At 41.4% G+C, this 144,179-nt stretch overlaps 2 protein-coding genes across 5 annotated transcripts; one reads left to right on the top strand and one right to left on the bottom strand.

Moving 5' to 3' along the window:
- Nucleotides 1-42,972: 42,972 nt before the first annotated feature.
- On the bottom strand, nucleotides 42,973-81,142 carry LOC138808674 (protein FAM114A2-like). 3 transcript variants are annotated; one of them, XM_069994914.1, is made up of 14 exons: nucleotides 81,070-81,142; nucleotides 76,257-76,498; nucleotides 75,591-75,690; nucleotides 75,039-75,131; nucleotides 70,149-70,240; nucleotides 67,335-67,469; nucleotides 66,669-66,827; nucleotides 65,533-65,656; nucleotides 57,786-57,865; nucleotides 52,705-52,827; nucleotides 51,434-51,573; nucleotides 49,655-49,727; nucleotides 45,954-46,007; nucleotides 42,973-43,563 (listed from the first exon to the last, which is right to left on the bottom strand). In XM_069994914.1, the coding sequence occupies exons 2-14, from the start codon at nucleotides 76,482-76,484 to the stop codon at nucleotides 43,429-43,431; spliced, it is 1,536 nt and encodes a 511-aa protein (XP_069851015.1). In that variant the 5' UTR covers nucleotides 76,485-76,498; nucleotides 81,070-81,142; the 3' UTR covers nucleotides 42,973-43,428. The 3 variants fall into 3 exon arrangements, with proteins under 3 accessions (XP_069851015.1, XP_069851016.1, XP_069851017.1); XM_069994915.1 differs by having other exon boundaries at nucleotides 81,055-81,078; XM_069994916.1 differs by lacking the exon at nucleotides 81,070-81,142 and adding an exon at nucleotides 80,940-81,006.
- Nucleotides 80,808-116,003, top strand: LOC138808675 (microfibril-associated glycoprotein 3). Of its 2 annotated transcripts, none has more exons than XM_069994918.1 (4): nucleotides 80,808-80,890; nucleotides 91,314-91,816; nucleotides 97,032-104,014; nucleotides 115,408-116,003. In XM_069994918.1, the coding sequence occupies exons 2-3, from the start codon at nucleotides 91,528-91,530 to the stop codon at nucleotides 97,823-97,825; spliced, it is 1,083 nt and encodes a 360-aa protein (XP_069851019.1). In that variant the 5' UTR covers nucleotides 80,808-80,890; nucleotides 91,314-91,527; the 3' UTR covers nucleotides 97,826-104,014; nucleotides 115,408-116,003. The 2 variants fall into 2 exon arrangements, with proteins under 2 accessions (XP_069851019.1, XP_069851020.1); XM_069994919.1 differs by having other exon boundaries at nucleotides 97,080-104,014.
- The last annotated feature ends 28,176 nt before the right edge of the window (nucleotides 116,004-144,179 follow it).

Genomic DNA, 144,179 nt, shown 5'->3' on the forward strand with positions numbered 1-144,179 from the left:
GTGTCCATTACTATTCCAGGCTCCACATTAGAAATGCAGTGTTCAGTAAGACTGATTATGTCTCTGATCTCTAGGTGGCTGTTTTTCCAGAAAAATCTGTTAGTGTTTTGGTGTGTATAACAGTCCTGGGGCTTGAACTAAAAGGTCTAAGCACTGTCCTTGAGCTTTTTTGCTCAAGGCTAGCTCTCTAGCTCTTGAACCACCACTCCACTTCTGATTTTTTCTTTTTGGTGCTTGATTGAAAATAACAGTCTTGCAGATTCTCCTGCCCAGACTGGCTATGCACCATGATCCTCAGATCTCAGCTACCTGAGTAGCTAGAATTCCAGGCATGCGCCACCGAGTCCGGTTTGAGTGTCTGCTCTTTTAGAACTTACATTTTGGTTATGGGCAAAGATATTAAATATAAAAAGAGACTATATGCATATAACATATAATATACAACATACAATGTATGTTATGTAGCACATTTAGCATATAATATGTTGTCTCATATGTAATGTATATTATGTAATGCTATATAATATATAACATATAATATATTTTGTATCTAGTATATCAGCCCAAGGAGTGAAAGAAACAAGGATGAGGGGAAAGTGGAGACTGATATTAGGTTGGGCATTGGACATCAGTGCAGGGAATTTCAATGATTTCCAAGTGGGATGAGATCATATCAATAACAAGGATGTGCAAGTCAGGACCTACACAGACAAATGGTGATGAACTTGAACCCTTAAATCCAGCCAGCTTTCTGATTTCTCTGGCCCCACCCTCAACCCCCAAGACCAGATGAACTAAAGTTGAAACATGGGGTTTATCAAGAAGGCTAGAGAGAGGCTGAAGTAAGAAGTACACAAAGGTGAGAGAGTATATAATTCTAATTCTCTCAGAACAAACATCAAATCAATAGAATCCTTTGAAAAGGTAAAAATCAGAACCCTGTTCATGTTATTTATTTCTATCTATTTAGTGCTCAGAAGAGTGGCAGACACGAAGTAATTGTTCAGTATATACCTAGTGACTAAATGAGCAAAGTATGAATAAAAGAGGAGATGTAGTGGGCTAGGAATGTGGCTTAGTGGTAGAGTGCTTGCCTAGCATTCATGAAGTCCTGGGTTCTATTCCTCAGTGCCACATAAACAAAAAAAAAGCTGGAAGTAGTACTGTGGCTCAAGTGATAGAGTGCTAGCCTTGAGTAAAAGACCCTCAAGGACAGTACTCAGACACTGAGTTTAAGCCCCAGGACTGGCAAAAATTAAAAAAGAATAGATGTAGTAGCATACAAATGTACCCAGTACATCCTAACCATTGTTCAGCCAAAGCCACTGGTAAGTCCTGCATGTCCCCTAGGAGATGCTTCCAGCCAGTGCCTAGACTTGGCAGGGATTCTTCAGTAAGCTTATTCCTGAGCACAATGACTCCCTGACAGCTCTGCTGAACTTTGCTGGGATTGTACAATAGTCCCTGATGCACCTAAGCCTTCCCACCTCTCCTTTGCTGGGAGCCTAATCTTCACTGTAGTCTAATATTCTCCTAGACACTCTTCCTACCATTCTCATATTTCCTCCCATTTACTCCCTCTAATATAAATACCAGACACTGGTGGCTCATATCTGTAATAGCTAGCTAGCTATTCAAGAGGCTGAGAACTGAAAATAGAGGTTCAAAGCCAGCCAGAGAAGGAAATTCCACAATACTCTTTTATCTCCAATGAACCACTGAAGAATGCTAGATGTAGAGATATGGCTCAAGTGGTAGAATGTTACCCTTGAGTGAAAAAAGCTCAGGGACAGCACCAGACCCTGAATTCAAGCTTGGGGAGTAAACTGAAGAGACTCTTGCTTGCAATTAACCAGTGAAAAGCTGAAAGTGGAGGTATGGCTCAAGTAGAAGAGTACCAGCTGGGAGCAATAAATCTGACCACAAATGCACAGAGAACTTGACTTGCTAGTACTAGTGAAAGAGAGGAAAATGAGGGATAAAGGGAGAGGGAGAGAAGCAGTGCACTGGTGGCTCACACCTGGCATCCTAGCTACTCAGGAGGCTGAGATCTGAGAATCATAGCTCAGAGCCAGCCCAAGCAGGAAAGCCTGTGAGACTCTTATCTCCAATTAACGACCAGAAAACTGGAAGTGGTGCTGTGGCTCCAAGTGGCAGAGCACTAGTCTTGAGCAAGAGAGCTCAGGGACAGCACCCAGGCCTAGTTCAAGCCACATGAACAACAAAAAAAAGAGAGAAAGAGGGAGGGAGGGAAGAAGGGAGGAGGTTGAGAGAAGGAGGGATGGAATGATGGAAGGAAGGAAGGCTGGAGGTAGGAAGGAAGGAAGGAAGGAAGGAAGGAAGGAAGGAAGGAAGGAAGGAAGGAAAGAAGGAAGGAAGAAAGGAAGGAAAGAGAAGGATGGAATAAAGAAAGAGAGAAAAGAAAAAAAGAACAAAATATAAAAAGTATTTTTCCTAAAGTCATTGAGTAATTCTTTCTGGGCATGTTAATATCTATACTGGAAAGAATTTTTAAAACTCCATAAAAATTAACTCCATCAGTTTTAGATTGGGAAGGGCAGTTAAGGGGGCCAGGAGGTGGGAAAGTTAATCATTGAAGCCCAAAGATTTGTTTTTTAAGTATCTCAGATGAAAGACTTTAGGATAACACTGGAAACATGAGAAGGCAACTCTCCCTTGATCCTCTGATCACCTCTGATCAGAGGATCACCTTCCTTTATTCTCCACATCACTTAAGGGCTGATGCACAGTATATTGCTTGATATACTTCTTCTCTCCTTTACCACCATGGTGGGTTACATATGGGCAGTACTTATGTCTATTTATTGCTCTATCTACAGCTCCAGAAAGGTGCAGTCACACAATCAGTACTAATAAATAAGAGACAAATACCATTGAAAAGGTACTTGGGCTTCTTGCTCAAATATATAAGAACATTTGAATATTATAGCAATCCCAACTTCTGGTTCTTCAAATGGAGTTATTTACTCATACAAAAAGCAGAACTACATAGCCAGGTATCAGTAGATCATGGCTGTAATCTTAGCTACTCAAAATGCTGCCTTGGACAGACTGGTCTGAAAGAGACCATCTCTCATAAACCAGCAAAAAGTTGGGCTGGAGGCATGGCTCAAGTTATAGAGCCCCAGCTGTGAGCAAGCCAAGTAAATGAAAGCTCAAAACCTGAATTTAAGCCCTAGTGCCATCAAATAAAAATAAAAAGCAGAGCCAGGCATGTAATCCTAGTTGTAATCCTAGCTACTTAGGAAGCTGAGATCTGAGGATCACAGTTCAAAGCCAGCCTGGGCAGGAAAGTCTCTGAGACTCTTATATCCATTATACTACCAAAACAGCCAGAAGTGGCTCTGTGGCTCAAGTGGCAGAGGGCTAGCCTTGAGTAAAAAGAAGGCCAGGACCAGAGCCCATGTCCTGAGTTCAAGCCCCTGGACTGGCACAGAAAACCTAAAACTTAAAAGCAGAAATGTGCTGTAAGTCACCTCTTTATTTACCATGCACACTAGGACCTTGGCGACTGAATGAATGAGTGCTGCAAGCAGCATCCTGTAGGGAAAGAACCTTCATAGAAGAAAATGGCCACAGTAACACAGATCTATGGCAATTAGTCACTGAAATGTGTTGCATTAAGAAAACACATAGCACCAGGCACTGGTGGCTCATGCCTGTAATTCTAGCTACTCAGGAGGCTGAGATCGGAGGACCTAAGTTCGAAGCCAGCCTGGGCAATAAAATCCATGAGATTCTTATCTCCAAGGAACCACCAAAAAGCTGTAGGTGGAGCTGTGGCTCAAATGGTAGAGTGCTAGCCTTGAGCACAAAAGCTTAGGAACAGAACCCAGACCCTGAGTTCAAGCATCAGGACCAGCACAAACATGCACACACCCACACATCAAAAAACAACACCACCAACAAAACCTCAATGGTTTTTACATTGATTCCATATGAAAATCATAACTTGCTATATATTAGGTTCAATAAAATATATCCTCATTAATTTCACTTGGTTAATTTACTTTCTTTAATACAACAACCAGGAAATGGAACATCAATGGCTCATCTTTTAGTGTTGATGGGAAGATAATTGGAGAGCTCTAACTATACAAACCCAAGCCTGGAAAAGTGAATGATAGATTCAAGGTTCCTTTTCTGGCCTCTGGCTTGCTCTTTCCAGGAGCAATATTGGAAGTCAATGTTATAATCAAGACTTTCTTTTCTGGCTGCATCATTTGGAGTCTACATGAGGTGATTTTTTTTAATGGCAAGGATATCTAGTAGTGGAATTCCTGATAAAGGCCACAGATGGCAGTCATAAAGTACCCTGGATATGTGCACCTTCTACTTTTTTTGTTCTGATGCCAGAGACAGTTGAATATCTTTTTGTTTCAAAAACTTCCATATCAACATACAAACTCTGAAAAATAAAAATAGAAATAAATGTTATCCCTCACCACCTTGCTACATAGTTCATAATGTTCTCTCTGGCTGATATTTTTATTTCATTTTTCATCCATTTCAAATGTCTTCTCATCTGATCATATGAACAGAGATCCTTGAACTGTTGCTTAACTAGTTTTATATCCATCTATTTCTCTCTTTAAAAAAATAAGCTCTGGGGCTCGAACTCAGGGCCTTGGGAGCTGTCCCTGAGCTCTTCTGCTCAATGTTAGCATTCTACTACTTTGAGCCACAGCTCTACTTCCAGTATTCAGGGAGATAAAAGTCTCACAGACTTTCCTGCAAGGGCTGGCTTTGAACCATGATCCTCAGATCTTAGCCTCCTGAGTAGCTAGGATTACAGGTGTGAGCCACCAGTGCCCAGCTCATCTATTTTCTTTTTTATCACCCATAATGAGATAAAATTAGGGCTCACATTACCCTTTTCTCTAACCTAGCAACAGTCATAGAAGCAGGACTTGTAATTCCCTTCGTCCTCAGGAAATGAGACAAGCCAGGAAGAATGAATGAATCTACCTAAGCTCTTAGGAATACAACCAACGTTGTCCAGCCAGTTTCTCAAAATGTAAGGAAACCTAGAGATCTACTCTGCTTTCCCACATTCCGAGGTTTAGCTGCCACCCTTGACCACTTTCATATTTGGCCATGCCAAGTCCACCATGTAGACTTGTTTGTAAAAGACCAGGAGGCAATGCCATGAGATACTGTGGTCCTCAAAGCTAGCACTTCAGAATCACCTAGGATCCATAGAAAATGCAAACAGCTAAGCCCCATCTCATAACCACTGAATCAGAATTAGTTTGAATAGGCCAGGAAACCCACCTTTGAGTTTCTCATTTATCTGTGACCCAGAGTTTGAGAACCAGAGAAAATGTATAGAAAGTAATATCAAAGGAAAAGTTCAAGAAGTCAACAGAAAGACAGGCAGAGGATGTATCATTGCAATATAGGAGCTGGACCCTCATCTCTTTTACTCCTGTGTAAATGTTCCCACCTTAAATGTTTTTCTTGAGGACGCACTGAACAACACTCGGGAGACTCAGTGAGCCAATGTGACTTCACTAAAGACAGCCAAAGCATTGTGCCAAGGTTTATGGAAGATAAATAAGGATAGGTCATGTCCACAATGAAAGAATTATGTGTTCCTGTTAAAAGCAAAGGAACAAAATAATAAGGTGAAAAGAGTAAGGACCAAGAATCATGACCTTGAGAATAAAGATACAGTTAGCAGTCAAGCTTAAAAATCTGTGGGTGTGCGCACATGTGTGTGCACATGTGTGTTTGTACCCAAAGAGAAGGAAAGAAATGAAAGAAAAACCCAAAAGAAACAAAAAATATTGTTCATCTTCATTGGAAGAAACTGATCTACACAGTGAAACCTAGAAAGAGAATCGCTGTGGCCAAGAGTCTGGGCTCATCAGCAAATTGATTTCTAGAGGCACTGATTGGACTTTGGGTGGACAGATTACTCCTAACACTACAAAGAGATACCAACTAGGCCTCCTGAAAGGTTATTTCTCTCTGGATGTAACTCATGTGATAAAGGAGACTGGCAAACCCTAATGTATGCAAGCCACAGATGTGATGATAGAAGAGCTGATGGTGATATTCTAGCTCAGATCAATGGCCTGGGAAGCAGTAGAGACAATGATTTCATTCTAGTCCAAGGACCAGAATCAGTCCACTGATTCAAATGTTTATATCCTCCAGAAACACCCTCACAAACTAACCCAGAATAATGTTTGACAAACATCTGGGCATCCCCTAGCCTAGTCAAGTTGATATATGAAACAAGCCATCACAGGAACTCTCTTCCAACTTGTTGCAAATAGACCTTGGAGATCTTTGAGACATTTCTGTCTGGAAACCTCAGAACCTTTGGCACAACCGCTCCATCAACATCTAGCTAACAGAAGTTGTTTTTTGTAGAGATACAACATATAAGTAAATGAAATCTGAATGTCTCATCGAGGAAAAGTCACATCTCCACAACTCTTTAAGTAAAAGGAGAGCAATGCAGTGAGACCTTGCATTTCTTTAACCATTTTGCACCTGCAATCCATGGGTTCGGGCATAGCTAGAGAATCTACTCTCTTCCAAGCTGAGAAAACAGCATGGCTAGGGTGATGTGGATATATTCCCAACACCCCAGGTTGGATCACAAGACTCATCACACAGTTGTGCCCACAGTGAAATTTACCCATCAATGAGAGGCTCTACTCCTAAATCAACAGAGGAAAAGAACAACACAGGGCAAAGTGCAGAGAAGAGCTCCCCAGCATTCTCTTCTCATGGAGTCATGTGGGATGTTCTGGGATGTCCTCCAGGGTCCCATGGCAATAACAGATGTGAAGCTGAAACCCCATGGAGATTAAGCACCCAACCTCTTATGTGGAGCTTCTTGTGTAGATGCCTTACTTGGTCCAAAATCACAATTTTAGGCTCCCAGAGGGAAAGCAAGTGTGAAGCCTACCAGATCAATTATACCAAATATAGTTTACCATTATGCAATTATAGATTCAGGAATGTCAGGAAAGCAATTTGGAAATTAAAATCCAGATTCCTAGATACCAGTCAAAAGTCAACCTGGCAAGAAAGCCTTTCCAAGTATGGCATTTTCTACCAGATGCTGGTAACTCACACCTATAATCCTAGCTATTCAGGAGGCTGAGATCTGAGGATGACAGTGCAGAGTCCTGCATGGGCAGGCAAACTGATGCAATTCTTAGCTCTAATTAACCAGTGGAAGAAATCCAGAAGTGGAGGTGTGGCTCAAAGGGTAGAGCACCAGTTATGGAAGTGTGAGGTCCTGAGTTCAAGCTCCAGTATCAACACACACATATACATATACAAATGGTAGAGTCAAGATTACTATACTAATACTTTTTTGCACAATCAGAAGATATTTCCTTCCTTCACACAGCTACTTGTTTGGGGATGAGAACAAGAGTGGAGGAGTGGCATTCACTCTTCAGAAATGGAGGTGGAAAGAATGAACACCATCACAAAAGGCTGCCTGTACTATAAGGAACTTAAAAATGTGCTGTCTAGCCAGGCGCCTGTAACTCACACCTGTAACTGTAGCTACTCAGGAGGCTGTGATCTTGAAGTAAGAATGATGAATCTAACTGGCACCATCTTGGTCACATGGTTGCTGATAGGGTATTGGGTTTAACTGGCACCATCTTGTCTTCATGGTGGGGCAGGGAAGTCCCGCTTTCCAGGAGATGGACATGCCTGAATTCCTAGAGGCCGGACTGTAGGTCTTTACAAGAGTCTGGCTGCAGTCACTGTCCTTCTAATAAACACTTCCAATTCGACCACTCAAAATGTGGCTTTCCTATTTCCCTGCTGTATAACCCTCTGCAGACAGTGATTCGAAGCTAGCCTGGATAAGAAAGTCTGTGTGACTCATCTCTGATAAACTACTAAAAAGCCCAAAGTAGAGTTGTGATTCAAGTAGGAGAATGCTAGCCTAGAACAAAAAGAAATTCAAGAGACAGTGCCCAGGTTGAGTTCAAGCCCCAGGATGTCATAAATAAATAAATAAATAAATAAATAAATAAATAAATAAATAAATAAATAAATAAATAAATAAGGTGTTCTGCACAGTGCAGCAGTGAGTGTGAGCAGGGTCAGAGTATGAGATTCTACTTCAATAACCACACTGTAGAAATGATAAAAATTAACAACTTTCAAGGAATATGGACACTCAGAAGAACATGTAAAAAGAGCTCACATGGTCAACACCCAGTGCCTCAATCCATCCAAGGCCATACTCACCCACCCCTGTGACCCACAGAAGTGAGCATTAAGAATGTCGGCTGTCAGGGATTAATGGTACTGAGCTGGGCAGAGCCAAGCCTCAATGCCAGGGGCATAAGGAAAAGATTTGCAAGGTCTTAGCCTGGAGAAGGAACACCACTACGAACACTTGGAGCTGAATTGAACTGAGCAGGATGCTTCTCTTTCCTTTCTTTCTTTTTTTCATTTTACCCCAGATCAGGATTCAAACTCAGTACCCGACACTAACACTCATTGGCTAGTGTGCTACCAAATGAGCTACACCTTCAACCCAGCTGTTGTTTAATTACGCATTGCTCACAAGTTTTAAGGAAGCTAAATACAGTAAAAAAAAAAAAATTGCTAATAGGAGAGGTTCTTTTTTTGCAATAAAAGATTCATTTTTATCATTGTGGAAAACAAATGTATCTGGACATCAGTGGCTCATACCTATCATCTAGATACTCTGAAGGCTAAGATTGTGGTTCAAATCTAGCCCAGATAGGAAAGCCCTTGAGAATCTTGTATCTCCAATTAACCACTAAAAAGCTGGAAGTGGAGCTTTGGCTCAAGAGGTAGAGTACCAGCCTCAAGCAAAAAAGCTAAATGACAATACCTAAGCCTTCAGTTTAAGTACCAATAACAACACACACACACACACATACACACACACACACACACACACACACACACACACACACACACACACACACACACACACACAGAGTTACAAGGACCTTAGTGGGGTTAGGAGGTGAATAGTGGTAGAAAAATTGCTCTTGCTTTAGGATTGTCCTTGTGTATAATTGAAAGTTGAGTGTTTTTATTTTAAATGAGATTTCCTAAAAATCCCTAGCATTGTTTGAGAATAAGCTTAAGGACTAAGAGGGAAAAAAATCGATATGCAAAATGCTTTGGATGGGTTTGAAGCGTTCCAGCAGACTGACAAGCTTGGTTCTGTGTATGCCCCTGTGGTCTTTCCATTTTAGCTAGAGGGACATTCCCTTTAAACATGTAAATAGCTTTCACAATCCTAAAAAGTTCTTCAGATAGCAACCCTAGGGGAAGACGGAAAATAAAGATGAGCCCATCTGTTAGCCTGATAGGAAATACTCAGGAGCCCAGAGAGGGCATCCACTGTGTCTTCTAAAGAATATATTGTTCTTTTTCTGATTCGATTATACTGATATCTACTAGCAATTTACTTTTTAAGAGACTAAAATGTTGAGTAGCAGGAGTCAAAAAGAATTACCATCTTTGTTTCAGTTAGACAGGAGCTAGGAAACAGTAGGGAGAAAAAGATGAACTTTCTGCCTCATCTCTTTATTATTCCACTGAATAATAAAACAGGGTGAGCCAGGCAGGTGCCAGTGGCTCACACCTGTAATCCTACCTACTCAGGAGGCTGAGATCTGCAGATCCTAGTTCAAAGCCAGCCAGGACAGAAAAGTACATGAGACCCTTATCTCCAATTAACCATCCAAAAAAGCAAGAAATGGAGCTGTGGCTCAAGTGGTAGAAAGCTAACCTTGAGAAAGAAAAAAAAACCAGCAACAACAACAACAACTCAGGGACAGTGCCCAAGCCCTGAGTTCAAGGATAAGCACACAAAAACATAATTAATTATTAATTAATTAATTAATTAATTTAAAAAAGATTGCCCAGAAATGCAATCATCCTATAAATAGTACTATGACCACATTTGTGGGAAAGGTGCTCAGAAGTCTTTGCCATTGTCTTCTCCATCTTACTTTTTACTAACCAGTGAGGGGAAAATCATTATTTGGAGTATTTACCTTTGAAGTGGATCTTTTCTTTTGTGTATGCCAGTCCTGGGGCCTAAACTCTGGGCCTGGGCACTGTCCCTGAGCTTTTATGCTCAAGTCTAGTGCTCTACCACTTGAGCCACAGCTCCACTTCCAGCTTTCTGGTGGTCCATTGGAGCTAAGAGTCTCACAGACTTTGCTGCCCAGGCTGACTCTGAGCCCCAATCCTCAGATCTCAGCCTCCTGAATAGGTAGGATTACAGGTGTGAGCCATTGGTGTCCACCTACTGGGTTGGAGGAGATCTTCCAATGTAAGAATTCAGTGTGAAAATATAAACTATGTAGGTAGAAAACCAGTCTAAGTGTTCCTTTGGAAAGTGTTGGATGGGTGCAAAGATACTGATCATGTTATAGTCATTCTTCAATTGGGATAAGAAATGATGATCTTTCCCATCACCCTCTTGGCTTCCAACCTGTATTCTACATCATTCCAACTGTCATTTCTTGTTCACATCAGATTTCTGACCTGCATTAGAGGGGGAAAAAATGGAACAGGCCTAATATACCCTTTCAATGAGTCTAAGTCAGAAAAAGACATTTAATCCCTAACTTCCCAGCCAAATCACCAAATATGTTACCAAAATTTTACTGTAGCTAAACTACCTCTAAATAACCTTGGGCCTGGCAAGAGAAGAATCTAGGCATGAAACAAACTCAAGAAAAGAAAAGTGATAGGAACATTTATTAGAAAAGAAATAGGAACTGAGCACCAGTGGCTCACACCTATAATCCTTAGCTACTCTGGAGGCTGAGATTGAGAATGGTGGTTTGAAGCCAGCCAGGGTTAGAAAGTCTGTGAAACTCTTATCTCCATTAAACTACAAAAAAAAGCCAGGAATGGAGCTCTGGCTCAAGTGGTAGAGTGTTAACCTTTAAGCACAAAAACTCGGGAACAGAGCCTAGGCCCAGAGTTCAAGTCCCAGGACTAGTGAAGAAGGAGGAGAAGGAAGAGAGGAGGAGGAAGAGGAGGAGGAGGAGGAGGAGGAGAGGAAAAGGAGGGGGGAGGAGGAGGAGGGGGAGGGAAGGGGGAGAGGGGGAGGGGGAGGACATGAAAAAGAGAAATGTGGCAGAGAAAGAGAGCATGACATAAAAAAGACAGCCCTTCATCCCAGCCATTTTGTGCCAACTTCCTCATTATAGATCTTCACCTTGGCTTAAATAGACAGAATTGGAGTCCTTGAAGCTGGCATTCTGATTAATGTGTCTCCTTTTTGTTTCCTGTAAGGTACCTAAGACAGCCCTGTCCTTATTTCCTCATTCTTTTGTCCTCTTTTCTTTTGTAGTCCTCTGCCCCCATTTCACTGTCAGGCAGGTTTTGGTTTCTCAACCTATTCTGCCATCTGCAAGCTGTAGAGGCCACAGTGCCCTAATTGGCTGCCTTTGTACTAATTTGTATTACTAGCACACTCTCACATTTTGGAAGAATGATGGCTAGAAATGTATTTGATTTCTTGTGAAAAACTTTTCAGGATCAGAATTAGAATACTATTTGGGATAGTGTACTGGAGGTTCTGATAGGTGACCCCATGGCCCTCTGTGTCTGTGAAACTCTCAAAAGAGGGGTAAAAGGAGCTGGGAATGTGACTTCGTGGCAGAGTGCTCGCTTAGCACGCATGAAGCCTTGGGTAGAGTGCTTGCTTAGCATTCATGAAGCCTTGGGTTTGATTCCTCAGTACCACATAAACAGAAAAAGCCAGAAGTGGTGGCTCACGTGATAGAATGCTAGCCTTCAGCAAAAGAAGCTCAGGGACAGCACCCAGGACCTCAGTTCAAGCACCAGGACTGGCAAAAAATAAATAAATAAATAAATGGAGAGAGAGAGGTAAAAGAAAAAGCAAAAGGGCAGAGCTAGATACTACCTTACTTAGATCCAAGTCATTCTTTCATCTGTATATGTATGTAGGTACACACACATGCATACATCTGAGGAAAACTGTTTTTTATGTTACTGATTTCAGTTTAAAAAAAAAAGTTACTGGATGCTGACAGCTCATGCCTGTAATCCTAGCTACTCAGGAGGCTGAGATCTGAGGACTGTGATTCTAAGCCAATCCCAGCAGAAAAGTCCTTTAAACTCTCATCAACAATTAACCACCGAAAAGCCAAAGAAGAACTGTGGTTCAAGTGGTAGAGTATTATCCTTGAGCAAAAAAGATCAGAGACAGTGCTCAGGCCCTAAGTTCAAGCCCTAGGACCAGCACCAAAGTATTATTAATTAATTAATTATGTGTGTATTCTATTGAAAAAAAAAAGGTTAAAGTATAGAAACCACTGCTAGAAATAATAAAAACCATAGGCCTAGCTGGGTGATGGTAGCTCACACCTGTAATCCTAGTTACTCAGGAGGCTGAGATCTGAGGATCATGGTTTGAAGCCAGCCCAGACAGGAAAGTCCATGAGACTTTTATCTCTAATTAATCAGAAAAAAATAAAGCCAGAAATGGAAGTGTGACTCACATGGTAGAGTGACAGCGTTGAACAAAAAAAGAAAAACCCAAATAGAGGGCAAGGCCCTGTGTTAAAGACCCACTAATATCTCTCCCTCCCCCCCCCCCACACACACACATATAGTGGACCAAGAATTCAGATTAACTATCTATGTGGCTTCAGACAAGTAACTTTACCTTCTCTAAACCCTTTCACTTCGCTAAATATAAAAGGTAACCTTTTGATATGCAAGGTTCCCACTAGCTCTGGAAGCTTGTGATGCTTTGATGGAGAAAAAAGAGCAATCAGAGAGAAGGGTCAAACCTTCCTAAGTGTAGAGTCACTTTCCTTGGAAATCAGAATCCATCCACATCCTCACAAAAGGTGAGTTCCTGCTTCCTGTATTATTAGATCAAATGCAATGCACGGTGAAATGCTACTCCAAATCATATCTGAATCCTTAGACATTATCTGAGACATCTTCTGAGTTTTAAAAAAAAAAGTCAGTGGTCTAGCCAAGTGCCAGTGACTCATACCTGCAATCTTAGCAACTCACGAAGCTGAGATCTGAGAATCACAGTTCTAAGCCAGCCAGCACAGGAAAGTCCAACAGACTCTTATCTCCAAAAAAGTCAAAAATGGGGCATGGCTCAAAGACAGTGCCCAGCAGACTCTGAGTTCAAGCCCCAGGACCAGCACCAAAGAAAGAAAAGAAGTGGCACTGTGGCTCAAAGTAATAGAGCACAAGCCTTGAGCAAAACAGCTCAGGGACAGTATTCAGGCCCTGATTTCAAGCCCTATGACCAACACACACACTCCCAAAAAAAGAATAAGAAAAATAAATGGCAGGAACCAAAACAGGCCTTGTTAGGGGTACCTGCAGGAGGAGACTAGGCTAATGGCAGGATGGGGGTTAAAAAAACAGAACAATGAAACCTGTTGGAATTGTTTTAGCAAGGGTGTAATAAGGGAGAGTAAAGAGGAGGTTAGACGTATCGGAATGCATTTGTACATGTGTGGAAATGTCACAATGCAACATACCCTTGTACAATTAATGTATGCTAATTTTTTTAAAGTCAATTAGTTTTCCATTGTATGTCCTTAACCTTGCATGGAATGTATGTTAACTCCAGACACCAGTTACATCTGCCAATCCTAGTTGGAACAACAACAACAACAAAAATGTACATAGAGACCTGTGTCCTTAATAAAACTTACCATTAATTTCCTAATCTCAGATGTTAAAATTGTTCCGCAACTTCCCTTATGGTAGGCCTACAAGCAGATGCTCTCTTTGGGATACTGATGTGAAATCTTTCGCCAATTAATTAAACCCAGGTAGGATAATCTTAGGGAGAATGAGCCACAGAATGACAGAATGCGTCTATGCCTGGCGATAAAGGTGGCCTCTTCTACCCAACCTAGACCAGATCAGGCTGCTGAAAACAATTATAGACCCTTTTGTGGTGATTTCAAAGCTCCCCAGTCAACCAGCCCCACAACCCACCTTCAACAACACAGTCTAGCCTCCAATGCAAAGCTGGCCAGCCCATTTCATGCCCATTTCATTTACTGACATACATATGCATGATGACTATGATATATTAGATGAAACAAATAAGTTACAAAATAGTATGGCCTCACTTTTCTCCTTTTCATACACACATCAATTGTATGTATGCATGCATATATGTATATACATGTACATATGAGTATAAATGTATATATGTGTATATATGGATATGATTAATACATTCAGCACAAAGAGAAATCTTAGGATCACATGGTAATCATATATATTATATATTACATATTATAACTATATAATATATAGTATATATTACATATAGTTATAATATATAATATAATATATACATATAGCCAGGTACCAGTGGCTCAAGCCTGTAATCCTAGCTACTCAGAAGGGTGAGATCTGAGGATCATGGTTCAAAGCCATCTCGGGCAGGAAAGTCCTTGAGTCTCTGATCTCCAATAAACTACTAGAAAACCAGAAGTGGTATTGTGGCACAAGAGGTAGAGTGCTCACCTTGAGCTGAAGAGCTCAGGCCCAGAGTTCCACGACCAACAACAACAACAAAATATATATATATATATATATATATATATATATATAAGCTTGGCACTGCTGGATCACACCTATATTCCTAGCTACTCAGGAGGCTGAGATCTGAGGATCAAATCTCAAAGCCAGCCAGGGCAGGACAGTCCATGAGACTCTTTTCTCCAATAAACTATCAGAAAACGGGAAGTAGTGTTATGGCTCAAGATGGTAGAACACTAGCCTTGAGTAAAAGAGCTCAAGGACAGCACCCAGGCTCCAAGTTCAAGCTCATGACCAATAACAACAACAAAAAGCTATTAAAAATACTATTATAGCATGGGGACTTGTGGGTCGTACCTGTATCCTAGCTACTCAGGAGGCTGAGATCTGGGGATTACAGTTCAAAGCGAGCCCAGGCAGGAAACTCCGTGAGACTTATCTCTAACTAATTACCAAGAAGGAGGAAGTAGAGATGTGGCTCAAATAGTAGAGTGTTAACCTTGAGCACTGAATTCAAGCCCCAGGACCAGCGCGTACACACACATGCACACACACGCACACATGCACACACACAAACAAAAATACTATTATAGAAGAACTCACTCAATAATATAAATACCATAATTTAATCTAAACAAATTGGCCAAAAGATCTTAGTGAGCCATTCATCAAAGAAGTTAAATCACTTACATTCACATAAAAACAAAAAAAAATCAGCTTTACAAGTATTCAAAGAGTTGAAAACTAATGTATTTACTCTTTTGAATTTAGTGGATATATTTCTTTTTAATGAGAATGCACAATATAGGAAAGAGTTAGTGAAACATCATGATCAAACAGTGCTAACAGACATGTGAAATGGTTCCTCCTTTTTCAAAACTCTTTGATTCTTTAATTTATGCATACGCTTTGATATACTATTTCTATTCTTCAGTGTGTTTAAAGCAAATTTAAATAAGGATACAAGAAATCATGTGTTATAAAACAAAATAAGTATCAATCAAGGAAGGATTGATGAGACACTAAAAGTTTCATTTATGAAGAGTTCATTATATGAGAACACTTTAAAATATGTAAAATGAAACAGATGCATCTTTCATATAGAGAAGCAACATAGGTATAGTTTACTTAAACAAAAGTAAATAAGAAAAAGGAAGCTGGGCTGTGGTGGCCCACACCTGTAATCCTAGCTACTCAGGAGGCTGAGATCTGAGGATCATGGTTCAAAGCCAGCCTGGGCAGGAAAGTCCATGAAACTCTTATCTCCCATAAACTACTAGAAAACCAGAAGCAGCACTGTGGCTTAAGCCGTAGAGCGCTCGCCTTGAGCTGAAGAGCGCAGGGATAGTGCCCAGCCCAGAGTTCAAGCTCCATGATGGACAAAAAGAAAAAAAAAAGAAAAGAAAAAGGAAAGTCTAGCAAACATGTTAAAAACCTCTATGAGAAAGGACTAACTGTAATTCTTTTCTTTCATAATCATCAGGATCATTATCATATTGTTGGATTAAGCACCATCAATTCTAAGCGCTTATGTCTTTAAGAAGCATGGTATACATTATCCAGTTCTGACAAAACTGAGGTGTGAAGCTGAGCACCAGTAGCTCCTGCCTGAGGACTGCAGTTCAAAGCCAGCCCAGGCAGGAAAATCCATGAGACTCTTATCTCCAATGAACCACCCCCCACCCCCCAAGAGCAGAAGTGGAGCTGTGGCACAAGTAGTAGAGAACTAGCCTTAAGCAGATAAAGCTCAGAGATCTGAGGATCACGGTTAGAAGGCTACCCAGGAAGAAAAGTCACTATGAGAGTCTTATCTCTAATTAATCACAGAAAAGTCAGAAGTGGCACCCACCGTGGCTCAAGTTGTAGAGCACTAGCCTTGAGCAAAATGGAGCTCAAGGACAGAGCCCAGACCCAGAGTTCGAGCCCCAGGACCAGAAAAAGAAAAAAATGCTTGATGTGTAATCTAATTCCTACTATACCCACTTTAAACCCTGTCTTCCTGTTCTCTTCTTGGAGAAATTGGTCTCCAGGTATCAGAATCATCATTCTCTTGCTTGAATTGCTAAATGACTTCCCTCCCTGGCCATATTTCAAGATGAATCATTCTAGATCTTTCCAAGCCCCATTTTTTTCTTGGATCATTACTCATTTTCATTCGCCTTTAACACTTTTTCTTCTCAAAAGCTTTCTGACATGCACTTTTCTTTTCTTTTCTTTTCTTTTTTGGTTAGTTGTAGGGCTTGAACTCTGGACTTAGGTGCTTGCCCCTCAGCTCTTCAGCTCAAGGCAAGTGCTCTACCACTTGAGCCACAGCACCACTTTTGGTTTTCTGGTGGTTTATTGGAGATAAGACTCTCACAGACTTTCCTGCCCAGGCTGGCTTTGAACTGTGATCCTCAGATCTCAGCCTTCTGAGTAGCTAGGATGACATGCATGACCCACTGGCACCTGGCTGCACTCTTTATTTTTAACTAGCCAGGCATCGGTGGCTCTCACCTGTCATCCTAGCTACACAGGAGGCTGAGATCTGAGGATCGTGGTTTGAAGACTTTCCTATATGTGAAAGTCTGTGTGACTCAAAATTAACCACCAGGAAACTGGAAGTAGAGTTGTGGCTCAGTAGTGATATCTTGCTAGCCTTGAGCAAAAGAGTTCAGGGACAGTGCCTATGCCCTGAGTTCAAGCCCCACAACTGCCAAAAAAAAAAAAATGTATAACTGTCCAGGGAAGTTTTTGTCTAGAGAGATTTTTGTTGTTGTTAGTAGTAGCTTGGGAAAAATGTAAAAGTTCTGGGCAGAGAACATTCTAGTCTATCCAAATGCCTTGTTTCTGAGGAAAGATGGATTGGATAACAACTCAGAGGGCTGGAATCAAGGAAATAACTTAGAGAACAAAAATAGATGAGTTGAAATGAAGATGAACCAGAAACATGGGATTAAGTTTCTCTGAGGCCTTCCATCTTACCAGGAAACCAGCTAGACAAATAATACTTGGATTTGATTTATCCAATGTAAAATAGTTTTCAGCCAGTGGCTCACGCCTGCAATACTAGCTACTCCAGAGGCTAAGATCTGAGGATCACAATTCAAAGCCAGCCTGGACAAGACTCTTATCTCCAATTAACCACCAGAAAACTGGAAGTGGCACCATGGCCAAGAGCTTAGCAACAGAGTCCAGGCCCAGAGTTCAAGTCCCATGACCAACATTAAAAAAAAAAAAGGTAAAAGTTTTTCCTCAAAACAAACAAACAAAAACCATTGGGCTGGGCACTGGTGGCTCACACCTGTAACGCTAGCTACTCAGGTGGTTGAGATCTGAGGATCAGAGTTCAAAGCCAGCCTGGGCTGAAAAGTCTGTGAGATTCTTATCTCCAATTAACTGTAGAAAGCTCATTTTTTTCTTTTTTTATTATATGTGTTTTTTTATTGTAAAAATACTATACAGAGGGGTTACAGTTACATGAGTAAGGTAATGAGTACATTTCCTATCGAGCATTGTTACCTCCTCCTTTGTTTTTCCCCTACCAACCCTTCCCTCCCCACCTCCCCAACTCCTTCCTCCCAGTCCCTCCCTGCCCAAGTTGTAAAGTTCATTTTCAACATAGTGTCTTGTACGTCTCATTGTTACAGTGGGTCAACCTGTATCCTTATTTCAGCAATTTGTTATTTCCCTTCCCCTCCCCAAATTATAAAAATGTATACAAGTAGCAGGGCACCTGAATCAAATACAGTGAAAACAGGTTATACCATGAGGGAAGAACATACAAAAGAAACAAAAAAAATCACATAGTACATTATAAATACATTCAAAACAATAGCAAGAAAAACAAAACCACTTGTGTCCCTATCTGGGGGATTATTTCACTTAACATCATCTTATATGGTCATATGTACATAGTTTTTTATTTTTCCTGCTTGTCCTAGACATATACTAGATATTGCAAATAAGGGAAACCATGGGACCTATGTTTCTTTGAGTCTAGCTTACTTCACTGAATATAATCTTTTCCAGGACTTTCCATTTCCTAACAAATGGGGTGATGTCATTCTTTCCGATGGAAGCATAGAATTCCAATATATATATATATAAATACACACACACACACACACACACACACACACACACACACACACACACACACACACACACACACACACCATTTTCTTGATCCATTCATCTACTAAGGGGCATCTGTGTTGGTTCCATATCTTAGTTATGGTTAATGCTGCAATAAACATAGTTGTGCGGGTAGCTTTAGTATGGCCTTGTTTGTGATCATTTGGGTAAATGTCTAAAAGGGGGATTGCTGGGTCATAAGAGCTCTATGTGGAGTTTTTTGAGGAAACACCATACTGCTTTCCAAAGTGGTTGAACAAGTTTACACTCCCACCAACAATGCAGTAGGATTCCCTTTTGGCCACATCCCCTCCAGCATCTGTTGTTATTAGATTTCTTGATTATAGCCATTCTAATTGGGGTGAGGTGGAATCTCAATGTTATTTTGATTTGCATTTCTTTTATGGTTAGAGAAGTTGAACATTTCTTCATGTGTCTATTGGCTGTTCTTATTTCCTCTTCAAAGAAGTTCCTCTTTTAAGTCTTAGCCCACTTAATTATTGGGCAATTGTTTCTTTGAGGATTTGTTTTTGGGGGGATTTATTTTTTTGAGTTCTAAGTATATTTTAGATATGAGACCCTTGTCCCTTGTATGGCTAGTGGAAATCTTCTCCCAATCCGTGGGCTTTCTATTGATCTTGCTAGCTATGTCCTTTGCCATGCAGAAGCTCTGCAGTTTCATGCAATCCCATTTGTCCAACCTTTCTTTCATTTGTGGTGTTTCTGGGTCTTTATTAAGAAAATTTGGGGCCGTGCCAAGGGACCCTATAGTTTCTCCTATTCTTTCCAACCTTTTCAGAGTGTCTGCTTTGACCTCGAGGTCTTTGATCCATTTGGAGTTGGTTCTGGTGCAGGGTGATATATAAGGATCTAGCTTTAGTTTTCTACAAGTAGTTAACCAATTTTGCCAGCACCATTTCCTGAAGAGGCTGTCTTTCTTCCATTCTATTTTTTTATCTCCCTTATCAAAGATTAGGTGGCTGTAGGTCTGTGGGTTCATTTATGGGTCTTCAGTTCTATCCCATTGGTCCTCAAGTCTGTTCTTGTGCCAGTACCAAGCTGTTCTGACTGCTGTGGCTTTATAGTAGAGTTTGAAATTTGGTATTGATATTCTTCTAGCACTGTTCTTTCTGCTAAGGATTGTTTTTGCTATTCAGGGTCTTATATTGTTCCATATGGATTTTGGGATTAATTCTTCTATTTCAGTAAGAATGAGGTTGGAATATTGATAGGTATCACATTGAATTTGTAGATAACCTTGGGAAGTATTGTCATTTTCACGATGTTGATCCTCCCAATCCAGGACCATGGGAGGTTTTTCCACTTCCTAAATTCTGCTTTGATTTCCTTTTACAGGTTTTTAAAGTTTTCATCATAGAGGTCCTTCACTTCTTTAGTTAATGCCTAAGCATTTTATTTTTTGTGGGGCTGTTATAAAAGGAGTTGCTATCCTGAATTCAGCTGCGCTCTTCATATTGTTGGCATACAGAAAAGCCATTGATTTTTGAGGGTTAATTTTATACCCTGCTACTTTGCCAAAGTTTCGAATCAGCTCAAGTAATTTGGGAGTGAAGTCCGTGGGATTCCTTAAATACAAGATCATGTCATCTGCAAAGAGGGAGTTTTACTTCATCTTTCCCTATTTGGATCCCCTTTATATTTGCATTTTTTCTTATTGCTAGGCATTCTAATACTAAATTGAAGAGAAGTGGAGAGAGTGGACATCCTTGTCTTGTTCTTGAGAAAACTCAATTTCTTTAAACCAGAAGTAAAAGCTCAGAGACAGTGCCCAGTTCCTAAATTCAAGTCCCAAGACAGGCCCCCCCACACACACACACACCCGGGAGGGGGGGAAGAGAAAGAGAGGGAGAGGGAGAGGGAGAGGGAGAGGGAGGAGGGGGTAAGATTTTATGTATACTTTTACTTCCAGGCCTATCACTAACAGAATTAACTGCCATCAAAGTCAGCCATTGGATCTGGATCTGAAGCTGACTGCCTGCCTGCACACCCACAGATCTAGTACTTTCTAAAAAGATGGCTTCCAGCAAGGTGTAGAAGCAAGAACACCAAGCAGCCTAGGTTCTAAACACTCTGGTTCTTGTACTAAATTAGCCTTTTTCCCTCTCTAGGCCTCAACTTCCCCAGATGTTATTCTTTCTTGTTTTCTTTTTTGTGGGTGCTGGGAATTGAACTCAGAGCTTTCCACATATCAGGCAAGCATCCTACCCCCAAGGCTAAATTTGCAGTCCAATCCAGTTTCCCTAAATTGAAGTGAAAAGGTTTCAGGCTGTATAGCCTTCGCTATGAATCCTTTCTAGGACTCATATTTCATATTTTGAAATGTTTCTAGATGCTTGGTGAAGGAATGGCTTGGTGGTTGATGTTTGTTAAATGCTGCATTTGTGAGCACCCTCTCATACTTCATTCATGTTTGCCACTGGAGTTTGATCATCAGTTTGCACCTCCCTCTCTCAATCACGACTTGGAGAGCTCCATACAGAGCTAGAAATGAGTGCAATGTGTCTTTAAAGGAGCAAATTAGATCTAACTTCCACATAACTTGCTGATTCATTAGAGATGAGTGCCTCACGAACTTTTCTGGCCAGGCCGACTTCAACCACAATTCTCAGATCCCAGCCTCCTGAGTAGCTAGGATTACAGCCATGAACCATCAGGACCCAGCAATTGTTGTATTCTTTTTGATAGATAAACTTACAAAGGAACAAAAATGGAATGAGTGGAGGGACATGCACAGAAATGTATCAGCCTAAAACTTTCAGCTTTGGAAATTTCTGAATGAGGAGAATAAAAGATGTCCTTTATTTTTGCAATCATTTCCCAAAAGCAAGAACATTTTAATACCAAAAAAGGAAGGTCATTCCCTCAGAATAAAGGACAGTCTTTAAAATTAAATAAATCTTGCTTCATTAACAATTCATTTCACACTCCTTTTTTTCTTTTCCTCTCAGTCTGCCACAAATGAAAATTCCATCACAGACCCACACAAGTTGGCAAACAGATATTGGAAGCAACAATACATAAAAATACTTGGACAGGAGGTAGGGTACCAGTGGCTCAAACCTGTAGTCCTAGCTACTCAGGAAGCTGAAATCTGAGGATCACAGTTCAAAGTCAGTCTGAGCAATAAAGTCCATGAGACTCTTATCTCCAATTAACTACTGAAAAAGCATAAATGGAGTTGTGGTTCAAATGGTAGAGTGCTTGCCTTGAACAAAAAAGCTCAGGGACAGTGCCCAGGCCATGAGCTCAAGCTCCAGGACCAGAAAAAGAAAAGAAAAGAAAAGAAAAACACTTCTCTGCTTACCTTGTCCCACTGGCTCACATCTGGAATCCTAGCTATTCAGGATGCTGAGATTCTGAGGCTCTTAGTTCAAAACCAGCTTGGGCAGATAAATCTGAAAATCATGTATGTATCTCCAATTTGCCAGAATAAAGTCAGAGTGGAGGTGTGGTTCAAGTGGTAGAGCAATGACCCTGAATGGAAGCATACTAAGAAAGAGTACAAGGCCCTGAGTTCAAGCCCAAGTATTACACACACACACACACACACACACACACACACACACACACACACACACACACACACACACACACACACACACCTATTTTCTTCCCAAAATAGAGTCTGCCTTGAGCACACCATTCATGAGTTCCAAGAGACTAAGAAAGTCCTGTCCTACCTCAGGGACTTGTGCATTTGTTATCAGTGGTCCTTCTGGTCTCAGCTTGAAGTCGCTCTGCATCCCAGACTCTTATGCACCCAGTGTAAGTAGAGACCAGGTGCTGACCAGAACATCCCCTGGGTCAAAAGTCACAAAACCCAAGAATCAAAGCAGCCCCATACTGGGTGATTAATGGCCATTAGCACTAGGTTTCTGAGCTTGATGATGCCAGAGTTTGAAGGGACTGTATCTGACCAGAGTGGATGACTGACTCCAAAATGTCAGCCATGAGCAACCCCAGCCAGCTACTACTGGTCAAAAAAAAGGTCTAAGGTGTTAGCCCAAACTAGTTTTCTAAGACAAAGGGAAACCTGGGTTTCCATGCAAACTCTTTTGATGGTTTGTATTTATTTCATGGGCCTCTAGGATACTGGTTCCCCTGAGCTCTACCCTCCTCAGCCTGAGCAACCATCCTGTGCTCATACCCCTTACCCTGCAGCCACCAGGTCCTCCTACCACACCTATCGATGCCCTCAGATATCCTTGAAGTGTTGGCTCTGACCTTGTGGATCCTGCTCTCCAAAGGGCAAAAACTGGAGGCCCCAACTCTAACCTGACCAAAGGAAGAATGTATAATGTCGATGTACGGATTGGCCAGCAGTTGCAGTTGTCAAATCTCCAGGGAACACAGGCAAATGCCACGCCCGTCCATCCCTCGAGTTGGTGAGCTGTTTCCCAACACATCCATATCCTCCCGCAGGCATTCTGCAGGCCAGCATGTGTGTCTCCATGTCACTCATTGCAGGCTGACTGATGAGGCTGGAACCATCTTCTGGCTTCAAAGTAGCTGCCATCAGGAGCCAGGTTGGAGTCTTGGGAAAGAATTGCTCTGAACTGAAACAAGAGCCAACTTCTCTCCAAGTTTCAGGACCCCTGGGGGTGCTGTACCCCCTCCATTCTAAGACAGATTCCAGCACGTTCCCTACCTCTAGAACTTAAAAGTTTACATTCTCCAGGCAAAGGCTTCCAGGCCCAATACAGAACCAAATACATCTGGCCTTTCCTCTAGGAATCCACCAAGATTGCTGGGATTCCAGTGGTGGAAAAGATAGGAGAAAGAATGGGACCAGCTTGCTTGGTTGGTTAATGGAAGCCTTCAAGATATGCAAAAATTAGATGTGTTCATTAGGTGTGTGTGTGTGTGTGTGTGTGTGTGTGTGTGTGTGTGTGTGTGTGTGTGTGTGTGTGTGTGTGTGTGTGTGTGTGCACATGCTCATGCTAATCCTGGGACTTGAACTCAGGTTCTTGGCACTGTCCGTGAGCTTCTTTTACTAAAGGCTAGCCCTTTACCACTTACATCACAGCTCCACTTCTGGTTTTTGATAGTTTATTAGAGATAAGAGCCTCGTGGACCCCTGCCAGGACTGGCTTTGAACTCCATACCCAGATCTTAACATCCTGAGTAGCTAGGATTACAGGCATGAGCTACCAATGCCTGGCTTTGTTCATTAGTTTAACAAACCGAGCTGATGTGGGTAGTGGATGTTTTGTGCATAAACACTCATTAAATTCTCAAAGGAGCTTTAAGAGACCAGCACTGCTTTTTAACAAAAAAGGACAATGAGACACAGAACTGTTCAGTAGCTTTCCTGAGTGAGGTGAATGTTAATTCCCAAGGCAGCATTGAAATTCAATGCTGAGTCAAAAAGAAATGGACAGAAGAATAGGCGGACTGTGATCCCATTAGGAAAATAGGCATGGGTGTGTATGTACAGTGAATACAAGGTGTCTCACAATAACACCAAATGCAGTGAGGTGAACTGGCTGCCATGGCTGAGGTTAAGGCTTAGGTGGTAAGGTGATGGAGTGACTATGGCAGGGACACCGTGTCCCAGAGTGTGGTAAGGTGATCAAGTGGAAATGGCCAGGACATAATATGGGAGGGGATGGAGTCACAGTGGCTAGGAGATGATGTCACAGAACGTGTGATACCATCGAATGGCATGTGGTAATGGAGTACTGTGACTAGCACTCAATGACACAAAATATGGTACGGTGATGGAATGTAGTGGCTGTCATAGGGTGCGATGGGGCGATGGAACTTCAGTGGCTAGATCCCAGTGTGGCAGACTGTGATTAGGTAATAACATGGAAGTGGGTGGATCATGATGTCACAAAATGTGGTGAGGTGAGGGAGATCCAGGCTAGGACCCATCATCTCTGAATGTGAGGAGACAATGGAGGCTTAACTCCACAGCACAGAATGTGGGGAGGAGATGTTGGAGAAGGAGTGGCTGGGGCATGATGTCACACAATATGGTGGCATAATAGAGTGGCAGTAGATGGAACATGATGTCGCGAATGTAGTGAGGTGATTCTGTAGCATGGCCACAATGTGGCTAGGTGATAGCGTTTCAGTGGCTCAGTTTCATGTCACAGAATATGGGGAAAAGATGGAGATTGAGTAGCTAGGCCAATGTTATCACAGTCCTAGGCTAGGACATGATGTTAAGAATGTGGTGAGGTGACAGAGTCCCAGACTAGAACATGATGTTAAGAATATGACAGGTGATGAAGTCCCAGGCCAGGACATAGTATTAAGAAAGTGGTGGGTGATAGAGTCCCTGGCTAGGACACAGTGTTAAGAATGTGATGAGGTCAAAGAAAGGTTGGACAAATGGGATTGCATGAAACTGCAGAGCTTCTGCATGGCAAAAGACATAGCTAGCAAGATCAATAGAAAGCCCACAGATTGGGAGAAGATCTTCACTAGCCATACAACGGACAAGGGTCTCATATCTAAAATACACTTGGAACTCAAAAAGTTAAATCCCCAAGAAAACAAATCCTCAAAGAAACAACTGCCCAATTAATAGTGGGATAAAGACTTAAAGAGAAACTTCTCTGAAGAAGAAAGAAGGATGGTCAATAGACACATGAAGAAATGCTCAACCTCCCTAGCCATAAAAGAAATGCAAATCAAAACAACATTGAGATTCCACCTCACCCCAGTTAGAATGGCTATGATCAAGAAATCTAGTAACAACAGATGCTGGAGGGGATGTGGCCAAAAGGGAACCCTACTGCATTGTTAGTGGGAGTGTAAACTTGTTCAACCACTTTGGAAAGCAGTATGGAGGTTCCTCAAAAGACTCCACATACAGCTCTTATGACCCAGCAATCCCACTTTTGGGCATCTACCCAAATGATCACAAACAAGGCCATACTAAAGCTACCAGCACAACTACATTCATTGCAGCATTATTCACCATAGCTAAGATATGGAACCAACCCAGATGGATCAAGAAAATATTTTATATATATATATATATATATGTGTGTGTGTGTGTGTGTGTGTGTGTGTGTGTGTTGTGTGTGTGTATGTACACACACACACAACACACAATGGAATTCTATGCCTCCATCAGAAAGAATGACACCACCCCATTTGTTAGGAAATGGAAAGACCTGGAAAAAATTATATTAAGTAAAATAAGCCAGACTCAAAGAAACATAGGTCCCATGAAACATAGGTCCCATGGTTTCTCTTATTTGCAATAACTAGTGTATGTCTAGAACAAGCAAAAGAGGTCAAAAGCAATTTACATATGACCATATAAGATGATATTAAGCGAAATGAACCCCAAGATAGGGATACAAGTGGTTTTATCTTTGTTGCTGTTCTTTTTAATGTACTTATAGTGTACTATGTGATTTTTTGTTTCTTTGTATGTTCTTCCCCCACAGTATAACCCCTGTTTTCACTGTGTTTGTCTGGTGTCCTGCATCTTGTATATACATTTTTATAATTTAGGAAGGGAAGGGAAATAACAAAATGCTGATGGGGACAAACAAGTCGTTTAAGGATTCAGGTGGACCTGTTGCAACAATGAGAAGTACAAAATGTCATGTCAAAACCAGCTTTACAATGTCGGTGTGGGGGGGGAGGGGGGTATAATTGGGTGGGGGGAGGGGGGTAAAATTGGGTGGGGCGAGGGGGGAGGCGGGGAAGGGAAGTGAAGGGTAAACAAAGGAGGAGGCTGCAATGCTTGGTAAGAAATGTATGCATTATCCTGCCCATGTAATTGTAGCCCCTCTGTACAGTATGTTCTCAAATAAAATAAAATACAATTTAAAAAAAAAAAGAAATAACAAAATGCTGAAATAAGGATACAGGATGACCCATTGTAATAATGAGATGTACAAGACAGTACGTTGAAAACGAACTTTACAACTTTGCAAGGGGCGGAGGGGGAGAGGGGAAGGAGGAGTTGGAGAGGAAAGGGATGGTAAGGGAAAAATAAAGGAGGGTGTAACAATGCTGGATTCCTTGCTCATGTAACTGTAACCCCTCTGTACAGTATCTTTACAATAACAATATATTAAGGAAAAACAGATAAACAAACAAAAAAGAATGTGGTGAGGTAATGGAGTCCCAGGCTAGGATATGATGTTCAGAATGTGGTGGGGTGATGGAGTTGCCAGCCTAGGTCAAGATCTCACAGAATGGGTTGAAGTAATGAAGGATCTGCCATGTTGATTGTGGGATTGAGATTCTCCATTAGACTTTGGCTGAACCCAGTCCATTGGTCACACTGGCGGTGTGGCTAATACTGATATGTCCCTTACCCCTCTGCATTGCTCCACCTACAGGAAGTGTCCTGCGAGGCCCAATCCAGCCAGGGCCTACCTGCATCTGGGCACCAATAACTCGCAGTCTACCTGAGGGTTTTACTGGGGTGATAGTTAATTTTACATCTGTACTTGGCTCATTTTGAGCAACCGACTAAAACACTGAATCACCATGGTTCATTCATTTAGATAGGTAGGTTGTCTGTCATACAAATTTTACTGTGATATACATTCTGAAACTGCTAATACATAGTAGGTCCTCAGCAGATAAAAGTGATTATTTCCATTATCAATGTTAACAGGATTATTTACCACTGTATGAAGAGATAAACTCTGTAAATTAAAATTTCATATACATTTTTTAATGATTAAAAAAAATAAAAAACCAAGTGGCTGGGTGCCAGTGGCTCATGCCTATAATCCTAGTTACTCAGGAGGCTGAGATCTGAGGATCATGGCTCAAAACCAGCCCAGGCAGGAAAGTCCCTGAGACTCTCATCTTCAATTGACCACCAGAAAACCAGAAGTGGCACTGTGGCTCAAGTAGTAGAGTACTAGCCTTGAGCTGAAGAGCTGAGGGACAGTACCCAGACCCAAAGTTCAAGCCCCATGACCAACCAAAAAAAAAAAGCCAAGTGCTGGTGGCTCACACTTATAATCCTTAGCTACTCGGGAGGTTGAAATCTGAGGCTTAAGCTTGAAGCTAGCCTGGGCAGGAAGGTCCTTGAGACTCTTATCTCCAAATTATCACCAAAAAGTCAGAAGAGAAGCTGCAGATCAAGTGGCAGAATGTTAACATTGAGCCAAAAACCTCAGGGACAGTGCCCAGTGCCCAGACTCTGCATTCAAGCCCCAGGACCAGCACCAAAAAATAAAATTAAAAGATTTTTTTAAAGTAGTCTACTGGAAAACACTACTTCATAAATCTATTAAGGAATATGAATTCCTTATACAATAAAACAGAAAGAAAATCAATTCCCTTAAAACATAATAGCTAGGGATACTATTGCCATGGGGCGATTTTAATTTTCTTCCTTTAGCTTATTCTTTATTTTGCAACAATGAATATGCACTACTGGTATAAAATCATAGATGATTGTTTTCATAAATGGCTTATTTTGTATCAACCTGTCCTAGCCAACATGAAGCATATGCATTGACATAAAAGACTGCTCCCTGGGGTTTTCCCATATGGAGTACAGGCAGGGTAGATAAAGATAAAGAGCAAGCATACAACTCCATGCTTGGAATGCAAATATAGCCAGTCTGTTGCGTGTGGTTCGTGCCTGTAATCCTAACTGCCCAGGAGGCTGAGTCAGAGGATCAACGTGTGAAGCCAGTTCAGACAAACTCAAACCTGGGAGACTTTTATCTCTTCTCTCAAAAAGCTGGGAATGGAGGTGTGGCTTCAATGGTAGAGCTATGAAGGGGGGGGTAGGGGAAGCCCAGTGAGAACTTGAGGTCCTGGGTTCAAGTCCCAGTACTGGCACCAAAAGAAAAAAAAAAGACAGAATGCAAATGCCTTGCCCTTGGCAGGGTTAGAGGATGCCAAGGAGGAGGCGCCCACTGGCTGGGTGCCAGGAAAACACTCAGGCAGTGGGCAAGCTTGGAGCCAAGCCTGGAGGACAAGGAGAAAGAATATCCATGAGCTTCATAAATACTAATTGAGCCTCAACCCTGTGCCAGACCTCTTGCTAGGTGCCAGGCATGTTTGGCAGCAGACTTAACAGGATTTCTGCTCCATGATACAAACCCTTCAGGCAAGGAAGGGCGTCTCTAACCCTCCACCCTCAATCATCCCTGAGCACAGCACCCATCCATGAGCCTGCATTTGATTGGTCCATGTGCCTGTGGCGAGGGAGAATGGAGAGATGAGGGCTTTCCTTAGGACTCCCTGTCATCAGGCTCTCAGAATAAGTTAGAGAAGGCCCAGAGTTACCACCAGACCTGAGTTCTGCTCCTTTGACCCGCCAATCATTCCCAAGAGTACACCCCTTCCATCCCCAGGGAGCTGTTTCCACAATGTAAACAAACAAACAAAATAACAAAATAACAGTAGAATAGCAAGATGCCAATAGCTCCAGTGCCAAGATTTCTAGGCTCAAAGCCCAGCATCTTGACCTTGGCCAACTTAGCTTCAGGAAGCTCATTTCTTCTTCCAAGCGACCAGGCAGAATGATAACACCTAACCCTCAAGAGATTTAGGGGCACTGAGGGTTGAACAAGATAATTCACACAAAGCTCCTAAGGGGACATCTAGCCTGCCTTGTATTTGGCAAATGTAAACAGCAGTTGTAGCTCGCTTTCAAGTGTAACCCTGAGCAGGTCTAGTAGATTCAAAAGTTCTGGGTCCAGACACTGGTGGCTCACACCTGCCATCCTCATTACTCAGGAGGCTAGATCTAAGGATTGAACTTCAAAGCCAGCTGGGGAAGGAAAGTCCATGAGACTCTTATCTCCAATGAACTGTCAAAGAGCCTGAAGTAGAGTTGTAGCTCAAGTGGTAGCCTTGAACAATAAAGCAAAGGGACAGCACCCAGGCCCTGAGTTCAAGCTCCCAGTACTAACACAAAATAACAATTTTTTTAAGTCTTAGGGTATCTCCCCCTGGAGGAGTATGAACTCATGAGCAGCAATAGCCACAGAAAACACTAATATATCACAGGTAAGAGCAGCTAGAATGTGCCAAGAACAAGGGCTATAAAATCTGGTTAGCAAAGCAAAAGGTAACCCAGCTTCAGTGACCCCATCCACTATTCTTGGGCCAGCACTCCCACCTGCTGGTAGAGAAGGGGTTTTTCCAGCTGGCTGGAGATCTGAAAGAAATCTTTAGTCCAACCTAGAGACAGAAAACACACACACACACACACACACACACACAAATAGATGGGAGCTTCAAAAATGGGGATAGACAGGTGTAAGGCCATGGTTATTGAAAGTTTGGGGGTAGAAGGGATTCAGAATCTAGAGCCAAGTGAGAGAGCCAAACAATGGTGTGCCATAACACCTGTCATCCTAGTTACTTGGGAGGCTGAAATCTGAGGATTGCAGTTCAAAGCCAGCCCCAGCAGGAAAGTCTGTGAGACTCTTACCTCCAATGAACTACTTAGAAAAAGACAGAAGTGGCACTATGGCTCAAGTGGTACAGCTCTAGCCTTGAGAAAAAGCAGCTCAGGGACAGCACCTAGACTCTGAGTTCAACCCTCAGGACCAACACAAAAGAAAAAGGCAAGTGAGAGTGTGCAGCCGTAAGTTCAAGTCTCAGTATTGGCACGTGTGCACACACACACACACAGAGTTGTGTTCAGGTTAGTTTTAATAACGAGTGCTGTAGGTCAATACCTAGAAGATTCATGACATTCAAATAACCTTCTATATTTAAAGGTTCTTATTTGCAATTATCTAAGTTTAAAACTTAGTAAGAGAGCTCCAATGTAATGGCTAAGGGCAAAATAGGGGAGAGATTCTAGGCAAGTTTGGAAAACGGAGGGGCAGACTCTAGAGGTATCAGGACAGCTTTGTAGAGGAATGCAAAAGTGAGCTGGGCTTTGGCATGCACAGTGGGGACAGCTGGTCAACCCCAGGAAGGACCCAGCACCCATCAGCGCATTGGCCAATGAACTCAGCCCTGCACCTTATTAACTTGGCCCAGTGTGAGCAGGGAGTTTGCAACCAAGGAAAATTTCAATCACCAGAGGGCAAAGCAACCACTGGGAGTTGGCGGTTTTGTGGATGTGTTGCCAAGGAATAGAGTCATCTCCCAGTCCTGGAGGTAACGAGAAATGACAGATGGTCTGTTGAACAGAATGAAGAGTGTGAATGTCTGTGTGTGTGTGTGTGTGTGTGTGTGTGTGTGTGTGTGTGTGTGTGTGTGTGTGTGTGTGTGTGTTCAATTTCCAACATTTGCTGCATCTGCAAAACCCAGGGCCCCTCACCAATGCGCTCCACCCCTTCCCCGCCCCCCGCCAGGACCCAGTGAGTTGAAATCGTGACTTTTGAAAGTCACGGAGACCCCACTAAAGGCCCATGGGAAATGTAGGAAAGAGAGGGTCTCAAGCAAAGCTAAGAGCAAGAAGGTCAGCTGGAACTTGGGAGAAACTAGAATAAGGCTGAGGATCAGAGTAGCCCTTTGACCTTTTTTGTTGTTGTTGTTTTCATCATTCCATCTTTTTCCATCTTTCCTCTTCCTCCCTCTCCCTCTTCCTCCTTGTCTTCTCTCCCTATTCTCTTCCTCTTATCTTTCCCTCCCTTTCTTCTCTCTTCTCGTTCTTCCCTCCCCCTTCTCCTCTCTGTCTCTGTCTCTCTGTCTCTCCATGTTGCTATCTTGTCTTTCTCCCTCTCCACCCTTTATCTCACAATGGGAGCTCAAGACCCAAAGCAAGGAAAAATTTCTATCTTTGCTTCTTTCTCTAGGTCTCACTCTTGAAACCACAGTGCAGAGATCTTACTTCCAGACAAAGAAGTATAATACCAGAGTGAATTAATCCACCTCTGTTTCTCTGATCCCAGCTCCAGAGTTATGTTTTGTTTTGTTTTTGGTGCCAGTCTGGGGGCTTGAACTCAGGGGCCTGGGCACTGTCTCTGTGCTCAAAGCTAGCATTCTACCACTTGAGCCACAGCTCCACATCCAGTTTGTTTGTTTTTTTTTTTTTTGGTGGGTTTGGAGCTTTTTTCTTTTGGTGAATAATTGGAAATAGTCTCATGGACTTTCCTGTTCAAACTAGCACCAAATCTCAATCCTTTTAAGTAGCTGCTATTACAGTTGTGAGCCACCAGCGCCCAACAATTCCAATGTTTTGCAGTGTTTTATTTTTTTAAGGCTGGATGCTCAGTCAATGGTCATGCCTTCAAGATACTTTCAGGACTGACAGATAAAGTGCTACCTAGCTCTACATTGAATCCTTTCACATGGAGGCCTCCATGAATCTCCCTCCACTGAAGTACCATAGCATGTGTATTATTGGGCATCAATTAGTCCCTGAGATTCTAGGGAAGAACCTGGACATGTCTAGCAACTTAATACTTTAATAGTAGGCTTAAGAATTCACTATAAATAAATACATAAACAACAAAGGAGGGAGGGTACAAGAATTTGAACTCAGAATCTCTCACCTATGAGGCAGGTACTCTACACACACACACCAGCCCTTTTTTTTCTTTAGATAACATCTCTCATTTTTGTCTAGAGCCATTTAGACCACAGTCTCTATACTATAACCTCCCACGTAGCTGAGATCGCAGGCACATGCCACTACATTAGGCTTATTGATTGACATTGGGGTCTTACCAACTTCTCAGTAACTTTTTTTTCTTTTCTCAGTGGTGGGACTTGAACTCAGGGTCTGGGCACTGTCCCTAAGCTTTTGTGTTCAAGACTAGCATTCTCGTACTTTCAGCCACAGCTTCACTTCTGATTTTCTGGTGGTTCACTGGAGGTAAGAGTCTCATGGACTTTCCTTCCCTGGCTTCAAACCATGATCCTCAGATCTCAGCCTCCTGAGTAGCTAGAATTACAGATGTGAGCTCAGCACCTGGCTACTCTTCACTAACTTTTTGCCCAACTGGCCTGAAACCACAATCCTTCTCCATCTCCAATGTGTAACTCCCAAGAAAGCTGTACAGAACACCTTTATACCAGCCATGTATTTAACCTTCTTTAGAAAGGTCATATTGCTGATTGGCTGTTTATCAGGTATGGACACAAAGGTTTAAAGAAACTGAGCTGAGAAAGACACAGATCAGAAGAACGCAGGTCTTTGCCGCCCCCTTGTGTCCACATCCCCTCTGGGCTGAAGAGATGGAGGATCTACTCCAAGTCAGGACTGGAGCTAGGATCAGACGATGGGTTGTCATGGTAACAAGCGGACAATGCAGTGGGCTATCACATGGTGCTGTCTCAGAAAGAAGAGACAGGTGATCAACTAGGAGAGAAATCTTTTGAGAAAAGAGAGAGCAGCAAAGGGAATGAGGAAACAGTATAAATCCGGGTGTCAGGAAACCAGAAACAAGTGTATGATCTGGTAAGACCCTGCTTTTCCACAGGCCTCAGCCTCCCCCCCTTGGGGAAGTAAGATTCCATGAACTTTAGTGTGTGTGTGTTAACACAAGCCACTTCCCTGAGTCTCTGCCCAGCTACTAGCAGCAGACGATAAAATCCTAATTACTAATGTGATCCTGAGACCATAGCAATGCCTGGATTCTCCTCAGGTCAATACTGAAGCTCCTCCAGCCTGTGCATGCACCCCTTCCCTTCCCTCCTCCCTCCCTCCCTCCCACCAAACAGGAGTTTTTCTACAAGCCTACAAATTCCCTAGATGCAGTGAACCAAACTAACCAGAAGATGGAGCCACATGCCCTGGAATGAACAGTTTTTAATTTTCTAGAGTATTTTTCTTTCCAGGATTTAACAGGTAGCAGAAACAAAGCCACGAAGATAGTTAAGAGCCACCAGGCTCTCCCATCTCCTGCCTGTTCCTTGGCAGGGTTGGAAACAAGGCCCCATGGTCAAGGCCATCACTCCAGAGAGTGATTCCACAGCTCTGGGAGGCCATGGCATCAGTGAGCCTCACTTCCTGGCTATCTTGACCCCAGACCCCAGGGGTTTCCTCCATGCCCCCTCCCCACACACACACTGTTTACACACTGCCATCTTCTCAGTCCAAGGTGTTTCCCCAGCCCAAAAAGGGCATGCTTGCTGATGAAGGAGGCAGCCCAGACCTCCTGGCTCTAGTTAAAAACATCCCCAGAAAAGACCTGGAAGCATACTAAGTACTGCTATAGAATACATGATGGTTGCACAAATACAGATCCACGGATGTATGTCATGACAAGGTAGTGTCTCCATACAATGTACATGCCTCTGCTGGTCTATCCAAATGCCAATAGCTCCCAAATGTAAGCTCCCAGGAAGACCCCCTTCAGTTATTCCTGGCAGGACCTCTGACCCCAGTAATGTTTGTCCGACACTATTTTTTCTGTAAATCCCAGTCCTCATGACTGGCAGCTGAATGGGGAGTTTGTTACTGAGTTGAACTTCTTCCATGGGGTCTGAGGGACATGTCCAGCATGCAGAAACTTAAAAAAATTTGCACATAAATAGTAACTCAGGAAATCACATTTCAGAACAATTCATCTCAACTTAGCTTTTTTTTTTTCAAACTTGGTGCATACCCATTTAAGAACAAAAAAGAAGAGTTAAGAGTAGATAAGTATGTTCCTGGTACATGCTAGAGCACCAAGTAGGTTTATGGTGCCTGGCTCTTGTGAAGGGCTAATAAAGGCAGAAGCACAGCTGGCTGGTAGAATAGCAGAAGGCCTTTTAAGCTTCCAAATACACCCTGTTATTTTGTAGTCCGCATCATAAGTAATCTGCATGGCATCACTGTGGGCAGGTACTGTGCCAAGCACACCACCAATCAGTGAAGCAGGCACTATCCCATTTTATAAATAATAAAACTGAGGTGCAGAAAGATTGGATACTCAAGGTCATACAGCCAGGAAATGGTGGAGCCAAGACTTGAACTGAGGCTTTGTGACTCTAGACTTCGTCTTTTTTTTTTTTTTTTTTTTTCCTGTGCCAGTCCCAGGGCTTGAACCTAAGGGCCCCAGCACTGTCTCTGAGCTTTTTTTTTTTTTTTTAAACTCAAGGCTAGCAGTACTATGACAGCTCCACATCTGGCTTTTTGGTGGTTCACTGGAAAGAAAGAGTCTCATAGACATTTCTGCCTCAGCTGCGATCCTCAGAATTAAGTCTCCTGAGTAGCTAGGATTATAAGTGTGAGCCAGTGGTGCCCAGTTCATTGTTGCTTTTTGGTTTTTTTTAAATTTGATTGTTTTAATTTTGCTGTTCTGTCTTCTAAGGAGAAATGAACAAGTATGGAAAAGCTTACAAGCCATTGGTTTTCTTTATTTATTTAGGCAGTCCTGGGGCTTGAACTCAGTGTCTGGGCACTGTGCCTGAGCTTCTTTTGCTCAAGGGTAGTGCTCTATCACTTGAGCCACAGTGCCACTTCTGGCTTTTTCTGCTTATGTGGTACTGAGGAATCAAACCCAGGGCTTCATGCATGCTAGGCAGGCACTCTGCCACTAAAACACATTCCTAGCCGAAGCCATTGGTTTTAAGCAGCCCCTGACAGCTGATAGGTCTGTCCGTGGTAGATGGGCAACGGCCCCTCACCCCAGCCCCCATCCTAGTGGCCAACCCTGAAGGTATAAAAGATCAAGAACTACCCAAAAAATCTTCTCCATGAATTCAGAAAAGTATGAACTGGAAAAAAACAAAAACAAAAAATCCTCAACATTTGTTTTTGTTTGTACCAGCTGGCCCTTTTTTCTCTTATTTTGGCTCTTAGCATCTTTTATCTTTTTTTCTTTTCCTTTTTTTTTTTTTTTTTGCCTGTCCTAGGACTTGAACACTAGGGCCTCGGCACTGCCCCTGAAGCTCTTTTGCTCAAGGCTAGCGCTCTACCACTTGAGCCAGAGCGCCACTTCCCACTTTTTCTGTTTATGTGGTACTAAGGAATCAAACCCAGGGCTTTGTTCATGCTAGGCAAGCACTCTACCACTAAGTCACAGTCCCAGCCCACTACTGTTTTTTGTTTTTTGTTTTCTCTAGGTGAAGTTGCATTAATCAACACACAGATGTTTCCTCTTACCACCATTTGGGTTTCAAGCAAAAGGTGGACTGTAATACACATTTGGGAAGGAAAGGCGTGGGCAGGATTTATCAGCAAGTCCTGCGTAAATTCTGTCTTTCCAAAGGACAACAAATCATTATTTTACCCCCTCTGTGCTGGCTATTTTTCTCCCTCAACCTGTCAGGGTTCAGCCTCTTCCCAGTAGGGCCAAATGGGCAGTTCTTAAAGTTATTTTTCCACTGTCCCTTGTTACATCAAGCCAGAATTAGCTAATTAGCTTTGATCCCTTTGAGCTGTGAAGAATCCAACCTGTCTGACCTGATTTCCTTGCTATGGCCAAGAACCACAAAGCAGTTAGCATGGTGGTTATGAACAAAACAGACATGGGAGTGGTTGTGTGTGTGTTTGTGTGTGCATGTGCATATATATACACATGTGCATGGGTGTGTTGGTTCTAAGGCTACAGCTCAGGGTCTAGGTACCATTCCTTAGCTTTTTCTCTCAAGGCTGGCACTCTTATCATTTGAGCCACAGCTCCACTTTTTGGTGGTTAATTGGAGATAAGAGTCTCACAAACTTTCCTACCCAGGCTGGCTTCGAACAAAGATCCTCAGATGTCAGCCTCTTCCTGAGTATCAACTAGGATTACCGGTGTGAACCATAGGTACTTAGCTAGGTTCATGTCTTAACCACTGCAGAAGATCACGGGTGTCCTTCTCTGTAGATCGAAGCGGAAATAGTCTTGGCTTTACAGGACAATGTAACAATAAATGGATAGTCTATTTAGCAGTGGTACACAGTCACTGCTTAGTTAATATTACCAAGTATTGTGATTAACAGACTGAGAGTACGCCCAGTTAAATCCCAATGGCTCATGCTACTCAGGAAGCTGAGATCTAAGGATCGAGGTTTGAAACCAGTGTGGACAAGAAAGTCCGTGAGACTTACCTCCAGTAAACGACTCAGAAAAAGCCAAATGTGGTACTATGGCTCAAGAGAGCTAGCCTTGAGCAAAAAACAAAACAAAAACAAAAACAACCCCAGAGTCAGCGCCAAGGCTCAAGTTCAAGCCCCAGGACTGGCAAAAATTTAAAAAAAAAAAAAAAATAGTTCCCCTGTAATTTCTCCCAATAGCAACTTGAAAAACTGAAGCACAAAGTTTATATTGATACAATCCACTGGTGATACTGAGATTCTTCCATTTATGAGTATTCATTCATAGGGTGTTTATGTGTGTTTTAGATGCTTATTCACATGCAGATCATGTGACCACTGGACAAGATACCCACCCTAAGGATCCCTCCTGTGGCCCTTTTAAAACTACAGCAACCTCCCCACCTCCATCCCTGAATCTCTGGCAACTGTTATTCTGTTCTTCATTTATATAAATTTGTTACCACCATCTAAGAATTCCACAGCACGGAACCAATCTTTGTGGGATTGGTTTCTTCTCCCAACTTGTCCAAATCTGTGCATGTGTTAATCATGGGGTGCTAACTGAGAAGAGCACTTTGTGGCTGACCCATTGAGAGCACCATGCCAGTAGCATTTTCAGTTCAAGCTATTACACACAACTGCTATGCACCTTCATGCTCTCCTCTCTCCTTTCTCATCAGTAAATGACACGGATGCTCCTACTTCATTGGTGTCTCTGTCCTGCTGTGGTGAGCATGATTTGTCACCATGCTGTCCTTCCTATTCCGAATCCTAGTGCCTCTGGATAAACCTGAGTAATTGCTACTGTACAGACACCATACACCATCACTAAATAGGCACCTTTGAGGCTGTCTCAGAAAGGAAATAAAAAAGGACAACCAGGTCTAGAAACTATACAACCAAGACTCATCCTGCAGAGGCTCTGCTGTGTATAGGTGTGAAATCTGGAAAGAAAATTACAACAATCTAAATCTGGTTCATAATCAAAATAGAATAGACAAAGGAGGAACGCAAGTACCAAGCTGTCTGAGTTTGAATCCTGGCCTTATCATCTATGGCCCTCTGGCTACAGGTTAAGTTCCTTTACTTCTCTGTGCCATGCGTAAATGGGCACGCTAATAGTAGGATGGGTATGAGGATTCATAATTAGTGCATGTCTACAACAGTGTCTAGCACTCAGCACTCATGGAGCATTAGCTCGTACTGTGGCAGGCACTCTCCTAGGCACTTCACAGATTCTTTAACCTATCAATGCCTGTAATAGCGAGTGTTCTTAGGAGACTGATTTTATAGATGATAAAACTGAAATTGAGTTACTCACTCACTCATGGTCATAGGGCTGGAATATGAAGGAACACAGATTTATGAATTTGATTCTATGCCACTCTGAAGCCCATAAACTGGGGATACCACTGCCCTGCCCACCGGCAACTATGAGAATTACCAAAAATATGTAATATTATACAAATATACATTTAATATATTTATTATATTAAGTGCATGCTTTATATAATGATTTCCATTGATTTTATATATTATAATGTATTTATTATGTAATAAATTATAAAATTTAATATGCATACATTATATATACTATATATAATGCATTAATATATGCATTATATATATATTATACACATACACACCCCATGGCACTCAATATTCAAACCATTCCCTAAGCTAGTTTCCTTTTTAGCTATTAGCAGTTGATGAAGTTCCACAGATAGCATAACCTGGCCCCAAAGCATTCTGGGTGGCAATGTACAGGTACTGATAAGCATCTGCAAACATTTGTAGTGCTGACCTGACGGGACAAGCATTCAATGTAGCCACAATCCATTACAGGAACAGCTAACCTCCTCCTTCCTCAGAAGGTACTGCAGTAGCAACGTGGAGCCCCAGCTGGCCCAGAGGTACCAGTGAACATCCCAGGATGGGAGCCACTCCTGCCTTGCTTCCTCTGCACTTAGTCAGGGTCTGGGGACCAGTAGCCTCTGTAACAATACAGAACTTGGTGTGATTTGAGCCTAACAGAGGATTTGGGCCTCCAGACAGAGGATCAGACTAGTCCCAGTCCACGCTCTTATCAGCTATCTGATGCCAAGCAACTCTGGAGTCTCTTCCACCTCTGTATTATTCTTTGCTGATAACAAATCTAGGCTGGTCTTTCTCTTCACTTCTTATCCCTTCCCTTTTCTCTACATCCCTCCTTTATTCATTCTTGTTCTATTAGCTAGCCCAAAAGTATTTCCTACCATGCTTCAGAACCCTATGCTGGAACTCAGATGGTGAACTAGAAACTCAACAGTGCAAGATAAATACAGATGCATTTGATTTATTGAATACATAAAGATGTTCAGGTACTTTTGAAACTTCAGCTTCAATGTACAAACAAAATTCTGCAGCTCAACAATTCTTCATTACATGTGGGATTTAAGAGATTTTTTTTATTGATTTATTACAGAGATGATGTACAGAGAGGTTAATGTTTCATAAGTAGGTAATGAGTACCTTTTTTTGGGGGGGGGTCCAGTTGTGGGGCCTGAACTGTGGGCCTGGGCGCTGTCTCTCAGCTCTTCAGCTTAAAGCTAGCGCTCTACCACTTGAGCCACAGCGCCACTTCTGGCTTTTTTCTTTTTGCTTATGTGGTGCTGAGGAATTGAACCCAGGGCCTCAGGCATGCAAGGCAAGCACTCTACCACTGAGCCACCTTCCCAGCCCCATGAGAACCTTTCTTTTTGGACAATATCACCCCTTCCTTTGCTCTCTCCCAGCTGTTCCTTCCCATTCCCACCCACATATACAGTTCATTTCCACATTGTGGTAAAGGAAGATCTTCTGTACCTAACCCCTAAGGGCCTGTCCATCCTGACATGAACAACTCCAATGATGATGGAGATAATTCAGGTTTAAACAGTGTTTAAACCGGCTCAAGTTGCCCAGGTCCCTGCAACAGGAACTGAGGTAAGACTGGTTAGGAGAAACTGTGACAAACAACCTTCACTTCAACTTACAACTGTGGTTTAAAAAACTTTAAACAAGGGCTGGGACTGTGGCTCAGTGGTAGAGTGCTTGCCTAGCATGCATGAAGCCCTGGGTTTGATTCCTCAGTACCACATTAACAGTAAAGCTGGAAGCGGCGCTGCAGCTCAAATGGTAGAGTGCTAGCCTTGAGCAAAAGCAGCTCAGGGCCAGTGTCCAGGCCCTGAGTTCAAGCCCCAGGATTGGCAAAAAATATTCGGAAAACGACTTCCACTTCAGAATTGGTTAAAGAGTATTTGGCCAGTGCATACAGAAAAGACAAAGGGGCTGACAAACACAGTGATGGTTTCATTCACCCTGCAGTCTCTGAGGCTGTGAGGACCTTACTACCTGCAAAGTTCACCATGACTCTGTGAGGGCCCAAATGCCCACAGATCCTTCTGTGTCTCCTTTAGTTCAAAAGAAGAAATGAGAGTCCAAAACAGTATGTGGATTCTTTCTTCCAATGAGTTGATCAGAGGAGTGACAGACAAAGAGGTAAGATGACAGATTTTGCCAGATATATAATCCAGAATTGGGCCTCAAATACAGCAGGAAAAAATGATCAGATGAATGCTTAAGGAACATCTGGACACAGTTGGAAAATGAGCATATTTTCAAAACACCCCTTACAGGGTGGGGAGCAGACAAATGAGAGAAAAATAGTGGACAAATGCCACGCCACGTACACTTGGTTGAAACATTTGTAATGAAAGGTTCTGGACAGGAGTGGAGCCTGGCATAGACTCAAGCCCCAGGCATCCCCCAGGAGTTGGTGGAGAACTGGATTCCCTAAAAAAGACAATCTGGTCAGAATTAACCCATTGTTCTCTGAGAAAGAGAAGTTCCAGTGTGACTGCTGCTCACCACAGTGACCCAGGGCCCAGTGGCAGGATGCCTGCCCTGTGCCCTGACAAGTCCCACCTGGGAGAGCGTCTGTCCTGCCTCCAAGCCAATTCAGGCCTGCCATTGTGTACAACTCTTGTTTCCTCCTCTAACAAGCAGCTCAGTATCCAACCACTATGGGAACCCAGTCCGAGAGGCACAATGGAGAGGAAGCTGCCGAAGCAAGCATTTGGAAAGGAGCAGAGATCACAGCAGGCAAAGCAGCCATGAAGATGTGTCTGCAAGGAGTCCTTAGCTGGGTTCAGCAAAGAGAAGCCAGCGCAGGTGGGCGGAGCGCTTCCATAAAGCTGCCTGTGGTGGACAGATGGCTTCTGATTTGACCTCGACAACAAAATAAGGGACTGCAAGTTCAATGAATAGTCTCTGGCCAGAGAAACAAGGTTAAACACTTAAGTTTCTTCACTTCCAGTGGTTCCTGGTATTTCCAGCTGAGTGGACATCTTTCTGTGACCAGTGGGTGCCACCCCACCTTCTGCGGAGTCTGCGTGAGAGATTGTGTTGGACAAAGAGCTTCAAGGAAGCATGCCCCCAGGAAGGGGATGTTGGTTCAAGGCTTCCCATACACTTGGCTGCACCTTTATAGCCTCTACCTTTATTCTTACTATATTCTTCTTGGCTGTACATTCGTTGCCTTTATTCTCATTTTGGCTATTTTTCCATTGATCCGTGAACAGTCCAATAGAGATGGCTTCTCTAAGTAATAAAGACTAAGGCCAAAGATTAAATGTGGGCAATCCCCCAATCAATCTATCATCTGATGTGACGTTGCCTCCAGAAACTCCTACAACTTCACAAGCGGTTTTGCAGCTCATGAATAGTAAATATAAAGACTTAAAATTTCTAGATATGTCTAATAGACAAAATCAATAAACTAAACTAAGTTAGAAAGAGTTATCCCAGTAGTTTAGAGAGTTCTAAAAAGAAGGGACCTCTGATTATAAAAGAAAAAGAAAGATTCTCCCAACAGTTATGATTAAGTTTAGTCCAACTTACATTATAGGGAATAGATGGTGTTTTCACACAAAATATAAAGTTAGTAACATATTTCCTGAACCAACCAAGAACCATTTCCTTATACAGGAGCTTATAAAGATGAAATTAGTTGGATAAAATTAAAAAGAGTATAATGTAAGTACAGCCCTGTCTTAGGTTTGTTAATTATTAAACATAAAAAAGGCTGAATAGATGACGTATTCTATTAAACAATATGCTAGACTTGTTTCACACCACTTAGCTTAAACAGTTGGTGGGATAGTCATTAATTTTCATGTAATTCATCAATGCTTTGCCTTTTAAAAAATTGATTACGTGCTTAAATAAACAAAGAATCTATGTCACAATCACACACTGTATAAAAATGTTAATTCTCCTCAATAAAGATACACTCAGATGCAACTCTTTTGAGTCTGTGTCTGTTTGTCACTTCGCCGACTCCTTTGCCCACCTATCCCGAGATCCCTGTCCCGTCGGTCCCAGTGCTCCGGCCGAGCTGGTCCGTCGCAGACAAATACAGTCATAATACTCAATGTACACATATGAAAATAAAATGGAAAACTTGAAGGGGTTGATGGGAGGAGCCAGGGAAGGGTGACCATTTATACATGCTGTACATATAAACTGACAGGTGTACACCTAAAGATAATGAACACAGTATTAAAACATTCCCCCTTGGTATTCACCAAGATCTTGATGACATGCTGACCAAAAAGCTTCCAATGCCTTATTTTTAAGCCTTTTATGAAAACTGACATGTTAAAACATAATAAAAGACTTTAATCTTTGATATTTGTGAAATACTCTATTTATGAATGGACATACTTATATTTTAGATTTTAGAAGAGGGGGCATAGCTCACAAAAGTTATCTGAACATTTAAAACCACAAAATTGGAGACTGTAAAAAAAAAAAAAAAGATACCAAAGTTGCTTTTAGTGGGTTTTTTTTTTTAATGCTAAAAGCAACTTTTGTATCTATTTTTCACATTAAAACCAACTGGAGCTTTGGAAGGGAGACTTGGTCTGCAGGTGCTGCCCTGGGAAAGCTGATATGTTTCTTCCATTCATTGTACTACTACAACCAATAAAGCCTGTTTCTGTCCATGTCAAAAAAAAATTCTTAGAGATTATGTCATGTTAAAATCTACCTATATTTCATGTTATAATAATAATGTAATTTCTGAGAGTCTATGGCTGTCTTTAATAATACTCAAACAACAAAACCCTACCTGTCCTACATGTAAGGTATGCAGGAAAACACCACCTGAAGAAACCAAAAACTGTTTCTCTAAACTACATTTGTCTGGAAATCCATTAGATGAGGTCAGATACTACTTACTTGAAACTTGTCATTCTGGGCTGGGGAAATCATTTGCAGCCAGTTTTTCCTTGATGCCAAATATTTGCTGAGAATTAAAAAGCTCATGACATTTCCTAGCCAAGAATTCCATGACAAAAGAGTTTACATAGGTCCAGTTCTCTTAAAATCATCGATTTTATTCTAGAAAGAAGTCATCCATAGCACTAATAAACCAAGCATCTCATAAATTCTAGAATGCAAAATAAAGTTTTTTTTCCCTGCTTAACAACAATTTTATCCATAGGTTACTAGACAAAATTATCAATGTTTTGCAACCTATCACAGACCAATATCTTCGTCTGAATGCCCTACTAAATGTTTGCTAGGGCCATTATCCTTCAAATTGCTACATCATCTCATTTCAAATAGTTTGCTCATTAAAATAAATAGGAGTAGTGTCAGAACCTGACTACTTTAGCCAAATTAAGAAACAAACTTCCTCTTTAACCTGTTTCCCCACGCTGAATTTTTACATACTAAAATAACCACTTTCAGTCATGGCTACTAGAGGCCCTTACAGACAGTGGTACTTCTTGGCCATCACATATCCCAGTTCAGATATGCTCTGTTCTTCAATGTTCTGACAAAGGCCTCTGAACTGGTGACTCACACCCAAGTGATTTGATCTTCTTCTCAATGAGAGAGATCTGCAGCACAGGTAAGAGCAGTTGAAAGGCATCTTGGATGTAGGAGGCACTGTTTGATGCCTGGCAGGATTGAAAAAACAAAGTATCCAGTCACATAAAAGAGAAAACAGAATACATAAAAGAACAGTGCAATCTTTTTTGTGTGTGTGCATCTGTCCTGGGACTGTCCTGGGTGCTGTCCTTGAGTTTTTTTGCTTAACGCTATTGATATTGCTCCACAGCTACACGTCTGGCATTTAATTGGTGAGTTGTGTCCTAACAGACTTTTCTGCCCAATCTGGTTTCAAACTGTGATTCTCAGACCTCAAGTTTCCTGAGTATGTAAGATTACAAGTATGGCCCACCAGCACCCAGCTAATATGTGCAATCTAACTGCATTTGTAGCTTACGAAATTAAGAACAGATACTTGAGACTAGATTGCTAACTTCTTTATAAGGGAGACAAAGACCTAATTTAAGCTAGAGAGAGCATCAAGAAAGTAAGTGTTTTTTTAAGATTGTGCATCGGAAATAATTGCTGTTTTTTGGCATCCTGCTCTCACTGGACATTCACAATTTGTTCTTTGATTGAGTAAACAGATTCTGTCCTAACACTTGAGTTCATTGTTGATAGAGGCTTTCTGTACCAATAGGAATTCCAGCCTTGGATGACAGACAGCTTTTCTTCCCAGGACTAAGCGCAAACAGTGAGCACAAGATAGCGGCTGGCAATCATGAAGAAGCAACACTACTTTCAAAGATGGAACAGTGTAGACACTTTCCTATCTGTACAACATACTAACAAGCAGTGTCATGGAATCACTATGCTCCGTCTGCCAGAGTTCATCTATATCTGACAAAAGAATTGTTCATTATACAATGATAAAATGTACAATTTCAATTTCAAGTCATCTTGAAACAATCAAAACAGCAACAGGAAGCCCATGCCAAGTAAGATGACCACTGCTGCCTTTATCACTGACTAGAACTCCTACCCCAACTTCAGTGCAACATTTCATTACACATTTTCCAGCCAAAAAGAAAACTTAAAATAATGAGACTGTCCAAAACTGTACATTCCAGGACAGGAGGGCCTCCAGGCTTAAAAAGTTCTTTCAACTCTGCTACTCTGCCAGTTCCTGCATCACAAACTCCTAAGAGTTCCCCTCAACTATTCAAAGAAAACTGTGTGTGTGCTTAAAGAATTAAGAGCATCTTTTTAATACTAATGTCTAAATAATTTTTTAAATAATTGAAAACTAAGGTTAACATCCTGTATTGAACATTTAGCCCATTATCAACATCTTTCTTCTAGACTAAGTATGTCCAAAGCAAATCATCAAAAGTCTAAATTGTCTGCACAATTAATTTATAAGGCAGAGTTTTTTTTTTCTGGATATTTTGCCAGACTAGAGAGAGCCCCTACCAAGAGCTTTACCACTTGAGCCACACTAATAGCCCTTTTGCATTTTAACTTTTCTGAGAGGATCTCATGATAACTTTGCTTCAGATCACAATCCTCCTATTCTCAACCCCGTGAACAGCTGGGATTACAGGTGAAAACCACTAAACTCAGCTTGTTTTTGAGAAAGGATCTTACTACCAACTTGGCCTCAAACCATGATCCACCAGGCTCTACATCCCAAGTAGCTAGGTTTTCAGGCATTTGAAGATAGAATTCTTAACACATGCAATCCAGAAACCATCATAGAGGGGAAACAATGAAATTAATTATGGGTTCTTTGTACTCTTCCTTTTTTCTTTGTTGGTTATGGGGCTAGAACTCTGGGCCTGGGTGCTATCCCTGAGCTCTTCAGCTCAACACATGCGCTCTACCACTTGAGCCACAGCACCACTTCTGGTTTTCTGGGGGTTAACTGGAGATAAGAGTGCCATGGACTTTCCACCTGAGCTGGCTTTGCACCTTGACCCCCAGATCTCAGCCTCCTGAGTGGCTAGGATTACAGGCGTCAGCCTGGGACCCACGCCCTCCTTTTTTTCAGACAGACTATCCATACCTGAAATCTAACAGACGGATGAGGACTATGTAAACACAAAGGGTATTTTTCTTTGGGGGCAAGGAAATGATAAAATGTTTTGCTCTCAGACAAACTGTAGTCCTTTAGGAAGTAGTGCTTGCCTGTTTGTAATTATCAACATTTCACTAACAGGTTGGTCTCCAGAAGGTGTTAACCTAGAATTATCCCTTATGTTGTCACAGGGAAGGGACTAAGCAATGATAGCCTACTGCTTCCTGCATTCTACTTTGTGCCACAGCTTCTACCTTATTCTCTACACTTAATGGGCAGGGATACTCAGCAAATAAACACCACTTTGGTAATATCTGCAAAAATAAGGTTAAAAACTGCCTACATGGATTTTAAGGAATCAGAAATTAAAGACTTAATACACAGAGCCTTTTGAGTTAAAAACAAAAACAAAAAACAAAAAACAAAAAACCTACTACTAACCTCCAGAAACACTGCAGTGATTAATGGATTAAGGACCTCTGCCTTTTCTTTAACCTAAAATAAAGGAGACAGTTTTACATCAGCAGCTCTACATCTCTCTGTTAAAAAAACATTTTGACACATACACACATAACACACATAAATATAAGCATAAAATAACTGGACTGGAAAGAACAAAACTCTGCTGCAAAGTAAAATTTTAAGTGATTTGAAGAATTCAGGGCTGGGAAGGTACTCAGTGGTAGAGTGCTTGCCTAGCATGCATGAGGCCCTGGGTTCGATTCCTCAGCACCACATAAGCAGAAAAAGCTGGAAGTGGCACTATGGTTCAAGTGGTAGAATGCTAGCCTTGAGCTGAAGAGCTGAGGAACAGCGCCCAGGCCCAGAGTTCAGGCCCCACGACGGGGAAAAAAAAAAAAAAAGAATTTCCTTTCTGGGTTATTCAGATTGGCAATATACTGCCTTACAGAGTGGAGGAAATGTCCTCATTTTCGAAAAGAGGATGGGAAAGATACCTCTGACCACAAACTTTAAAACAAAACATGGAGATATGGCTGGGAATGTGGCTTAGTGGTAGAGTGCTTGCCTAGCATGCATGAAACCCTGAGTTCAAGTCCTCAGTATCACATAAAAAGAAAAAGCCAGAAGCGGTGCTGTGGCTTAGGTAGTAGAGTGCTAGCCTTGAGCAAAAGAAGCTTGGAGACAGTTCCTGAGTTCAAGCCTCAAAACTGGCCTAAGAAAAAACCCTAAAAAACATGAAGATCTAGAATATGAGTTAAAAAAAAATTTATCAACAGGTTTTAAGACAGGATGTATGGAAAAGGCTCATTTCATGGAAATAAACTGTGCACATTTAATACATGTATTATATACTTCATAGTTGTCGCATATCCTTATGATTTAGCCTCATAAAATTAATTTCAGGAAACCCAGAAGCTCTTTAAAAGAAAACACTAATAAGAGAAAAGAGAAGCTATATCCCAGAATTATCCCTAATAAGAATAATCTAGACTCAAATTTTAAAAATATGAATTATGGTACAATTAAAATAAATTTAAGGCCCCACAGTAACTTCTCTGCCATAATGACACTAACAATTTTATTTTCTTTTTAAAATGTTCTTGATTTATCTTAATTCAGGATTATCAATTTCTCAAGCCATGTTCCATAACTCAAAAACCTTCAATAAAAAAATACTTAGAATCCCAATTCAAAAAAACCTTTAGGTTTAATTGTATTTGGGTTTAATTATAGCTCTCTCACTGAGTGGCAGCTATGTAAGATGAATGTTACCACTGTTTGATAGAGATGCTACTCTTTTTTGTGTATGTGTATATTCCAATCCTGGGAGCTGTCCCTGAGCTTCTTTTGCTCAAGGCTAGTGCTCTACCATTTGAGCCAAAGTTCCCCTTCTGGCTTTTTTTTTTTTTGGTAGATTATTGGAGCTTAAGTTTCACAGACTTTCCTGCCTAGGATGGCATCAAACCATGATCCTCAGAGCTCAGCCTCCTGAGTAGCTAGAAATACATTTGTACATAAGCTCCCAGCAAGATGCTACTCTTTAAAAACTAGAGTCAAACTTTGGAGGTTTTATTTTATTATGGTTTAATGTTAGCCCAGTGAGCTCAAGCTCCCTTCCCATAGCTTAGTACATTCCTTCCCCTCTCCACAGCTTAGCATGCTCCCTTCCTAGGCAACACTAGGTCCATTTAGTAAAGGCAGTAAATATTCAGCCTCCAACCCCCCTTTACTTTAGGATGGCACTTCTCTGGGGCAGCTATCACCATATAAGGCAACAAGACCCTTTGTGACCTTCAGGTCTGGGCAGCTGCAAAGCCCCTTATCTACTATTTGGGCATCAGCCATAAATCCTAGTCTGACATGACGCCCCTGGCCCTCATGTCACACCAGGGTCTCTGCCTCCTAGCCCCTTCTGGCCCCTCCTAGACCTCCTAAGTTATATAGGTCACCTCAGACAATAGCCGATGTTCTTCTCACTGCTCCCTTGTGAGAAGGGGTCTTGCTGGCCCCTTTCCCAGCAATAAACATTTCTGTGTTCCCTGTACCTGGATGTCTGCGTGGTTTTCTGGCAAAAGTCTAAAATAATCTAACATTCATACTTCCATACTGCAGAGTACATAAAAAGAAAACAAAAATGAGTTGTAAATACAGTTACATATATATATATATATATATATATATATATATATATATATATATATATATATATAAGCTGATCCTAAAACTTATGTGGACATATTTGGGGCCCCAGTGGTCAAAACATAAAATAGCTAGAAGACTCATTATTTTTTGATGCAAAACCACAGTAATTAAGACAACATGGTACTCACAGACACATCAATAAAGTATCAAGTGGAGCCTATGTTATCTGTGGTTCCTAGACTTCTGACAAGGGGCCAAGAAAATCCAATGGGGGAAAATGGTCTTTACAAATGGTGCCGGAACTGTGAATATTCACATGCACAAGAATATAGTCAGACCCTACACTTCATATCACGTAAAAAAATTCACTCCAAATGAATCACAGACATCAGAACTAAAACAAAAACTCTTAGAAGAAATAGAAAAGTAAATCGTCATGACCTTGGAATAGGCAGTGCTTTCTTGGATACAACACCAAAAGCACAAGTAATAAAAGAGAATACTAACAAGCTGAATTTTACCAAGATTTCTGTGAAAAGTACACTATCAAAAAAGTGAATCTGGGTGCCAATGGCCAATGCCTGCAATCCGTACTCAGGAGGCTGAGATCTGAGGATCATGGTTCAACAGGAAAGTCTGTGAAACTCTATGTCCAATAAAACTCTTCAAGAAAGCTAGAAGTTGAGCTGTGGCTCAAGTGGCAGAGTGCTAGCCTTGAGCAAAAGAAGCTCAGCTACAGTGCCCGGGGCCTGAGTTCAAGAACTAGGACTGGCACAGACACACAAAATTTAATTTAATTAAAAAAAATTAAAAACAAGTGAAGGAAGAAGCCATGGAAAAAACACATGCATATCATACATCTGATAAACAACCCAAGTATCTGTCAACTAAAGAATAAAATAATGCCAGGCGCTGGTGGCTCACACCTGTAATTCTAGCTACTCAGGAGGCTGAGATCTGAGGATCATGGTTCAAAGCCAACCCAGGCAGGAAAGTCCATGAGACTCTTATCTCCAATTAGCCACCAGAAAACCAGAAGTGGTGATGCTGTGGCTCAAATGGGAAGAGTGCTTGCTTTGAGCTAAAGAGCTGCAGGACAATGCCCAGGCCCAGATTTCAAGCCCCAATACCAAAAAATAAATAAATAAAAAAAAATGATGTGATGTATATCCCTAAGAGTACATTCAGTACTAAAAAGTACTGACAAGTGCTAAAGCATAGATGAACTTCAAAAGCACAGGTTAATGAAACCTGACATAAATACTACAAAGTGTATGATGTCATTTATAAGAAATGTCCACAACCAATATAGAGACAGAAAATAAATGCATATTGCTTAGGACTGAGGGACTGTGTTAAAGGAAACAAGTAATTATGAGGATTTTAGGAGAAAGATGAAAAATGTTTTAAATATGATTATAATGACTGCACATTTATGTAAGGATACAAAAACCACACTTGAAACAGAATAATTCTATGGTATAGAAAATATATCCAAGACAACAAAATAGGAGCCTGTAAGAAGCATGAATTCTTACCCCAGCAGTTGTTAGGCAAGTGGTGAACTCTTTAGACAGAAAGGACAGCTCTTTACACAACACAATTGTCATCCTAAGGAAGAAGAAAGAAAGGAAATTTCATCTCTTCTTTCTTTTTTGAAATAAGCCATATTTAAACAATTGACATAAAGAAATGGGTCCAGGGAAAGAAGGCAGCTTTTAAAGGTATAAAACCACCTAAGTTCAGCCATTTATTGTACTTGGAGACTCATCTAATTAGTCAAAGCCACAGGCAGAGGAAGTCTACTCCTTAGAAAAATATGTTCCTTATCAGAAACTACTATCCCTTCAAGTTAAATCAAAGGAATTAATTAAAATGCACTTTCAAAAAAAAGCTGGATACATGTGACTCACATCTGTAATCCTACCCAAGAGACTGACATCTGAGGACCACAGTTCAAAGCTAGCCTGGGCAGGAAAGTCTGTAAAACTCTTATCTCCAATTAACCACCAGAAAACTGGAAGTAGCCCTGTGGCTCAAAGTGATAGAGCCCTAACATTGAGCAAAAAAGCTCAGGGATGGCACTTAGGCCCCAAGTTCAAGCCCCATGGCCAGCAAAAAAAGAAAAAAAAAAAAGACTTTTTAAGTACATGTTTAGAAATATAGTTGAAATAGGAATCCTGAATCTAAATCCTTCAGTAGTTCAAAGAGGAACATGACTCTGTGTGTTCAGAATGACTGTCTCTCAAGGGGACTCCAAGTTTATGCAAAATTTTGTAGTCACTTTATCCAAGTCAAAGTGACGCTGTTTCTTGCTATCCATTCCCCATCTTGGGTTTAGGCAGTTGCAGCCAGCACTTGGTGGTGCTAAGTATGGATGTTACTGGTCCTGGTAACTCTGTTACATCGAGATCCCCTCCCTGCCTTTCCACTGGTTATCAAATAGAAGCCTTGCTACTAGTCTCCTCTCTAGGAAGACTATGTAGGGTTTTACTACAGAACTGCCATTTCTCCAGGTCAACTCCCTGCAAGCCAGTTTTATCCTAGATGGGGAGGTGCTATTTTTAGACAGTTGAGGAAGGAAGGATCTCTGAGCACTCAGCATTTGAGTAGACAGTTGAATTCAGTTAGGGAGGGAGCATGCCTAACAAAGCACTCTAAGTGGCAGGAATTTTCCCCACAACAGGTTACTCTGGAGTTGTGTCTCCCACTCTCCAGGGTGTTCATCAAAACTGGGACCCCTGTGGGATTTGCCAGAGCAGAGCAGCTGAAGATGAAGGTTTGGAGAACAGCAGCAGCCTCTCCCATCCTAAGAAACAACACCACCTCAGGTCTATTTAAACACTACTGGGCCCTTTTGTTTTTCTTCCTGGCAATACTTAGAGTCTTCCATTGTAAACAAGATTTGCTCAAAATCAGCAACACGGTCAAAAAAATGGGTGTTAAGGCTTAAATCAGTGCTGAAGTCCTGGGTTGGACATCTGGGCAGATTACAAAGCAATCTACATTTCTAAATGCTGGACTAATCACTTACTCTTTGTGTTGTTGTATAAATTGAGAATAATACACCTAAATCCCTTAGAAACAGATTTTAGAGCAAGAGGCCATTAATGAAAAGGATGGGTTTGTAACGCAGACTTACCATAGCTCAATAAAAAAAGAAAAAAGTCACCCCAAATGAACAAAGCTTTAATCTGTACATGAACATAATGTGACGATAGTATCATTTTGTTAAAACAGAAATATCTAAAACCTTTGGAAACCAGCCAAGAAAACTTAGCATCTGACACCCTTTAAGAGATAGCCATTCTACATACTGGGAAAGAGTCTGACTCCTGGCAATGGCTGTCACTTCCTGTTTCTGGCCATGCAGAACCAAGGCTGCTGTTTTGTGGAACAGTTCTATGGAGCAGGCAGTCAACTCTGCTAGGCTACGGATTGCAAATGCATGGATATCCTGGATGGGAGAAAAAATGCATAACAAAGCATTAGTTTCTGTTTGTGCTGTTTTGAAAACCTGAGTAAAAATGAACCACCTGGCTTCTCTCAGTCATTTGAAAGTAGCAGAGACTAATAGTTGTCCCCCATAAACACTCTCTTTTATAGTAATAATGTAATTTTTCTATAACTGAAAAAAACAACAGGCTCCCCCTACAGTTGGATATTCATGTGACTAAGTTTTGGCCAAAAGATTTAAACAGTGTTGCTGGGTGTCAGTGGCTCATGTTTGTATCTTAGCAACTCAGGAGATTTGAAGAGCTCAGTTCAAAGCCAACCCCAGACACTTATCTCCAATTAATTACGAAAAAGCCAAAAGTGGAGCCGTGGCTCAAGAAGTAAAGCACTAGACCTTAGCAAAAGAAGCTCAAGGATAGTGTTCAGGCCCTGAATTCAAACCCCTGGACACACACACACACACACACACACACACACACACACACTGTTTGTGAATTCAAACCCCTGGACACACACACACACACACACACACACATACACACACACACACACACACACACACACACACACACACACACACACACACACACACACACACACACACACACACACACACACACACACACACACACACACACACACACACTGTTTGTTAGCGGTTTCTGGGAACCTTCCTCATGACACATGCACTCCTCTATTACTCCTAAAATGCTGCATCTCGGATCATTATCTCCAGAACTACAATGCTTAATAAAAGGTTGAAATTATGAAGCTGGGCGCCGGTGGCTCATGCCTATAATCCTAGCTACTCAGGAGGCTGAGATCTGATGATCATGGTTCAAAGCCAGCCCGGGCAGAAATATCCTTGAGACTATGATCTCCAATAAACCACTAGAAAACCAGAAGTGGCACTATGGCTCAAGAGGTAGAGCACTCGCCTTGAGCTGAAGAGTGTAGGGACAGCCCCACGACTAACAACAACAAAAAAAAAGGTTGAAATTATGGATAACACTGCAATGAACATGAAGGATCCCGGGTCCTTAACTTTAAAACCTATCTTAGGAGGGGAGGGAATGGGGGAGGGGGGAAGGGGAAGAAGGAGTAGGAGGGAAGAACACAAACTTAAAGTTACCTCTATTGTATTTTTGTTGATTTCAATAGTATTTTCTGTTTCCAACTGTATTTCTCCTTTCTCTTTCTCTGCTGTTGGCTTGGCCAGGGATCTCTTGATCCATTCATAGGTTGCACTTCTTGCCTAAACAAAGCAAGATGGACACTTTGAAAGATTCATCAAAGTAAGTTCTGATACTTCAAGTTCATCCCTTGAGTTCATATCCACTTCATGACTAGTTCCCCTGCTTCTAAGCTGGCTCACGTTAAGTTTATTTTCATCTGCCGTAATGCTATGAGTGATCAGCCCAGAGCTGAGTATTGATACTTTCTCATCAACTAGATCAAGCTCCTTCACGGGATCTCCCACGTCCCCAGGACATTTCCCTTCACCACTGCCTCAGTGGCCTGGCATCCTTCTTCTACTTTATAGTCTACCAGTAATGAACTGCAGTCATCCACCCATGTGCCGTCTCTTCTGGATAACTCTCCAGGAGACCAGGCGCTCCAACAACACTTCCCTGAACTTCCATACTCCTGTGAATCCCTTAAATTTATTACTTAACAGAATATACTGAAATTAACTATGTGTTACTCTCCAAACTAACCTACGTATTATAGGTAGCCACAAAGTGTCTAATTTGGCTTTTCTAGTGCCTGACACACAGTAGAGAATACCCACTGCTTTAAGGACCATGTTCTTATCTCCTTTCTAGAAGCTTTCTGATACTTCTCTGTTTATGTGATATTGGTTGAATTAAACCTTCAGCCAATGACAAATGATTCTGGTTTAGCTAAGAAGAACATTAATCCCCTTGTTGTCACAGTAATTGGTTATTGGATAGAAAGCAAAATCCAGTCAGGTCTATGGACCCCCCATAACATCTGGTAAGTTTCGAAAGCCCTCTTCCCTCAGTGAAACCAATGCAAAGTAAAGCAGAGCCAAGAGATATAGATAGTTAGAGCTCTATCTAAAGCCCTTGATCTGATAGTTTCTTGGCTACTGAGTAATTCTCTTTCCTCATGACTTGAATTTCTGTCTTTGACAGGTGAGAAAGTCTTAGTTTCTCATAAAACGCTTATTGCCATTAAATGAAGGCATGCACCTGAATGCATGCAAAGCTGCAACCAGGGAACAGGAATCCTTGAGAGACACTGAAGACTTCATTTCTGAAGATCTTGAAAGTCATCCCAACAGGTTTTATTACAGGTTTTATTACAGGTAAGGCTTTAGAACCTTTCAAAACCATGGGTAGGACTATACCCAAGAGTAAACACAAGTGGCTGGGAAGGTGGCTCAATGGTAGAGTGATTGCCTTGCATGCATGAGGCCCTGGGTTCGATTCCTCAGCACCACATAAGCAAAAAGAAAAAAGCCGGAAGTGGCGCTGTGGCTCAAGTGGTAGAGTGCTAGCCTTGAGCTGAAGAGATGAGGGACAGCGCCCAGGCCCAGAGTACAGGCCCCACGACCAGACCCAAAAAACAAAACAAAACAAAACAAAACAAAGAGTAAACACAAATGAGCTAAAGCAGAGCCTCAGATGCCTCAGGAAAACCCTTATAAGCAATCTGGCTCTTATCTAAACCTTCCCATTACTTAATAGTAAACAGCTGAACCTCCCAGTTCCAAACACCAAACAGAATGAATTGTATACAGGCTGTGAGGCAGGAAAATTTAAAGTGTGTTGAGCAAACCCTGAGGCATCTAACAAGACCGGAAGAAAAAATACAGGCATTTATTAATTCATTTGTCACAAATGCATAGTGTACACTAAGTTGGGTACTACAAATTTAGTAATTAGGGGCCTGTACTTTTTAATTTTTATAAGAAAAGCAAGCAAACGAACAAAAATACCCATGAAGAAAATGAAATGGGGTATAGAAAGCGTAGGATTAGGATCATGAAAGCTAGTCAAGTTAGGTGGCCAAGAAGTGTTGCTAAGTGAAATCTGAGCTGAACTCAGAAGAATCACAAGGAACTGGGCATTCAAATATTAAGCAAGGGTATCTGTACATATAGGAAAATCAGTTGATAAGTTTGAGGAACAAAACATGGCCAATGAGAAAAGGAGAGCATAACAAGAGATGAGGTCGGAGTGTTAAGCTTCACAGAAGAGAATAAACAGCAAGGGAGGCTGGAAAGGTTCCTAACAGCTGATTAACAATCCAGACAGTATGTGAATTCCTTTGTAATTTCTTCTGAGATAAAATGAGTGGAAAAGAAACTAAAGATTAATTTATCTGAGGTTAAAAAAAGAAAGTGGGTGCTGGTGGGTCACACCTGTAATCCTAGCTATCAGGAGGCTGAGATCTGAGGATTGTGGTTCAAAGCCAGCTCTGGCAGGAAAGTCTGTGAACTCTTATCTCCAATAAACCACCAGAAAACCGGAAGTGGAGCTGTGGCTCAAGTGATAGAGCGCTCGCCTTGAGCTGAAGAGCTGAGGGACAGCACCCAGGCCCTGAGTTCAAGTCCCACAACTGAAAAAAAAAAAGGAAGAAAGAAAAGAAAAGGCCAAGTGCCAGTGGCTCACACCTATAATCCTAGCTAATGAGGAGGCTGAGATCTAAGGATTGCAGTTCAAAGCCAGCATGGACAGAAAAGTCCCCATGAGACTCTTATTTCCAATAAACCACTCAAAAATCAGAATTAATATTGTGGATATCAAGTGGTAAACTGCTAGCCTTGAACACAAAGAGGCTTAGGGACAATGCCTAGGCCCTGACTTCAAGGCCTACAACCGACCAAAAAAAAAAGGAAAAAAAAAAAACAGCACGAAAGCCACATAAAAGAAAACTGATACCATAAATTTAATATGCTTGAAGGAGATATTTAATAGGCATAGTGCATATCCAAAGTGACTTCCTTTGTAAATAATTCAGTAAGAGAAGTCATCATAAACTATTCAACCAACTCAGGACAATTTATCATTCTTTTTTTTTTTTTTGGTTCCAGTCGTGGGGCCTGAACTCTGGGCCTGGGCACTGTCCCTCAGCTCTTCAGCTCAAGGCTAGCGCTCTACCACTTGAGCCACAGCGCCACTTCCGGCTTTTTTCTTTTTGCTTATGTGGTGCTGAGGAATCGAACCCAGGGCCTTGAGCATGCAAGGCAAGCGCTCTACCACTGAGCCACCTTCCCAGCCCAATTTATCATTCTTTTTCCCAAAATTATTACTACCATTCACCACCATGATTCAGCCTAGAACTTCTTGCTGGTGAGGTTGGGAAAAGAATTAAAAACACTATGGCTTAGCTATTCCAACAACTAATATTTTTTCTAGCTGAACAATCACAAGGCATGAAAAAGGAATGGGATTTGCTGAAGGTCATGTGCGTCAGGACCAGAACCAGCCACATTCCCAGACACCCAAGTTCCAGTGTGCTTTTCCCTACATCATGCAGTATGCAGACAACCAGGCCGATGGTTACCCCTGCTATATCCTCCGTCTCAATGCCAAAAACTTCAACTATCTGAAAACTGCCTTCCGAGAATTGCCACATGGAGACCACATGGGGAATTATTGACCACATGGCAATTACTGATCTATTAAAAATATTTATTAACATGATTTCCTTTATTCCTGTGATTTTTCTATGTCTTTCTTGTCATTATTTCCCTAGCACCTAGCAAATTACCTACAATAAGGGTTAAGAGACATGTCTGCTTACTGAACATCTACATGTGTATTTAGAATACAAAACTAGTTTCTATGGGGTCATCAACACTGAGCATTTCTTTACACTGAGCCTCACAGTTTGTAAGACCTTTGTATAAATGATGACACATTTAACCCTCAAGCACTCTACATTTGCCATGCAGCAGTGACTCAAACCTGTCATCCTAGCTACTAAAGGGAAGGAGGTGCTTATGCTGTTCAAAAATATTAATGTTATAAAGATAAGAAAAGCTGAAAAATTATTCCAGACTAAAAGAGACCAAGTATACACAACCAACATATAATTCATGATCATGTACTAGTATTAGTACTGGAGGAAAAAAATTGGTAGAAAGAATAGAATTGAGCCAATTGGCAAAACTGGAAAATGGACAAAAGATTAAGCAAAAGTATGGCATAGTTAGTAATGTACTGAAGCTGATAACTATACTGTGGCTATGTAATAATGGGACATTTATATGCTGAGGAGATCAAGATTAAAATATGCAGGAATAGAGAACTACAATATATACAAATTAATCTCAAATGTGTGTCTACAGAGAACATACATCTAAGCACAAGTGATTAGGCAAATAAAGTAAAATATGAAACATAGTGAATCTGCATAAAAAGCACACAAATATTGTTTATATTCCTTTTGTGACTTTTCTCTAAAGTTGACCATTTTTAAACAATACTAGATTGAATAGTGAAGAGATACACTTGAACTGCAGAAGATGAGTTCCTGAGAAGTGGTCCGAGCAGGTTTCATGGAGAATGCAAGGGATAAGAATAAAAGACTGGGGCTGGGCAGGTGGCTCAGAGGTAGAGCGCTTGCCTTGCATGCCTGAGGCCCTGGGTTCGATTCCTCAGCACCACATAAACAAAAAGAAGAAAGCCGGAAGTGGCGCTGTGGCTCAAGTGGTAGAGCGCGCTAGCCTTGAGCTGAAGAGCTGCGGGACAGCGCCCAGGCCCAGAGTTCAGGCCCCACGACCAGACCCAAAAAAAAAAAAAAAAAAAAAAGAAGAATAAAAGACCAAGTGTTACATTCCTTACCCTAGGACACAGGAGCAAACAGGACACGCTGACTTACATGGCCATCAGCTCCCTCTGTCCAGGAAGCATTGTGTGCCTGCTGCTTACTGGCTTATAGAATGTCTCTTGAGCCTGGGAAAGGTAGGTATAAAAGGAAAAAAGTAGCCCATGACCCAGTGAGCAGTATGCCATGAGCAGGCAACCAAATATATGCTGTATTAAATATTACTCTGGATACAGAACCTCCCTACCCACTCTGACCTTGGATATGCACACAACTCACAAGTCACTAACGAAGAGCAAGGCTTTGCCCAAGGGTCTTACTTCCATATGGTAAATGGTCACTATCTCAGTTTTTAATCCACTAAAGTATTACAAATAAACAAATTAAAATCACCAAGAAGTAATAACTTACCCTGGCAAGTTTGTCTGGTTTGCAGGAGATTTGCAGCTGGGAAAGAAGCTCTGTTATCTCTTCAGAAAAATCTTCATCCCCTGAAAAAAACGAAGTCTCACATGAAAAACATTCCAGAAAAACTGCTGAGGATCACAAGAAACGTAAGAAGGGAGGGAACGTAAGAGGAGGGAAGGCAGCAGAAATATTCATAACAATTTATCTGAGCATGGAATATGAGCGCTTACAGAATCTTTTCGTGCATGGTATGTCAATGAATGTTTTTAATGGGCTTATAAGAGAAGTGGGCATTATCATATTATGATAAAGATAGGGAAGGCTGGAAGAGGTCAAGGATTTCTTCAAGATCTCTTAGGAAAGATTAGGAGTTAAAATGGTAGCCCTCCACTTTCAATGCTCTTTGTATCACATTTCAGAAGAATGCATGGAGATATGAAGCAGATATTGTATAAAGAAAATGGAATTCGAGGCTAGGAATATGGCTTTGTAGTAGAGTGCTTGCCTAGCATGCATGAAGCCCTGGGTTCCATTCCTCAGTACCACACAAACAGAAAAAGCCAGAAGTGGTACTGTGGCACAAGTCATAGAGCACTAGCCTTCAGCACAAAGAGGCTCAGGGACAGAGCTCAAGCCCTGAGTTCAAGCCCCAGGACCAGAAAAAAAGAAAAAAAAGAAAAACAAAAAAAGAAAACGGAATTCAAGTTGGTACAGTAAAACAATCAGGAGACTCAAGGGTAGCCAAGACAATGGGAAGAGTTTCAGGCAGAGAAAATGAGTGCCAAGATTAGGGGGTGAAAGCATGGTAGGAAATTTAGTATGATCACAGAATTTAATGTAAGCAAAGGAAAAAAGCAACAAAGTAGGATCCAGCTAAGACTGGGTTTTTAATACCTTAATAAGATTTTAAACTTTCTAGCAAAGAGAGATGAGGAACTACTGAATGATTTTTAAAACAGAGACAGATAAGATCAAATTTAAATCAATAGAAGGTTACTTTAGTAGCTGAGTAGAGAACTAATCAGCACTAATCTAGGAACAAAAAAGGCAATGAACCTGAGGCAATAATCCATGATCCAAGTAAGAGATGGAGATGTGTAAATGGGGGTGGGGGGGGAGGGGGAGGATTCTTAAACATTGGAAGGGTGCTAAGGAAAATGTTGAAATTATCCTGATGATGGGAACACAGAACACCTCATTGGAGAAACAGGCAAACATATGGGTAAGTCAAGAGCAAACTATAATCAAGACAGCCAAACAAACTGTCAGGAAACATTCCTTCTCTCTTTACACACCTAAATCCTATCCATTCACTCCCTTTGAGACCAGCCTAAGGTTTTAACCCTTAGAATCTATATATTTCTTAATCACCAGTCTGTAGCTTCAAAGGGCAAATTATTACTGCTTTATACCTGCCATTGTCCCCAAAAATCCTGAGGGTGAGAAATGTATCATAGCTCATTTGTCCCTCTCCCTTGGCATTTAAGACAGAGAATTAAAATGATTTAGTGATTTCAAGTATAAGATGGATTGTAAAAAAGGTGATCTCATTAGTACAATCCTTACCTATATAACTCACTTAAGCAATATTTAATTATATCCTACTATGAAAAAAAATCTACTAGCCGGGCGCCGGTGGCTCACGCCTGTAATCCTAGCTACTCAGGAGGCTGAGATCTGAGGATCGCGGTTCAAAGCCAGCCCAGGCAGGAGAGACCATGAGACTCCTATCTCCAATAAACCACCAGAAAACCGGAAGTGGCGCTGTAGCTCAAGTGGGAGAGTGCTCGCCTTGAGCTGAAGAGCTGAGGGACAGCACCCAGGCCCAGAGTTCAAGCCCCACAACCGCCAAAAAAAAAAAAAAATCTACTGGGCTGGGAAGGTGACTCAGTGGTAGAGTGCTTGCCTTGCATGCATGAGGCCCTGGGTTTGATTCCTCAGCACCACATAAGCAGAAAAAGCTGGAAGTAGCACTGTGGCTCTGAAGAGCTGAGGGGCAGACCCCAGGCCGAGTTCAGGCCCCATGACTGGCAAAAAAAAAAAAAATTCAAAATCTGGCTTTTAAGTAGTCGTTCCATTTTCCCAACTAAATTCTACTGGGTGCAAGAAATTAATCTGGAAATATAGTGAGATACCTATATACCAAAGGATTGACAAAAATAACCCAATAACATGTGGAAAAAACTTTTTCATTTGTATTTATCTCATTCCATTCTAAAAATTATTTAGTGTATACTTAGAATATAAATAATATTTCAATATATACTTTTAATTTACAAACATTCAATATACAATGTATTATGCCTGAGTGGTCAATAAACATTTTTCTGGTAATAGTCGTGAACAAAAAGGAGGCTGGGCACTGGTATGGCCATGCCTGTAATCCTAGCTATTTGGGAGGCTGAGAATGGAGGATTATAATGTGAGGTCAGCCTTGGCAGCAGTTTATGTGATCCCCTTCTCAGCCATAGCTTGGTATAGTAGTATGTGTTCATCCTCCTACACTAATGTGAGAGGCCAAAATTAAGAGGATCTCAGTTCCAACCTAGCCTGGGCAGAAAACTTTAGGAGATTCCATCTCAACAGAGAAGCTGGACACAGTGCCTGTGATCCTAATAATGACAGGAAGAATGAAACAGGCGATTGTAGTTCAGGCATGCATCCAGGCAGAAAGCCAGACTCCCCCTGAAAGCAGTTAGGGGAAAGCAGGGCCCAAGGCATGGCTCAGTGCTAGAGTGCCTGCCTACCAAGTTTGAGTGAGCTGAGCTCACACCCCAGTACCACCATAAACAAAGAAAAATTATGGCGGAATATCATTATTCATGTATTCATGTATTCTCCACAGAACTAAGTGTATATGGGGCAGAAGTGTGGCCCAGTATTAGGCTAAGGGTATAACTCTGTGGTAGAGTACTTCCCTGAGGCTCTGTGTTTGGGGACTGGCATAGAGGTGAGGAGAAGTTGCATTGAAAGTATGTAGGATGATGCTGGGAGCTCACAGCTATAATTACAGCTACTCAGGAGGCTGAGACCTGAAGGATGGATTTTTAAAGCCAGGCAGATCTGGTTAGATCTATCTCCACTAATCAAGAAAAAGACAGACTGGAGTCTTGGTTCAGAGTGGTAAGACATCAGCTGGGTTCAAGCTGTGGTACTGGCACCAAGAACAACAACAACAAAATAAATAAATAAAAGAACAAAGTGTGGGCTTTAGAGGGACTTTGGAAGAAGGCAGGACTCTCCCCAAATGGCCAGACATATTCTTAGGCAAAGGGATGGCAAGGGCCAAAGATGCTGATGGGAAAAGATGGCCAACATTACCACAACACCTGCCTTTTTCCCCCCCTTCAGCTACTTTCTATTTTTTTCATACTTCATTGAGATATCATTAAATGCCAACATTACTGCTGAATTCTCTACAAATATCACCAAGGAGGGCTGGCACAGGGTGGGAGGGGAGTTAGACAGGAGTCTATGTTTTCAGTCATTTCTGGTAAACATATTAGACAAAAATCCAACTGTTTAGAAAATCCCTCAGAGTTCCCTGAATGGTATTTTAAGATCAGGATTCCCATTCCTATACAGAGCCCAATGCTGATAACATGAACAGATGCTGTTAATTGCACTATAAAGTTTATAAATAACACAACTGTCAACTGGGGCCTGGTTAGAAAGAATGCAACTATCTATTTCTTTTTTTTCTTTTTTTCTTTTTTTTCCGTTCATGGGGCCTTAACTCTGGGCCTGGGCACTGTCCTTCAGCTCTTTAGCTCAAGGCTAGTGCTCTACCACTTGAGCCACAGCTTCACTTTGGCTTTTTCTGCTTATGTGTTGCTGAGGAATTGAACCCAAGGCCTCATGCATGCAAGGCAAGCACTCTACCACTGAGCCACCTTCCCAGCCCAGAATGTAACTATCTAAACACATTACAATGGCTTTATGCATTTCCTAAGACTTCTAAAAGGAAAATTTTTAAATCTATTTACTTATATCTCTGGCATCATGAAATAATTACCACCTCTTGGTTATAACTATTGTGCCCCATATTGAAAACAGTATTTCATTTAGTACTTATTTTAACAACCTGCAAGGAATTAGATTGGGTCTTCTTATAGATGAGAAAACAGCTCAGTGTCAAGGAATTGTTCAAGGTCACATGGCTTTAGTAAATGACAGATCTTCATTTTGAAACCATCGATAACTCCAAAGCCCATCATGGTTTACTGCCATCTCAACACTTCAGAACAACATTAATAACATGTTCAAAAAACTCTTTTTTCTTTTTATTATGCCAGTCCTGGGGTATGAACTCAGGGCCTGGGTGCTGTCCCTGGGCTTCCTTAGCTCAAATCTAGCATTCTATCACTTGAGCTACAGCTCTACTTTGGGCTTTTGATAGTTAATTAGGGATGAGAGTCTCACAGACTTTCCTGGTGGGCTGGCTTCAAACTGAGATCCTGGGATCTCAGCTTCCTGGGTAGCTAGGTTTACAGGTATGAGCCACCAGCACCTGGTCAGAAAAAATTTTCTAATCAGGAATCAAGCTTTTACATAGACTAAAGTGTCATTTATTAGTAAGATGTTATACAACTAACCAGTCTGCCTTCTTAGAACAAATGCTGAAGACAAATACAAAAAACAAACAAACAAACATCCAGGGCTGCATAAAATCCACACTCAAGGATTAAGGAAAGTCCCTCACTCAGAGATGTTCGCCCTCTCCATAGAAAACTTGAAGGCTAGGGGCTGGGAAGGTGGCTCAGTGGTAGAGCACTTGCTTTGCATGCATGAGGCCCTGAGTTCGATTCCTCAGCACCACATAAGCAAAAAGAAAAAAGCCAGAAGTGGCGCTGTGGCTCAAGTGGTAGAGCGCTAGCCTTGAGCTGAAGAGCTGAGGGATAGCACCTAGGCCCAGAGTTCAGGCTCCACAACTGGGCCAAAAAAAAAAAAGGAAAAGAAAAGAAAACTTGAAGGCTAGTTATTTTACAGTAGATTAAAAATAAAAAAACAAATGAGGTTTAGAGGATAGCAAAGGCAAGCACACTGACAGTTCAAAGAAGATCAGAGCCATCTTTAAAAGCTCTGATATTTGGAAAGTTTTAATCTGGCAGCTCTCAAATATGCTACTTGCAGGACCTCTTAATACTCTTAAAATTTTGAGAATCCCCAAAGAGCTAATCAAAAATGTAAGTACAGCTAAGAGTTGGTGGCTCTCACCAGTAATCCTAGCTACTGAATCAGGAGACTGAGATCTATAGATTGCTGTTCAATGCCAGCTGCATCAGGAAATTTGATGAGATTCTTATCTCCAATAAACAACTCAGGGAAAAAAAAAAAAAAAAAAACAGAAGTATAGCTGTGACTCAAGTGGTAGACTACAGTTCAGGATCAATGCCTGGGTGCTGAATCAAGCCCCAGGACTGGCACAATAAATAAATAAATCGGGGCTGGGAAGGTGACTCAGTGGTAGAGCACTTGCCTTGCATGCTCGATTCCTCAGCACCACATAAGAAAAAAGCCGGGGGCTGGGAAGGTGGCTCAGTGGTAGAGCGCTTGCCTTGCATGCCTGAGGCCCTGGGTTTGATTCCTTAGCACCACATAAGTAAAAAGAAAAAAAAAAGCCGGAAGTGGCGCTGTGGCTCAAGTGGTAGAGTGCTAGCCTTGAGCTGAAGAGCTGAGAAACAGGCCCAGACCCAGAGTTCAGGCCCCAGGACCGGAACACCCCCCCCCCAAAAAAAAAGAAAGAAAAAAAAGAATAAATAAATAGATAAATAAATAAATAAATGAGATATGTAAACACACACGAGACAGACATATATAGACAGATATGTAAAAAAGTAGAACTCAGCCAATGAGCAAAGCGTCAAGTACTAAGTTCAAGTCCTAGTTTCACAACCCAAACAAACAAAAGAAAAATTAGAACTGAAATGCTTGTGGTACTTTTGTAAACTTAACAGAACACCCCATTAGTTGTTAGTATACATTTAGAAAAAAACAACTATATTTTCCAAAAAAGGTAAAACTTCAGCAGAACAATGTCATTGTTTTACATCTTTAATAAATCTCTTTATCATTTAGCCTAATGAAAAACATCTGTATTCCCTTACCTTCTTTTATACTCAGGGATATATTGTTTTAATTACATGAAGAAAATCTACCTTACAAAGTCACTTAGTTGGAAAGGGAAGAAGTATTTCAGTAGCCTTCTTAGATTATCAGTAAAGTTAATGCTTCCATATTCCTTAATACTACACTAAAACCCAACTACTGGTCATCTCTTAAAGTTTAGTGTAATGAGATACACAGCAATGAGCCTGAAGCTATACCACAAGATTTTCTGTTGGAAGTATTAAATTAAAATCCATTAGTCTTTTTTTTTTTTGTCCATGCATGGTTTGCTAACATCACACATTTAATGATGGGAAAATATTCACTCTGAGTTATATAAATCTTCCAAATGCTGACAAACTGTCCTGTAATAAACAAATATAGCCATTATAATCAACACAGATTTCATCAGCAGAGTCCGTAAACAGTTCTGGGAAGCTACAAAGCTCAACAGGGTAATAAATAAGTTCTACAAAATTGAAGCTTAGTTTGAATATTTATCATGACTCATACATAGTTGCTTTTCTTGACATAAAGGCTCATTTCATTTACTTTCAAGAAATGTTCACCAAATAGAATTCTACTGTCTATGACCAGTTATACTTCAGAGTGAAAATGACATTCCATGGCAAAGCAAGCAATTAAATTAAACATTACAAATGGGTTGGGTAGTGGAGGCTAATGACTCAGGAGACTGAGATCTAAGGATCATGTTTCGAAGCCACCCCAGGCAGGAAAATATGTGAGACCCTTATTTCCAATAAACCACTCAGAAAAAGCCAGAAGTGGTACAGTGGTTCAAGTGGTAGAGCACTAGCCTTGAGCAAAAGAGGCTTAGGGCAGTGCCCTGAGTTCAAATCCTAGGACCAGCCAAAAATAAAAAGAGACAAAACTGAATTCACTGGATTCCACTTTCTTAAAACAGCCAATTAGCAAAGAACACGCGTTAGAAATATTTCTAACTAAAATGTTAAAGTAAAACAACACTTAAGATTCATTTGCCAGAAATTACACTTTATATAAACTGCCACATTACCTAATTACTGTAAAAAATGAGCAGCTTCAACATCCATATTTCCTAAGAGATACAGGCTTTAAAATGTGGGATCAGGAAAGGGGAAGAATGTCACTCACACTTTAGGTACTACCACCTTACCTGCCTCAATTCAAGATGGAATTAAGGGTCCCACAAGTCAAGAAGCATCGATGAAGTATCCAGAGGTATAAAGAAAAGGACTGAGGACAAACTCTGACAAGAGCACTCTTTAACTGTAAACACTGGCAGGGGTACATGAACAATATCTTCCGGGGGATGCTAAGAGGAGTCTGACAGGAAAAAAAAAGAAGACATAGGCAAGAGGCTGACATGTCTGAATACCTAGACAGGGGGAAAGTTGCAAAAAGGACTCTACATGAAAATTCTCACTGTAAAAAAGGAGAGAAGCAGGGTACCAGTGGTTCATGCCTGTCATACTAGTTACTCAAGAGTCTGAGAGCTGAGGATCACAGTTGGAAAGCATAAGACATTTTTCTCTAATCACCAAAAAAAAAAAGCTGGCAGTAAACTAATTTATTTCAAAGGTAAAACACTACATATAAATACACTGCATCTTCCCATTCAGATATTGAATTTCCATATTACCTTTTTTCTCTTCTTCCTCTTCCTCACAAAATTCTGCTAGGGAAAATTCTTCTTTGAGTTGTTCTAATTCACCTATTATAACCTCTAGTTCTTCTCCACTCAGAGAATTAAGGACAGATTTCACCTGAATGAAGATAATAAAATATTATGGAAATATTAATAAAAAGAAATCTCACAGGGAGAAAAGACTGAAGAGCTCACTGTGTGTGTATGTTGGTCCTAGGGCTTGAACTCAGGCCCCGGGCACTATCCCTGAGCTTTTGTGCTCAAGTCTAACACTCCATTACTTAAATATAGCAGCATTTCCAGTTTTGGGGGGTTAATTGGAGATAAAAGTCTCACAGACTCTCTTGCCTGAGCTGGTTTCACACCACAATCATAAGATGTCAGTCTCCTGATTAGCTAGGATTGCATCACCTGGCACTAATTTTTATTTTTTATTTTTTTTAGGCAGGGGAATTCTTAGAGCTTAAATTCGGGGTCTGGGTGCTATCCATGAGGCAGTTTGTGCTCAAGGCTAGTGCTCTACCACTTGTACTACAGTGCCACTTCCAGCTTTCTGAGTGTTTTATCAGAGACAATTTGCCTGGGCTGGCTTTGAACTAACCTCAGATGTTAGCCTCCCTAGCTAGGATTATAGCCGAATCTATTTTTTAACAATCTTAACACAACAGAGTAGGTATTATAGGAAGATAGATAAAATTTGTATTTCCAAAAGTAATATGGGCTAGAGATAACTGAAAATTATCAGTGCTTTGAATGGCTTAGATTATCAGAGGAGATGAACTAACAGGAAATTATATATGAATTAGCAGCTGTTAACAGGCTTTTTGGCAGCTAAAACCCATGACACTGAAGAAAAAAATAGATAATGAAAGACTAAGGTAAAAGAAAAAGACAGGGGATGGTAAAACCTCTTTGGTATTCTGTTCTTTTTGTATAGTTTTAGAGAAATAACATTTGATCTACTCAATATTTTTTCTAACAAACATTAGAGGATTTTTTTTAAATCTGTTATACTATTTCCAGAGTCCCAAGCTTTCTTTGGAGACACATTTCATACAAAGAGCAAAGAAACCATGCAACGTTTCTTTTTTTAAGACTCTTTTCAGCTGGGAGTTTGGGACTGGAATTACCTTTATTTCACTTTCTCTCGAAAGCATCTCCAGAGCTTCTAGATGTGAAAGGCCTTGAAATTCATCAAAGAGTAGCCCATAATGAGTTTTCTTGTCTGTTTCCATGGTTACCTCATTGGAGGTCCTTAACTCTTCTTTCTCCTTTGCCTCTCGTAAAACCTAAAAAGAGATGGAAGCATAGAAGCAGCAAACAATAAGAGCTCAAGGGTAAGTTTTAAGAGTGAAGAGAAGCAAAGCTAAGCGAAGTTCCAGTACAGAGTACTGCCCTTCATTCTTGGTACAGCAAATCAAATTCACTAAGGATCAGGAACTGCATGGAAAAAAAGAAGCTAAACATAATTTGATGCATCTCCCAAGGAGCCACATTCATTTCCAAAAGTGATTTCAACATTAACCTAACAAGCAATCTTGACAGAGCTCAGGATTTTGCACTGCACTGACAAAAGCCTACTGCAGAAAGAAAAGAGCTGGCCATTTGTCTAAGTAGTAGAACTCTTACTGCATATCCAATGCATAAGAAAAGCCTTAATTTTATAAAGCATTGAAAATTCTTTACAAGGAAACACTACAAAAAGTCCCAAGTTAACAAAGGCCAAAATTCAAATTAAAAAAAAAAAAAACACAGAAAACAGAAAACAGTAATCAAATCCGTAAAGGTAACAGTACCTGAGACAGAGTAGAATTCCGGTTCATAAGACCCTTGGTCCTTTTAAATCCAGGATCCCCTTCTGCTATTACATCCATTGTCTTCTTCCCAATGAATTCTAAGGCATCTAAACCCCCACTAATAACACTCTTTCCCTAGAAAGCAACATAAAATAGCATTACTACAATATTGGAAAATACATTAGTATGTTTTGGGGAGGTTTTGGTGCCATTCCAAGGACTTAATCTCAGGGCCTACATGAGCTTTTGCCCTCAAGGATGGCACTCTACGACTTGAGCCACAGCTCCACTTCCTGCTTTATTTACTGGGAAATTAGGAAGAAGAATCTTTCAGACTTTCTTGCCGGGGCTGGCTTTGATCTCAACTTCCTAAGGAGCTAAGCATGAGCAACTAGTACCCAACCATTTATATGTTTCAATTCTTTAAGAGTGGTCAATAATACCAAGCACTGAGAAGAACATGGAATAGCAGAAGAAATACACATCACGTATGGAAACGTAGTAAGTTCTCCACTTTGGAAAACTGCTGGCCAGTATGTACTATAGCTACATATGTGCAGTGGTTCATCAAAAAGACATACACAGAGCTGGGAATGTGGCTTAGTGGTAGAGTGCTTGCCTCGTATGCATGAAACCCTGAATTCAATTCCTCAGTACCACATACACAGAAAAGGACAGATGTGGCTCTGTGGCTCAAGTGGTAGAGTGCTAGCCTTGAGCAAAAGAAGGTCAGGGACAGTGCTCAGGCTCTGAGTTCAAGCCCCAGAACTGATGGAAAAAAAAAAAAGAAGATATAAGCAAAAATGCTCAGAGCAGCAGTATTTGTAATAGCTATAACATGGGAACTATTTCAATGCTTACCAACTGTGGAATAAATAAAATATGACATATTGACAAAATGGAATACCACATCCAAAATGCATCATGGTCATATTATACAAAAATATTGTGTGAAACTAGATACAAAATGTACTATATGTATGTAGTCAGGACTATAGTTATCTTCCTAGAAGAAGGGGCATAGTATCTCTTAAAGAGTCTGCACAAGTTCACATTATGAAAATTCATTGTTTTAATTTTCTGAATGAAAATTAATAAATATAGTATTACTTCAAAAAGCTACAGTATAACCATATTTGTGGTACATGCCTATAAAGCCAATACTCTAAAGACTAAGGCATGAGTATTCTGAGGCTGAGGCCAGCCTAAGCTACACTCATATCAAGTTCGAGGATGCTTGGGCTACACAGTGAAAAGAATGAAAAGAGAATCCAAAGTCGCAGTGTACCCCTGTAATCACAGCTACTCACAGGTAGAGGTAGAATTGTAGTTCAAAGCCAGCACAAGCAAAAGCCAACCATCTAATCCAAACACAAACTATTTCTGCTTTCTAGATGCCACAGTGTGATTGATTCTGTTTTGCCAAGTCCTCCCTGCCATTATGAACTGACATCTCGGAAACTATAAATCAAAATAAATAATTGGCTGGGCACCAGTGGCTCATGTCTGTAATCTTAGCTACTCAGGAGGCTGAGATCTGAGGATCTCGGTTCAAAGCCAGCCCGGGCAGGAAAGTCCATGAAACTCTTATCTCCAATAAACCACCAGAAAACCAGAAGTGGCGCTGTAGCTCAAGTGGGAGAGTTCTAGCCTTGAGCTGAAGAGCTGAGGGACAGAGCTCAGGCCCAGAGTTCAAGCCCCATGACAGACATAAATAAATACATACATAAATAAATAAATAAATAAATAATTGTTCTCTTTATATAGACATAGATAGATACATAGATAGACAGACAGACAGATAGATAGATAGGCAGGAAGGCAGAAGAAAGGGCTAATGATGTGACTCAAGTGGTAAAACATACTTCATATTGCCAAAATAAAGGTTAAAATAGCCAGGCAGTGGTGGGCTTTTGGCTCATGCCTGCAATCCAAGCTTCCCAGTTACTCTAGAGGCTAAGATCTGATGATCGGAGTTTAAAGCCAGGCAGGCAGGAAAGTCCATGAGATTCTTATCTCCAATAAACTACTCAAAAAAAAACAAAAAACAAACCAGGAAATAGGGCTGTGGCTCAAGTGGTAGAGGGTAGCCTTGAGCAAGTAAGCTCAGGGACAGCATCTAGGACTTGAGTTCAAGCTCCAACACTGAGACACACAGACACACAGACACACAGACACACAGACACACAGACACACACACACATATACACATACACACACACAAAATGTTAAAATAAAAACTTTAAATGGCTCAGTGGTAGAGCGCTTGCCTTGCATGCCTGAGGCCCTGGGTTCAATTCCTCAGCACCACATAAGCAAAAAGAAAAAAGCCGGAAGTGGCGCTGTGGCTCAAGTGGTAGAGCACTAGCCTTGAGCTGAAGAGCTAAGGGTCAGCGCCCAGGCCAGCCCCACAACCGGACCCAAAAAAAAAAAAAAAAAAAGTTTCTAATAATGTATACTTATAAGAAAAATAATTTTGTAAAGCAAACATTTTCTAGGGCCAATAAACTTCAGAATTTCTGGTCCATACAATGCTATGTGTATGGTTTCATTGTAACTCTTCAATCTATATCCCTGTATTTTTAGGGGAAGTTTTCACATAGCTTTTATTCTACCACTCAGAAGTGATTGATCCTCAAGTGACTGGCACCCTTAAAGAATAAGCAGTCAAATGAGTCTTTCAGGAAAAGAATGGAAAGACATGGAAACCTACTATAGGAATATCAGTCCCACGATGCTTACAGGATAACAGAAAGACACAGAAACCCACTACAGGAATGGACGGGAGGAAAGCAGCTTGCACTTCTTACTCACTGTGCTCTGAACAGCAGTAGAGATGGTAGAGAGGACACCAAATGGCACAGATACTGGTGAGGAGTTTTCATTCTCCTTGGAACTAGTTTCTCCTACAAAAGGGAGAAGATGTACAAACACAAAAGAAAAGTTCATTAACCATTTTCCTTCATTATTATGTGATTTTTTTTTAAAAAATTGAGGCATTTTTGCATACAGTAATCTTATTTTAAGATGAAGGCTAAGATAAGCAATCTTTTATATTTTCATTTCATTTCAAATATAAAAGTATTGATTGCTGGGTGCAAGTGGCTCATGCCTGTAATCCTAGCTACACAGGAGGCTAACATATGAGGATCACAGTGCAAAGCCAGCCCAGGCAGGAAAGTCTGTGAGACTTTTATCTCCAATAAACCCCTAGAAAACCAGAAGTGGCGCTGTAGCTCAAGCTGTATAGAGCACTCTCCTTGAGCTCTGAAGAGCTCAGGGACAGCGCCCAAGCCCAGAGTTCAAGCCCCACAAATCACAAAAAAAAATAAAATTAAAACTAAAAGTATTGACCTCGCTGGGCACTGGTGGCTCAGGCCACCAGTTACTCAGAAGGCAGAGATCTGAGGAATGCAGTTCTAAGCCAGACCAGGCAGAAAAGTCCATGAGACTCTTATCTCAAATAAACTACTCAGAAAAAGCTGGAAGTGGTACTGTGGCTCAAGTGGTAGAGCGCTAGTCTTGAGTACAAAGAGGGTCAGGGATGATGCCCAGGTCCTGAGTTCAAGCCCCAGGACTGGTAAAAGAAAAGTATTCATCTATACACCGTACAGTAAATAACTTTATTGATCTGACCTTCTAAATAAGGGGAAACTATAATTAGAAATAGATCAATGGTTGGCAAGGGATGTGAATAGACAAAAAGGTGTTGCTACAAATTGGCATGAAGGAATTCCCTTATGTAATCAAAATATTCTTCTATCTCAGTGAGCCACATAAATAGTCTTTTATATTGTACTATGTAGCAAATATACTATGATTATACAGTATAAACATAACTATGATTATATAGTATAAACGTAACTATTATTTCTCAACACAAAGTCATATTGCAAAAAAAAAGTTTTACTATATGCAAATTATAGCTCAACTTTATCCTAGAAGACTATGCTGATTATTAGTAAGGGAACCAATAGATGTTACAAAGATGAGTATGTTTCAAAAATAATCAGTTCTGCTTTACCTTTAAAAATCTTATACTAGATCAACTAGTACATCAAGTAATTTAACTATATTATATCAAACACTATTATGGAGAGAACTTTTGCTTTCAAATATTATAAATAAGCTGATTTTACAACTGCCTTCCTACAGAGCAACAATAAAACCAGACAAAATAGAAGAAAGAACTATTTTTAGATACTGGACAAAAAGACAGAACAAGACTTTGGTCCAGGAGAAAAGAGAAACAAAATCAACCCTACAACTGGGCTTTCTTCCTAGAGAAAAGTTCCAAACCCCAACACACAGAGGAGAACCTAAAGACAACAGAACATTCACAGGCAATATAAGTCAGGAATAAAGTCTGGAGTCAAGGTAAGCTGAAGCAGCTACCACTTCAAAGTCAGAAAACATCAGAGGATGAAGCTATATAAGTAAAATGTTCCAAGAATCTACAGATGTGCCCTTGTGTCTTTATCTGAATAATACACTGTTTAAGCACTGGGCAACTCCACACAGCTGAGAGAAGAACTACTGTAAGCAGTAAGCAACACAATCCCCAGAGCTCCAACTAGGCTGAAATATCTGGTGTCTAGACAACCAAAGTGAACAGACTTCATTGAACACCTGAAGACTAAGAGTGAATTCAGAAGAATCAGGGTTCAGCAGTAAAGATAAACTAATGCTTAAGAGTGAAAGCTACACTACATTCACTCTAAACAAGCCTAACAAAGAGAGGGAAAGGGTGACATTGTCCAAAAAGAAATGTACCCTTTACCTGACTTAAGTAACTGTAACCCCTATCTTTATAGTAACATTTCTTTAGTATGAATCTGAATTATATATACAATAACTAACTGCCAACAAAAGGAAAGCAGAACTGGGTGGCTTACACCTATGGTCCTAGCCACTCATGGGGCTGAGATCTAAAGATCACAATGGAAAGCCAGCCAGGGCAGAAAAGTCTATGAGACTCTTATCTCCATTTATATATCCAGCAAAAACTGGAGGCAGTACAAGATATGGAGGAAGGGGGAGCATGGTAGACTGTGAAGCCCTGAGTTCAAGCCCCAGTGCCAGAACACATACATTAAGAGAGGGAGGGGGAGGGAGAGAAAAAAGAAAGAGAGGGAGGGAGGGAAGGAGAAGTGAAAAGGGGGGGAGAGAAAGAAAAACAGAGGAAGAAGAAGAAGAGAAAGAAGAAGAGGAAGAAGAGGAAGAAGAGGAAGAGGAGGAGGAGAAGAAGGAGGTGGAAGAGGGGAGGAAGAGGAAGAAGAAAGGAAGCAAGGAAGCAAGCTAGCTACCTGGACTGCAGTGGTTCACACCTGTAACCCTAGTTACTCAGGAGGCTGGGATCTAAGGATCAGAGGTTGAAGCCAGCCCGGGCAAGGTAGTACAGCCAAGGCAGATTTATCTCTCCAATTATTCACCAAAAATGTGGAAGTAAGCATCACAGAAGTAGAGCTGTGGTTCAAGTGGTAGAGTGCTAGCCTTGAGCAAAAAGGTTTAGGGACAGCACGCAGACCCTGACTTCAAGCAACAGGACAGACACACACACACACACGCACGCACGCACGCACGCACGCACGCACGCACGCACGCACGCACACGCTCTCTCTCTCTCTCCCTCTCTCTCTCTCTCTCTCTCTCTCTCTCTCTCAAAGCAGTAGACAACACCTTTCAAGAAACATGACAAAATTTTAAAAAAGATGACGAAGTAATTTCATTAGTAGCCTCTCTCTTATCTCAAAGTTCTAGAAAGGCTCATCTCAGGTACAATTTCCTTGGCAGTGAAATTAATCTCTCTCCTTAGGAACTTTAGAAGATGGGAAAGTCCTTATTATGAAAAAGCCATCAATTCTATTCTGGTACACTTATTATTCAACTAAAATCTAAGTCCACATAACTTCCACTGAGTAGTAGTTCTCTCCCCATGAGACACAAATAATAAACCTAAACTCTGTTCTCCATGCTAGTCTTCAAAGATGTAAAAAGAACAGATTCCCAAATCTCCTTTCCTTAGATTTTCATATTCAGGATCCATTAACTTTTTAAGACATTAATACTAGCCATTTTATTATCTAGCCCACTCTTCCCAGAGTTCACCCTGGTCTGCATTCCCCTCTTAAAACATGGCCCTGAGTGACAGACATTTTCAAGTGTTATGAAGACAGTGCTATCTACTATCCAAACATACTTCTAACTCCTGTTTTCCTTGCCCTCTAAAAGCAATTCCTGATACAAAATTTCTGATAATGCCAATAATTTACTCTCCCAGTATCTCTTAGTATGAAAATTAGACATAATACCATTCTAGCCAATGGCATTTGAGAGGAAAGTTACTGGCAGCATAAGGAGCAGTCAAACTTCCTGTCTATATAATTCCTGAATTTGAGCTCATTTGTTTTAGAAGACAATACCTGCATCCACAGGATGATCTAACAAGTTACAAAACCATAAAGAAACCAACAAAGAAAACTGAAGATAACGGGACCCTCCTTCCATCAAAACACCATGCAATAGTCTATTTCTAGAGTTCTTCAGAGAGAAAAATAAACTCATTTTTAGATACATAGAGTCTTAGTCATAGGCAATGATGCCTCATTAAGAACAGTGCACCTCATACATGGAGTATTTTGCAGCCATGTCTGAAAAAGGTATCTCTCCAGTCTACTGACCCATGCACTATGGACTCAAATATAGGTCAATCTAGTTCTCTCAAGTATTTACAAGTAGTGATAGTGGAATGTCTTAGTCCCTGATGAATATGTATGCCAAGACTCAATATAACGCTACAGATGGAGAAAGATAGGTAGAATAAATCTGCTTCCAAAGAAAAATGATAGATGAGCAAAGAGTATTAAACGAGAGACAATAAGGACCCTGAGAAATGAAGAAAACAAACCTGTTCTTCAAAACTTTTCTATATGGTTTAAGCAAGTGCAGGTTTCCTTTTGATCAAGACAAATTTCCAAGAATATACCTTCACCTTTATAAAAACACAATGCAGGAAAAAAGAAAAGAAAAGAAAAAGCTAGAATGTAGCTCAGTAGCAAAGCACTTGCCTAGCAAGTGCAATGCCCTGGGTTCTACACCCACTATCAAAAAACCAAAAGGAAAAAAAAAATCACCCTAAACAAACAAAAATACTTTTTTCTCCTGACAGATTTAAATTCAGCTACAACTGGTCGCCAAATAAAGTGCTAAGCAAGTCTCATATTCAACAAAGGCCATAGGCAGACAGGCAGACAGGCAGACAGACATATAGATAGATAGATAGATATAGATATATTTGCCAGCCCTGGGCACTTGAACTCAGGGCCTGGAAACTGTGCTTGAGCTTCTTTTGTGCAAGGCTAGCACTCTACCACTTGATTCACAGTGCCACTTCCAGCTTATTTTCTTTATATAATACCGAGGAATCGAACCCAGGGCTTCATGAATGTTAGGCAAGCACTCTACCACTGAGCCACATTCCCAGCCCATGGCCATATAATTTTAATGTCTAGCAGTCCTTTGAAATTACTTTAGATGCAGAGTAGAGAGACATGAGCAGGTATAAGAGACAGATCTCTAACTGGCAGCTGGATCTGCAATGTACCACACCACAGCTCTAGGATGTCCCATGTCCTTAGTATCAGATGGTCATTAGATAGCTAATGAATCCAAAGTATCCTGGAATTAATGATTCCATATACTGACCTCCAGCATGCTTGACTTCTGCTGAAATTTCACTGGGACTAGGGATCCCAAGGGAAGTCTCTGCCTTTTCAATGACGTTTGAAATACCTTGTCCTAGAGAAAAATCACAATGTATTGCTCTTTGTAACCTAAACTAAACAAATACAATATCAAAAATGAAATATCAAAACGTGTATGTTCAAAATCAGGATGGCTACAAGACATTATTTTTAACAATTTAGGGTAATTAATCCTTGGGACTATCTCCATAATATATATATATATATATATATATATATATATATATATATATATATTATTTTTTTTTTTTACAAAAACCCTGATATATCATCACTAAAGAACAGACATACAGACATGTATAGCAATTCCTAGACTTCATTCTAATAAGAAAATGATACCAATTCTAGCCATGATATCTATCAGCTCATCATTACTCGTCTTCAAACAATAAATCCCTTGAATAAATGTGGAGGAGGAATTATTAACAAAGTCCTTTGTAACACACATCTGCAAAATGCACACGGACATTAATGAAATGACTGATAATCTTACCCACAGTGGCTACTGTAGCTGAAGCTGAGGAGAGCAAGGACTTGCCCCAGCTGCCCCAATATCCCCATCCGGTCTGGGGTACATCTTTGGAAACAGTTTCCTATTGTCCCAGTAAATGGGGGAGGGGGAGAGAGAGAGAGACAAGAAAGTGTGAAAAAATTAGAAAGCCAGAGTCTAATATATATATATATATATATAAGTTATGTAATTAGTAGCCAAAGTATGGGTAACAAAATAGTATTTGGTTAATACATTGCTTGACTGACAGACAGTTGCATGTTTTCATCATGTAAGCACCATGCAGCAAAGGTAATTACTGCTGAAGGCTTTTATAGAACTGAGAAAATATTATCCTTGGCTGGAAAAACAAGAAAAGAAGTGTAATCCTAAATTAGTATTGAGCTTGAGTCTCAACTTTTTTTTCCTTGTACCAGGGCCTCACACGTTTGACTTGCTTGCTCATGGCTGGCACTCTACCACTTGAGCCACACCTGTAGTCTGGCATCTTGCTGGCATTTACCTGAAGATGGAATCTGCAGTTACTCTGGACCTAAGCACCCTCAATAGCTAGGACTACAGGTATAAGCCAAGGGCACCAGGTTAACCCCAATATTTTTAAATCCCAGTATTCTAATAAAGATTCTAGTCAGTGGCAGTCTGTGATACCTGAACAGGGAGAACTTCTGAAGTCTCAGGATCCCTGGAAGATCCAACATCTGGTCTCTTCCGAGTGGACACTACAGGTTCCGACGGACTCTCTTGGTTGGCATGTAGGTCAACAGACTCAGCATTCTTCACAGACTCAGAATTTTCCACTGACTCGCAGTTTCTATCTTCAAGGACAGGATTTGCTTCAGTTATCACTGGAGTCTCAGGATCATCTTTATCTGACATGATTAGCACATCAGCTGGTCAAAGAAAAGCCCAAGGAAAAAAAAAGTGACTGATGTCAGTATTTTTGGTATAAATTATTTGTCTGGGGGGAAAAGGGGGTTGGAAGGGCAGGGATGGGAAAGGGAAACAAAGGAAGAGGCAACAATGCTTGATAACAAATGTACTAATTACCTTGCTCATGTAATTGTAACCCCTCTGTACGGTATTTTCACAATAAAAATCTTATTAATAATAATAAAAGTTTTCCTAAAGCAATAAAAAGTTTAATTTAAAAAATTATTTGTCTAAATATTGATACTTTCAGAGTCACAGGCAGGTACATCAGTAAATTAATAAGACACGATTCCACAGACCTTCCCCAGTTCCTCCTAGTAACAACTTGCATAACTGAAGCATAATAATACATTGTGGCAGAATCCACCAATCTTCAGATTTCACCATTTTTACATGAACTCATTGGTGTGTACATTAGTTAGATAGATAAAATTTTATCCCAAATACAGTCATGTCTTGGTATGTGCAGGGAACTGCTTCTAGGACCCTCATATGATATAATGGTGTCATACTGGCACATAACCTATTACATCTTTCCATAGTTGTTTTTTTTTTTGGGGGGGGGCGTGGTTCTGGAGTTTGAGCTCTGGCCTCATCCTTGCTAGGCTGCTGCTCTACCACTTGAACTATAACCCCAAGTCCTCTGGTGGTTCTTTCCGAGATATGGTCTCAAGGGATTAGAGGCCTCGCTCAATTGGTAGTGCACTAGTCACTAGTGAAATCAGTAGGTACCAAGTTCTTAGACAAAACAAATAGAAAAGAGAAGAAGGAAGAAAACATAGGATCTCAAGAACTTTTTTGATTTGCCCCACAAATCAATCCTTCCACTACGTCTCCAGAGTAGCTAAGATTATAGACGAAAACAACCAATGCTAAGTTCTTTCATATACTTTAATTCTCTCTTTACTACTTATAATGAATAATACAGTGTAATTCCTAGTCATATATTCACACATGGGGAACACTGACACAGACACACACACACAACCTCTATACAAGTTCAGTACAGATGAAATTTTTTCCAAGTATTTCCAATTAGCAGTTGGCTGAATCTGCATGTACGGAACCTATTTATAGGGGCCCAAAGATATAGATTCTCATGACCATCACTGCAAGAGACATGCCAGACAATTTAATCACATAGATCCCTGCCCTATCCCTTCTTTTAGCCTCAGCCCATTCCCACACTTCTTCTAACCCCTACTCATTTTCCTCTGAAACTTTGTCACTTCAAGAAGTATAGATGGAATTACATAGCATGTCGCCTGTTAAGAATTTTTTTACACAGCATTTAAGTCCCTCCAGACCCACTTTTGTTGTATTAAGACTTTTTATTATTATTTCTGAGTAATAGTCCATGGTATAAGTGTACTTTAGAACTATTACAGAAATAAAATTATTCAGAAAGCTTATGTATAAGTGTTTATGGGAACAAAAGCTTTCTCTGGGAAAAATTCCTACTGAGTTTAGTTTCAAATGATACTGTTAGGCTGGTGATGTGGCTTAGTGGTAGAGTGCTTGCCTAGCATGCATGAAGCCCTGGGTTTGATTCTTCAGAACCACATACACAGAAAAAGCTGGAAGTAGCACTATGGTACGAGTGGTACAATGCTAGCCTTGAGCAAAAAAGCAGCTCAGGGATAGTGCCCAGGTCCTGAGTTCAAGCCCCAGGACTGACCACACACACACACAAAAAGATATTATATTCTTTTCCCAAGTAGAATATCATTTTACTTTCCTAGTGCTTATGTATGAATAATCAAGTTCCCCTGAATTCTGACCAACCTTGTGTTGTCACTATTTCGATTGAGCCATTCAGATAGGTATGTAGTGGTACCTTACTGTGCCTTTTAAATTGCATTTCTCTAATGGCTGATGACCCAGGCATCTTTTCATGTGCTTATTTGCTGAATATATACTCTTCACTGAAACATTTATTTGTACCTTTTGGTCATTATCCAATCATTCCAGTTTGGTTTTTAATCATTATGTACTACAGAGATTTGAGATCACTGTATGTTGGAGATTTAACTCCTCTGTTATGTGGCTTGAAAATATTTCACACTAGTTTATAATTTATCTTTTCCCTGTCTTCCTAGGGTTTTTCACTGAGCAAGTGTTTCATTCTGAGTAAATTCTTTATCTATGTCCCCTTTTACTGACTTGACTATCCTTTAAAATCTTTACTAATCACTTCCTACTAAACATCGGAAAACATTTTTGTCAGAAGTTTTTTAGGGTTCTGTTTCATATTTGTAGTGGTGGCCCTATGGATTGGGGTTTCCTACATTTGTCCAGGCAAGGCTCAGACCATGATTTTTTTTTACCTCTGCCTCTAAAGTACCTGAGATTACAGACAAATACTACTACCAAGCCTGCTAGCTCTGAAAGATTAACTTTTGCTTGGGCTGACCTTTAACCGTAATCCTCCTATCTCCTTCTCTGGAGTATCTAGGATTATAGGTATGAAACACTACACTGGGCCTTTTACTATTATTTAAAATATTCATCATAAATACAGCAACATTCTGTTGGTATTGGAACATTTGATGTAACAAAAGAGATGATTGACTTGTATTTTACACTTACTTATTTTTTTACAGTGCTAGTAATAGCACTCAGGGCCCCACACATACCAGGGAAAAGCTCTATCATTTGTCTATATCCAGTGACCTCCTCAGATCAACTTTTGAACAGCAATTCAATTACCCAATCCAATTCCTTCCAGAAGGGCTCTTTGGCAATTAAATCAATATCATATTGCCCTGCTACAAAGAGAAGGATATTCAAATATCATGAGAGAATGAATGGATTTCTTCCCCCTTTCCTTCACCCCCTTGTGTTGTGATCTCTCTTTTTCTCTCTTTCACCAACACCCAAACACACAGGTGTGTATAAACCTGTTTTATAGAGAGAAGGACTACATAAAGAAAAGAGCCAATACATGACATCAAAATGACTCAAATAGATTTTTAAAGCATATTAACAACTAAAGCAGAAAGACTAGACACACTCTTATAATTAAGATACATACCAAAAAAAGGTTAAAAGGACAGAAAGGAAAACATCCATTTGAATCAGGAGACATGATTCATACACAAAGTACCAAACACAAGTCTAGAGTTTGCAGTGTCAAACTTATCCTAGAGATGTTTTTAATTTGTCTATATAATGTCTAAACTTTTAAATTAGTTCCAAGTTTAAAATTCAGTCTTCATAAAAAGTGCAAGTGTCCAATTTCCCTTGAAAGCTGAAAGATCTGGCAACAAAGGCTCTACACTGACTGGTTAATAACTACCTCATGCCAAATAGCTACTGGTGTTTTAGGCAATGCTCCTGCACCTCACCACTGACACTTAAATCCACTTCACTCATTTATGTTAACCTGATGAGTCCCACAGGCACTTCAAACTCCTGCCATGAGAAGTTTGTAGGATTGTGACAGATCAAAATACCAGGCAGGGAGAGAGTTCAAAGGTATAAAAACAACCCACAAGAAAGCTCAAAGGTATACATGATACCAGTTACCCAGAGTCATTAAAATACCAGGAAGAAAAACAATAAGGAGGCATGAAACTGGAAGACAACTTTAAGACGCCTTGGAGCTAAGCTGGGGGTGAGGGAGAGTGTAAGTGTTGTACACTATGTGTAATACATACATATATGTAATATATACATATACTATGTGTAATACATTCAAAATATATCATTGTAGAAATGTAATTCATGTAACTTCACATAAGATTAGGACACACTCCAATATATAAAACACTGGTAATCTGTATTCTTCGGTCATCACCATCTAAATTTAAAACTAGATGATTTAAAGATGATCTAGAATGTGCAAGGCTGGAAGACAATGCGTTTGTATTTTAGAAGGACTGTAGATACTCTCCTCTCACCGAATTCATCATCTCACAGCAAACAGAAATAAGTAACAGGTAGGTGAAATTGCATTATTTAATGGTTTCCTAAGTTTTCCGGGTATTTCGTGATGAACTGGAAGAGAAAGACTCCAGTGAACGAAGAAAAAAAAATAAACCGAAGTGATCCATATCTTTAAGGAACAAAAATACATAGGCCTTGGGTCTCTCATCCCAAGGGTCTATGTACACAAAAGGAAATGAACTAAACAATGATGCGCCTGCCCCAGTGCATCCTCTCAAGGCGAATCTAGAGTTAAAAGCTCGCTCAGTTATTTTGTCCCACGCCCGTAACCGTAGCGACCACCGAGAAGTTAGCCCCGCCCACACTTCCGCGTCTCACCCGGAGCCGGCAAGGAGCCCGACCCAGCCGCTACCAGGACCAGCCTGCCAAGGGCTGCGTCCTTCGGAGTACCCGGATGTCTCCAGGTGGGCAGACACGCTGTGCGCTTCCCCCCCCCCAACCAAAAGCAGTTACCGGAAGTCAAAAACACGTATCGAAAGTCTGGAGTGAACAGACACCCCGAAGTTTGCAGACTGGACGAGGCCGCCTGTTCCCCCCCCTTTTCCCTCCCCAGCGACCAAGCATCCACCCCGCTCCTGTCGACCTCAACTTCGGGAGCACGGTGCACCCAGCCAGCCCCACAGCCACCGCCGCCACCGCCGACGCGCCGCTCCCACTGCCCCGGGAGTACTTCCTTCTCCGGGGGGGGGGGGCGGGACCAGCCGGGTATACTTCCGGGTCGCGCATCCTCTTGGGTCGGAAGCAGCTGGGCTCCGGTTCGGTGAGTTTGGGCTCGTACCGGGTGGTTTGAAGGCTGGCTGACCGGAGTCGCCGGGGCCGTGTCGGCTGTGGAAAGCAGACGGGGTGTCCGTCCGCCTTTGTGTTTTTGAAGCTCTGGCCATCCGATATGTACTGAGCACCAAGTACCCTCCGGCGCTGTCCTGAGGCCAGGGGTCACCCAAGCCACTGACTTGGCTGTGGGCAAGGACGACCTTGAACAAGTGGGCACAACAGGGCCGTCCAGGCCAGTAGCTAGTGCTTGTGGGGACGCTTAGGGACACGAGTGGGAGGGGAGGAGGGGAGGGAGGACCAGCAAATGCAAAGACCGTAACAAATTTTTTATTTTTTATTTTTTTTTGGGGGGGGGGTCCGGTCGTGGGGCCTGAACTCTGGGCCTGAGCACCGTCCCTCAGATCTTCAGCTCAAGGCTGGCGCTCTACCACTTGAGCCACAGCGCCACTTCTGGCTCTTTTCTGCTTTATGTGGTGCTGAGGAATCGAACCCAGGACCTCATGCATGCAAGGCAAGCGCTCTACCACTGAGCCACCTTCCCAGCCCGGCCGTAACAAATTTTAGCAATCCAAGAAAAGAGAAAAAACCTGAAGATTAAAAAAAAAGGGGGGGGCGGTGAGGGGGCTTGGGATGTGCCTAGTGGTAGAGTGGTTGCCTAGCATGCTTGAAGCCCTGGGTTCAATTCCTCAGAAACAAGTGGCTTTGTGACCCAAATGATAGAATGCTAGCCTTAAGCAAAAGAAGCCCAGGCCCTGAGTTCAAGCCCCAGGACTGGCGCAAAAAAAAAAAAAAAGGGGGTTGTGGGAGCGCACAGAGGTAAATTATGAGGCCAGGTACTTGAACACAATGTATTGTCAGTTTTAAGAGCCGAGATAAAGAATTTTTTCGTGTGTGTGTCAGTGTGTGTAAGCCCTGGGGTGAACTCAGAACCCAAGCTTTGCCCCTGAGTGTTTTTTTGTGCGGAAGGCTAGCTGTCTTCAACTTGAACCATAGCTGTATTTCCGCCGTGTGTGTGCATGTGTGTGTGCGTGTGTGTGTGCATGTGTAATTTGAGGCTAGTCTCACGGATTTTCCTGCCCAAGCTCCTTTCTCACCATGAACCCAAAGTCTCAGCCTCCTGAGTAGTTAGAATTATAGGCATGAGCTACTGACACCCAGCTCAGGAACTTATTGGGAAACAATGGTAGGTTTCTAAGCAGAACAGTGTGATACTTTGATTTGTGGTTTTGAAGATGACCCCTGCCCTCATCAGAAAGCTGTATCTCATTATTTATCCTTGAGCAGTGTAAAGTCTGACTTGTGGAGCTAGAAAGGTACAAGGTTGTAAATATGAGAAAAATGGAAGTTTTCAGAGGTAAAGAGAATTGGCTTATCTAAGAATCCAAATAGATCGCTGCGTATGAAACTCAGTGGTTAGAGTGCTTGCCTAGAATGTACTGGGACAGAAAGAGCAGAGGAGAGAAAGAAGAAAAAAAGAATGAGAATAAATGGAGACAAAAGAGGAAAGAAGAGAATCCATGTTTTCTACTTCTTTAGTGGTTTCAGAAGAACCATCTTCCTATACCTTCCCCTGAAATTTTTGTTTACTTTTTTGTTTTTGTTTTTGTCAGATGAGAGATTTAGAGAGAAGCCTCAGATTTGTCTGCCTGGGCTGGCTTCAAATCTAGATCCTCAGATCTCAGCTTCCTTAGGTAGCTAAGATTATAGGCTTGAGCCACTCCCAACACTGGCCTCTTAACCTTTTCTTTTAACGAGTGGCTGCTACTTTCCTCTTACCCCATTTCTGGGACTTGAACTCAGGGCATTGCTCCTGAGTTTTTGTGTTCAAGTCTAGGGCCCTGCCACTTCCAGCTTTTTTCTTCTTTTTTTTTTTGTATTTCATTGAAGAGTCTTCTAGGTGAAAAGCTATTTAAAGAGAACAGTAAAACAAATGTAGTTAAACCATTGTGTCAGAACAGGAAGGAGCTCAAAAGACCTGGAATTTAAGCAAAGAAAGGGATTATAATGATAATCAGCATCCAGATCAGAAAACTAATGCCACTGGAGCTCATTAGATCTAATTAGTGACTTTGGTGCCACCGAACACCACACCAGACTTCTAAATCCATGTCAACAAGCACTTCTGTGCCTGCTTCCAGTGCTCTGGTTCCTTCTCATTATGCCATCTGAATCTCGTGGAGAATTATGGGTGCTAAACTGGAACTTTCTAACTTTAGTGTGTGTGTATATATATCGCACACACTCCAATAATGAGACCAGGTTTTTTCACTCAAAGCAGCACTTAACCAACTTGTGCTGTACCTCCACTTTCAGCTTTTTACTGGTTAACTGTAACTAAGAGTCTAATGGACTTTCCTGCCCAATCATGTTTCTCAGATCTCAGCCTTCTGAGTAGCTAGGATTACAGGTGTGAGCCACTAGTGCCAGGCTTCTGAACTGAAATTTTAAGCTTATCACATATATAGTGAAAAATCACCCATAGACTTTTTTTTTTTTTTCTGATTGTGGGGTTTTAGCTTTGGGCCTGGCCTCTGTCCCTGAGCTTCTTTTGCTCAGAGATAGCACTCTCCCACATGAACCACAGCACCACTTGCAGTTTTTTCCTGCATAGTTTATTGTAGATAAGAGTCTCATGGTCTTCCTGCCCCGGCTGGGCTTTGAACTGCAATCCTCAACTCTCAGCCTCCTGAGTAGATAGGATTACAGGTGTGAGCCACCAGTGCCCAGCTACCCATAGACTTTTTAATTTGTTTGACTTGCTTGAATTTGTGTTTAAAACCACCATTTCTAATAGACGGTGTTTGAGTACATCAAAGGAGGGTAAAATAGGCATTAGAAAAACCCATTTAGGTTAAAAGGATAGTGAGGGACAAGAAAACATAATTGAAAAACATCTAGGAGATGCAGTAATAGTAACAGAATGGCTGATAATTTACTCACTTCCATCTAATCCTTAAAACTACCATATGAGGTAGTTACTGTTAATAACCTTGTTCAACAGATACAAAAACTAAGGCCATTTGAACTCAGTATTCACCTAGTGGCAAGACTACTCATGACTGGAAAGCCCATTTTCCTAATCACTTAGCCACCTGATCCTGTAATTATGGGATTACAAAAGTAGACCTATACCTGGTACTGGTGACTCATATTTGTAATACTAGCTACTCAGGTGGCTGAAGTCTGAGGATCATAGTGCAAAGCCAGTCCAGGCAGAAAAGTCCATGAAACTCATATCCCCAATTAATCTACCTTGAAGTGGAGCTCAAATGGTAGAGTACGCTAGCCTTGAGTGATGAAAGGTAACAGACAGTGCATAGGCCCAGAGTTTAAGCCCCAGTACCAGCATGTATACACACGCACACACAATTGTGTGAGTACCATGCAAGCCATGCTTATAGTGGTCATAAAATTTCAAGATAGACATGAGGAGTTGTTCATATACTGAGTTGAAGAACAGGAAGGTAGCCAAACACTGGTGGCTCACGTCTGTAATCCTAGCTACTCTAGAGGCCGAGATTTGAGGATCACAGGCAGGAAAGTCCGTGAGACTCTTGTCTCCCATTAACCATCAGAACTCTGGAAGTGGCTCTTTGGCTTAAGCAGTAGAGTGCTGGCCTTGAGTGAAGAGTTCAGGGACATCTTCCAGGCCCAGATTTCAAGTCGGAGACCAACAAAAACAAAAAAATGAAAGAAAAGAAAAAAAGAACAGGAAGGTATTTTAGGCTACAGAGAAAAAAAGTGATAGTGGAGAGATGATAAATCTAAACCTGTCTTATCTGTGTTTTTGTCCTTTACTTGCAGTATGTATTTAGCAAATGTTTATGGTAAAAAGGATGGAAGTCACAGATAAACTCAAAATAACTTTAGATTTAAAGCAAAGCTCTAAATAACTGCTGAAGGTCTTTCACAGTGTTCCAGAAAATATGTTGAGCTGACTCTATCCAAATGCTAATTAAGAGCTGTGTGGTGGCTCCATGATCATACTGGAGGCATATGGAGTATTTTAATCTGAAACTTGTAAATTGATGGTGCTCAAATGGTTATAACTGTTTGACTATGGTGAACTTTTTTTTTTAGTGTTACAAATACCTGTAACTATACTTGAGTTCAAGCAGAACAACTTTGCTTGTTCTTTGCATTAGATAGATTCCTTGTAACAATCTGCTTTTCATTTTCTTGCTTTTCTCCTTGCCAATTCAGAATGTCTCCTTGTTAATGTGTGCCCATTTGTAGGAACTCCTACATTTTCCAATATGACAGTACAGGCAGAGTGAAGTGGATGAGCTGTAAATACAGATTGGCACATATTTAATTATAGGGAACAAAATATTAATATTCCAGTATAATTGGAATGAAACAAAAAACAATACCATCTGGCATCAGTGGTTTTTTTTTTCCCCCTTTGAGTTATCCCAAAACTATTTCTGCAAATAGCGGCTTCCTCAGCCAAGTTAATCTTAAGCCACCAGAACGGAAATCAGTCATATTACTTCCTTATTTACTTATGTTGAGAATTGGAGCTGAGTAGAAATATTTCTTCTCTCACAAGTTGGCAGAAACAGCAACAAGGCAATCTGTTAAGGATGACAACTACAGTGTCTCTCTCCTCTACCCCTCTTCTTCTCCCCCTCTCCCTCTCTGTCTTCACCAATACAGTCAGTAGTCAAGATGATTTTCAAGACAAAATCATCTATATTGCTGATTATTTGTGATCCCAGCAAAGCTTACATTCTGCATTGCACACAGATGAAAAAGGAGTATCATGCTTCTGTTACATTATTAATGTGAAAGAAAGGTGATAGAAAATTGTACCAAGTGACTTCATCCACAAGCAAAGGATAGCCCTTTTTAAAAATGTGTTTATCTTTCTACCAGTCTGTTTGTTTATGCAAATACTGGGGCTTGAACTCAGGGCCTGGGTACTATTCCTTCAGTTATTCACTCAAAGCTGGCACTCTCCCACTGGAGCCACAGCTTTACTGCTGGCCTTTTCAGTGGTTAATTAGAGATAAAGAGTCTCATAGACTTTGCTGCCTGAACTTGCTTTGAACCTCCATCTTCAGAACTCAGCCCTCTGAGTAAGTAGGATTACAGGAATGAGGCATTGGTGCCCAGCCTTTTTCCAGCTGACTTGAGTGAACAGAGACTGAAAATAAGAAAATGAGTTAAGGATATCCCCACCACAGGAGTAATTTATATCTTCTCTCTCCCTTCCATCTCCATCACTTTGCACACACACTTTTGCCATTGTATTCCAAACTCTCAATAGCCTCCTCTATAGATAGGTTGTGTCTCTATTCAGTCCAGTCAGAAATCTTTCTTATTCAGAATGCCCATGGTGTGAGTAGAAAGTGCTCAGTGTTGACTCAATGTAGAATGCAGTTATTAGACATGTTTTTCTCCTGGCGTGAAGTCATCTAGGCTACTTTTGCAAGTTTGGCCTAAGAGTTTCAGAGTGATCACAGGGCTTTTCTAGACTCAGGTTTCTGTGAGCTTGTCAGAGAGGTATCTGGCTTGGTCTGTATAGAAAGAAGATATAGCCATGTACCAGTGGCTCCCACCTGTAATCCTAGCTTCTTAAGAGGCTGAGGTTTGAGGATTTCAGTTCATAGCCAGCCCAGGCAGGAAAGTCTCTGAGGAAAGTCTCTAGAAGTGGAGCTGTGGCTCAAGAGGTAGCGTGCTAGCTTTGAGCATAAAAGCTCAGGGACAGGGGCTGGGAAGGTGGCTCAGTGGTAGAGCGTTTGCCTTGCATGCCTGAGGCCCTGGGTTCCATTCCTCAGCACCACATAAGCAAAAAGAAAAAAGCCAGAAGTGGTGCTGTGGCTCAAGAGGTAAAGTGCTAGCCTTGAGCTGAAGAGCTGAGGGACAGCGCCCAGGCCCAGAGTTCAGGCTCCTCGACCGGGACCCCCCCCCAAAAAAAGAAAAGCTCATGGACAGCACCCAGGCCCTGAGTTCAAGCCCACAACATACACACACACACACACACACACACACACACACAGAGGCCACTTGCTTGTTGTGTGAATGATAATAAGAGATGACTAGTGAGACCTACCTGGTAGTAGTCACGTGGTATACCACAGTTCAGTTTCCTTTGCTGAGCCTAATCTTCTGCCTGACTAGTGTTCATTTGCTTTCTATTTGCATATTCACTCTTCATTTTTGTGGTTTTAATTTTGGAAACAAAATAAGGATGTTTATGGCTCTGCCCCTGAGCTTTTTTGTTTGTTTGTTTGTTTGTTGGGTTTTTTTTGACTCACAGCTAGTGCTCTACCACTTAAGCCATAGCATCACTTCTGGCTTTTTGGTGGTTAATTGGAGGTAAGAGTCTTAGGGACTTTTAGGTTCAGGCTGGCTTTGAACCTCAATTCTCAGATCTCAGCCTCCTTCCTGAGTAGCAAGGATGACAGACATGAGCCACAAGCACCCCCAAAAGCTATTTCTTTTTCTCTTTCTTTTTCTTTTTGTTGCAAAACTGGGATTCAAACTCAGTACCTGATGCCATTGGCTGGCACTCTACCATCCAAGCCATACCTGTAACCCCAAGACATTTCTTTTTACTATATTTTAAGGAGTTATACAAAGGGGTTAAAATTAATCACTCACATTATGAGTCCAGTGATTCTTGGGCAATTTCACCCCTTCTTTGCTTTGTCCCATTTTCCCCCTCCTAACCCTACGTACAAATTACATAGTTCACTTAGTATATATTGAATATAATGACTGCATTTGCTCACCTTTCTTCCCACCAGCACTCAGCAAGATGTTCATTTCTTTAAAATAAGAAAGTCCTCAGCAGCTCAGGTCTGTAATCCTAGCTATTCAGGAAGTTAAGATCTGAGGATCACAGTTTGAAACCAGCCTGGCAGGAAAATCAGTGAGACCCTTATCTCAGTTAACAACCAAAAAGCCAGAAGTGGTATGTGGTTCAAGTGGTAGAGGGCTAACCTGAAGCAAAACAGCTCAGGGATAGTGCCTAGGTCCTGAGCTTAAGCCTTATACACGCACATGCACTCACACTCACATGCACTCACATGCACACTCACACTCACAATCATTGGAACCAACACAGGAAGTGTGAACCTCCCTCTTGCTTCCTCATCCCCACTCCCCCCTCCTCCTCTGTCTTTCCATTTCTTTTTTTTTTTTTTTTTTTTTTTTTTTTGGTCATGTCTGTCATGGGGCTTGAACTCTGGGCCTGGGCGCTGTCCCTCAGCTCTTCAGCTCAAGGCTAGCACTCTACCATTTGAGCCACAGAGCCACTTCTGGCTTTTTCTGCTTATGTGTTACTGAGGAATGGAACCCAGGGCCTCATGCATGCAAGGCAAGCATTCTACCACTAAGCCACTTTGCCAGCCCCCCTTCCAGTTTTCTGATGGTTAATTGGAGATAAAAGTCTCAAGGACTTAACTGCTCAGGCTGGCTTTGAACTGTGATCCTCAGATTTCAACCTCCTGAGTGGCTAGGATTACAGGTGTGAGCCACCTGCACCTGGCCTCAGCTTCTTGAGTGTAGCCCAACACATTTGCCTCAGCCTTCTATGTGCCTTCCTCAAATGGTCCTAAACCACAGTGTCTCAATTTTAAAATTCCAACCACAGAGCTTCTTAGTTAACAAGTGGATTGACTTCCTCCTGGATCTAAGAAAATAAAGTCAGGACTTGACAAAAAGGAGCCATAAGCTGAGAACACAAGAAAGGTCCCCCACTACAATGTCAGGATACCTTGGCATCATGATTGCAATCCAAGTTCATATTTTGTGCCTGTTTGATCCATATTATGGCAAAAATATTTAATTATATGAGAAAAAAAAGCGAAGTGATTTTGCTGGTTGTTTTGGGGGTGGAGACCTGTAGTTTTTGTTGTTGTTGTTTTTGTCCAGGCTGACTTTGAACCTCAGTCTTTCAGATCTCAGCCTCTTAAGGTAGCTATGATGGTAGAAATGAGCCATGGACACCTGGTTCAGTTCCTTTTATCCACAGAAGTGATACAGGGTTTCACATTTAGATACATGAATGAAAACAAAATAAGTTGACTTAAATGAAAAGCACAAATGGTGATTATGTGGTACCCAGAGACAGGGAAAAGAAGAAAACGCATGGCAGTAGAAGGAATGAAATATGGAAATGCAGCTGTGGCGAACCATAGGAACTCCCTTTCAGTCTTGGGGAATGTCTAGGACACTCTTTCAGCATCTGCAGAGCCTATTCACATTGAAAACCATTTGTCTAGAATCAAAGACAAAGCCATACCCACCAGTGGTTAGACATCTAGTAGTATAAATAATTTGGGCTGGAAGCCAGTGGCTCATGCCTGTAATCCTAGCTTCTCAGGAAACTGAAATCTGAGGATCACAATTCAAAGTCAGCCCAGGCAGGAAAAGTCCATAGGACTCTTACCTCCAATTAACCACCAGAAAGCCAGAAATAGCACTGTGGCTCAAGGGGTAGAGTGCTAATTTTGAGCACAAAAGCTCAGGGAAAGCATCCAGGCCCTGAGTTCAAGCCCTAGGATGGGCACAAAAAAAGAATCTGGAAGCTCACATGTCAAGGCCCAAGCACAGTGGCTGGCTTATGTTTAATACTACCTAGTCTCTGCTTATCAGCCCTTCCAGTAAGAAAGAAAGCAAGATTTCATTCAGATTCTCCTACCACTTTCTAGCTAATACTAATAAACTTTACAACTTAGATTACATCATTTGTTAAATCCCTTTCAGTGCCCAAATCTTTGTTTTCTTCAGTGTCATTGTAGTAAAATTTAAGAAGAAAATGGAAATGAGCCTGTGTTTAATCCCTCAAGAAGAGCCATGGTCAGTAGTCTTGTTTTATTCTCCATAGTCTATCCTTAAAATTTATTGTCATTATTCCACCATCCTTTCAAGGGCTAATGAAAATCAAATTTAAATCCACTTGTAATTCAGACTTTGAAGAGTTTAATGACAAAATACAACGATCCATTGCTTTTTTGTTGTCTGATCAGGCAGCCTTCATATGAGTATAAACAGCTTAAATGTCATTTCCAAAACTAATTGTCTTGATCCTTTACAAGAATAAAGTGAGGCATTTCATCCCATATTTTATATAAATATAAATTGAATTTTTTTCTTTGAGAGAGCCAGTGATTTAAACAGGGAATAAAATTAGCAGCAAGATAAGCATAAACACTTAAGACTCTTAGACTGGTCTTTTGCTTTTTATTCATGATATTTGGTTCTTTTAAATTTGTCTAATAATCTTTCCTTGTAGTTTCATATTTGCATTTCTACCAACTGCATACTTAAGCTGTCATTTCTTTCCTTATTTTACTAGACTTTGAGCTAGAGATTTGGCCTTTCTACATGCTATGTTTGTCTCTTACTGCTGAAGAAACAACTTACTAATGGAAAGTGCCTTTGTCTAAGACCTTTGCCAAAGAGAAAGGTTTCATAGCAGGAGAAGTCACTATCTCTGTTGATGCAGTTAATGCAATTTTCTTTCTAATATTAAGACAAAAATCTACCTCAAGCATCTCTGCATGATTCATACTGAATTTAGATATGCACTTGGACTACACAAATTTTGAGCTCCACAATTATGATTAGGATGAACCAGTTGATTTACATTATTGATACAACAGATGGTAATGGTACATGTTGAAATAAAAGATTATTATGCCAAGTATTTTAGTCTTCATTGGCTCCCTGATACATAGAATATGTCAGTGTGAAATAGAACCACAGCATTTCTGAACTACAATTGTCCTTAGAGGGTGTCTCTTCCACTTCCTCATTTGACAGATGAGAGAGCAGAAAGCCGGACAGAATGCTACTTGTCAGGGTTGTACAGCTAGTAGCAAAAGCTAGGCTTGGAGTCTAGGCCTGTGTTTCCCAATTCATTGCTGCTTCTATCGTCTCTGTGTGAGATTATTTTAGGTACTGTTTTCTCTAATCATTCTTGATGACAGCACCCATTATTCTAATCAATTTCATATCTATTCCTCTCTCTAGAACATACAGCTTCACCCCATTTATAAATCTCACTTGTTTAAACCTTATTTATATCTGGCTTTCTTTTAGGTTCATCTCAACTTACCTCTTTTTAATCTTGAAGACTTCAACATATAACTTGGATCTATCTTTTTTTTTTCTTTTTTTCTCTTTTTGTTTTTGAGAAATTCTCTACCAAGCAATACCTCCCCTACTGTGCTTTTTGTTACTGAAGAGCTACTTTTGTGTTTTCTAAATCTAAACAAGATTTTTCTTTGTTTTTGTTTTTTTACCCAACTCTCCCATGAAGCTACATTGTTGCTTATTCATTTTAGTGGTGATTGTGCCAGCTGTTTTTGTTTGGGAAGATATAAATTTCAACCAAATGGCCTCTCCAGAAGCAAATCAGACAACTGACAATGCATCCTTTCTCCCAAGCTTTGAATTCTCAGCAAGTTCTCACTCAGGTGATGATGTCATCATAGCCAAAGAGGGCACTAGCGTTTCTATGGAGTGTCTTCTCACAGTCGGTCACCACGAAGATGTCCGCTGGTACAACTCGAAAGGACAACAACTTGATGGCAGCGACAGAGGTAATTGTTTCTGGGTATAATGTATCAAGATTCCTCCTTCATATTCTTTCTTCTCAGTTTGGTGACACATTTAGCAAGAAATCTCAAAAATGTGATGCCAGGATTAATACCTTAAAGCTTCTTGAAAGTCTCTAGAATATTATACCTATCAAAAAGAACAAAATAATTAACCACAAAGGAAAATAAGGAACAGTTATAAATGTAAAAGGTATTCACAGGGTGACAGTGAGTTATTTTCCTTCCTTGTTGTGAGTTTGGTTTCCTTCTTCATTGATGGTAAATGAGGGCTGCAATGTACATCTGTGTAGGCAGTACACTGTACAGATCCAGTGATGTCATCTCTCTCAGCTGCATGTGTATATACATTAAAAAGGGATTTGGCTGGACTTAAAAAAAAAAAAAAAGTAGCCAGGTGTTGGTGGCTCATGCCAGTAAGCCTAGCTCCTTAGGAGGCTGAGATCTAAGGATCGAGGTTCAAAGCCACCTCAGGCAGCAAAGTCTATGAGACTCTTCTGTCTAATAAACTACCAAAAAGTAAAAAGCCAGAAGTGGAGCTGTGGTTTTAATTAGTAGAGAGCGTAAAAGCCCATAGTACAAGCCCTAGGACCAGCATATGCGCGTGCACACAAACACACACAGGATTATCTTCCAAAGACAAAACAGGACATGTAAAACACTTGAGAGATAATTAAAAATTATAGATTTGTTGAAAGGGAGCAGGTCTTCAGCTGAACTTGGACAGCATTGAACTCAATGCCTCCTCAGGACATGATGAACTCTACAGGCATCCTGAACGTGCACAGATTTTTCTCAACGTTGTTAGCATACTCTCCATCTCAAGTTCTCAGCCCCTTCCACATGATCAGTTGATCAGGCCTAACTGCAACTGGCTTTCAGCTCTGGCCATTCCTCCCACTTCACTTCCTGGAGCCCCCAGCTACATCAGGGGAATGCTGTCTAAAGGTAACTCTTACAGTCAGAAAACCCTGCCCCAGCTATGTGCCATCTTAAGTGTTCAGCTGAAAGTGCACACAGAGGACTTCCCATATTTCCCACCCCTAGCCCCTTGACTATAAATTTGACCCTGAACAAAGAACAGGCACCATTTCTCTCTCTCCCATTGTGGGAGGTGGCCTTGTCAGCCTTGACTGACAAATAAACTCCTTTTCCTGTAACGTGACTGTGTCCGTGTGGTCTCCTGGGCTGGGTGCTTTCAAACAGTCTCCTTGGAACGATGTATCCATGAATACCATGGGTCTACTGTACTTTTGTGTATAACCTCTCACTTCCACACATAATTAAGTCATCCTTACATTACTTATAACTAATACAGTATAAATGCTGTGCAAACAGTTTACTATTAAATGACAAGAAAGAAAAATATACATGTTCAAAGGCATTTCTTTTATTAATTTTTACTTTGCAATCTGTTGAATGCAAAAATATAGCCCCACAGATTAGGGAGGGGGTTTCTACTATGTAAATCTGTGTATAACACCGTAGAGACCCTCTGAGAATTAAAAGGGTATCACCAGGCACCATTGTCTCATGCCTGTAATCCTAGCTACTCAAGAAGTTGAGTACCACGGTTCAGAGCCATTCTGGGCAGTGAAGTCCAAGAGACTCTTTTTTTTTTTTGGGGGGGGGTCCAGTCATGGGGCCTGAACTCTGGGCCTGGGCGCTGTCCCTCAGCTCTTCAGCTCAAGGCTAGCGCTCTACCACTTGAGCCACAGTACCACTTCTGGCTTTTTTCTTTTTGCTTATGTGGTGCTGAGGAATCTAACCCAGGGCCTCAGGATGCAAGGCAAGCGCTCTACCACTGAGCCACCTTCCCAGCCTCCATGAGACTCGTATCTCCCATTTACCACCAGAAAATTGGAAGTGATGCTATGGCTCAAACTGGTAGAGCACTAACCTTGAGCAAAAATGCTCAGGGATAGCACTTAGGCCCCGAGTTCAAGCCTCACGACTTAGAAAAAAAAAGAAGAAGAAGAAGGGTGGTATTTCTTAAAATCCTTCCAGCTCACGTGTGTGTGTGTGTGTGTGTGTGTGTGTGTGTGTGTGTATACGTACACTTTCACTTGCCTTTTTTGCTCAAGGCTACCACCTTGCCCCTTGAGCCACAGCTCCAATTCCAGCTTCTTGCTGGTTAAATGGAGACTAAGAGTCCAACAAACATTTCTGCATGGGCTGGCTTCCAACCAGAATCCTCAGATCAAAGCCTCCTGAGTAGCTAGGTTACAGGTATGAGACACCAGGACCTAGTTGCTCATTTCTTTTCTGTTCCATACTTTACTTGGAAACAGGGAAGTTTCCATTTCTTTTTTTATTATTATTATATCTGCTTAAAAATTACATAAACATGGGCTGGGAATGTGGCTTAGTGATAGAGTGTTTGCCTAGCTTGCCATGAGGCCCTGGGTTCGATTCCTCTGTACCATATAAACAGAAAAAGCCAGAAGTAGCGCTGTGGCTCAAATGGTAGAGTGCTAGCCTTGAGCAAAAGAAGCTCAGGGACAGAGCCCAAGCCCTGAGTTCAAGCCCCAGGACTGGCAAAAATATTTAAAAATTACATAAACATGATAATCAACTAAGGTTTACTTTTTGATAGGTTTAATTTTATCTGTGGATCTGTGAATATAGTAATCAATGCTAGAAAGATGTTTGTAATGAGTATTTAAACTATTATGTACTTCAAAAAGAATGATCATGAAAAGGCCATGAAAGGGCTGGGAAGGTAGCTCAGTCATAGAGCGCTTGCCTTGCATGCATGAGGCCCTGGGTTCGATTCCTCAGCACCACATAAGCAAAAAGAAAAAAAGCCGTAAGTGGCGCTGTGGCTTTAGTAGTAGAGCGCTAACCTTGAGCTGAAGAGCTGAGGGACAGCGCCCAGACCCAGAGTTTAGGCCCCACGACCAGACCAAAAAAAAAAAGGCCATGAAAAGAGATGAAAATTAAATTCTGGGATCTCTACAAACAAAACTCCTTGGAAAGGCCACCTTATTTTTTGTTTGTTTGGTGGGGGTGGGGGAAGTGCTAGAAAGTAAATCTAGCCTCTTGAAATATAAAGGATGTCAGTTATTCATATTAGTATGGAAACTGCTAGAGGACGTGATTAGTAATTCCTGCTTTCATATTCATCCACTAAGGATAATGGGTGTGGCTCAGCTCCTAAGATTGCTTGCCTAGCATGTATCAGAAAACTGAAGGGCAGCGCCAAGGCCCTGAGTTCAAGTCAGGACTGGCACAAGATAAAAGAAAAAATATCAGGCTGGGAAGGTGGCTCAGTGGTAGAGTGCTTGCTTTTCATGCATGAGGCAAAAAGAAAAAAGCCAGAAGTGGCGCTGTGGCTCAAGTGGTAGAGCACTAGCCTTGAGCTGAAGTGCTGAGGGACAGCGTCCAGGCCCAGAGTTCAGGCCCCACAACCGGACCCAAAAAAAAAAAAGAAAGAAAGAAAAATACCAGTCCCCTAGAGTAGGAGAGCCTGAAGAAACACATCTAAGATTTGAATTATTCAGTATGACCATTATAGACCCACTGCATAAACAAAGCCTTAGGTTAGGACAAAAATCTACCAAGCAGAATGGCAGTTCATTTTCCTGTTGTTATTTTTTTTTCAACTTTGAAAATCACTAACAACTATCACTGGTGGTTTCAGCAGCAGCCCTAGAAAATTGTATTTTTTTTAATCTCAAGTGAGAAGATTTTAAAGAGCATGTCAGTCTAATGTAAGATTCATAAATCTTGAGCTGTTATCAGCAAGTGAGATAGAGTTTAGATGATGGTTATTGTATCCTGGTTGATTAATGGAGTCTGTGGAGTTCAACATACCATTGATTCAGAGAGTGTTCTTTCATGGCTCCAAGTTCATGGAACAGAGCTTACAGGATAATGTTTAATTGAAGATAAGAGTCTCTCAGAGGGCTGAGAATTTGGCTTAGTGGTAGAGGACTTGCCTAGCATGCATGAAGCCCTGGGTTCGATCCCTCAGTACCACATAAGCAGAAAAAGCCAAAAGTGGTGCTGTGACTCAAGTGGTAGAGTGCTAGCATTGAGCAAAAGAAGCTCAGGGACACTGCCCAAGCCCTAAGTTCAAGCCCCCAGACTGGCCAAAAAGAAAAAAAAAGTCTCACAGAATTTCCAGTCCAGGCTGACTTTGAACCATGATCCTCATATATCATCCTCCTGAGTAGCTAGGATTACAGGCGTGAGTCACAGGGCACCCAACTGATGAAAGCATTTTTGAAGATTAGGGACTCAGGGGTACTTAACTCATCTATCCTCTCCTTGGACATCGCTGGGCATTGGGGTGCACACCCATACCACATCCTAGCCCATGCTACCCAGTCTTTCAGTGGTTTTGTGGTTAGAGCAGAGTCTCTGGTAATTTACCCCAAAGCTGGGAACTATACAGACAGAGGCAAGTTAATTGAAGGATGTTGAGTCATTGTGGGTGCTCAGTGTGCTTTGTTTACTCATATATGTTTATACTTGGTATACATGAATGACAATACCCTTATATATGGAAGAGAAGGAACAGGTCTTAGATTTAAAATTGATGCCTAGAATTGGAAGCATGGCTCAAGTAGTAGAATGCCAGCCAGTGAGCAAAAACATCAGATAGAGTTTTATTCCCAGTCTTGGAGGGAGGGGGAAACAGACAAAACAGATGCCTAAGCATTTGAAGGGCAAATTGATTCCCTTTGCCAAATTGTTGATTTACCTTGACATGTAAAATATATTGTTAGGCTCGTGCCTCAGTTACTTTGCCAGAAAATCAAGATAATACTATCAACAAACATTTCCTAGTAAAGCAAGTTAACATGTGCAAAGTATGCCCCAGTTCGTTAATTGTAATTGAACAGATGCATAAAATTGTTCATTATTTAAAAAAAATAACGTCGTTACTAGAAGTTCATTACGAAAAATGAGCAAGCCAGCACAATTAAATAGAAATAAATTATAAACCTTTCATTCCAGAAATGACCATTGTTTTATATATCTGAAGTATATTTAATATATGCTTTATATTTCTGAGGTATTTCTTAGTATCTGTACAGGCAGGAAAGATTACTCATGAGTACTGTTTGGACATACTTGTCTCCCTTTATTTTTGGTCAGTCATGGCTTTTGTAAAGACATTGAAGAGGCCATTAGCATGTTCATTGATTTTTTTATGGTATATATATTTTTTAATTTCTGTTGGATTTATCAGGTGGAAAATGGCTGGTTTCTGATCAGTTTCTAAATATCACCAACATAGCCTTTGATGATCGTGGGCTGTACACATGTTTTGTCACCTCTCCAACACGTGCCTCCTACTCTGTCACCCTCCGAGTGATCTTCACCTCTGGAGACATGAGCATCTACTACATGATCGTTTGCCTGATTGCCTTCACCATCACTCTCATCCTGAATGTCACACGGCTGTGCATGATGAGCAGCCATCTTCGCAAGACCGAGAAGGCCATCAATGAATTCTTCAGGACTGAAGGGGCCGAGAAACTCCAGAAGGCCTTTGAGATTGCCAAACGTATCCCCATCATCACCTCTGCCAAGACTCTGGAGCTCGCCAAAGTCACTCAGTTTAAGACCATGGAGTTTGCTCGCTATATTGAAGAGCTGGCTAGAAGCGTTCCCCTCCCACCTCTTATTCTCAATTGCCGGGCCTTTGTCGAGGAGATGTTTGAAGCTGTGCGAGTGGATGACCCTGATGACATGGGCGAAAGAATTAAAGAGAGACCTGCCTTGGATGCTCAAGGGGGCATCTATGTGATCAACCCAGAGATGGGGCGGAGTACTTCACCGGGAGGAGATTCAGATGATGGCTCTCTCAATGAACAAGGCCAAGAAATAGCAGTCCAGGTGTCCGTCCACCTCCAGTCAGAGACCAAAAGTATTGGCACAGATTCTCAAGATAGCAGCCACTTTAGCCCCCCTGATGAAACAGAGTCTGCAGAATCCAGCTTGAATCACAAAGATGGAACATACGAACACTCCCAGCTGTGAGGCAACTCCATACCAACCACAGTGGCTCAGGAAAGAACCTATTTCTTGAAAGAAATTACTCTTTTTTTAACCAAAAAGTGACAGATTATTTCCCCCTCTAATATTAAGCACATCCGAGTATGAATTGCCAAAACTCTTTGTAAAACTGTGGCATCTTTGCTGATATTTCTTAGTCATTTTTCTTGAGCAACATATATTAAGATTTAAAGGAACCTGAGCAATAAACATGTTGGAGGGAAAGTCACAATTCTCCAGGTGAAAGGTTAACACTTCTGTTGACACCTGAGCTTTCCCAGAAGTAAGATGAAATATTTAAATTAGATGAGATCTAAAGTTGGTTTCCAGGCTATTAACTTCTTGTCATCTTCAAACCATAAAAATCTTTAGCATATCTCTGAGTAAAATTTTCCCTAGAGTTTTAGTCCATTTTAGAAAGGACCAAGCTGAGACTTCGTTTTGTGTTGTAGTTTAATCTACCATGCATAGCGCACAGGTATAGATATTTTTTCAATGGTCTGCCATGTGGAGGTGTAATCTTGATGGAGCATGACTGTTATAGCATACAGAGAGTAGAGAGAAAAACTCGTTACACACTACTTTGCATGCATAAATTACTACTTTGAGGGAGTAAATAACGTCTTTTTACCTTCCTGAGACATCATGTAGTTCTCTAAGGCTGACGATGATCTCCACAAATGAGCAGTCTGTTCCTCAGAAAGAATGTCATTGATGCTTTTAGAACAATGTCAAATCTTTTGCCTCTGATATATCATGGATTTTGATGTTCTGTAAAGACTTTTTTTCAAAAAAATGTAATACTGGACTCCACAAGTGGGTTGTATGTTTGGGATCCCATTCTAGGATACACCCTATATTCCTTTTCAGACTTCTGTCAACACTCTTGCCCTTTGTGGCCTTAAAATGGTGCTAATGGTCGCATGCCTCTCTGTCTTTGCTTGTTTTCCTTATATGGTAATGGTTTGAGTGGGCTTCAGAAGCACAATTTTGAGGTGGGACTGCTTTTATGGGCTCTCTGAGAAGCACTTACCTGAAATAAGATGAGCTAAATGTGTTTGGCCTGTTCTTGTGGTAAAATACACACATAAATAACCTAGACATAAAAGAGAAAAATGATGGATGAGGCCACCCAGTGCAGCTCTATGTCATAAACACTTCCGATGACATTCCTTGTCTGGCTGAGAACTGATATCATGGACTTGTAAATACTCTCCAAAATAGTTTGTTCAGCTTCAGGAAGATTGGTGCCATAGAATTTTAAGAACTCGGCTGTGGAGCTCCATTCAGCGCTTCATATTTCTTTATTTGGTTCCTGGTTGTTGAAGCATTAAACTAGAGGTTCCTGGGGAGAATGCTGGGAGGAGGTTTTATTAGAATTTTAGTTTGAGAAGAAGACAGGCCAAACAAATTGTAACCAATAGAACTTGTGTGTCTCATTGTCCAGACTCCCAGTGATACCTCTGCTCTGGACAGCATGAGCTTCCACAGAAGATTATGATACTGCCTTTTCCGTATCAGGCTGTTTCCATGGAAATGTCTAGAGCCAAACAAGAGCTACCAATCATTTCACCAAAGCTTGCCTTGGCTCTTAGACATGTATTTCTGTAAGGAAAACTGTTTTCATACACTCAGCTATGAGAACAAGGGCTCTTTAGCATATCCTAGAGCACAGAACACTTTATTTTCTTCTCCACAATGTTTCTCTTAAAATAGTAATGAGAAATCTTTAAAATATCTTGTTGTGGGAAGTCTCCTGAATGTCCCTCAGATTTTCAGTTACTGAACTCCATTCCTGCCCTTATCTAGCAGGTTTGAGGTCCTTTCCTAGCTTTGAAGCTTGTTACATTAAAGAGTTTTTTCTTCTTGTTGTAAGGGATGTTAGTGTTTAGAACCCTAAAGTAGAACACAGAACTACAGAACTGTAGAAAAAACAGAAACAAAACTACTGAAAACAATCTGTAAGCTTGCACAAATAGTATTGTAATTAAGTGTAGGCTACTGCATAAGTTGGTTTTAGAAACATAATTGTAGGTGCTGGATATAGGTGGTACATGCTTATAATCTTGCCTCTTGGAGTAGGTTCAAGGTCAGCCTAAGCTATATAACACAGACCTTTTTTTGTCTCAGAAAAGGTGGGGGATGGGGATATTACTCAATGGTGTAGAATGCTTCCCTGTCAAGCTTAAGGCCATGGGTTCAAGCCTCAGAAACACATACACACACACACACACACACACACACACACGTAACCTAAATGATGATGTCTTCCAGGTTATAGTGCCAGTAAGTAAGAATTCAATATTACGTTGTAAAGCTATATTTTTGTTCATTTGTTCTTTGGTGCCATTACTGGGGCTTGAACTCAGGACCTGGGTGCTGTCTTTGAGCTTTTGTGCTCAAGGCTTGTCCTCTACCACTTGAGTTCCATTTCCAGCTTTTTGGTGGTTAACTTCATGTAAAAGACTCCCAGATTTTTCTGCCCAGGCTGGCTTTGAACCTCAATCCTCAAATCTCAGCCTCCTGGGTAGCTAGGAATCCAGGCAAAGCTACCAGCACCTAGCTATGAAGCTAGATTTTTAGAAGGGGACAGGGAAAAACCACTTAGAAACATTTAACCAATTCTCTTCATATGTAATTGGCAGTTTCATCTTTTTATAAAAGCCTTGATCTTTGAATTTGACTTCTGAACTACAGTCTTTTGACAGGAACTGGTGTAATTATGTTTTATCTTGTTAAATTTTATAATAAACAAATGCCTGCTCCCAATAAAATGTATTTACTATGTCTATTAATCTCATACATAAACTTTGTATTGTCATAGGAGAACCAAAAAACATTCTTAAGTAAAATAGTTTTGTGAAATAAATTTCCCAAAATTTGACAATTATCTTCATAGATACCTTATACACAGACTCTCCTATGTTTATGATCAGTTTGATAACTGCCTGTCCTCAGAGATGCACCTATTATAATGGCTTCTTTGGGGTTTTTGGGGGGGTGTGGAGGGGCTGGTGGTAGTGTCAGGACTTAAACTCAGTACCTGATGCTTTCACTCATTGGCTAACTATCTACTAACTGAGCCACATCTCTAAGCTCTCCACACCTTCCTTCTTTACTCTTTAATCCCTCCCTCTTATTCTTTCAAGACAGGGTCTCACTATGTAGACCAAACTGGCCTTGAATTCAAGATTCTTCCAGCATAGCCTCTCACATGCTGAGTTAGCAGTGTTTGCCACTACACCTGGCTTTAGAACTTACTTCTTGAGTCAGGCTTCAGAGGTACCAACCTGGGATGATTGTGAGAAGACATCTCTGTGCTTCCTTGCTTCACTTCACATCTGTTTTTAGGTCAAATCCCCATCTGTACAGTATTTTCCCTTGAGTCTTGCAGCCCAGTGAGCCCCATGATCTGTCCTCTATACCCTGGCCTGAGATTTCACCCTAGATCAGATGAGTTCCAGAGTGTTTCAGAAGTTACTGCATGTTTTGCCTACAGCCCAACTCCTGGGTGCTGACCTTGTCTACACACACCAGCAATTGTATTTCCTGAGTCACCAATAGGAATCTTTCCTCATCTATGCCAGGAATGTTGAAAATGCTCAGCCTTGTACAGAAACTTCTAGGTTATCAACACATTTCACAAAAGTAAATGGGCATTCCTTGATACAGTTCAGAGAATGTTTAAATGTTACCATTTTAATAAACAACTTACATTATAATTTTGTCTCTTTTTTTAAAGGAAAATGTTGGACTTGAATGGCATTTATTAAACATTCAGTGAAGTGTATTCACTTGTCAGAACTTCTATAGAGTGTATATTTACATGTGAGGGAATTGGATGTTAATGATTTTATTTTTTTTTATTTTTTTTATTCTATTCTTAGTACCTGTTTTTGTTTAAGAGTGGAGATTCTATATGTTTTTGGCAAAGGTATTTTTTTTACTTTCTTTTTTTCATATTTTATTTTATTTTATTTATTTTTTTAAATTTAATTTTATTTTATTTGTGAACATACTGTACAGAGGGGTTACAATTACATGGGCAGGATAATGCGTACATTTCTTACGATGTTAATGATTTTAAACACAAGTGCATTTAATTCCACCTGGGTTTCTACCTTGGCTTACCCACTTCAACATATATTAAGCACCTATGCAATTTGGGTGCTCTGAGCAATACTGAAATGAATTTCTTGTCCACATCGAACCTGCAGATAATAGATGTCTGCTTTGGACCCAAACACTACAGTGTCCCACTTTTGAGTAAATACTCAGTGAGGGACTCGTCACAGGCCTAGTGGTAATAGGATTTAGTACATGGGGTTATTTTTTTTGGGGGGGTGCATACATATTTCTGTATGAAGTTTATTATGAACCTTGGCAGCCCGAAAGGTATCTGTGAAGGTAGGATGCAGTTCCATAGGTGTGAATGTTGGTAATAGGATCCAATGGCTCACACCTGTAATCCTAACTACTCAGGAGGCTGAGATCAGTTTGAAACCAGCCCAGTCAGGAAAATCCGTGAGACTCATCTCTAATCACAGAAAAAGCCAAAAGTGGCACTGTGGCTCAAATGGTAGAGTGCTAACCTTGAGCAAAGTAAGCTCAGGGATAGCACCCAAGCCAAGAGTTCAAGTCTCAGCACTGGCAAAAAAAAAAAAAAAAAAAAAGCTGGTAAGAAGAGTGACACTATTAAATACTGTAAGCTCTAGAAAGCAGTCCAGCCCCTGTCAGAAGATCTTGGTGTCCTGATGCCATCATTATAATGGTGACACAGCATGAGCTTCAGTAAAACAGAGTTGACAATACTTTATAGAATTAACATGAGGATCAGATATGGTAACATGGAAGAAAACACTGGACACTGTGCAGTGTTAAGTAGCTAGTTACACAGTGATGTCCAGCTAATGATTAATTGCATGTGTAGTCAGCTCAAAAGTGTCTCCATATATGGGCTGGGAAGATGGCTTAGTGGTACTGTGTGTGTTTAGCATGCATGAAGCCCTGGGTTTGATTATTCTGTACCACATAAACAGAAAAGGCTGCAAGTGGTGCTGTGGTCAAGGGATAGAGTACTAGCTTTGATCAGGAGAAACTCAAGAACAGCGCCCAGGCCCTGAGTTCAAGCCCCATGACTGGCAAAAAAAAAAAAAAAAAAAAGTTCCTCCACACCTCTCAGAACTACATTTGGCTGTACACCATAAAAACCTAATTGCAGTCAAACATGGTAGTACACACCTGTATTTATACACTTAGAATGCTCAGGCAGGAAGATCTTGTGTTCAAAGCCAGTGTTGGGGGGAGATTATATATATATAACCTGGGCTAGCTACATAGGAAACCCTATCTTAAATAAAAAAGGAAAGAAAACTTTAAAATGACAGTGGTTTACAATAATGAGATGTATTCTTCTCCAAGGAAGTCTAGTTATAAACGAGCCTAACACATAGCATCAAGGATATAGACTTTCTAGATTCCACTCCCCACTGGCTTTTATTCTCAAGATCATAAGATGTCTTAGATTAGGTTTCCCCAGAAGGACTTCCAGAAACAGATTTTTATGTATGTAAAAAAAAATTTGGAAGTGGTCCCAGGAAAGTAAGGAGTGGAAAGAGAAGTGTGTTACCGCAATTGGCATTACCATGAGAATCTCTCACGGCCTGAGAATTGTTCCCTGAAGGTGAAGAAGCTGGGCTATTTATTTTTCAATTCTCTTGTTATTAGTTGAGCATTGTTCTCCAGGTCAGTAGCTCTGTTGGTGCTTCTAGCCTGCCATATGTCCATGAAGCATCCATCCCTGCAATAGTGCCTAGTCCTTAGTGCTCAGGAATCTTGCATGGAGATGAGCTTGCTCCAGCTCAAGTAACCTTAGCATCCAGTCAGGACAGCTCATCAGGTTGTGGTCTGGTGGTTAGCAATCACTTCCTCTCATTCGTTGTCCCTCTCTGTGTAGTTGAGTCCACCTCAGAGCGAGATCAGTGCCTAACACCTATCTGCTGCCATGGCAAAGGTGGCTGTGACATCATAGAAGTTTATGGCCATTGTTTTGCAATGCTGTGGAAGAACCCCACGCCCACCTCTAGCATCCAAGACATTGGGCTCCCATGCCCAGGAGTCCATTCAACAGCTCAGCAACCAAACCACTCACTCCCTGATGCGTTCAGACTCAGTGTATGTGTTTTCATTTCCTTTTAAAAATAGAAATTCAAGACATGCATTTTATGATTTGTCATTGAATTACTGAGGTATAGTATATGTTTTATGTGAGTATTGGAAAGTCTTTGTCCATTTCTCTTGAGCCCTTAGCATATTGATATGCAGCTTGGGAAGGGAAACAAACCTTAATTCAGGTCATTAAGAGACTGTGGTTCAGAAGGCTCTTTTGAGACCCTTTTGGAGGGAATACTAACTTTTTCCATCTGGTGACCTACAGATGGCCGTCTTAGTACAGGAACTGAGTAGACTGTCATAGGATAAGAAGTTTGTTCTGATTTCTACTAACTTTTCCCTGGGGTCAGGAGAGGCTGTAGTAGCCATGAGCATGGCTCTATGTGGTTTTCTTTACAATAGTTTAGGATACCCAGTAGTCCTGTTTTCCTAATCACTGTTGCCACAAACCAGTAAGTGAATGGTTGTATCTTCTTTTCCTGCTTTAGCAGTAACTTATTTCAGGATGTACTAGTCTAAAACTACCCCCAAAGCTTAATTTTGAAAGTTTTCTTATAGATTAATTACAGCCTGTTTCCATGTCTCCCTTTCCTCCTTGGCTGGCCCTTTCTCCCTCCCCAAAATGGTCCCTCAGTTAGGATCATATCTTTTCATCATACTCATCAATCTAGATTTTACATATGAGAAGACGTGACATTTTTCTTTCTGAGTCTGGCTTATTTTAACATCATGATGATGTTAAAATGAAATGAGTTTCATTCATTTTCCTACAAATAACATAATTTCATATGTCATTACTGCTGAATAATACCCCATTATGTTAGCATGCTACGTTTTCTTCTTTTTAGTATATATTTTGTATTGTAAAGATACTGTACAGAGGGGTTACCGTTACAAGAGTAAGGTAATGAGTACATTTCCTATCGAGCATTATTACCTCCTCCTTTGTTTTTCCCCCACCATCCTTTCCCTCCCTACCTCCCCAACATCTCCCTCTCCCTCCCCCCCCCCCCCCCCCCCGCCTCCGCCATGCTACATTTTCTTAATCCATTCATCTGTTGATGGGCACCTAGCCTGATCTATATCTTGATTGTTATGAATAGCTCCCCAATAAATATTGGTGTACAATTATCTCTAGTATATGTTGACTTTGATATATTTGGATATTTTATGTCCTAACAGCCTAAGACATTTAATTATTTTTACCTTAAAATTAAGATAAAGAAACTGAAATGTTGGGAGACATCCAGGGTACTAGTTAGCAAAGACCAGAGCTGGAATTCAGGATGAAGCCCCTTTAAGTGCAGAGATATTTACAAAGAGGCAACGGCCAAGTGCTCCATTTGGTGGGAAGATGTGAAATCTAGTCTTGAAGATAAGTGGATTTGTGGGGGGGGGGGGTGTATGTGGTAGTACTGGGGCTCGAACTCAGGGCCTGGTGCTCTTGCTTTACTTTTATCCACTCAGGGCTAATGCTCTACTGCTTCAGCTATACCTCTACTTCTGGTTTTTGACTGGTTGATTGAAGTAATTAAGATTCTTAGATTTGTCTGGCCAGGCTGGCTTTGAACCTCAATCCTTGAGCAACCAGTACACACATATATGTTTAAATTTATTTTTAAGTAGCTGTGCAGAAGGGTTTCAATTCTATAAGTCAGGTTATGAGTATAATGCACTGTGATCAATGTCACCCCTTCCATAATTCTTCGGTATCTTTCCCTATGGTATTTTTATGATCGGATACTGCCCTTTGTTTTTTGAGCAAAAGGTATTTAGATGGAGGATGGCTCATGTCAGAGGAATTAGATTGTCTCTATCTTCTGAAAAATGTCCCAACTATATTTATTTATTGTCAGTCCTGGGGCTTGAACTCAGGGCCAGGGCATTGTCCATGAGCTCCTTTTTGCTCAGGGCTTGCACTCTACCATTTGAACCACAGCACCACTTCCAGCCTTTTCTGATGATTTGGTACTGAGAAATCTAACTCAGGGCTTCATACATGCTAGGTAAGCACTCTACTACTAAGCCACATTCCCAGCCCAGACCAGATATTTAAATTCCCTTAATGATTTATAGCTATCCTTCACTCAATTTACCCCTCAGTCTTTTCAGTTCATCATACCCAAATCACAGATACAGGCTTCCCAAACCTCAGACCTACAGATCTAAAATTTATATTTTTAGGCCTGCATTATAAATATATTTTTCTCAACTGGGGGAAATCAAAGGAAGGGGTGACATTGCCCAAAAAGAAATGTACTCATAAACTGGCTTATGAAATAGCAACCCCTCTGTAAAACATCATAATGATAACAATAAAATTACATTTTTAATATTTTTTCTCAATCATCAGTTCCTTAGTGAAAAAAGATTTCTGGTACTAGCATAGACTTCCTGATTATGCCCACGGGAAGCAGAGAAAATACTAAGTCTGGAGAATTGTGCCTTGTAGTCTTGGGCACAGGACACAAATGTGTCCTCACCTGGTAATCCAGTTGGTCACTGCAAAGAAACAAGGGGCTGACCTCTTTGGAGTACCTATGGGAAGGGCTTTTTATCTCTGGCTCTGTCCTGCCCTTTCACGAATCTTGCCAATGCAGAGAAGGCAGTAGCCCGAGTTGAGAGAGCATCGAGTTTCCAGGAACAGAAAGGTGAAATCAAACTTGCTCAAACTTCTCTTCCACTTCCAGGAATCAAAACTTTCTGAATGGCACCTGGGCAAAGTTTTCCCATGGTTTTGGCACAGAAACCCAGGTAGGGGGTCTTAGTGAATGATGAGGGGTCACTCCAACTAGACCCAAGGCTTCATGCCAGGCAGTATCTGAACTAGAATTTAAAGAACGTATGCCTAATCCTGGGCAAATGGCAGAGATAGCCACTCTTGAAGTTTTTTTTAATTCTCTGTGTGTGTGTTGGTATGGAGGTTTGAACTCAGGGACTAGATACTGTCCTACAGCTTTATTGCTCAAGGCTGGTGCTCAATGGAGCCACAGCTCCACTTCTGGCTTTTTAAGTGATTCATTAGAGATAAGATCTCTCAGATTTTCCTGCCTGGACTGGCTTTGAACTGAGATTCCAGACCTCAGATTTGTGAGTAGCTAGGTTTACAGGTGTGAGTCACCAGTGCCCAGCTTGATATTTCCATTGGATGGACAGTGAATTTTATGTCCTTGGTTCCTTTTGCAAAGTTCTGAAATTTCTGATGGCATTATGGTACATTACTGAGGATTTGTAAGCAATACTTGAGATTCTGTACAGGAAGGAAAGAATAAAACAAGGGAATGGGTACTGGGGATACAACACTTGTAAGTCCTAGCTACTCAGGAAGCTGAGACCTAAGGATCATGGTTTGAATCAACCCAAGCAAAAAAGTCCATGACATACTTACCTACGATGAACTACCCAAAAAGCTGGAAATGGAGTTGTGTCTCAACCTTGAGCAAAAGAAGCTCATGGAAGGTGCCCAGGCCCTGAGTTCAAGTCCTAGAACCAGCACAAAAAAATACACACATATACAAATACATACACATACGTACATACATACATAAATCAATGGGCTCAGGTTCAATGTTCAGAACAGCTCACAGAACTCAGGAAAGTGCTGTATTGACAAGGGACACGAAGAGGGTAAGACTTGGAGGGAGTGCAAAGCTTCCATGCCCTTCCCCCATGGAATGAGGGCACATGGCCTTCTAGTTATATTGGTTCCTTCATCACCCAGAAAGTTCCACTGAGCTGTGGGTCTCAGGGTTTATATTGGATTTCATTCTGGGGCCAGAACTGGAGCTGTGTTACTTGAAGCCACTGAGCTTAAAGCAGTTTGTTACAGCAGCAAGAGGAAATCAATCCATTTTTGGTTTCCTGTAACCTCAATACAGAACAGAACCGCTTTTCATTCTGCAGGATGAATCACTCGGGCTCACTGCAGTGAGCAGAGGAGCCAGACTTCCCCTCAGGAATCAGGTCAGGGTTTCCATGGGTAAAGGCTAGTGTCAAGGCAAACCACCAGGAGTCCAACTTGCCTCTTTTGCCTAAGAAAGATAAACGCACATGTCATTGTTGTAATAACCACATGGTAGCTTAATTAATGTTGATTTATTTCATCCATGAATTTCGACTGGCTTGTAGACACATGATACTGATACTAAGTATTTACACTAAGGGAAGTAAATACAAACTTTTAATTTTTCCTATTAGACATGGCACATAGACATTTGATTAAGCCAAGTCAATTCAAGGGAATTATTACTGTATATTGGTGGCACCTTTCCTTCACAGACTATGAGGAAGTTTATGTCTGGAAACTGAAGTATTTGTAAGGTCTACTCAGGGCCATGCAGGCCCTGTTCAGACAACTCCCCACCTCTTGGCTAAGTTTCCACCCAGTATCTGTTACCTGGGTAACTGGCACACTTGGAAACAGTCACTTCCCCCTCCTGCTAGGTCACATCCTGGGCCACCTTTGGTCACATGCCTTCCCATCTGACCTTAGGAGGGTCCCAGGCCCTAAGGTCACACCCAGATCCGATGTGGCCACACCTTTCTCCCACCTGGCCACACCTATTCTGGTACCTTCATGTTTCCTGGTGGCTCAGGAAGCACAGTATGAATCCAAGATTTGTGTATAAAAGTGAACTGCACAGGGGTGGTGTAGGAATTTCTGAGCCTGTAGTGGGAAGTCTGAGAGAAGATACTGGAGGAATCCTTGGCAGCCTAGAGACTGAGGGTCGGGGAATAAGAAGTCTAGGGACAGTCAGAAGTCAGCTATACCACATATGACCCACAGCATAACTTCCAAGTCTTCATGTGTTTTTGTTGTGCTCAAAGCAAGCACTCTATCACTTGAAGCACACCTCTGCTTCTGGCATTTTTTGGTAGTTATTTGGAGATAAGAGTCTAGTGAAATTTTCTGTCTGGGCTGGCTTTGAATCACAATCCTCAGATCTCACTCTCTTGAAGTAGCTGGGATTACATGCATGAACCACCAGCACCTGGCTCAAGACCTCCTAGTTTATATGATTCCACTTTGGGTCCTGTAACCACACGGCCTCCCCTGGTAACAACAGCATTGTTCTAGCCATCTTGTGAACGAATGACACAGGCCCAGTAGCCACATTACTCTCTGCTCAGGGACAGTGGTAGGCTGGGATAGAATATTTCTCTGAATAGATATCACCCAGGATAGAGACAATTACTAAGTGGAGAGGAAGAAGGTGAGCCAGCAACTGTGAGTGTCTTGAATTCTGAAGAACATGAGATCAGAAAGAGACAGAAACTAGTGGCAGGGCATTCTAGAATGTCAGTGCTTTACCACCACCCCCCACCTCTCCCCCCCCCACTCTCCCCTGCCAACCAGGAGTTCCCTGGGGAAGGAAGCTCATGTATATGAACTGAATAAAGTGCAAAGAGCAGTGAGCCCCCCACCAAAGCCAGGCAGAGACCCCCAGTTCAGCTTCATCCACAGAGAGACAGCAAGTGCAGCAATTAAGGCAGCGGTCTGTGGATCGGGCCCTCCCGCAGTTTCAGTACCAGTAATACCCCTAATTGAGGCTGTGAGTAAGAAGGCAACAAAGCCAGATTCAAGAGTCCCCAACTCTGGTCTAGGGTTGTGGACTGCAGTGTAGAGTTGGAAGGGATACCACATCTTCTTCCTTAAAACCCAACGTGGTTGCTGGTTGCTGATTGCATCCCAAACGCAAGTTCTTTATAGGCACTGAAACCTAAGGCGTGCACTGGAGGTCCCACGCTGCTGAGGGGCTCTTCCTGGGACTCCAGGCCTCCACAAGCTCATCTCTGGCCCTCCCCCTCCCCGCCCCACCCTGAACTACCTGGACCTGGATTTCAGTTTTAGAAGCTTCCAGACAACAAAACCTGCCCTTGACTGACAACAGCAGTTTTCTCCAGGGGAGGGGTAAGGTCTGATCGCAGTCCCATTTCTGGAGCAAGTAAGTGAAGGGTTTCCCCTGGCATCTTGGCTAATAGCCCCTGCTAGTGGAAGGTGAGCAGCAGGCCTTCGGCATCACCTACCACTCCAATATTTTGGTTGAACCAAACTCATCCAGCCTACCAACCCACCAGTGCACCCCACTCCCCTCTTATCTACATACATATTCCTAGCATTGATTGTTCCAGTGGGGACCAAACTTGGAGAAAGAGTAGGATGTGCCACCCACATGGGCCCAGTCTAACCTAGAACCTTTTTTATTTTTCACATGGGGACAAATTCTCAAGATCTGAACTGGCCACAGACAATATCTGGAATATTCTGGAATATTCCAAAAACTCAATTGTTGCTTATCTGGCCTACTTAGAATAGGAATATCAAGTTAGGTGTTAGGTTTTAGGTTTTTTTTGTTTTGTTTTGTTCTTTTAGTGTGTGTGTGGCAGGGGGGAGGGTGTTTCTGTGCTTGGTCCTGAGGTTTGAAGTGTCCCTGAGCTTTTTAGTTCAGCCTAGTGCTCTACCAACTTGAGCCACAGCTCTAGTTCTGACTTTAAAAAATTGTTGTAAAGATGATGTACAGAGGGATTAGAGTTATGAAGTAAGGTAATGAGTACATTTCTTTTTGAACAGTCTTACCCCCTCCATCATTTTCTCCTATTTCCCTCCCCTATTCCTTTCCCCCTACTTCTGCTTTTTGGTGATTATGTGGAGTTAATTGGAGATAGGAATCTCACAGACTTTCCTGCTCATGCCTTCAAACTGCTGTTCCTAGCTACCCCTGAGTAGCTAGGGTGACAGGTGTGAGCACCAGCACTCCACCTCAGGTTAGGTTTTAAGAATGACATATCTAATGACCTTTATGTCTGCCTCAGTTTGTAATGACTTTCGTGTCTGACTCTATCTACATGATTTATCTATAAGGCACTAACATCCTGTAAAATCACTTTAATGAAGTGGTCATGGAGAGGTTTATCACATTGCAATAAAACAGAAAACTAAGTTTCCCCTAGCCTTTCCTGATGATGAAATGAACAAGAAAGCCAGGGTTTGGGCCTACATTAGGTCTATAGTCACAAAAGTCCTTTATATCTTGATTCATAAGGAGTCCAGGCTGGTTCCTGCTCTGTGGGTTCAGGAGAGTTGGCTCTCAGAGAACTACATAGAATTGATTGGGTAAATTTAAAAATCTAATATTTTAAAATGTATAAAACCAGTGATATCCTTGCCCCCAATGTCCACTATGGGAATAGAGAAGGTTTCTGGATATCACCGTAACAGTCATAAATATTTTTTTTTTTTAGTTGTGGGGCCCTGAACTCTGGGCCTGGGCACTGTCTCAGCTCTTCAGCTGAAGGCTAGCACTCTATCACTTGAGCCACAGTGCCACTTCCGGCTTTTTTTCTGTTTATGTGGTGCTGAGGAATCGAACCCAGGGCTCATGGGCCACCTTCCCAGTCCATAAGTATTATTTTAAAAATCTATATTATTGTGGGCGCCAGTGGCTCACGCCTGTAATCCTAGCTACTCAGGAGGCTGAGATCTGAGGATCGCAGTTCAAAGCCAGCCCAGGCAGGAAAGTTCATGAAACTCTTATCTCCAATAAACCACCAGAAAACTGGAAGTGACACTGTAGCTCAAGTGGTAGAGCGTGCACCTTGAGCTGAAGAGCTGAGGGACAGCACTCAGGCCCAGAGTTCAAGCCCCATGACCGATTAAAAAAAATCTATATTACTACATACTAGTTGTACAAAATAATGGTTGCATTGTGACATTTTATGCATGTATGTAAGGAATGTTGATCATATTTACTCCTCCTCTCCATTACCCACACTTTTCATTTTGTATCATTTAAATAATGAAATATAGATGATGGGCTATAATGAACATTCTGTCTCTGTCTCTGTCTCTCTGTCTCTGTCTTGTTTGTCTTTCCCTCTCAGTCAGAGACTAGGACTCGAATTCAGTACCTGACACTTTCATTCATTAGCTACCAACTGAGGCACACCACCAGCCCCATGAATACTTTTTAAAGTTAACTATAAAGTGTAAAATACAATAAAATATAAGTCAATAGAATAGATAAAAGTAGAGCAAAGGCAAAGCATGTGGTACAAGCTTTCCTTCACATGTGTAAGTGTATACTTGATTCCTGCATGAAATGTTTTGGGTTTTTTTTGTGCTGGTCCTAGGGACCTGCCGCTGTCCTTGAGCCCTTTTTCTCAATGCCAGTGCTGTACCACTTGAGCCACAGCTCCACCTCTGCCTTATTACTAATAAGACATAAGAGTCTCATGGACTTTCCTACCTCGGCTGGCTGTAAACCATAATCCTCAGATCTCAGCCTCCTGAGTAGCTAGGATTATAGGCATGAGCCACTGGCACCCAGATGAAATGTTTCTTTTATTTTTATTTTATTTTTTTTGGTCTGGTCGCGGGCCTGAGCTCTGGGCCTGGGCACTGTCCCTCAGCTCTTCAGCTCAAGGCTAGTGCTCTACCACTTGAGCCACAGCACCACTTCCAGCTTTTTTTTTCTGCTTATGTGGTGCTGAGAAATCCAACCCAGGGCCTCAGGCATGCAAGGCAAGCGCTTTACCACTAAGCCGCCTTCCCAGCCCCGAAATCTTTCTTTTACTGTGGATATCTGTCAAAAGACTCCAACGAAAGTGCTCACTGGATTCAGTTCTCCTTTGTAGGCCTGGCTGACCCAGAGGGTCTGCTCTCCTTCTTTGCCTCTATTCACAGTGGAGTAAGGTAGAAATCCAACCTTGTCCCTCAAACAAGGGAGTTGTGGAGTCAGTTGAGCCCTAGACTGAACTCTGATGGGCTTGTTGCAAGTGCTGGGCCAGGAGTCTGAGTCAGTTTCCTGACACTGTGTACACCAGCTCTCTCACTGTCTCATGCCTGCAGCCTCACAGAGTTCCAGGCTCCTTTCCTGGTGTCTGTGACACGTGACATGGGCTGCAGCAGGGAAGAGCCCAGAACACCTTGGGGACTGGAGTCTGAAGGCTTTGTGGGTTGCGGGACAGAATTGCCCCTTAGCGGAAGAAATATCTACATCTGAGATAAGTGTGCAGGAGGAGCAAGTGAACAAATACACAGGAACATCTAACACCACAGTGATTCCTATCTGGAGCCATGTGAGGGGCCTGGCCACATTCCATCAAAATGTCAGCTTTGCCCAGCACCTGGATTCCCCCCGTTGGAGAAGCAGCAGGGTCTGACCCAGGAGGCTCTGACTCTGGGCTGGGCTGTCATGGACTCAGACAGAATCAGGAAGCCCTGGAGTTGGACTCACCTCAGAGATGTACTGCTCTCTGAAAGAGAAGGTGGAACCTGCCCAGCCGAATCTCGAAAACCAGTCAGGCCTATGAATAGAAATCGGAACCGGTCCTCCTTGCAGTTCCCAGTGAGACCTCTAGGGGGCCAAGGCAGGTGGGGACCAGATGAAAATACAGCACAGCAGCTTGTCCCTGAGGGCTCACACCTGTAATCCTAGCTACTCAGGAGGCTATTTATATGCAACTTTTATTTGGGACTGTTCACTACAAGGACAGGGGCAGTATTTGGGCATTTTGATTGTTGCTGCTAAAGCTTAAAACAAACAAAATAGCCAGGCACCTGTAAATCCTAGCTACTCAGGAAGTCATGATCTGAGGATTGTGGTTTGAAGCCAGCCTGTACAGAAAAATCCCTGAAACTCTTATCTCCAGGCCAGAAGTAGATCTGTAGTTCAAGTCGTAGAGCACTAGCCTTGAGCAGGAAAACTCAGGAACAGTGTCCAAGCCCCGAATGTGCACATGAGAATACACACACACACACACACACACACACACACACACACACACACACACACACACACACACACACACACACACACACACACACACACACACACACACACACACACACACACACACACACACACACACACACACACACACACACACACACACACACACACACACACACACACACACGGCCTAGCATTTAGCAAAGGTGGTTATGCTGTGGACCAGGAACTACAAGGAAACATCAGAAAGTAGATTCTCTATTCCAGTTTCTCTGTCCTCCTCCATTCTCAGCTCTTCCTCAGAAGGACCCAAGCCCTCTACACCTCACTTCCATCCTCAGCCTGGCTTCCAATTTGCCATCATTCATAGGGAGCTGCCCAGGCCTGAAAAGCTGGTCCTCACTGTCAGCAGAGGATCTCAGATCGTGTTTTATTTTTTCATTTGGAGGTGTGAACGCAGGCCCTGGGACCATAAGCAGCATCTAGAATAGTATGGGCAGCTGTGTTGTGCTACAGAGACTCACCTCTGAAAAGAAGCAGGGGTGGGATCTGAAATAGACAACCTTGAACCAATGGACCTATAGGTGACTGAGGGGCAATTTTGACATTTCATGGGACTACATGGACAAGTCTAGCAGGAAGCCACTTGTGTATGTATGTGTGTGTGTATGTGTGCACATGTGCACGTGTGCGTGCATGTGCACACACACAGGCAGGCTGGTCCTAGGACTCAAGGTCAGGCTTGGCCTAGGTGCTACTCTTAAGCATTTTTTTTCTCTAAGCTAGTGCTCTACCACTTAAGCCAAAGCTTCACTTATGGCTTTTTTGGTGGTTGATTGGAGATGAGAGTCTCACAGACTTTCTTGCCCAAGCTGGCTTCAAACTGTGATCCTCAGATCTCAGCCTCCTGATTAGTTAGGATTACAGGTGTGAGGCACTGGCTCCTGGCAGGAAGCTTCTTAAATAACAGATCTATTCAGAGGGAGACAGGGAACTCCTCAGATGATAAGATAGTGTTGAATTTTTTCTTTTCTTTTCTTTCTTTCTTTCTTTCTTTCTCTTTCTTTTTCTTTCTCTTTCTTTTTTCTTTCTCTCTTTCTTCCTTTCTTTCTTTCATTTTTTTGTCAATTGTGAGGCTTCAACTTTGGGCCTGGGCACTGTCCCTGAGCTCTTCAGCTCAAGGCAAATGCTCTATCACTTGAGCCACAGTGCCACTTCCAGTTTTCTGGTGGTTAATTGGAGATAAGTGTCTTATAGACTTCCCTGCCTGGGCTGGCTTCAAACTGCAATCCTCAGATCTTAGCCTTCTGAGGAGCTAGGATTACAGGCATGAGCCACTGGTGCACCCCTATTCAAAGAATGAAGTAAAATAGAAGGAAAGAAGATAGTAACCTTTCATAATTGTGGGATTGTGAACGCCCATTAGACAGGAGACTTTCATATAGGAATCATGGAATAATATCTGTGTGGCAACACTGAGACTCACCCATGTGACCATGTGAACTGGTTGAAGATCTATTCTCACACTGACATGCCTCCAGAAGGCTGGGATTCTGCTCTATGGAAAATGTTTCCTAGTTACTTGTAGTCTGTTAGTTCTATTTTTCAAACTTCTCATCCTTCATTTTTAGTAATAACCAATTATCTTTTCCAATCCTGCTCCAGAAGATGCTTTCAATCTCACGGCAAGGATTCCTCCAACAAGAGAAACATGTTTGAAGAAGAACTTTAATATTTATATCAATATCAGTAATAATAAACAGTAATGTATAAGAGCTAACTTGAGATCAATGAGATAAAATAAAATAAAATAAAAATGGTCTCTGTGGAAAGAAAAAGAGTGTTCATAGTATAATGAAAACAATCAAATAGTTGTTGACTTAGACTTAGGGCTTCTGGCGAGCTGGCACACACTGGTTCTTGCTCTACATCACCTGTCTATTCTGAGAGCCTGTCAGGGTTAAGTAGGGGCACATGCTTCCAAGTGAATGACCTGCCTGCCATTCACTGCCTAAGTCCATCCAGGCCCACAGCCCTGCTTTGGGGCTGAGTACTGATGCAACCAATATAGAACAATTTTCAGGATATCCCTCTTTCAGGCTCATGCCTGTAGTCCTAGCTACTCAGAAGACTGATATTTGAGGATCACAGTTCAAAGCTAGCCTGGACAGCAAAGTCTGGGAGACTTTTATATCCAGTTAACTACCAAAAAACCCAAGTGGGAGGGAAAAACGAAGATAGCAAGGGAAGGAGTGACTTTATCTGAAAAGAAATGTAGTCTTTACCTGACCTATTTAACTGTTACTCTGTACATTACCTTTCTAATTACAATCTTAAAAAAATAGAATTGCCACTAGGCTCAGTGGCTATTCATGAGGTTAAGATCTGAGGATCACTGATTGAAGCCAGCCTGGGCAGGAAACCCTGTAAAACTTATATCTTCACTTAAGTACAAAAAAATTCTAGAGCCTGTCACTGGTGGCTCACGCCTGTAATCCTAGCTATTAAGGAGGCTGAGATCTGAGGATCGTCGTTCAAAGCCAGCCCAGGCAGGAAAGTCTGTAAGATTTATCTCCAATAAACTACTCAGAAAACCAGAAGTGGCGCTGTGGCTCAAGTGGTAGAGTGCTCGCCTTGAGCTGAAGAGCTGAGGGACAGCACCCAGGCCCAGAGTTCAAGCCCCACAACAACATAAATAAATAAATAATCTACAAGTAGAGCTGTGGCTCCAGTAGTAAAGCACTAGCCTTGAGAGGGGGAAAAAATAAAAGAAAATAAACCTCAGGGAGAAGAAGACTGAAAGGGATATGGGCATCAGAGAAAATGGAAAGAGCGGCATGGAAGAGAGGTGTGGAGGGCAACTCCACAGGTCTTAGCCTGAGACCTGAAAGGAAGGATGTACCACGAATAAAGTCAAAATGGAACCCACTGCCATAATACATACCTATACATAATGATATGTATGGACCTGAGAGTAACATGTCTTAGCTAACAATACAAGTTGAACTTCAAGTGAGGTGTAAGTATTTTGGACTTTCTGGATTGAGAAAATTATCGGTACCTTTTTTCCTTAATTAAGAATAAGCTTTGAAGCCAAGTGCTGAGAACTCACACTTGTAATCCTAGCTACTCAGGAGGCTGAGGTCTGAGGATCCAGGTTCAAAACCAGCCTGAGCAGAAAAGTCTGTGAGACTCTTATCTCCAATTAACCAGTATAGAAGATGGGAGGGGAGGCCTGGCTCATGTGATAGAGCACAAGTCTTGAGTGAAAAAGGCAAGTGAGGGTGAGAGGCCATGAGTTGAAATAAAATAACCTTTGGAACTGGAGGCATGGCTCAAATGTTAGAGCATCTACTAATCAAACAAACAGGAAGTTCTGAGTTTAAGCCCTCGTACTGTCAAAAAGTAATAACTATGATGATGATGATGATGATGATGATGATGATGATGATGACAACGATGATGATAGCAATAGTAAGAACAATAAGCTTTTTTTTGATGACCCAATCACAAATCTAATGCAACAACACTGGTTTCTGTGGACACTGATCATTGATCTAAATAACTGTCCACTGCTTTCTGAAGGTTGTTTCTTCTTCTTCTGAGGGAAGAGGTAGCTGGGATTTCTCTAGCTCCCCTCTCCCTTCTGCCCTATCTATTCTTAGTACACCACCAGCACCCTGTTTATCCTGCTGCACCCTGCAGCCAGATTGAGCCACGCAGGGGACTCTAGGCCAAGGGGAGAGGGGTCAGGAGAAAGGGGGCTCAGAAAAAGAGGGAAGGTGGACGTGGGGTCTTACCACAGGCATCCTCTTTTGACCACAGGAGCCTGAAACTGCTCAAACTAGACCTTCTGTACAGATGAAGTCTGCCCAAACTCACCTTGATAAATTAACTGCATTTAATCAATAAACACTACTGAGAATTACAATGCACTCAAACTGATGGTACTACTGAGTATCCAAAGGCAATCAAATAACATGTTGAGAATAACTGTCAACTTGCATAATTTTCCTAAAGTGATTTCCATCATTCCCCCATGTTATCTGGCTGTCAAGGGCTGCCAGCACAAATGGAACTGATTTGGGTCTGACTGCAAGAGGTCATAATACCAAGCATGGCAGATTCAAAGAAGCCATATAATTAGCCATTATGTTATTAGCATACTGAATGTGCTAAAGAGCTACCAGTGAGCTGTAATCCCAGCTACCTAGAAGGCCAAGCTCTGAAGGATCACAGGTTCAAGATTACCCCGGGAAAAAGTTTAGAGCCCTCATCCCAACCAATTAAAAAGCTGAGCATTCCAATGCTTGATAGGAAATGTACTCATTATCTTGCCCATGTAATTGTAACCCCTCTGTACAGTATGTTCACAATAAAAAAAAAAAAAAAAGCTGAGCATTCATCACCTAAAGTACTGCAAATAGGCCTGTGTCCTCTTACTTTCTCAGGCTTTCTAGTACTTTCTAGTACTCCCAAAATTTTCACGTATTTGATTTCACCCTTCCAATGTGCTCAAAATCTTTGCAACTTAAAAAAGGGTCTTTCCAGTAAACTCTGCTAGATTAATTAGATATCTGCATGCAAACAAAACACAACAAAAACAAAAGCAACTTTGGAAGTGGCACTGTAGCTACAGTGGTAGACTACTAGCCTTGAGCAAAAGAGCTCAGGACAATGCCCATGTCCTGAGTTCAAGCTCCAGGACTGACAACAAAACAAAACAAAACAAAAACACCAGGTACCAGTGGCTCACGCCTATAATCCTAGCTACTAAGGAGGCTGGGATCTGAGGATCACGGTTCAAAAGCCAGCCCAGGCAGCAAAGTCTGTGAGACTCTTCTCTCCAACAAAACACCAGAAAACTGGAAGTAACACTGTGGCTCCAGTGGTAGAGAGCTAGCCTTGAGCTGAAGAGCTGAGAGAGAGCACCCAGGCCCAGAGTTCAGGCGCCACAACTGGCAAAAAAAAAAAAAAAAAAAAAAGTAGGGATAAAAGTAAATCAGGATAAAAATGCTGTTATGTAGCTCACAAGTTGGGAGGAAAGAATGACTACAAGTATAAAAATATTTGGTGTGCCCAGCATGGTGGCTGAAGCCTATAATCTTAGTTATTTGAGAGGTAGAGGTCAGGGGATCTTTAAGGCCAGCTGAGGAGAAAAAAAAAAACTTGTGAGAGACTCCATGTCAACCAATGACTGAGTAGAGTGGTATAAAGCAAAAACAGAACTGCAGCCAAGCTGGCCTGGGGCATAATGCATGATCCTCACCTGAAAATGCAAAAAGTGGCTGGTAGAGTAAATGGTAGAGTACCAGTCTGGCAATGATAAGGTCCTGAGTTCAAACTCTAGTATTTCCCAAATATTTAGGAAAAAAAAGAAATTATCCAGGCCAGTAGTTCATGCCTATAATCCTAGCCACTTAGTAGCTTGGCAAGAAAGTCTGTGAGATTCTTATTTCCAATTAACTATCAAAAAGCCTGAAAAGTGGAGCCATGGTTTAAGGGGTAGAGCACCAGACTTGAACAACAAAAAAAAAAAACTAAGAGACAGTGCTCAGGCCCTGAGTTCAAACCTTAGTATTGGGACACACACACACACACACACACACACACACACACACACACACACACACATACAAATTAGGTAAAGCCTTTTGCATATAAGTGCTTAAGAAACATAGTGGCTATTAATATTACATCTTGTCATTGTTGAATTTAACCAGATTTTAGTTATTGTTCCACAGATTCAGATAAAGTAAGGAAGACATGATGTGGGCTCCTTTCTTGAGAATTTTGCTAGCACCAGATGCCTTCCTTTCAACCTTTATGTTGACCTTCCTTTTTTTCTTCATTCCTCTCTCCCCCTCCTTTTTTCCTCCTTCCTTCCCTTCTCTTCCCTTCCTTTTGGGGGGGGGTGTTGTGAACTCAGGGTCTCACACTTGCTAGACAGAGATGCTCTACTCCTCTGAGCTACTCCTTCACTCATTTTTGCTTTTGTTATTTTTCAGGTAATGTCACATTTTTCCCCCCTCAGGTGTGGCCCGAGTGCATATTTCTATTACAACCAGCTAACTAATGTCTAATGGTAACTAATAGATGTGCTCCTAGCCTGAAGTGCTGTAAAATGAGAAGATTCTTACTTAAAGTACATTGCACAAGTCTAGGTGATGAAAGGTGTAAATGAAAGTGACTAAAGTGAATTGGTTTTAACTTTTTCCTTGAAGGGAAGTGTGGCAGAAACTGGGTGCCAGTCGTTCCTGACTATAATCCTAGCTACTTGGGAAACTGAGAATGGGAAGATGACATTTTGAGGTTAACCTGGCCTACAGAAAATCCATGAGACCCCTTCTCAATCCATAGCTGGACACAGTGACATATGCCTCTCATCGCAAGCAACATGGGAGGGTACCCAGAGAAGAAAAGGCTGTGCGATTCCATCTGTACAGAGGGAACTTGGACCCAGTAGCACAACCTGTACTCCCAGCCACTAAGGGAAACCTGAAGTGGGCAGATCGAGGTCCACATCCTGCTCACCTGGGCAGGGAGTTAGAGCCTATCTTAAAAATAGCCAACAAAGGTGGGAATGTACACTTATACAACCACTTTGGAAAGCAGTCTGGAGGGTCCTTAGAAAGCTAAAGATTGACCTCCCTTACAACCCAGTCATACCACTTCTAGGCATTTACCCTGAACAACAGGAACCAATATACAAGAACACGTGCACCTCCATGTTTATTGCAGCACTGTTCACAATAGCTAGGATATGGAAACAACCCAGATGCCCCACCACAGATGAATGGATCCAAAAATTGTGATATCTATACACAGTGGAATATTATGCAGCCATTAGAAATGACAAAATAATGGCATTTGCAGGGAAATGGATGGAGCTAGAAGGAATCATGTTGAGCGAGGTAAGCCAAGAGCAAAGAGACAAATGGTACATGGTCTCCCTGATAAGTGGATGCTAAATCCAAAATGTTAGGTGATATGACAAAACTAACAGGACTTAAGAAACAGAGAACTCCCACTCATCTGGTCGAACCACTACTAAATATCCCCATGCTGCTGATCACATGTATGGTGTATATGTGTACACTGTTATATGTTATAGACCGTGACAGACAATTTGCTCCAGGAAAGTTAGAATGAACTTGTGACTTTAAAGAGCATCATTATTCCATAACACTGTGAAATTCGGGAAATTATGTAATCACTTAATCACAATAAAAAAAAAAAAGAAGGGGAAGGTAGGGAGGGAAGGGATGGTAGAGGGAAAACAATGGAGGGGGTAACAATGCTCAATAGGAAGTGTACTCATTACCTTACTCATGTAACTGTAACCCTCTGTATAGTATATTTACAATAAAAAAAATCTACTAAAAAAAAATAGCAAAAAGCAGTGCTGGGAGTGTGACTCAGCAGTGAAGTGCCCTCCTAACAAGTATGAGGCCTTGAGTTCAAATCATAGTATCACAAAAAAAATGGGTAAAAACAGTGAATTGCAACAGCTACATAAACTGGGACCTAGGTAATGAATGAGAGAGCACAGCCGAGCATGGGAATCTAAATTCTGAGCCTGAGGCCAACCTAGATTTGTCGTTATGACTGTGTGACATTGCACTAGCGCCTCACAGCCTCTGACCCTCATATGTAAAGAGTTAAAAACAGCAGGCAGGGCTGGGAAGGTGGCTTAGTGGTAGAGCGCTTGCCTGGCATGCATGAAGCCCTGGGTTCCATTCCTTAGCACCACATAAGCAGAAAAAGCCGGAAGTGACACTGTGACTGCTAGCCTTGAGCTGCAGAGCTGAGGGACAGTGCCCAGGCCCCGAGTTTAGGCCCCCCAAACCAGCAAAATAAATAAATATATAAATAAAAATAAAAACAGCAGACAATGGGTTGTTGTGGAATATAAAGGAAAGCATGAAATTTATTAGAACAACGGCATGGAAGAAATACAAGGCTCATTTTTTAAAAATTTTATTGACTTTCTTAGGTTTTTCTACCTTTTCTAGCACTTTTTGTCATCTGTGAAAAATCATGTATTTACTGAATGAGTAACTGAATAGGCAGGTGGCCTATGGAAAGCAAGCCCTGAATAAGTTTCCCCCCTCTTACTACAGAAATGTCTCAGAAAGGTAGATGCCCAGGCTATTCCTCACGACAACGGACAGTTGTTAATTTTATAGTAATGACTTTTCCTACTGTGTGTTTAATCATGCATGTGATCTGACTTGCCCTTCCTGTCTCAGTCCTCTCTGAGATCCATCCTGATCCATTGCAATCAGTGATAATGATCTTGTGGATATTCACACTTATTTTCTGATTTATTGAGGTATATTTCAAGTGTAAATATTCACTCACTTTGTAAAGGTAAAATTCAGTGATTCCTCACTGTCCATACAGAGTCATGTAAACAATGCTACAATCTAATTTGGAATAATTTCTCCTTTTCCTGTGTGTGTGAAGTCCTGTTTTAAACATTTTATGTGAATGCAATAGTAGTTCTTTCTATGGTATCTGGGCTAGTTCCATTTAGTGTTAGGTTTTTCAAGGGTTGCTCATGTAGTAGCAATTGTGTGTGTGTGTGTGTGTGTGTGTGTGTGTGTGTGTGTGTGTGTGTGAGTGAGTGCTAGGGCTTGAACTCAGGGCTGGACACTGTCCTTGAGTTTCTTTGCTTAATGCTAACACTCTACTATTTGAGCCACAGCTCTGCTTTGGTTTTTTGCTGGCTAGTTGGAGGTAAAAGCCTCACAGACTTCCCTGTCATGACTGGCTTCAATCTGCTATCCTCAGATTTCAGCTATCTGGTCACTGGTTCCTAGATTGGATTATCTGAATACTACTAATTCTGGATTTTTCTTTCTCCCTTCACATATTTTCAGCCATATCTTTCTAATAACCCAGTTCCCCATTGTCTCTCCAGAAGGAAGACATAGTGTAGTTTTGTCAGACTATGAATCATTCTTGGAGAAAAGAGGTGACATGTAACTTTAAAAGATGCAATTTCAGAAAGAAGTTGTACATGTAGGAAACTTAGAAAAAGCTAAATATGTATAAATGTAAAAAGAAAGAAAGAGTTAATATTCAAACCAGGAAATAGCCCTTAACTGTTTAAATTGGGATCCAATTTAAACAAAAGTTGTTTTTTTTTTCATTTTCTCAGAACAAACAACCTACTTTAAATATAGGGGACCAAGTTCTTCTATCTGTGTTACACAGATGCTGATAAGTAACACAGATAGAAGAACTTGGTCCCCTATATTTTTCCCAAACTGGAGTATACCAGGCAGTTACTACAGCACTTGGGCAAGAAGAGGAACCCAAGGGTGCTCAAAGCATTTCATTTGGTAACCAGCTCAACTGTACAGGTCTGGGGCTGGGAGCAGCAGGTCACCATCATAAGATACACTGAGGGAATGTCTTTGACCAGAACACTTATTTGTGTTAAGCGATCTAGTGTTTTCTTTCAGTCACCTTGAGGGTAGTTCTGTCAGATTTCTGCCCCTACAGAAGTGAGTAGGTTGCATGGTCTGAATGGCAAGTTCTACAGACCTGGCTTTGGTAAAAGAAAGGCACTGGCACTGGCTCTGTGCTGGTGAGGATGTGGCCCACAGCAATGGCTTTTAGCAGCCACAGATTTGCTCAAAGTAGCCATGTGTAATTATCAGCAAATCCAACCTCTTTTGAGGCTGATTCTCTCTTTCTCTCATAACAAAAATCTTTACTTTTTCCTTCTTTTTGGAATATTTTATTTTCTTTAAGGGGTTGCACAAAGGAGTTGCCATTCACAGAGCACTTTATGAATACAGTGTGTCTTGACCAATGTCACTCCTTTCAACATTCTTCCCCATCCCTCCAAATAGACCCCTTCCCTTACCCCTTAGTGTAATTTTAGGTTTTATATTGAATTTTTGCCAGTTGTGGGGCTTGAACTCTGGGCCCACATGCTGGCTCTCAGCTCTTCAGCATAAGGCTACTAACATTCTACCACTTGAGCCACAGCACCACTTCCTAGCCTTACTTTTAAGTGTTAAAAATTTAACAATTATCAAAGTTAAGAAATTTTCCTTTGATCTCCTAGCAATCAAGCAAAAAGAAAATCCTATTCAGTGAATCGCCCTTCTTAAAACAGGAAACAATAGCCAGGTGCTGGTGGCTCACGCCTGTAATCCCAGCTACTCAAGATTCTGAGATCTGAGGATCACGATTCAAAGCCAGCCCTCGCAGGAAATTCCGTGAAACTTTTTTTTTTTTTTTTTGGGTCGGTCATGGGGCTTGAACTCCGGACCTGGGCGCTGTCCCTCAACTCTTACAGCTCAAGACAAGCCCTCTACCGCTTGAGCCACAAGCGCCACTTCCGGTTTCCTAGTGGTTTACTGGCGATAAGAGTCTCACAGACTTTCCTGCCCGGGCTGGCTTTGAACCGCGATCCTCAGATCTCTGCCTCCTGAGTAGCTAGGATTACAGGCTTGAGCCACCGGCGCCCGGCTCCGAGAAACTCTTTTTTCCAATAAACCACCAGAAAACCAGAAGTGGCGCTGTGGCTCAAGTGGTAGAGTGCTAGCCTTGAGCTGAAGAGCTGAGGGACAGCGCCCAGGCCCAGAGTTCAAGCCCCATGACCAACAAAAACAAAACAAAACAGGAAACGCTAGAAAAGACTGATGGTAAAGAAATCTCTACCGATGATCCACATCCTATGATCTGAACCTAGTTGCAAGCGTCTGCTACTCTCAGTCACTGGGAAATACCTGCAGGTGCATGCAGTCCTCAAGCTCCAATTGGAATGGAAGAGAATAAAGGCTCAACACTGTCCCAATTCTTTCCTTAAGGAAGACTGGATACCAATGGCTCCCAAGACAACAGAAAGTTGATGGTCATTTCACATTAACCAACTCCAGTTCCATCTATACAATCCTTTGATCATGTAATTTCAGCTCATATCCATCAGCAATCATTTTATAAAACCAATCACATGTATAAAAATAGAAGTCTTTCAAGCACAAGCTCTTGAAGATTAGTTCTAATATATGATATTGTTTTAGAGTTTGTAAAGTTGTAAGAATGTCACCTAGAAATTTTTATTAAAAATTTCAAACATAAATGTTATTTTTAGCATATTAGAACAACCAATACTTATTCCCAGGGCTACTATCAAATATGTGTGTATACACATATATGTACACACATACATGTATATATGAAAATACAGGTACAGGGGCTGGGAAGTTGACTCAGTGGTAGAGCGCTTGCCTTGCATGCATGAGGCCCTGGGTTCGATTCCTCAGCACCACATAAGCAAAAAGAAAAAGCCGGAAGTGGTGCTGTGGCTCAAGTGGTAGAGCATTAGCCTTGAGCTGAAGAGCTGAGGGACAGCGCCCAGGCCCAGAGTTCAGGCCCCACGACCGGACCAAAAAAAAAAAAAATACAGGTACATATATACACATGTATATGTATAGAGAGAGAAAGTGCTGATTAGAGGGCACAGAGAAATCTCTTGTGTAATTTTTTTTGCATTATGAAGCATTACAAATTCTAAGGAAAACAGTATGGTATATCTCACAATATAAAACATGCCCAGCATGGTGGCTGAAACTTATAATCTTAGTTATTTTAGAGGTAGAGACCAGGGGATCTTCAGTTGAGGGGGGAAAAAAAAACTACCACATGATCCAACCACCCTACTTCTGGATACACTGAAAGGATCTCAGAAAGGTACATTCATATTTGTGTTAATAACAGTATATTGCACAATAGTGAAATTCCCTAAGTCAAAAGAATACAGGTAAACAAAGCAACAAGAAGAGGCTTTGATCATCCAGAAATCATGAACAAAGCAAGAGAATAAGATTGATAGATTTGATTACATAAGAAGATGGACATCTCTATATATACATGAATATATAAAACAACCCGAAAAGCTCACCACAAAACAAAATTAAAAGGCTGACAGTAAAATGTGAATGGAAGTTTACATCATTTAATACAATTGGTTTAGTAATGCTATTTTACAACAAAGACTTTCAAATCATCATCAATAACAATTAAACCACAAGTCAAAATGTTCAAACAATACTGGCAGGCATTTTTTTTTTTTTTTTTGGTCAGTCATGGGGCTTGAACTCTGGGCCTGGGCACTATCCCTCAGCTCTTCAGCTCAAGGCAAGCCCTCTACTGCTTGAGCCACAGCACTACTTCCAGTTTTCTGGGTGGTTTATTGGAGATAAGAGTCTTAACAGATTTTTCTGCCTGGGATGGCTTTGAGCCAAGATCCTCAGATCTCTGCCTCATTACAGGCTTGAGCCACCAGCACCCAGCTGACAGGCCTTTTTTTTTTTTTTTGGTCGGTCGTGGGGCTTGAACTCTGGGCTTGGGAACTGTCCCTGCACTCTTCAGCTCAAGGCAAGCACTCTACTGCTTGAGCCACAGCACCACTTCCGGTTTTCTAGTGGTTTATAGGCGATAAAAGTCTCACGGACTTTCCTGCCCCAGCTGGCTTTGAACCGCAATCCTCAGATCTCAGCCTCCTGAGTAGCTAGGATTACTGGCATGAGCCACCGGCGTCTGGCTTGGGCATTTTTTTTTAAAGAAAAACATGCTCACAGCCAATAAACAGATGTTAATATTTGCAACCATTCCTTTACGATGCAATGATAATATGTAAATATGTTAAATAAGACAATACTTTGTTGAGATAGAATATCTCCAAATAAAATGCTAAGCAGAAAAGGCAAGAAGAAAAACAACATGCATGATTTTCTTCCGTTTGTGTAGAAAATACACATATGTTGTGTGTATTTGTATACTTAGACATAGTTCATTGGTTGCATACGCATAATCCATTTATGAAGGCTAATCAAGAAAATACTGGGAAGTGGAGATGTGGCTTAAGTGGCAGAGTGCCAGCCTTGAGCAAAGAAGCCAAGCAACAGAGCAAGGCTCTCACTTCAATACCCAATACTAGCACACACACAAAAACAAAAACAAAATATAGAAGGAAGGAAGGGAAGAAGAAAGGAAGGAAGGGAAGGAGGGAGGGAGGAAGGAAGGAAGGAAGGAAGGAAGGAAGGAAGGAAGGAAGGAAGGAAGGAAGGAAGGAAGGGCTAATACTGGTTACCTCTCTCAGTGGTTCTAGTTGGACATCTGGAAAATACACACATTCTTCACTGTATTATATAAAACTTTCTATTAGGTTTTGAACTTGCCAAAGAAGAAATGCATTCAGAAAGTTTTTGGAGTTTACCATCAGAAAAGAATGGAGTGATTAATAGCCCCAAGAACCCAGAGTCTAGGAAAATAGGCATTTTATTGTGTTGCTGGCACTCAAGAAACGTAAGGCCATCCTTTGGAGGACAATTTATAGGCTGAATAAAGAGGCAAAAATCACACATCTCCGCACCCCAACCTCATCACTCCAAAGTGATTCCAGGAGCCAATTGTAAGAAAATAACCAAGCATAAGTCTAAATCTAAAAAGTTATGGATAGTGACATTTATTCCTGGTTTGGAAATAACCTGACTTGTAATATGAAATTTAATTATGGAAACTTGGTACTTTCATATAATGGAACCTTAATCAGATAAAAGACTCATGATGGAAAAGAAGAATTTTTGAGCTGAGGTAGTACTTTTTTCTTTTTCTTTCTCTTTCTCTCGCCCTCCTTCTCCCTCTCCTTCCCTTCCTCCATCCCTCCCTTTCCTTCTCTCTTTCTGTCTGTCTGTCTTTGTCTCTCTCTGTCTCTGTCTCTGTCTCTGTCTCTCTCTCTCTCCCTCTCTCTCCGTCTCTCTGTCTCTCTCTGTCTCTGTGTCTCTGTCTCTGTTTCTCTCTCTCCCTCCCCCCCCCCCCCTCTCCCTCTCTGTCCTTCTCCAGTCCTGAGGATTGAATTCAAGAGGCCTGGGTACTGTCCCTGAACTTATTTTGCTCAAGGCTTGTGCTCTACCCCACTGAGCCACAGCTTCATTTCCAGTTTCTTTTGGTGGTTAATTGGAGATAAGGGTCTTATGGACTTTCACCCTAGGCTGGCAAAGTGCTAGGTTTATAGGCATGAATCACCAGTGCCTGGCAAGAATCAGGTAGGTAATTCTTATAATGGAATGAGCTAGTGTTAATTCAGCCATCCAAATGAGAAAGGGCAAAAAGGCCTTTGTGACTGATATCATCATGTAAAACTCAATCAAATAAACAAAAAAAAGCTATATAAACCAGGTACAAGACCTTTCCCAGTGAAACAATATTGATGCCACCAATTGTAGATCTCTAAGCCAGGTGAAACTTTTATCTGCTAACCTGTTGGAAGAGGAAACGTCATAATAAAATGCTCTAGGGATGGTTTGTGGTGGATAAGCGTGAAGCTTTTTACCAGCCTGTGGAAACTGGTGATCATGACAATCCTACTTAAATGAGAAATCTGTTGCTAGGATTCCAATGCTTCAAACATCTGCAGAATGACAGGAAACTGATGAGCAGATTTGGCAAGACACCATGAGGATCACAACAACGCTGAGAAGTGTGGTCCAAAATGATGAGGGAAAAACAAGCTGTGGATGTGAGATTAGTACTAATAGCCATTATCCATCCCCAAAGTCACACAGTCATGAAAGATAGAATCTGTGTGTAATGAAGGAATGGCCAAAAATATCATTTTTCTGCTCACAGTTACATTTTATTTCAGGAGATTTTTTTTTCTTACTAAATCATTCATCCAATGAGCTCACAGATTTCATTTCACTTTATACTTTTGAAAAAAAAATCATTTGAGCTTGCCTTTCCCAATAAGAGGGAGCAATAAGCCGCTAAAATTGCAACCTGTGACCTTTAGCCTTCTCTCCCATGTGGGATGGGGCAGGGGCAATGGATGAAGCCAGTCCCCTGCCAAGGTACCAGCAAGCCACAAGCAGGGCTCCATTAGCTAGAAGCTGGGCAGGTCCTAGGAAGTGCACCTAAATTAATATTCATAGAATGACTGAAATACATGGTCCTGATAGAGGTGGCATACTCTACAAAGACCACTCAGGAAGATGCCTGTCAGTGACCTGCAAATTGTAGCTGCCTCAGTCCCTGGAAAAATCACAAAGAAGTTGGAAGTTGACTTTGGATTATGTGCATTTCTTTTTCCACATCTCTCTTGTATGTCCATAAACAATCCAGTCTTCTCCCAAGCATCGAGGCCTCTCCTATGACCCAATGGCCTTCCAAGGGTACCGCAGAAAGGCCTCCTTACCTAGTAGACATTATTTTCCCTTGCCTCACTAACCTTTCAACTCTATGGTCAATTCAAACCTTCCTATCTGCAGCTGGCAGTGGAGGTTAGTGGAAGACTGGTTAACCAGCTCACATGAGGCCTTGGGTTTGAATTCCAACACTGCAATTTTTTTTAATTAAAGAGCCAGGCACCAGTGACTCACACATGTAATTTTAGCTACACAGAAGGCTGAGGCCTGAAGATCATGGTTCAAAGCCAACCCAAGCAGGAAAATCCATCACATTCTTACTTGAAATTAACCACTAAAAAGTTGATGTGGCTCAAGAGGTAGAGTACTAGCCTTGAGAGAAAAAAAGTTGGGGGCAGCTGGGAAGGTGGCTCAGTAGTAGAGTGCTTGCCTCCCATGTATGAGGCCCTGGATTCAATTCCTCAGCACCACATAAACAGAAAAAGCCAGAAGTGGCACTGTGGCTCAAGTGGTAGAGTGCTAGCCTTGAACTGAAGAGCTCAGGGACAGTGCCCAGGCCTAGAGTTCAAGCCCCATGACCAACCAAAAAAAAAAAAAAAAGGCTCAGGGACAGTGCTTAAACCCTGAATTCAAGTACAAGACTAGCACAACATTAATCAATTACCTATTTAATTAAGTAAAAGAAAAACAAGAAATGTACTTCCATTTCTGCACTGGTATGAGCTAACGTGTTGCAAACAAAAGAATAGAATTCAGCATCTTCATACAAAGCTGAGAATTGAGTAAACTCTGACAGTTTGAAAGTAGGAGGAATACCCTTATTATTCATCAACTGAATTCATGGAAGATAATAGGAATATAAGGTTTCCAGAAGTACCTGGTAGATAAGTTCCTTAAAATGCAATAGATCAACTGAAAAGACTATCAAACTAATTGCATTCATTAACATAAAAATATGAGATATATGTGTATCATATAAATTCACACACCTACACACCAACAAAACCTTATTTTTTTCTGTTATTGGTTTATTGTAAAGGCTGTAATTACAGAACAAACAAATAGAAGAGATGCTTAGGGCAAGGTATAGGGCTGAGGGCAAGGTACAGGGGCTTCTATGCTTTCTCCATGTATTCCATCTTCCCAGTGTCTTGACATGTTCACTAACTTGGGAGCTTTCCCAATCCTGTAGTTGTGGGCTTTTCTGGATATGTCATCACATTACTGTGATAGATTCAATCATTGGCCACTGGTGATTAACTCAGGCATTAACCTCTCAGCTTCTTAGCCACCACCCCCAAGGTCTAGTAGTAGGCTGAAAGCTTGAACCTTCTGATCATGCCTTGGTCTCTCTGGTGACCTGCATACCTCATCAGCATACAAACATCATGCTTGTCATTTTGGAGAGTCTGAGGTTTATAGGACTATTTGCCAGGAATTGAGGCCAACAACCAAATATTTATTTCTCATTGTGGCACAGAAGTCAATGTTCATCTGTGGCATCTATATTTTCATCCATATTTCATCATTCCAAGAGACTGCTAAGGACTTTGAAAAATCTGAGTCTTTTGGGTAGTTCCTTGGTAGCTTTGCCCCATCACCTTATGTGTTTGGAGACAGTGCCACACAAGGGGCCTTGTCTATTGTCTGGCTGGCTTTGGATTTTCTTCATGACCAGAAGTCCTTAGTAGTCCACAGAGGGCTGAGGTAGTATCACTGGTCTCTGCACAGTAATATTAGGGACTAGGACTTACACCATATGCCTTTTGCCCTGAAAACATGTTAAAATATTCACATTACACATTTCTGAGAATTTCCATGTGTTTCTGGTTTTATACAGTATGCCTGGACCCTGTTAGGTCCCATAGAATCTCACGTGGCCTGACTCTATAATGAAGGCAAAGTAAGAAGTTTTCCTATGTTTGAGCTGTACTACCTCTGAACTTAGAAGGTGGTGTGTTTGTCAGAGATGCATAATCTCTATCATTCTTTGCCCCGGGGCTTTAATTTTTGAGAAGCTGACCAAAGAAGCTGAAACTTCTACAGATCAGAACCAGGTTCTCTAGTTCCAGTTGTGCTTTTCTAATGTATTCCCTAATGACAGCTATTAACTTTGCTATTAACCTTGCTTCTCACATTAACCTCCCTAAAAGGCACCATTCTTTCACTTCTTGAGTGACTTAAGCAATCTGAGCTTCTTCAGAATTGGCCCACAGGATTACTTCTTTTTTTTTTTAAACCCTTATTTATTAATATGGTCATCTTGAGAAAGAAAAATTCCTTTCTGTTTTATTCAGAGAAACAGTATGTTCTTACAGAACAACTTATTTAAAAAATAACATTACATCATGCCTTAGAATAACACTGGAAAATTAGAAAATTATTTTTCTTACCAAATGGATCATAAGCAATGTACGACAACCAGATATCAGGTATTTTTTTAAATTTCAGTTAAAATGACACATGCCTATTTTTCAACAAAGCAGATTAACTGCCTGATGAGATGAATATCCTACAACCTTATTGACTATTTATAGTGGCAATTTCATAATTCAAATAACAATTTTATCCCAGGGAAGAATAGATGCAGGGCTTTTTAAGACTCTGTGATGAAAAGTTGCCAACTGTAACTTGAAGAGATTTAAGTGTAGATTTTTCTACAGAAATCTAAGGGGGCTGAGAAGGTGGCTCAGTTGTAGAGCACTTGCCTTGCATGCCTGAGGCCCTGGGTTCGATTCCTCAGCACCACATAAGCAAAAGGAAAAAAGATGGAGGTGGCACTGTGGCCCAGACCCAGAGTTCAGGCCCCACGACCAGACCCCCCAAAAAAAACAAACAAACAAAAAAAAGAAATCTCATAGAAAAGCTTTCAGAGTACCCAGCAGACATGGTAGTGGTGATTGGTGACATCTTAAGCCATTGTTCACTATTTCCAGCCTTTCCCATTTCAATATGACCAGCAATTTCTTTTTATGATTAGAGGGAAAACATCCATCCTGATGTAGAAGCTCACGATAGTCTAGCAAGATCTAACAATATAGATTTAACCTCTAACTTGTTCCTGCATAATGTAAATGGCAAGGCAGACACTTCTTTTTTTAATCTTGCTGATGACAGGAACAAAAATCTCATGACGATTATTAGCAGCCAAAGACTCTGCAACTCAAATCTTGACATGATTACATGTTATTATTCCACAAGGCCAGGATAATGTAATCCTTATTTTGTCCTGGATAAGCCATAGTTGAGGCACTGGATCAGTGTGAACTCTCAAAAGGTTTAGGAGAGTTTCATTTACCATGGGGCACTGCCTGGCACAAAGCAGCAGGCCTGTGGTGCCATCTCTCACCTCCTGTCTGTGACTATGCCAAGCATGCATGTGGACTGCAAGTAGTGGTCCCATTTACACATTGTTCTGCATGCATGGCCAGCCAAGCCCAATCCTTCTAAAGATTTGCTAACAAACAAAGCAAAAGATCCTTTATCTGCACTCACATTTCTGTCTGGAGCAGCCTAATAAGGTTCTAAAAAATGGATGGGCCCTCACACTTGTGCAAAAGGGCACCATTCTAGAAGAGAGAGCTAGACAAAGTATTTGGGTTAATGATGAATATTACAGAAAGAATCTTCTAGATGGAGAAAATTGCATCCATTTAATGTAATGACCTATTAAAACTTATGTGAAAGTGTTATCTGAGATAAGGAGGAAAATGAGCATGAATATTGTACACTATCCTAACAAGAGTGTCTACCAAGAAGGTGAGGGAGAATGTATCCAGGACATCACTGGTTCTTTATCTCAGTATCAACCCAACACATACTCATAAGCTCATGGGGTGCTCAGGATTTGTATTGTAGAGGGGAGGATCCAGTTGGGGAGAAGTAGGCTGAGGAAGGAAGGAAGATGGTTGCATAGTGGATGGAAGGGAGGGAGGAAGGAAGGAAAAAAGGAAGGAAGGAAGAAAAGAAGGAAGGAGGAAGGAAGGGAGGGGAGGCTGTAGATACAGTTAAGTAGTGGTTTTCTTGTCCAGCATATGCAAGGCGCTGCATTCCATCTCCAATTCTTCTAAAAACTGAACATTAAAGGAATAATGTTATATAGTTAGGAAGAATAAATAATAATACTATTTATACAGGAAAGATTGTGGAACACTGAAAAGAATTTATAGAGTAATGGAATTAACATATAAAATTAGCATGTTGCTGATATACGAGCTATAATAAAAGTTTGAGCAATTATGGCTCACATCTATAATATTACCTACTCAGGAGGCTGAGATGTGAGGATAAGATTTGAAGATAGCCCATGCCGACAAATCCAAGAGACTCTTATATCCAACTAACCAGCAAAAAAAAAACTGGAAGTAGAGATGTAGCTAAAGTGTAAGAGCACCAGCCTTCAGTAAAAAAATGAAACAAACAAACAAAAACAAAACAGAGACAGTGCCTACGCCATACTATATACACACCACACACACACACACACACACACACACACACACACACACACACACACACACACACAGAGAGAATAAAAATGAAAAAATCTATTTTCAGCTAGTCAGTTACAGTCAAATTTGGTTTTTTCTTTTTTTTATTAATTTAATTTTATTTTATTTGTGAACATACTGTACAGAGGAGTTACAATTACATGGGCAGGATAATGCGTACATTTCTTACCAAGCATTGCAGCCTCCTCCTGTGTTTACCCTTCACATCCCTTCCCAGCCTCCCCCCTCCCCCCCAATCCCAATCCTTCTCCTTCCCCCCCCTTTCCCCTGCCCCCCGCACCGATGTTGTAAAGCTCGTTTTGGACATGACAACTTGTACTTCTCATTGTTGCAACAGGTCCACCTGTATCCTTAAACAACTGGTTTTTCCCCATCTCCTCCACAAGTTATACTGACATCAAATATAGTGAAAGCAGGGGTTATACTGTGGGGGAGGGACATACAAAGCATCAAAGAGATAATCTTATAAATGCGTTAGAAACACATGCATGAAAAAAAAAACCCTTAAAATACACATCTAAGGGTTCATTTTCCTGACATCACATTATCTGACCTTTTCCGCTTGACTCATACATATCCTAGATATTACAAATAAGGGAAACCATGGGACCTATGTTTCTTTGGGCCTGGCTTACTTCACTTAATATAATTTTTTCCAAGTTTTTCCATTTCCTAACAAATGGGGCAATGTCATTCTTTCTGATGGAGGCATAGCATTCCATTGTGTATATATACCACATTTTCTTGATCCATTCATCTACTGAGGGGCATCTGGGTTGGTTCCATATCTTAGCTATGGTAAATAATGCTGCAATAAACATAGTTGTGCTAGTAGCTTTAGTGTGGTCTTGTTTGTAAACATTTGGGTAAATGCCCAAAAGTGGGATTGCTGGGTCATAGGGAAGTTCTATGTGAAGTCTTTTGAGGAACCTCCATACTGCTTTCCAAAGTGGTTGAACAAGTTTACATTCCCACCAACAATGAAGTAAGGTTCCCTTCTGTCCACATCCCCTCCAGCATCTGTTGTTGTTAGAGTTCTTGATTTTTGCCGTTCTAACTGGAGTGAGGTGATATCTCAATGTTGTTTTGATTTGCATTTCTTTTATGGCTAGGGATGTTGAACATTTCTTCATGTGTCTATTGGCCATCCTTCTTTCTTCTTCAGAGAAGTTTCTCTTTAAGTCTTTCGCCCACTTATTTATTGGGCAGTTGTTTCTTTGAGGATTTGTTGTTGGGGGGTTTAATTTTTTGAGTTCCAAGTATATTTTAGATATGAGACCCTTGTCCGTTGTATGGCTAGTAAAGATCTTCTCCCAATCCGTGGGCTTTCTATTGATCTTGCTAGCTATGTCATTTGCCCCGCAGAAGCTCTGCAACTTTATGCAATCCCATTTGTCCAACCTTTCTTTGATTTGTTGTGTTTCCGGGTCTCTATTCAGAAAATTTCTGCCTGAGCCAAGGAGACCTAGGGTTTCTCCTATTCCATCCTGTAATGTTTTCAGAGTGTCTGCTTTGAGTTCAAGGTCTTTGATCCATTTGGAGTTGATTCTGGTGCAGGGTGATATATAAGGATCTAGCTTAAGTTTTCTACATGTGGTTAACCAATTTTGCCAGCACCATTTACTGAAGCGGTTGTCTTTCTTCCATTCTATTGTTTTAGCTCCCTTATCAAAGATTAGATGGCTATAGGTCTGTAGGTTCATTAAATTTGGTTTTTTCTAAAAATACTCTCAACAATAACATACAAGTACCCAGTTCCCAAGAACAAATGCAAGAAATGACCTATTTTACTTAGAAAACTATTCCACCCCTAAAGACAAACTCAAGGAGACCAAAGTAAATGGAGGGCTAGTTCTTGCTTACCGGTTGCAACACTCAGCATTAGAGATTCTTTTCCTGCGTAAGTGAGCCAGAGTTAGTTTGGGGTCGTTTTCAAAGAGGACCAGAGGTTTGTGCTGCAGATAACCACTCTCTTGTACCACCAGCTTCTTTGCTCACAGTTGGGAAAGTCTGCTCAGTGGCCACCATATTTGAATCTTCTCCATCTGACTGAAAACATTCAGCCAGCAAGAGCACATCCTTCTATCACTTCTTCCTCAGATAGCTTAGTTTAAGTTCATTTCTCTTGCCATCAATTCTATAATGATATTTGACATGTAATTACCCTTAATAATTCTGGCAAACTCTTATATTATATGGAAATATTTATTATTTAACTTGTCACCATTCATCTTCCACTGGAGAATATTTTCTCCAAGAAGACCAAATCCAAATCCAGCCCTTGTGTACACACCCCCTTCAATGCTTTTCACACAGGAATCTTTCACACACTTTTACACACAAGGCCTGTTTGGGAAGCTGCACATTGCCACAGTCAGTAGACTAGATATGGAACTAGACAACCCTTTGCTTTCCAACCAAGTGAATGCAATCACTCCGGATCTTAGAAATTTACAATTTATATGACTCTTTTATTAATTAGAAAATATGGCCAACCATCATCTTGGGAACTATGTCAATTCTCAAGAATTAGTACAGAAAACTAACAATCAGATTTTTATCCATAAAACACCGTAGTCCCAAGTTAAAAAAAAAACTGTCTATACAAACAAATGGGCAAGGCCAGGCGCTGGTGGCTCACGCCTGTAATCCTAGCTACTCAGGAGGCTGAGATCTGAGGATCGCAGTTCAAAGCCAGCCCGGGCAGGAGAGACCGTGAGACTCCTATCTCCAATAAACCACCAGAAAACCGGAAGTGGTGCTGTAGCTCAAGTGGTAGAGTGCTCGCCTTGAGCTGAAGAGCTGAGGGACAGCGCCCAGGCCCAGAGTTCAAGCCCCATGACCGACCAAAACAAAACAAACAAATGGGCAAAACAAGCAAGCAAGCAAACAAACAAACAAAAAAGCATTGAAGACTCTTTTAAGTAAGGTCACTGCTACAATACTACTACCACAAAACAAACAAACAAACAAAAAACCAACCTCAAAATACTCTTAAGACTGGCTCAATAAACACAAAAGCCAAGGTCCAAGTAACAAGAATAGACCAAATGAGTTGTCATGGAAAAGAGTCTGGGATTCCCTAATCAGAGACTAGAGGTATGAGAATTTTAATAAGTCAATCATATAACACATTCCATGAGCTTACACACAAAACACACTATTCTGAATTTGAAATATGAGACAGAAAAATCAAATGTGTTCTCTAATTTCATCTGTTGACAGTACAGGAACATTTAAAATGAGGAACTTGAGCTCTTAAGATGGCCCATCAAAACATATTTTATATGTTTCCTGAGATTCCTAGAAGAAAAGTTACAAAAACCGATTCATAAATTTATTCCAAGTATTACCATCTGCAAGAACCCTGGGTTGAAAGCTGAGAAAGAGCGAGGATAGAGACCCAGATGGACCAGGGCCAGGACCAGGACACTGCTGCTGCTGACCCCAAGCAGGTTTTCTCTGACTCACAAAGATCCGTCTTCATGGTAGCATGGCCTCATCACACATACAACTCTTCCTTTCGGCAAATAGTAGAATAAAAAATATACAAAGTATTTTTCATCCTGTATAATAATCTTTCCAAGAGATCAAAAATATGTATGGGGGAGTAGGGAACAGGTATCTATCTTTCATCATATGGTGATCTTTGATTATCCAATCACATTTCTGTATGCAAATCCATAAAGGAATCAGGTAATCCCTTCAATATCCATTGCAGAAAGTATTTGCTCTAAAGTGATCCATTTCCTCAGAGACCACTTCCAAAGTCCTACCTAGGGGCAAGGGAAAGGAGCAAGCTTTGCTGCCAAAGTCTTAAAGTATGGCTGGGATGGATGTGAGGGAGGTCTCCCCAACATGATGTCTCTCTCCAATCAACTTCTTACCTATCCATGATATTAGATAGCATAAACATATGGGGAGGGGGATTCTACCTTTAGCTCCACCCCAAACTTCCTGTTTGAGGGCATCTGTTGCCTCTAACCCCCCAAGGCTAGCTGGGGTTCTACAATGTGTTGAGCTTGCCTCTGTGTCACTCCTTCTGCTGGGATTCTGCTGTGTTATTCCTATCTCCTGCAAAGACAATGGTTTTAAAGACATCTAGATTATCATTTCAGGACAATGAGACTGTGGAGTTGCTCAAAGCTAGATACAGATCCGGATTCACAGACAGCTGGAAACATTACTGCCAAATGGCTATCAATCACTGTTGGATGACTTCAGCATCCCGGGTCCCTGGGTCACTCCTCACTCTTGGTCAGGTTGGCTCCCATGTCCTTGTCAATGGCATCGTCTGCCCTGTGCACAATGTGCTGGATGCAACTCTTCTCTCCATCCACTATGCAACCATCTTCCTTCCTCCCTCAGCCTACCTCTCCCCAACTGGATCCTCCCCTCTACAATACAAATCCTGACTTTACATGTGTTCTTTTCTATTCAAAGAGCACTAACTACTGATGGTTGCCTATAGAAGAGGAACCAAAACCTTTTAGCAGGCAGTTCTGTCCGAATTTCGACAATCAAGGCACACTTACCTCTCCTGAGACTCTAGCCTGTCCCCTGTCAGACCCCCCTGGAGCCCTGGCCATGAGATACTCAGCCCAAAGTTTTGGATTCCCTGCTCAGCTGAACCCTTCCCTTCTTCCATTATTCCCACCAATTGCCCAAGACCTTGATGCTAATCTGTCTTCCTCACAGCACTCCTGATGCCTGTAAGGCAAGGTAAATGTCTCAAGATGGTGAAGTGTCACCGGCTGCTATAGGCCAATCACACTGCACCCAGTATTCCTCTCCACGCACTTCCATATTGTGGACTCATGTCAGACAACACAGGAACATCTTTGGTGTGAACATCAGGCTCCCTGAGAACCCAGAACTATGATGCTGTGGGCATTTATTTCACAAATAGTTGTTGGATGAATGAATCGCTCTTACAGAGGAATGAAATCTTCCATCACAGCGATACCTGGAGCATGTGACTACCACTGTAAACTAGCAAGAGTCTGCCATAGTTGAAGTTAAGTCAAGGGAAAGCCTGGATCTTCCTAGCAGCTCCCAGCATCTTATTCTCCCAGCATTGGGCACAGTGCTTAGGGCTGAGTACTTAATATGGATAGGTGAACAAAAGAATGGAAATGTTTAGCATCTTCTGTTCCACACCTGTGCATCTACAGCTGTATGTGTCTTTATTCCTGCCTGTCTCCTCAGGATTTTTGTCCCTTCCACTAGCAATCCATCACACTCCATAATATAGCTACCGTGGTCTTTCTGCATTCACATCTGATTTGTGTTATTTCTGCTTTGGGAGCCTATGAGGCCAACCAAACCCCTGAGAGATCTTTGTACTCCCTGCGCCTCCATGAGTCACTTCTGACTCCTCAATAAGCCAGGTCCTATCCTGTTACCCAAACATGTTCCTTCTTGCTTATCTTTCAAATAGTCATCTCCAGCATCCTGCCCTGGTCTTCTATACTCTTATTTCTCCTTTAAGATTTGAATTTCACATAGTCTCCCTCTGGAAGACTCCCTGGCCAGAGTTAAGTTCTTAGGCCTCTTGTTTTAAAACATTTTTTCCATTACTTTTTAATTTGGGGCCTCTGAGATCCTTGTTGGAGTCTGAACTTGGGGCCTCTAAGTTCCTTGTTCATGCATGTCTCGAGCCAAGCTTTTTGCTGGTTATTATTTGTTTCTCGGTCCTAGGGCCTGAGCTTCTTGTTTCCACAGCTAGCACTGTACCACTTGAGCCATAGCTGGTTTTTATCTGAGTAGTTTATTGGACATAAGCATCTCACAACTTTCCTGCCCGGGCTGGCTTTGACTCTTGATCTTCAGGTCTCAGCCTCCAAGTAGCTAGGATTACAGTCAGGAGCCATCAGCTCCCAGCTTGCTAGTTATTTTGGAAGTGAAATCTCAAGAGATATCTCGGCCCAGGCTGGTTGTGAACCACTATCCTCTATATCTCAAGATTGCAGGAGTGAGCCACTAGCACCTGGCTACAGCACAGTATTGATCAGCTAATGTAGCACTATTTCATCCCTATAAATTATTTCTTTTGGGGAAGGGGTGGGGGTGGAACATGGGGCTTGAATTCTGGGCCTGGATACTGTCCCAGAGCTCTTCAGCTCAAGGCTAGCATTTTACCACTTAAGCCACAGTGCCACTTCCAGTTTTCTGGTGGTTTGTTAGAGAGAAGAGTCTCACAGACTTTGCTGCCTGGGCTAGGTTTGAACTGCAAACTCAGATCTCAGCCTCCTGAGTAGCTAGGAGTACAGGCTTGAGCCATGGGCACCTAGATATAAATTATTTCTTCAGGTGATAACAGGAGATTTAATGTCTTCATATTGCTGGTACCTAGCATATGTCTGATATTTAGCAAATGGTTCAAATAAGTAATTCCATTTAAAATTCAAGAGAAAATAAAGAATATACAGTAAAAGCATAAGTGCCGTTACCATTATATGTCAGACCATTTAAACACAAAGATGTTTTGTTCCAAAATACTTTAAAAAAATCTTATAGTGAAGTCCAGGCTGACCTTGAACTTGCCCTTTTCTGACTTCAGCCTATGAAATGCTGAGATTACAGGTGTGTTCTACTTTCCTGGGCTAAAATATTGTTGTTTTCAAGAATTCTTTCTATTTTCTAATTTATTCAATTATATCTTTTTACATAATACCTCTTGAAAGTGTTTCCCAAAGAATATTACAAGCTAGTGCCGGGCGCCGGTGGCTCACGCCTGGCGCCGGTGGCTCACGCCTGTAACCCTAGCTACTCAGGAGGCTGAGATCTGAGGATCACGGTTCAAAGCGAGCCCAGGCAGGAAAGTCTGTGAGACCCTTATCTCCAATAAACCACTCGAAAACCGGAAGTGGCACTGAGGCTCAAGCAGTAGAGCGCTCACCTTGAGCTGAAGAGTTGAGGGACAGCGCCCAGGCCCAGAGTTCAAGCCCCACGATTGACCACCCCCCCAAAAAAAATATTACAAGCTAGTATACTAGTTTGTTTTCAGTGTTACGGAATCAAAAAGTTGGAATAAATACATTAATCAGGGTTCTTTTCCACAAATTTCCCAAAGATATTTGCATGCTAATTATACATTATATATCTCTATAGACAGCACAGAATTTGCAAATTTTTACCCATGTGTTAGTCACTTTAATATTAAATATGGCCAAACTCAATTATAAGAGTTGAAAAATGCATAGAAAAAATAAACACCATGTGTCAAACTTGCCACATTATTAAATCTGGAACTAGTTTTTAAAAAACAAAAATTTAATTTCAGTTTAGGGTTAATTGGGTGTTTGTTGCTGTTGCTTATAACAACCAAACTAAAAAAAAAAAATACATAAGATTAATGCAACAAACCACTAAAATTTCATACAGCTGGGTGCTGGTGGCTCACGCCTGTAATCCTAGCTACTGAGGAGGCTGAGATCTGAAGATCACAGTTCAAAGCCAGCCCAAGCAGGAAAGTTAGTGAGACTCTTATTTCCAATAAACCACTAGAAAACTGGAAGTGGTGCTGTGGCTCAAGCGGTAGAGCACTCGCCTTGAGCTGAAGAACACAGGGACAGCACCCAGGCCCAGAATTCAAGCCCCACGACCAACAACAACAACAAAAATTCATATGAAACTCAGAGCTTACGAAGTTAATAATCATGGTAAAGGACATAGCCAGAGAGCAACTCAAACTTCAGTTGTCTTTGAAAGAAATCCTGAGCTCTGTGAGGGCAAGGGTGGAGGAAAAATATGCAAATAATTCTGCTCCAAGAAATCAGTTGCATGTTTCTAAACTTAGTTGCACACAATTTTGCAACAGAGCAGCAAGTAGGACTCATTTGGAAAATGCTACTTTCTAGACATCTGTTGAAACAACTCTCTTTGCTCATTTAAACATAATTAGGGCAAGAGCAAAGCATGCAGGCAGAAGAGAGAATATTGAAGTGTACTCCATGTTGAGTCTGTATACAATCCCAAACATCTCCTTTAGCTTCACTCGGCTTCCATTCCCAAATGAGATGAAGCTAACAATGCCTACCTCAACAAGCAAGTCACTCTGTGTATATGAAACAATGGACCATTCGGCACATTGGCAAGCTTGTTATAGAAGAAAATTAAGTAGCGGATATAGGAACATTAGTGGGCAGGTGATGGTAGCTCGTGCCTGTACTTGTAGCTACTCAGGAGGCTGAGATTTGAGGATCATGGTTCAAAGCCAGCCCAGGCAGAAAACTCCCCCTGGGACTCTTATCTCCAATTAACCACTCAAAAACCAGAAGTAGTGCTATGGCTCAAGTGGTAGAGTGCTAGCTTTGAATACAAAGAGGCTCAAGGACAGCACACAGGTCCTGAGGTCAAGCTCCACAACTGACAAAAAAGAAGAAGAAGAAGAAGAAGAAGAAGAAGAAGAAGAAGAAGAAGAAGAAGAAGAAGAAGAAGAAGAAGAAGAAGAAGAAGAAGAAGAAGAAGAAGAAGAAGAAGAAGAAGAAGAAGAAGAAGAAGAAGAAGAAGAAGAAGAAGAAGAAGAAGAAGGAAGAGGAAGGAAGAAGAGGAAGAGGAAGGAAGAAGGAAGGAAGAAGAGGAAGGAAGAAGGAAGGAAGAAGAAGAAGAAGAAGAAGAAGAAGAAGAAGAAGAAGAAGAAGAAGAAGAAGAAGAAGAAGAAGAAGAAGAGGAAGAGGAAGAGGAAGGAAGAAGAAGAAGAAGAAGAAGAAGAAGAAGAAGAAGAAGAAGAAGAAGAAGAAGAAGAAGAAGAAGAAGAAGAAGAAGAAGAAGAAGAAGAAGAAGAAGAAGAAGAAGAAGAGGAAGAGGAAGAGGAAGGAAGAGGAAGGAAGAAGGAAGAGGAAGGAAGAAGGAAGAAAGAAGAAGAAGAAGAGGAAGAGGAAGAAGAAGAAGGAAGAAGAAGAAGAAGAAGAAGAAGAAGAAGAAGAAGAAGAAGAAGAAGAAGAAGAAGAAGAAGAAGAAGAGGAGGAGGAGGAGGAGGAGGAGGAGGAGGAGGAGGAGGAGGAGGAGGAGGAGGAGGAAGAAGAAGGAAGGAGAGGAAAGAGAGGAAGGAGAGGAGGGAGAAGAGGGAGAAGAGGGAGAAGAGGGAGAAGAGGGAGAAGAAGGAGAAGAAGGAGAAGAAGAAGAAGAAGAAGAAGAAGAAGAAGAAGAAGAAGAAGAAGAAGAAGAAGAAGAAGAAGAAGAAGAAGAAGAAGAAGAAGAAGAAGAAGAAGAAAGAAGAAGAAGAAGATGATGATGATGATGATGATGATTAGCAACATCAACTACTTTATACCATTACATTGCCCAAACTAAGTATCTATGGGTTACTCAAATCAAAACATTTCAAAAATATCCCGCCCTCTTCTTTATGATCATCCTTTAGGCTTGTCCCTGCATTCTTTCTGAAAGCCAATGGTCTAGTCAACTATTTGAGTTACCTTTTCTAAACAATCCTTCTGTTGAAATCTGCAGTCCCTTTTAACATGAAAGAGAAATAGGCAAACATTCCCAATGGTAACTTAAGCATATTTTAATAGACTGTGGCCATAGGTTTCTGTGGCTGCTTTATAGTTCTTTTCTCTACTGGTGAATGGAAAAAAGAGAAATGTGCAAAATAAAATTTCCTAGACTTTAAGGGAAGACTCTCCATGGGGCAGTTTATTTGTCAAACACATTTTCACAACAGAGTAATTATATAGATAATATCAAAATATTTCTTCAACACACTACACTTTGAATTTCCCTAAAGCACATCAGCCCACCTCCTACAGCCACCTCCGAACCCCTGTGCCCTTGGCTGGTTGGCTGCCGCCCTTATTCTCCAGTCTCACCAGAAGGCACCTGCCACCAGGCCTAGCAATGACTCTTCCTTCTGCCTAGCAATTTCATTCCCTGGATATTTGCCATCTCACACCTCACCTCCTTCATTTCTTTGCTCAGGGAAGCTTACCTTGACCAACCTATTGTATCCTCCTCCTGCATCCACACTGCTGGGCAATTCACCTTGCCTTGCTCTCCTTCACTTTCTCTTGTAACAATGACCACTTGTCCTCGATCGGCCTCCACCACAAGATGTAAGTTCCACAAAGCAAGATCTGTGCCTGTGCTATTCACAGAAGCAGCTTGGAATCTAGAATACTACCTCGCTGTCATAGAATTTCAATATCTTTTGGATGGATGCATGAAGAGCACCTAAGACAATCTAAATTGTGTCTAGGACCACAGGGGAATGCAGAGCTTGTGGCACAAAGGTGACAGAGGCAAGACTGAGCTTCTTTGCCTACTGCTTACAGATTCAGGATATTTCTCCAACCAGAAGAAAATTGTACAGAAAGAAAGGAAGACCTACAGAAAGAGAAAGAGAGGGAGTAAGAAGATGGAAAGAAGAAGAATGACCTTAAACTTCCCAGTGGAGCTGTGAACAGCCTTCCACATTCTCCTCTCCTTTTCCCTTGCTGAAATTGAAACTAACTAAAAGATATTGTTAAGGCCCAATAAAATGCATGATTTAAACAGATACTATTTATTTATTTATTTATTTATATCGGTCGTGGGGCCTGAACTTGGGGCCTAGGTGCTGTCCCTCAGCTCTTCAGCTCAAGGCTAGCACTCTACTACTTGAGCCACAGCGCCACTTCCAGCTTTTTCTGCTTATGTGGTGCTGAGGAATCGAACCCAGGGCCTCATGCATCCACGGCAAGCACTCTACCACTGAGCCACCTTCCCAGCCCCCAGATACTACTCATTGTCAGCAAGCAACAAGGACTTGCTG

The sequence above is a fragment of the Dipodomys merriami genome, unplaced genomic scaffold (genome assembly GCF_024711535.1).
Source record: "Dipodomys merriami isolate MVZ:Mamm:240054 unplaced genomic scaffold, mDipMer1.0.p SCAF_467, whole genome shotgun sequence".
Lineage (NCBI taxonomy): Eukaryota > Metazoa > Chordata > Mammalia > Rodentia > Heteromyidae > Dipodomys > Dipodomys merriami.

Coding starts and splice junctions, on each gene's coding strand:
- LOC138808674 (XM_069994914.1), bottom strand. CDS start 76,484: ATGTCAGATAAAGATGATCCTGAGACTCCAGTGATAACTGAAGCAAAT. Junction 67,470..70,148: donor CTACTGCTGTTCAGAGCACA/GTGAGTAAGAAG, acceptor GTTGCTTTCTAG/GGAAAGAGTGTTATTAGTGG. Junction 66,828..67,334: donor GGAATTCTACTCTGTCTCAG/GTACTGTTACCT, acceptor ATCTCTTTTTAG/GTTTTACGAGAGGCAAAGGA.
- LOC138808675 (XM_069994918.1), top strand. CDS start 91,528: ATGAAGCTACATTGTTGCTTATTCATTTTAGTGGTGATTGTGCCAGCT. Junction 91,817..97,031: donor ACTTGATGGCAGCGACAGAG/GTAATTGTTTCT, acceptor TGGATTTATCAG/GTGGAAAATGGCTGGTTTCT.